The sequence below is a fragment of the Cryptomeria japonica genome, chromosome 1 (genome assembly GCF_030272615.1).
Source record: "Cryptomeria japonica chromosome 1, Sugi_1.0, whole genome shotgun sequence".
Taxonomy (NCBI): domain Eukaryota; kingdom Viridiplantae; phylum Streptophyta; class Pinopsida; order Cupressales; family Cupressaceae; genus Cryptomeria; species Cryptomeria japonica.
In genome coordinates, this window is record NC_081405.1 from 246,533,209 (window position 1) to 246,677,387 (window position 144,179).

Here is a 144,179-nt window from a genome sequence, read left to right on the forward strand (position 1 = left end):
AGGAAGAAGGAAAATATAAAACCACTTCTTCAAAGTCTGCCCATCTAAAACAAGGGATATCTTTTGTTGCTCCACATTCAGGTACACTTTCATCCTTTGCAAAATTCATCAATATAGTCTATCAAAGACTTATTGGCTTGACAAAGACAAAATCAGTCAGTTGCCTCACTGCAACTACTACAACTCCCTCTTGTAAGCTCTTAGGTAGGCATCAGACATACTACATCAAAAGGCGAGAGGAGATTTTGAAGCAACATGTGGATAGTTTAGACCAATTAGAGGAAATTGTAAAGGATATCCAAATTAACCTTCCTCAGCTACAAGGGGACTCCTCTCAACCACCAATAGTGTAATTGAAAACATTGGTGGATGAAATCATCAAAGAAACACAACAAAATAAAAGATCAGAAAATTGTGTCACTACCCATTTCATTTTGGAATCTCACATTAGCACACTCAAGAACACAGAGAGTGACATCAATGTCCTATATAAGAATTTTTTGTAATGGTCAACAATGATCTCTCCTATCAAGGCTCAAATAGGTAAACTTGAGTTACAAACACTTCATAGGGCTACCACATATAATTATCTCCTAGATATAGAAGGCCAATCCCAAGTGAAAATTGAAGCTTTGCATATACAATTCCAACAACTCCGGGATCAGCAGGATACATCAAGACATAAATTTCATCAATTGAGGGAGGTTGTGAACTTGCATTTGGTACATATTACTAGCATACTTCAAGAGACCCAGAAGTTAGCTCAAATGATACAAGTCCCTACCACTCTTCAAAGGTAGAACATCTACTCATGACAATTTAGGTACAAGTCAATAGCTAAAACAAGCTAAGATCCAATGGGACAATAGCTTTCCTAACCTTAAGGAAATTTACAAGGATATTCTTCTTGTACAACAAAGTTAACTTGATGACAAGCCAATATTTTGAGGGGGGTGATGTTGTTAGGAAAGATGTAAGTGCAAAAATAGTTAAAGGATCACCTACCGCATTTTTTTGCAAAGAGCTTGTGGAGCTTGAGATTGAAGAGACACCATATAGAATAAGGATAGAACATATGGGCCATGTCCCATCTACTCTATATATGTGTGTAATAGAGGGTAGAATTGTAAGAGTAAGAAAAGGGAATATATATGTATGAAGGAGAAATATATAATGTAAGTAAAGAAGATATATGAATGTCGGATATAAGGACATGATTAAGGTATATGATTAATCCTTGATAAAACCAATATACTAGAGCTTCATATATATTATGGTACATAGAGAATTATGTTCATTCTTTGATATGTTGTTAACTACTTAGTACTTTGTTTGAATTAACTCTTTGCTCCCTTTATATAATTGAGTTTCAAGTATAAATACAACACAGAGAAATTACCTGGGGTTAGAACTTTGGTTTGTGTTTCCCCATTTTTCTTGCTAACAAGACATAGTTTTCATGCATCAACACCACCAAAAAGGGTGCAAACAAAAGCCCATGGTGTATGCAACTCCCTAATTTCTCTACGAGAGTGAAAGTAATAAATAAAAGTTCCATATCCATGACCAAATTTATTTAAGATATTCTAGACTAATTGAATGTCTTTTTTATCAATTCCGCATGCTTTACATTGTGCTCTAAGGTCACTAATATTTGTGATATAATATTAATTTCTCTTGATCAATTCAATAGTATACATCTAACTTCATTATTTATACCTTGCAATGTTTTATCTTTTCCCCAACATCATGTGAATTTGTGCATGCTTCAATTTAAAACATAATATTAAAATAATAGCTACAAAGACATTCAAGTGCTTTAGTATGTCCAACCATCCACTCCTTATCATATTTAAACTCAACAACTTTTGGTTCAACATAGGGTATAAAACCTTCTTGCATTATGGCATCCTATGCATGTTGAATAGTTGTATGGAGTTAACAAAAAAAAGTTATAGTGACCCATTTGTGAAGGAAAAGTTGAGCATAAAGGAAAAAGATAAGTTATGGACAATCACAAAAACATGCCAAGAGACCCTCCAAGTTCACTCAATCAAAGAATTTCCCCAACAAATAATATTTGGCATATTATAGATCGGTGCATGTGAATATGTTGGAGTTTTTTCTAAAGTTTTATGATGTCCAAAATGGACCAAGTATTGAAAGTATAATCTACAATCAATACAAGAAATTCATAATTATACCAATATATATAGTGCTAAAAAAATAAAAATAAAGCATCCCTTGAACTTAAGATCGCATGTGAATGTTAAAAGGTTTTGAAATTACAAAAATACTATTTTATGTTACATCTTATGAGAAAACTAATTTTATAGAAAAAGGAGATGAATTGCGAAAAAAATGATCAATACTAATACGAAGAGCACAAAATATTCTCTAAATCTTAAAAAATACACCAAAAAGGGTATTCACAAGATATTAACCTTCAAAGATTGTTTGCTAAATCAAAAGCTACAATATTAAGGGGATCAAAATTTTCAAAGGGCTCATTGACATCAACATGGCATCATGATCGATTTTGGTAGAACAATTACCGAAAATAGAAGTCCCACTAATTGTAGAAGTTCACCAACTTTAGTAAATTGGTGCTAAATTTAGAATCTTTACTAATTTTGGGGGTCTTGTTAAAGATGGAAGAGCTACTAAAATCTTTGCTAATGTTAGTAGAGGTTCTAAGACTAGAGGTGGTACTTACGTAGCATTAGATTGATCTGTGTAATAGCAATGGACAAGTGAAAGAGCCCATAGAAGGTGTGAGGAAAAGGAGCTCACAAAGTTGGTGGCACATCAAAGGTGTATATGATTGTTGCACTACCTTGATGGTGCAAAACTCATAAGAAGGTTAGTTGGTTCAAACCCTCACTAGTGGGGAAATGGCTATCCAACCATAAAGATGCACCATGGCATTGATGGTTGGATGTTAAATAACTAAAGATTTGACTTTTGAATGATTAAGACTAGTGTTATTCATTTGAGACAATTATTCACTAAACATGCTACAAACGGTCATATCAATGAGAAGTCAAAACTTTAGTTATGTAGCATCCAACCATAGATGTTGTAGACACATAAAATTTGTCATCCTAATTGGTTTTAATCACAAGTGGATCCACTTCTTTTTAATGCATTTTTACATCTATTTTCATTTATCATCAACATTATCCATTATTAATATTATTATTTATCATTTATCCATTAACATTATTTATTCATATACATTGTTATAAATCATTTCATTTATCCATTTATATTGTTATCCTCCATTTCACAAAATATATTTCAGGTATGCAAACCACTCATTTATGCTTTCTCCTCTATATATCTTCATCCACATCGGGCATGTGGGATTAAACTCTCAAAACCCTATACTTTATCCCATATTTATCCCACAATTTGGATTCACCCCGAAAATGCTTATAAAAGAAAAGCCTCTCTCCCATTTTGGTAACCACGACTTTGCATTCAAAATCCGTGATCTTGGCATTTTGAGCATCATCCATTGTTTACATCTTTTGATATTTTTCATGCACTCTTGCATTTTGTTTTCTTGATCAATCTTGCATCTTTGATTACTCTGCATCATCTTAAATCTTCATTCACTGTTTCTAACGCCTTTTGTTTGCTTGTTGTTTTTGTTCGGCACATTCTCTCTTGTTTCTAATAACGTTTCTACAATGTCTTTGCTTGTTAAAACAAAACAAAACAAAACAAAACAAAAAACTGTTTACAGTCATTCCCTACGTTGTGCATGCATGCCTGGCATTGTTTTCTACAAACAACTTCACCTTGCCGGCAATATTTATCTCAACAAGTTTATTTTGTGCCTACCCTACAAACATTGCAAATCGTGAGACCAATTTTTTTTTCAGCCAGCCTGTCAGACAGCCCCCAGAAAACGTTTCAATATATGCTAAAATTAACATTTCAAAAGCCAGGCCAAATCTGTCAAATTTGTTTTGCAAGTTGAGTTTAATAACATTTTAATATTAATCAAGGCTGCTTTTTTAATCAAAAACATTTTAATATTAATAAATAAAAGAAAAAAAAAACCTCCACGTATCCTTTGGCATCCAATTCTCCACAAAAACAAATGCTCCAGGCTTTATAATTACTCCACAAGCATTTGCAAAGTATGGTTTGTTTTCAATGTAAATGTTTTTAGCTTTCTTTTGTTTCTTTTTCTTAAAGTTTCCACGTATCTCTTTTTAAAGTTTTAAGTTTTAGTTTTTTTAATTGTTATTTAGTTTTATTTTTTGGGAATTAGAATTTTAGTTTTTCAATTAATATTTTGTTTTTTTGTTTTTTTTTAATTGTTATTTAGTTTTAGTTTTTAAATTAATATTTGTTTTAGTTTAGTTTTCAAATGATTTTGATTAATTTAATTTAGATTTTGTTTTTATTAATTATATTTAGTTTTATTAATTAGATTTAGAATTTTTTTAAATAGATATAGATTTTGTTTTTATTAATCAATTTTTATCTTTTGTTAATTAGATTTTTTTGTTTTGTTAATTAGAATTTTGTTTTTGTTAATTAGAATTAGATTTTTAATTTTGTTAGCTCTTAATTAGTTAGTTTTGTTTTAGTTTGTGTTTTTTTTTAATTACTTTGGGTGTTTATTAGTCTTGTTTAGTTTGATAGTTGGTTTTGTTAAGTTGTTTTTGTTAGCTTGTTAGTAAGTTTTTTATTAGGGTAAAAACAGGTTTTGAAGGGACCCGAAACTCTTTAAAAACATATTTTGAGAGGATCTGGAACCCTCAACCAGAAAGTTGTCTAAACAAAAGGAACAAGAAAGCACCAGACAACCATGGGTAAAAAGGACACCCATAACCAAAAACATGGGTTTTACAAAAATAGGCCCCCACAACCTAAAACAAAGTTGCAAAAAGAACAACCAACAGCCAACCTAAAACCATCTCCCACCTAAGAACCATCAAGATTTACATTTAGAATTGCTCTTATGGGATTGGAGAGTCATGTCAAAAGAAGGCTTAGAGAACTTAGCTTTCTTGCCCTTAACAGAAATCCATCCCTCTTCCACTCGCGTTGCCTTAACATATCAATCCAGTGCACTAAAATCCTGAGAATGAATGTCAGCAGCCACTATCTTAGCCTCACCAGAACCAGCGGACAACAAAGGCAAAACCCCAGCATCACCAGTTTGCCTTAGCCCAACAGACATAGCCACACCAAAACCAGCAAACGAAAAAACCCAGCATTAGTAGGTGATGAAACAGGCAAGGCCAAATTAGAAGAGTCAGCAGATTTGGAATTTTTAGGAGAGCCACTAGGAATGATAGCCAAATCGTTACCACCAGAAGAATCCTCCTGAGTCCCATTCACTCGGGAAACATCAAGAGACACTTGCACAGTTTCAGTATCTTCGAAATCGTATAATGTTGTATAGAAGCACCTTTCCACCATGTGGACTTAGTTTCCTTTTCTCAAAACCGCAATGCTCAATTGCATGCCCAGTTTTAAAGCATCTTCTACAACAAAAGGGAATCCCTTCATAGTCCAAAGATTGGACCCAAGAACCTTTTGAAGATTTAAGTAAAATTTCAGCAGGCAGCCCATTTGAAATATCCAGATCAACAAGTATGCGGGAAAAGGTGGAGTGGAAAATATCAGAGGATTCAACATCCACCATCAGAAAATCACCAAGGGCATCTCCCACTTCCTCTAAAAGGGAATCATTCCATAAATGAAGTGGGAGATTAGGAAGCCGAACCCAAGTCGGAATCTTATTTAACATTTCAGTAGAAGGGTTAAAATCAAGGTGCCAAGGCTTAATCATCAACAAAAAGTTATCCTCCTAGCTAAAAAAATGATCACATAAAATTTTGTTTCTATCTTGAGCATTATCAAACTTTGGAACGAAAAACCCCTTAGCCATGGGGAAAATATGAACTTTACCTATGATAAGAGGCTCCCAATGTTCAGATATCCAAGTGTGCAGCTGAGGAAGAGAAGGCCAAAACCCCCTAAACCAATAGATTGTACCATGTAAAGAGAGGATAGAAGCATTATAAACAATTTCGCTTGTCGTATCATCTTTTAGATTGATAGATATGGCATTAGTTACCAGAACGAACCCACCAAACGGTTTTCTAGGTCGTGGCTTCCGAGTCACACCATGCTCACGAGGTCACACACCAATAGCACTAGGACGGGAGGAATCAATCGTCAGGGAGGAGCCCTTGTCACCTAAATCCCCTGCAGGGGTGGCCGAGGGCCAAGAGACATCATCCCTAGAATTAGAAGATGCCCCCTGGGCATGAGAATCCACACCTAACTCCTTTTGAGCAATGTCTCCCTACACAGGCAACGCAGAAGAGGACCCGGCACTTGCAGGGGAGGGAGAATTTGAAAATTTATGAGTGGGAGACATCACGGGAGCCTGGTTGTTAGTAAGTTGGGTTAGTGTTTTTGTTTCGTTTGGTGTGATAGTGTTTTTAGTTTATCTTAGAGTGAACAATGTTTTCGTTGGTTTTGATCTTTGAGGCTAATCTTGGGTTAAAATTTTGTGCAGGTCATCTATGTTTGTAGAAGATCATAGCTCAAAAACTACTAATGACATTTGGTGCAAGATGTTTGACGAAGACTTGATTTTGAAACTGATTTATCTTTTAGTATAGCAAACACTTCAATTGGTGTTTTAAAATTAACTAATGTCTTTTGTATCTTGCACAGTAGGCTCTTTGTATTTTACCTTTTAGAGGGTCTGCCTCCCGAAAAGCCCTTAAGGCCGAGTGAGAGGGAATGACCCAATTGGTAAAAAGGCTAAGGCCAAGCCCATCCAAGCCACTATAAATAAATGTGTCTATGAGGAAACTTGGAGGCAATAGGTGTCAATGTGTCATATCGACATATGTCTCCCTCAGCATCTGTGTGATGCATAAAAACCTACAAGGGCTGGGAGGCCTCATTAAATTGAGTGAAATGCCACATGTATGGCCACATAAACAGATTCCCTTACTTGAAACTCATTGTTTTAGCAGCCAAAAACCTTCTATTTTTGGTGTAGGAGGTCAGACCTATGAAGTCATCCCACACTTTCGTAATTCTTAGTAGAGATATCAAATTTCTTAAGATCCTTGTGGTCTTAGGGAATTTAGAACTTGGTATGCCCAAAAAGTGAGTGTTGTGGAGGGGAGCTAGTGCTACTAAGTTCCTAGGTCATCCGCTCTGAATAGGCATGGGTGGGAGAAATCCCAAGTGGGAACCAACAAATATTGTCCTTGCCAACCTGGGATTGTGCTTGAATGTGATTTTATTTTATTTTAAAAATCAAACAAACATTATGTATGTTGTTTCTTGTGTGTATGCTCAAAACAAACATTTCTAATCACAATCAAACACCACACTTGAACCCGAAACCTTAAAAAACAAACATTGAACTCATCCTCTTGAAATAATCATTTTAGGTCTCTTGAAGCATAATTTAAAAATTTTGATCTTTTAGGTCCTTGCATTGTCACATCATTCCACCTAGTCACACCTTTTGTCCTTTGCATCTTTAGATCATCCACACTAATTGGTCCTTCCATTTGGTTCCATCCTTAGTCCTTCCATACTTTGATCATCTATCTTTACTCCTTGCATCCTTTAGATCATTTTATCTCCTTGCATATCCATTCATTTAGTCATATCATTTGGTCCTTCCGTTCATTCAGTCACATCCTTAGTTTTTCACTATCATTGGTCAAAAGAAAAAACTCTTGGCTTGCAATTAGGTCACTCTATTTGGTCTTAAATCAAACATTGGTTATCTCATTGCCTTTACCACTTGAGATTCATCAAACTTGATTTGGAAAACATATCAATATCCAAAGATAGGGTAACTTTCTTGGAGTCCATCATCTCCTACCTTAGCATGCCCTCTTTTCTAGAACATTGTCCTTGTGTCTATCCGTCATAGCACAAGTTAAATCTAGCCTACGTAATCATTTTCTGACCTAGAGTTACCTTTAGAGCTTTCATCATTTGATTTTATTCAAATCCTTCCATTGATCTTCAAATCCATTTGAGGTCTAGTCTTTGCACTCCTTAGGTTGTCCTTACATTATAGAGCTTGCATATCATTCCATCTTGAGTCTCATACATTATCCTAGCTCAAAGATCAAAACTATCATATATTCCCATGGCTACCTTGGCTCAATGAATTCAAGATCTCAAGAGAGAAATATATAAGATTCGAGTTCAACAAAAAGCATCAATGACCCCTCTTGAGAGACGAATTCATGATATCAAGAATGACAAATTTGAAGGAATGTTAAAATGACTATATAAGGTGGAACAAAGAGTAATTGAAAACCAAAATCTAAATCTCAAGAAAGATCATATGACTCCTTCACCAAGACAACAAGACATTTCTTCCAAATATCCCTTAGATGGATAGTTTGCACCTTTGGGACAATCTATCGAGTAATCTTTGAAAGAGCTTCTTGGGCACAATCTTATCACATTGGCTAACACAACCACACAAGGATGTAAATTTTTGAGTAACTATTATGTGTATCATAGATGAAAAAAACATAAGACTTCAGATTGCATGGAATTAAAACATAAGATTCAAGACCTCCTTGATAATGGTGTCATCAAAATTGAATATCCTAATGACTCACCTAAAGAGAAACAAGGAACTACTCCTAAGCATGATTAAAATTATGAACCTATGTCTACCAAGGCTCCACATGTAGCCTCCATATCTTCCACCATGCCTTCATCTCCTAAAAATTCTCAACAGTGATATGTACCATCTCCTCCAAACAATGAACCTAATGATGACACTTTTCATGTTGAACCTCAAGGGTTATCTCTTGTGCAAATCCAAGCTAATCACAATATTGATACAAGTTCCTCTAATGATTTGAAAACCCTAGGTCCTATGTCATAATGCACTCCAATTCTAATCATACCCACTTTAGAGAATCCCATCCAAAATGCCTCCCCATCATGTCGAAACATGAACACCTTCTAAGAATCTCCCATGTATATCCAAAATATTACCCTTTCCTTATAAGTGGATCCATGTCAAGAGGATGATTCAAAAAATGAATAAAAAAGTCCTATCATAAATCAAGATCAAGACACCAAAACTCTCCAATCCCATCCAATGATTGACCAAGATCCTATCTCCCTAGAATCCCATGATGATCATCCTATACCTTTACATTTCATCCAAGATGATACCCTCTCCACTTTATCCAGTGGTCCTCTACCATGTCAAGATTAAAGTATCTCTTCATTGCCTTGTCATAATCCTCCATGTCCTTCACAAGATTTCATCTCCTAAGATGAGCATATCATGCCTCTATATCCACCTAAAGAACCCATCATTTCTCTTAGTCCCCCTCATGACCCTAACATGTCTGTGCAAGTTATTAATGAATATTTTATAGGTCAAATGATTTCCTCCACTTCCATTGAGTCTGGTTTTCTTTGTGACCCTAACATTTCTTTTTGTTTTGTATCCATATAAAAATGGACTCATGTCTTCTCTCAAAATCAATGAGTATCTCATTAGTCAAATAATTGATCAAGTCAAGTAGTCAAGCCTCCATGAACGGGTTACATTAGAATCCTTTCATATCAAAGCAAATCCTAATGGTCATGGTCCCAACAACAAAGTTGAATTTCAAGGCATTGATATCCCTATTAAATCCCACATCCCTTTATTTAAGTCCAAATTTATGCCTACCTCTTCATCCCTTCCATCCATTTTAGGTCCATACCCCTCCAACCCTTATTCGGGATCAACAAAGGCACACATTTTTTAGAACCCTACCACCATCTACTTATATCAACCCATCCAAAAGACCTTCATATCATTCTTATCCATTCACAAATTACATTCCATTGGGAAACAATATGGATGCCAAGCATAAAGTCCATAAGTCCATAAATCCACATGCATTCAAGGATCAACATGTCCCATCTAATTGACATGTAAAAACAAAGTGAAACATGATCCGGAAAGAAAAAGAAACATTTAAAAGGCCACAAAGGCCCATTGAAAAAGAAAATTCAAAAGTCATATGGGTTCCTAAGTCCATTTGTCATAGCCCCTAGAAAACCATATTAATACTTTTGACCTAGCCCCAATGTAATTTGGACTAGCGGTGGAGTTCTACACTTTGTTATATGGACGTGTGTGTGTGTGTGTGTGTGTGCTAGTTGTGAACTTGATGCTCATATTATAGAATATAATTATTTTCTTTATTATGCTTTATGTAAGTTAATGCATTTACTTTATTTAGACTAACTCAGACTATGTGGTTGCATTGGTGAGAGATAGGTAGTCCAATGTCGTCCTTGTGTCAAGGTCTTTGGTTAACCCTTAGAGTCATTTAGACTTCCGCTATCTATTTAAATTGAATTTTCAATATTTAATAATCTCCTTAGAAACATTAGCGAGTCTAGCGAGGACTATTTTGAGTCATCGTTTAACCTTAGGACCCTAGACATTCATTTAGTTGTCATTATTTTTTTGTTCTTGGATAAGTCTATGAGACATAGATAAGAACTTAATTCAATCTAATCAAATTGTAGGAGTTGGATAATAATGACAATAGAAGAATCATTACAAATGGATATATATATATAGATAAAAATAAATAAAATATATATATTCATTATTATTATATTGCTAAATAAATGAACTATAAGTATAAATGGAAAATTATTGGATACTCATATATGTTTAGCTATATCCGATTAATTTAAAAATAAATAAACACTAAATGAAAAAAAAAAAAACATTTATAATGGGACATCGTTGCATGGATGAAGGGGCTAGCTAAATAAGATTTAAACAATTGCCAAACAACATAAGTCAAGTAATATAAAATAAAAACAAAAGCTCCACTTATTAATGCCCAAGTCTCATAATTTATTAAATCCTCCAAAGCCCAATTAAAGGAAAAAAATATAAGCAAGGTAAAGAAGAAATACATTTTCTATAATTTCCATGAAGAAGAGAAAACACAAACCATAGGGCATTAATGGAGGAAAAGAAAAAACTTCAATTTATGAAGTTACCTACCCTTCCTATAGCATGAGACAATCTTCCATCAATGGGAATGGCCATGGGCATGGAGAGGAAGTTTGACCACTCCCTAAGAAGTTGTTGGAAGGACAGTTTTGCAAGTTTTGAAGAAATATGGTGCCAAGAATTGATTAAAAATCCCCCACAACCTCCCTTATGACCAAACTTTTTGCTTAGCCCAACAACTGGACAAAATATGGAGGTCGCAAAAGGCGATTTTAGCTGCTAAGTGTGAGGATATTTTGTGGAAGGGAATAAGATCAATTTGGAAAAGGTTTTAGGCATTGAAATTTCAGCAACTTCTAACTTCTAGGTTCTTTATTCTTCTCTCTATTTGTCAATCATTTACTTGATAATGTTGCTAGTTATGAGTAAAGGAAATCTGATAATAACTTTTGATAAATTTCTTTAGCTTAGAAGTCTTGGTATTGTGAGAAAATCCTTGTTGGTTATTTAGTTTCCTTTCTACCTTGTTTCTTTGTAGTTTTAGTTGTTCCAACCAATATGCAAAAAAAAAGCGAAGGGTTTTTTTTTTCATTGTTGGCAACTAAGCCAAACTCACCAATACATGTACTAAAACCCCAATCTTGTAAACTTTCCAAAATAATGTTGATATACTACTATTGGAGTTTTAGTTGTGTAGGATATGGCCAAAATTGGTTATGATGGAGAGTATGGGCATAACAGCAGCAAACACATCATGATATCATATGCAGTTGCCAACTAATGAACCAAGAAAACAGAATCAAATTACTTACTACCCTACGATTGTATAAGCCATCATAAACAACAAACTATGTTATATGGTTTTGTGTGGTTATTGGAGGTATTATTTAGAGTTGATTTAATGTTTGATTTAAGTAACCACTGTTCTTACATATTTCTATAGAGCTACAACTTTAGGCATAATGAAATTTAGATATGTTAACTCAATGTTAACTCAAAACAGCCTTGCAAGTTTAAGACTAGGTGTGTATATATTTTGCGATAAGGAGGTGCTCATGAAATAAATTAACAGCAGTAAACTTCCACCTCAATAATTCTACTTTGCCTATATTGCTATATTTTGGATGAGAATCTAAGTATACAACTTCATTATTTAATGTAAATGAAGCTATATTTTATTATGGTGTGAATAGCCACCTGCTAAATCAATCTTGATTAGTTTAAATGGTATAATTGGTCATATGATGGTTAAATTAAATTGGGTATCAAATTGTAAGAGATCCTACCATGTGGTTATAAGTAGGAATGGTTATCAACAAAGCTGAAAATGGAGAATTTAGTTAATAGAACCTTCAACCAAAGGATTATGTGGCAAGTGTGTCCTCCCTTCAAACACATTTTGGAACCTACTCACTACTGTAATATAACATAAAACAATTGCATTACCTTTTTAAAAACCTAAAAATAGTAGTAGCAACTATCATTGTTATGTTACAAGTTGGTTTTGTTCTAAAATACGATTCTCCTGGATAATAACAACCTAGCAACCAAATATTGAGTAGATTATGAAACCATTATGTCAAACAACACCAAAATGGGTAGTCTAAACAAAGAGATGGCTAAGTTGGAACCTACTTATTTCAAATTAGGAACCTCTCTTCCGGAAAGTGCTAAGCAAGGTATGGGTGCTAGCTTTTACGGCTATGGATGGAGTAAAGGCCCTATGAGGGCATAAGCAGAGGTTGTATACCTCATTCCATAGGCTACCCTTCTCCATCTGAAGTGATCACTGATGGGAATCCTATGACCCATAAAGAGATAATCTTATATGTGCTCGAGATTGACAGTAGTCAAGGATCATATGATGTTGGACGATTGTTAGTCGTACTGCTTAGATAGGATGAATTATGACAGGAGTATGTGGGTCTTGGGGCCAACAACATGTCGGCAATGGATGTCCATGGTTGCTTAGTCATTTGATGGACTGCAGGAAGAAGAGATTCAAATGAGGCATAAGTAGGTAACATACCAAGCTTCAATAAGTAGTAGTGTTATGTCATTGATACTTTCCTTTACAACGGTAAGAACACCATGTGTAGCTCGTCTTAGGTGGTAACATGTCCCTTTTGCTTAATAAGATGGTGTGAACATCTACTCTCACACCGCAGGCCACAAAATCCAATTGGAGGGGTGGGTAGGGATTATATTCATATTGGAGGGTTTGTATTGCACCCTCGAAGTGAACAATGGAAGGTTTAAGTGAAGAGTCTTCATGATCAGACAAACAATTATGGTATGAATTCATGTAACATTATCTATTAGCCCTTCATTGCTCTTGTGATGTAATCAATTGGTAAATTGTAAATTGTTTATGGCATATATTAAGTTTTATGATTTAGGATAATTACAAAGTTAGTGAAATTTTATTTCATTGTGGTTGTTAACTACTCATTACTCTTTTTCTATCATGTTCTTAAAACAAAACAAAAAATTGTGCAGATTTTCGATCTTGTTAGGGGTTGTCGTTACACCATTGTACAAGCAATGTGCTCCATGGAACTACAAAATAAATAAAATTCAAAAACCATATGGGTCCCTAAGGCACTTATAGAAGCAATGTGTTCCAAGGGACCGCAAGAGAAAGAAAAATCAACAACCATGTGGATTCCCAAGCGACTACTCGAAGCACAACATCTTAAGAAAAAATTAAAGTTGGCACCCAAGATTTCTAGCCCTGCTTCTAAACCTCTGCAACCTTTCAAATCCATTTTGATTCCTCATGTTCCAAAATCCATTGTCATTCCTCCATCAAAATCTCAAAATCCAAAATACACTTTTCCTCCATCACTCCACCACCACTCAAGGTGTATGGCAATGTTGATCCCACCAACACTTCCATTCACTCATGCACTAATATTTCAATATACCATCTATTATCCAACACCTATTTTTCATCCTTCCATTCCTCTTATCCAATCACTTGCATAAATCCTTACCCTAGTTTCATTTCATTATCCTACCAATGTCTTTGAGCATACCTTCATGGCCATGGTCTATTGAAACACATATTTCAAGAGTACCATCCAAAGAAGCAAGATGTTTGAGTCCTTCTTCCATCTCATATCATGTATCCATTATCTTCCAAAAAGTCAAAAATGAAAAAGAGAAAAAGAAAAGAAAAAAAATCAAAAAGAGAAAAAGAAAAGAAAAAAAATGAAAAATAGAAAAAGAAAAGAAAAAAATGAAAAAAGAGAAAAGGAAAAGAAAAAGAAAAGAAAAAAGTGAAAAATTGAAAAAAGTAAAGAGAAGCAAATTCGTCTATGTGTAAAAACCACTTCTTGTAGTGGTTTGGGAAATGACCATGATGAAAACCTGGCAAACAGGCATCATGTGTAATCCATTTTTTTCTTGCACTATTCACTAGGGACAAGTTTCATTTGTGATATCTGTATATGGTGAAAATGGATAACAATAATAACAATATTGAAAGGCTAAATGAATCCAACCACAAAACCCTAGCCAAACAACAACAAAGATCCACCATAACATATGAAGATTACCTAAGACAATGCAAATAAAATGAAATCACAAAGATTATACCATCACATGTCCAATAGGGTTTTTGATCTCCATTCTTCCTATCTCCATTGATCTTGCTTGATATATTTGCTCTCAGATTTTTATATGCACAAGAGCTCAACAAAGAACGGAATGTGGTTGCAAGTAGCATCGTAATGTAGCCAATTGATCAAGTTGTTAGCATGAATAGTGATTAGGCATTAGGGTTTGATAATGAGGAAGGCATCTCCTTAAATAGAAGACACTATATGAAATGGAGGGATAAGATTGAGAGGTGTAAAAAGAGAGGTCGGCTAGGATTAGAGGGTAGGTAAAAGAAATATCAAAATAATGAAAGAGGTAGGTAGTGTATAAATTAAGAGATGAATGACATGTGTCATAGGTAGAAAAGGCTAATGAATTAATTAAATAAATAAATATTTATTTAATTAATAGAAGAAGTAGGATAATTAAATAAATAAAAATATTTATCTAATTTAGGAAAAGGATAATTTAAATAAATAAATGTATTTATTTAAATGAGAAATAAGGCTAGAAGAGGATAAATGAATTAATTAAATAAATAAAGATTTATTTAATTAATAGAAGAATTAGGCTTAGATAATTAAATAAATAAAATATTTATTTAATTAGACATGACAATTTTGGGTGTCTACATTTTGCCCCTCTTTGAGACAATGCGGCTTGTCGCGTTGTTTCAAAGAAGATAAGATGAACTGATACAAAGTTGCCCCAAGATGGGAATAATATGCCCCCTCGAGAGATTGGATGAAAATGTCTGAAAAGATTGCAGACAATCTCTTGATAAGAAAGACAAGATAGAATGGATTGACCGGATAAAGTGACAGAGTCACGGGATAACGAAGACTGACTTGGGAAAATGAAGACTAAGGCGAGGATAGGCTATAAGATAGACCATGGGCAAAAGACATCCTCATTGTCATCTACACCCTCACGAGATCACAATGCAGAGCGAGAAAAGAGCAGCAGCAGTCAGCAGCGATGGCTTTCGTACACAGATTCGACCGTGTTCGCCGATTTCAGAGACCAGCAGAGGCAGGAGAGCCGATAAGTACCACCAAACCTCCTCGAATTTTGATGCATTTAATTTTGTCATTAATGCATGCTAGTTAGAGCAATAAATGTGCTTAGGAATAGGGTGCAAAAAATGCAAAAACCGTTTAACCACGTCTGCGTCGGTGCCAGGCACGTCTGTGTCTGCCAGGCGCATCTATGTCGGTGTCAGGCGCGTATGCATCTGGAACCGTGTTTATGTTCAATGCGGGCGCGTCTACGTTGTTCAGGGGCGTTTGTGTGCCAAAGTCGTGTTTATGAATAATTTAGGCACGTTTATGTCAAACAAGCGCATCTGTGTTATTTAGGCACGCTTGTGCAGTCAATAGGCGCGTTTGTGAGTTAGAAACGCGTTTATGTCTGAAAAATGCAAGGTTTTGTCTTTTAGGTCAAATCGGCAGTTCTATGATGAACATACGATGTCGATTGGATAAGCTGCTGAGAGGATACACTCAAGCAGGTCCTCTAGGAAGACTAGGATGGATCAAGGCACTTTGTGATGAACAGGGAGCACCAAGATAGAGTACTTTGTGATGAACAGGGAGTACCCAAAGTAGGAGCAGCACTTTGTGATGAACAGGGAGTGCAAAATGTGAGTAACACTTTGTGATGAACAGGGAGTGCCACACACGTAGTACTTTGTGATGAACAAGGAGCACTACTAGGATAGATAGCAACACTTTGTGATGAACAGTGAGTGTCACTAAGATAGATAACCATATGCATTTAGATAAAAAGTAGCATTTTGTGATGAACAGTGAATGCCACGATGACTGACATGATTGATTTGCTTGACTGCAGGAGTATTTGCCTATGTTAGAGTCACGGGAGAGATTCCCATCGACACAGAGGTTGCTACCGGAGTTGTCATTTCAGGATAGAGCTGCCATTGAGGAGATGGGTTTGAGACACGTGCTGTATGTGCCTGAGTTTCGGGCGAACATGGGATTGCTGACTGCGCTGGCCGAGAGATGGCATTCAGAGACATGCACATTTCATTTGCTGATGGGTGAGATGACAGTCACCCTTGAGGATGTTTACAGGATTCTACGGATACCGATCGATGGAGATCTGATTCCATACGATCGCGACGGAGATAGAGAGGCTTTGAGACGGGTGTTCCAGGATCCCGGCCTAGAGATGAGAGCAGGACATGTGGCATGGGACACCATAACCGCGACAGGGTTAGCCTTGCCAGCTGTGATTGGAGGAGCTATCAGTGGGTTCCTATGTCCGGACAGGGCGACACGGGGGTTGGCAGTGGGCTAGGGAGGAGCACTGGAGACATTGGTGACACAGCACACCAGATATGCGTGGGGTTCATGTGTGTTGGCCCACCTATATTATGAGCTTCACCAGTTCGTATACCATGGATCAGTGGGACTGGGCTGTGGAGTGACACTACTGCAGGTGTGGGCATACGAGCATCTGCCTATCACACGGCCGATACATTTCAGAGGGAGAGGTCATGGACGGAGTTTTGTGCATCTGTATGACATGATCACTTCGCAGCCGCGGATTGGCAGGTTAGAGCATTGGCGGCGCGTGATAGATGACATTGACGTAGTCATCTGGAGGCCATATCTGGAATCTGAGGAGTGGGAGGATGACGCAGTGGAGCTGCCTTACACCTTCCGGAGTAGGTATTTGATTGGGCGAATGCCTTATATACTAGAGAGACAGCTGGTAGACAGAGTATGCAGGCAGTATGGCAGGATCCAGAGGATGCCACGAGGCTCGGGTATGTATGCCCGCACAGTGAGGGATCAGGCGCACTTCGGGCCGTTATTGTCATATGATCAGGCGTTGACACAGCTGGCAGAGATGGTGCCCCTACCCTGGGATATGTGGCCAGAGATCGAGGACACCGGGATGGATGCAGAGTATGCAGCATATTGGGCCGAGCATCCATTCCCTCGATTGACAGATCCAGGAGAGCTACTGGAGGGAGATGTAGGAGGGGATGATGATGATGATGGAGGGGGTGATGGAGGCCGAGGCCGACGGAGGCGGAGGGGAATAGTTGGGGAGAGGAGGGTGGCACCTCAGAGGGAGGGTGGACAGGAGGGACAGGCCCAGGTGGTGAGGGGTCGCGGTGGATTACCCCTGCAGGTACCGGCAGCACAGGGTTCTAGAGCACAGGGACAGAGACAGGGACAGGTACAGGTGCCAGTATAGGCACAGGTACAGGGATGAGGACAAGTACAGGGACCTAGACATGTACTGAGATAGGTACCTGTACAGGAACCAGCACAGGTACAGGGACATGGACAGGTACAGGGACAGGCACCCGCAGAGGGAGAGCCACAGGCAGGGGCAGAGGGTGGGGATCCAGAGGAGGATGAGCTGATTGACCTCAGGGAGATCTGCCAGGGCCAGGCAGATGAGATCCAGGATCTAGAGAGGGAGAGGGACCGACTCAGGATCAGGCTCAGGGATACTGAGCGGGAGAGGGATCGGGATATTCAGCGCTACACGGAAGCTGAGACAGCGCTGAGGGCAGGGAGGCAGGCGGCAGAGGACACAGGAGCAGGCTACGTATATGTCCTGTGAGCCGAAGAGGAGATTGCCTACTGGAGGGACCTGTATTATGGTGCCGTGCCAGCAGATCAGCGGGCGAGGAGCTTCCATAGACCATCGCGGACAGCGACAGCTACGGGAGGGAGCCGGAGGAGACAGGCATCGAGTTGTGGGGTCATGGGTCCTCCACCACCACCAGATAGGCAGGGTGATCCTGGAGCGGGTCCCTCTAGAGCTCAGATTCCGTCGAGGCCAGGCGGCTCCGAGGGAGGGAGTTCATCATGGCCATAGAGGGCTCCCTTGTATCAGTATTTGTACCATTTTTTTGTATTGTAGACACCTGCGGGTGATTGTAGCCATATGATTTTGACATCATTGTATCATGACACTGTTGATTATATATATGAGATGATTCATTTTTTGCGGCAGCTATATGCATGTGTACCTATATGATGAGATGTTCTTATGTGATGCTTATAATATGGATGCGAATATGTATATGATGCAATGCAACATTTTTGTTCGTTTATGTTTTATATGTGATGCGTGATGTAAATGTGAATGTATGTAATGCAAATGAATATGATAATGCAAATGTAAATGTAAATTGTGCTAACAGGTGTTGTGTGTAGGATGTGATGCAATTGTGATATCTATATGTATGTCTGAAATGCTTATATGTGGTAATGCAGGTGCAAACTACATGAAATGCAAATGTTTTTGGTGTGTCATTATACTCAGTCATGTGATAGCAAGCTACGCGGACTCAAGAAGGACGATGGAAGTCAATCAAGAAAGGGGGATGAAAGATAGAAGATATGAACGTGAAAGAGCTTCTTGTGCGTTATCATCATTGAGCTTTATTATGGCAAGTAGGTTATGACAATCGAGGCATATGTTCGACCCAGAAAGTCATTGTACCTGTTTGCATGGAGATAAGACAGTCACAAACAAGGAATGCCCCAGTTCATACTAGACTCATAGTGTCCTCATATCCTTGGACAAGTCATAGCATTACTAAGAGACAATCCACAGACAGCAAATGCAAATAGGTGACGATACCCCATCCTCGCCTTTCTAGTCAAAGACATCCTGGAGATAGAATCTCTAGTCAGAGACATCCCGGAAAAGCTAAAAGACATGTCACCAAAAGATAAAATCAAAAGAAAACCAAGACTCGACACCAACATCCACTGTAGTCCTCAAGTTTAGTGTCTCTTGTCACTTGTATAAGTCTTATTTGATTGTGGTCACAATGTTTACTTTCACAAAAAGGATAGATAGCACTGAACCATATGTTGTATGAGTCTGTTGAAAGATTTGATTTGTTGAAACTCATTGTCGTTGTTGTGTCTCATCTGAAACTGACTGAATCCATGAAGCTGATACTTTATTGCGGAGAAGATGGAACTCTATTGTGGATTTATGATGCAAATGTTGCTTTATTGTAGATTGTGTGCGAATAGACTGAAGGAAGCTGGAAGAAACTGTACTCCTTAGAACATGTGATGTTCTTAGTTCCACACCCATCACTAGACGTAGGATTTGCCGTAGTCACAGATAGGATCCGATTTATTATGAATGGAAAGGGAGGTTTATTATGAATGGCTAACCAATCTTGGGTAGATCAATAACAAGCCATGATGGGAATGGGTAAGTTTATTATGGATGAATAGGTTGTGAGTGTGTGCAATGTGAAGTGATGAAAGTGAATCCTGAAGGAGGGAGGAGCAATGTCTCTACGCATGGCGTTGGTGGCCCAGTTTTCACCATGGTACTTGCCCAAGGCGCCATCGAAGTGGTTTTCACCATTGGATGAAATTATTTCTCTTTACTTTTTTTTTTGGATTTTTCAAATTTTTTTTGTGTCACAAGGCGCCTGTTTGCCAGGTTTTCACCAAGTAACGATTTTTTGTTTTATAATTTTTTTTTTTGTATTTTTGAAATTTTTGATTTTTTTGTATTTTTGAATTAGGATATTCCAAAGAGCTATGTGTAGAACCTGCGAAGGTGCATGCTGTTGATAGGATCCTCCAAAGGTTCACCTTCTATAGTTGAGAGCTGATATGCACCAGATCCATATACTGCTGTAATGATGTAAGGACCAAGCCAATTTGGTTCAAACTTGCCCTTCTTATCTATGTCTTAATGATTCTTGGGGTTTTCTCTGAGAACTAAGTCACCCACCTCAAATGTGCGAGGCTTGACTTTGTGATTGTAGCTGCAACTCATTTGTTGTTGGTAAGCCTTGAGATGATTAAAAGCAATGTGTCTTCGTTCATCTAGCAGTTCTAGTTCTTGTAAGCGAGAGACCCTGTAATCTTCATCGTTGATGATGTTTTGCAAAGAGACCCGTAAAGAAGGTAACTCGACCTCAATAGGCAAGATGGCTTCAGCTCCGTAGACAAGTGAGTAGTGTGTAGCTCCTGTAGGTGTGCGGACACTTGTGTGGTAGGCCCAAAGTGCAGGATTGAGTTGGATATGCCAGTTACGGCCAGCGTCGTCAACTGTCTTTTTGAGGATTTTAAGAATTGTTTTATTAGACACCTCAGCTTGGCCATTACCTTGGGGGTAATATGGTGCGGAGAAACGATGGGAGATATGGAAGCGGTCACAGAGTTCACGAACATCCTGATTTTTGAAGGGACGCCCGTTATCAGTAATAATGGAATTAGGAATACCATATCGGCAAATGATATAGTTAAGGATGAAAGTAGCAATTTGTTTCCCAGTGACTTGTGTGAGAGGCACGGCTTCAATCCACTTTGTGAAATACTCTGTGGCTGTGATAATGAATTTATGACCATTGGAAGAGGGAGGGTGAATCTTGCCTATGAGATCAAGTCCCCACTGACAAAAGGGCCAAGGAGACGCAAGTGGTTGTAGTTCTTGTGCTGGTGCATGTATGAGGTCTCCATGAATTTGACATTGCTTACATTTCTTGACAAACTGATATGAGTCTTTTTCCATATTGGGCCAGTAATATCCAATCCTGATGAGTTTCTTGGCCAAAGTAGGACCACTAGCATGCGGACCACATATCCCTTCATGCACTTCACGTAACGCAATCTGAGCTTCGTCGCTTTCTAAACATCTAAGAAGAGTGCCATCTAGACCTCGTCGGTATAGAATATCAGCTAGAATGACATATCGAGAGGATTGGCGAATGAAAGTGCGACGTTGGTTATTTGATAGATCAGGAGGTAGGATATTGTCGCGAAGATATGTGAAGATGGAACCATATAACTGGGATTCGGGACCAACAACGCATATCATTTTAGTAGGAGTGATCTCATATGAAGGAACCAACAGGTTGTCTACCAGGAACTCATAGCAGGTCTCATTTTGAGGTAGGTCAATTAGTGAAGCAATTGTAGCCATGGCATCTGCAGCACGATTCTACTCTCTTGGTATCTGCTCAAAATCTATCTTTGTGAAGTGTTGTTTCAAATCATCCACCATTTGTTTGTAAGGCAGTAATTTTTCATCTTTTGTTTGGTAATCATCAGTTGCTTGACGGATGACAAGTTGAGAATCCCCAAAAACACGAATTTCTTGGATCTTCCACTGAACTGCAATTCGTAATCCAGTTGTTAATGCCTCATATTCCGCTATATTGTTAGTGCAAGGAAATGATAAGCGGTATGATTTTGGTATAGAATCGCCTTGAGGAGTTATAAAGAGAATACCAGCTCCTGCCCCATGCTGTGTGTATGAGTCGTCAAAGTACAGTTGTCATGGCTTTGCATATGATATTATTAAAATGAATTCATCTGAAAATTCTGAATTTAGAGGAACATCATCTATCATGGGAGCATCTGCTAATTGATCCGCGATTGCTTGTCCTTTTATTGCTTTTCTGTCTATATACTCGATGTCGAATTCACTAAGGATCATTACCCATTTGGCCAGTCGCCCAGTAAGTGTAGCTTTATTGAGAAGATATTTTAATGGATCAATTCTTGCAATCAACTTAGTCTTATGAGTAAGCATATAATGGCGTAATTTCTGTGAAGCAAAGACCACAGCAAGACATGCACGCTCGATTGGTGTGTAGTTTAGCTCATATCCCACCAATGTGCGACTGATATAGTAAACTGCTTTTTCCTTGCCGTCAGCCATTTGTTGTGCTAGGAGTGCCCCCAGTGTTGTTGAAGTAGCTGATATGTATAGTAACAAAGGCTGATCTGGAATTGGTGGCATCAGAACTGGTGGATTCAAAAGATAATCTTTGAGCGTCTGAAAAGCTTGTTGACAGTTATCATCCCATTTGAACTTGATATTTTTATGTAGCAGGTGCTGAAAAGGATTACACTTATCTGCAAGTTGTGCTATGAATCTTCGTATAGACTAGAGTCTCCCTTGTAAGGATCGAAGTTGACTGATATTTCTGGGTGGCGGCATGTCCAAGATAGCCTTAACTTTTGCAGGATCGGCTTCGATTCCCCTTTTGGACACAATGAATCCTAGGAGCTTCCCGGAGGTTACTCCAAAGACACATTTCTTGGGGTTTAATCTTACTTTATATTTTTCCAACCGATCAAAGACGACTGAAAGTATGTCCAAATGTGTATCTCTATCTATTGATTTACCCAAGAGATCATCAACATAATCTTCTACGGTTATGTGCATGAGATCATGAAAGATAGTGGTCATTGCTCTTTGATATGTAGCACCTGCATTTTTCAGCCCAAAGGGCATGACATTCCAACAGAAAGTTCCCCACGGACAAGTGAATGATGTTTTGTGTTGATCCTCGGGTGCAATCCTGATTTGATTATAACCAGAAAATCCATCCATTAAAGATAACATTTCATGACCTGCTGTGAGATCAACGATCAAGTCAATATTTGGTAATGGGAAGTCATCTTTTGGACAAGCTTTGTTGATGTCTCTGAAATCTGTACATATTCTGATGTTGCGATCTGGTTTACTGATAGGTACTAAATTGGAGATCCATTCAGGATAATCAATCGGGCGTATGAATCCGACATCCAATAACTTCTCCAGCTCTGCTTTGACTAGTAATGCCACTTGTGGATTCATTTTCCTTAATTTCTGTTTCACTGGCTTTGCCCCCGGTTTGACTATCAAATGATGCATTACCAAATCCGGATCTAGTCCAGGCATATCAGCGTATGACCATGCAAAGTTGATTTGTCGTTCTTTGAAGAAGCTTATGAATTTTGCCCTTTCAGACTCTGTCAATGATTGAGCCAGGAATATGTTGTGTGGAACTTCTTCTGTACCAATGTTTGTCTTGATAGTCTCCTCTACCAACATGGATGACTTTTCCTTATATGATGCTGGGAGAATGTCGAGCCTTCCATCTTCGGGTGCCTCAAAGAGGTTTTCGCCCTCAGATACGTCCTTTCTTTTTACTTTTTTGGGATCAGATAGCGCCACAGTGTGGTTTTCGCCATAAGACCCTTGATTTGTTCTTATTTTCACATTTTTGCGACTGGAAGGTCCGACACCCTCACCGAAATATGCCATGTTGTTGAGTTCTATAGTGTATCCTGCTTTATGGTCCCCAAGGGGAAGATCATCTCGTATGCCAAGATAGTCAATAATAGCTTCGTCATTTTGAAATGTGTCAAATTGTGTTGGTCCTTCATAATCCCAGTCAATGAGTTGGGGGTGAACAAGGGGAAGGCCTTTAATGTTTTCGGAGTTTGCAGGGCTAAGAGTGAAGATGTGGTTATATTCGGGTATATCGAGGCAATCGTCGAGGTCATCGATGGCACTCTCCTCATCAGTTTCGATCGCAAGCGAATCCAAATTATCGTCACTAGTAGCGCCTTCCGGGACAGGTGTCCTCATCCTATGTGATTTCGACCTAGAACCTTGAAACGAAGACTGTGTGCAATCTTTATGGGTTGTTTCTTGACCAACTCTGAACTTTTTATAAAATTCTTCTTCTTCTGTGGGTTCATCTGGCTCTCTGAATGTCTCGGTGAGCTCATAGTCGCTAGAGGATTTGTCTGAACCCCATTCCCATTCGTTGGAATCTGTAGAATAGTAATCCTCTTGTTGAACTTTTGCCACTTTGATTTGTGATGCCTCTTCTGTCCTTTTAGTGTGGATCTTGGAAGTCAGAAAACCAAGTCCCTTTGAGCGTTCCCTTTTTACAGTCAATTCAGGTTGTAAGGGCTCCATAACGCCTTCTTTGCGTAACCCAAGAGGGCTTTTTCCATCATACCCAAATTTTTGTAGGATCTTGAAGCCTTTGCCATATTTCTCACAAGGTATATTGATCTGATCTTGTATGTCCTCTTCAATGTCTTTGTAGAGCATTTTGTATAAATCTTCCTCTTCTAGTTCACCCCATCTTTGAAAGGTAGTAGGATCCCATTTGAGTATCATGATGGATATTTGCTTGTTAGGATGTGGCCTTCCATATTCTTTTGGAGAGCTCATGACTTGTCGTAAATACATTGTTTGATTTAAAGTGTATTCTCCCATGCCTTTGTCCTGAAATTTGCCTTTAAGTTCACCTTGTTTTGATGTCGAAGGTTTCAATGACTCAGGGTCAATATATGCCGAAGAAGGAGCAGCCTCGCGATTACTGGGAATGATGGTCTCAGTATGTGATCTCAGGTTATTGCAATATATGAACGGATTAGGATCACCGTTAACTGTTACCTCGACTCCATTATGAGGAAACTTAATGCATTGATGATATGTTGATGGGACTGCCCTCATTTCATGAATCCAAGGACGTCCTAGCAATATATTATATGTGAGATCCAGATCTAGGACTTGACAAACCACATCCTTTGTGACTGGCCCAATTCTTAGAGGTAAGGTGACTGTGCCCTTGGATGAGCGCTCTTCATCATCATATGCCTTGATGGTGATTTGATTTGTTGAATTCACAGCTTTATCAGAATATCCCAATTGTTTAATTGTGCTCAATGTACAAATATTTAGACCAGCTCCTCCATCTATCAGGACTCGCTTTATTCGATGTTTGTGTATGAAGGCTTCAACATGTAATGGTGCATTATGTGGCTGACTTACGGAGGCGTCATCGGCTTCTGTGAATGTAAGGGAGTGTGGAATGGAAAGGTATCCCACCATGGCTTGAAACTGGTCCATGTTTAGATCAGTAGGGACGGCAGTGTCTCTCAAGATTTTGTCAAGAATAGCTTTATGAGCGGGGGATATACATAAGAGCTCAAGGATGGAGATGAGTGCGGGTGTCTTCCCTAACTATTCTACAAGGTCATACTCAGGCTTGGTTGATGAAGAAGTGGTATTTTTAGCGGAGGCACCTGGCAACGTAATTTTACCTCGACGAGTTGTAACATGACATTCAGAGGTAGGTTCGGAAGAAGATCCAACACCTCTTAGGACAATCTTGGGTCGCTGAGGAGGATTCTCAGGATTTTTGTTCTTGATGGTAATAGTAGAGATATGATTGTCCATCGAGATGTGATTGATAGTTGAGTCATAGTTGTAAGGTGCTCTAGTATAGTTGGCTTGATCATCTGTGACTTTGGCTTTTCCTTTGTCATGCTTTGGGAATGGTTCCTTAAACATCTCATGTTCTTGATTGGATGAGTGTCCCTCAATCTCAATGTCACCTCTATCAATGAGATCTTGCACAATATTCTTCAGTCGATGACAATTTCCTGTCTTATGACCCTTGCTCTTATGAAATTCACAATACTCATCATCATTCCACCAATTTGGTTTGACCTTTGGTTCATATGGAGGAAAATCTGGAACTGTGATCACCTTGTTTGCCACAAGCTTTTTGAAGACTGATTCAAGTGGTTCTCCCAATGGAGTGTACTTCCTTCGTGATCTAGAAGTTGTTTGAGTATTCACTTGATTGTTTGTAGAACTTGATCCCGAAAAGATGAATTTGGGCCGCACTGTATTGGCATCAACAACACCATCATTGACTGTGTTTTTGTTTTTATTCCAAAATCTTGGCTTGTCTTTTAATATCTTAATGACTCCTTGTTCAATTAGAACCTTTTCTGTTGCTAAGCCTTTTTCAATAACATCCTTGAAGGTAGACAAACAAGCTTTCCTTAGATCATAGCCAATGTCCTTGTTAACGTTTTGAGTGAACATTTCTACCATTTGTTTCTGTGGAATTTCACAAGAGCATCTGCTGGCTAGATTTCTCCATCTTTGCAAAAATGATGCGAAAGATTCTCCTTCCTTTTGCTTAGTATTGCACAAAGTAGTGACTGAGATATCTGTTTCTATATTGTAGGAGAAATGCTGAATAAATGCCTCTGCTAAGTCACCCCATGACTTAATACCAGGTGGTAATTGAGAGAACCATTCCATAGCTTGATCGCCTAAGCTTTGAGGGAACAATCTCATCAAATATGTTTCTTCTGCTGCTACCTCAATGCAGGCTGTGAAAAATTGTCTTATGTGTGCCTTGGGGTCTCCTTTTCCTCTATACTTGTCAAATTTTGGCGTCACAAAGTGTGCAGGAAATGGAGGCATTGGAATGCTCTTATCAAATGGATAAGGACATATGTCTCTCATAGTGTATGTTGGTTTTGGTGTACTCATGTCCTCCATTTTCTTTTGTAAATCTCTGATTTGTTGCTCCAAATTGCTTTTGGGTGGAGATCGACTTCTTGTAGCATACCCCATATTTGAGACACCAATTTGAGGAGGAGCTTGTTGCATGTATGGATGATATTGATCATAGACATGTTCATATGGAGGAGGTCTATATTGATGCGGCATATAGGGAGCACTTGGTATAGCTTCATGTTGAGGAACCCCATATCTATTTTGTGCATATATACCACATTCTATAGGCATTTCATGTTCTATTGTGTTGCCCCCAAATTTGACATGAGGTTTCGTTGTGTCGAAATTTTGAGCATGCCTTTGAATGTCCGATTGTTTTGGTTGATCCATAGCTTGAGCATGTGATTGAGCATATCTATCTGCATAAGGCTTCCATAATGGTCTTCGAAGGTGAGTATCACACGTTTGAGCATGTGTATGTGGGACTTCTGGTTTTTGAAGCAAAGCCGATGGTGATTCAGGTACCATATGCGGCCCTCTATTTCCTCCACTATTTGGTCTCCTTTGATCCATATTAGAGTGAGTTTGTTGCAAATGTCGGTTTTCCATAAGTTGAGACATGTCAAAGTCATGAGGTATTTTAGCTCCACTTTGTGCCATCATGTGTAAGAAGTATTGTCTATCCCTTCTCATTATTTCTTCAACCAATCTATTGAAATGGGGATTCATAATGGATTCTTCTACATCTGATAAATGTATCAAAAGATTGTCCAAATTGTCATTGTGTGTAGCATTGTTGTTTGTAGTGTCTGTGTTTTCCACATTTGGAATGTTTCTATAAACGTCCATGTCAGGTAATGTAGTGTGCTCAGGATTGAAAAATAAATCATTGTCATACTCATAAGAACTCATATTTGCGGACTCTTGAGCTTCTTTAGCTTTTCTCCTAGATTTTTGAAGACGAGTTTCAACCATGAACTAGGTGTTTGACCAAGATGTGAGAGACTAGATGAAAATGGAAAGAGTATGGAAGACCAAGAGTTGTATGGAGTGTAAATGAGTCTGAGGTGTACTTGCAATGTCCAAAGTGTAAGACCAAGTATGTATGTAGTAGAGTAGGTGTGACTTCCAAAGAGATGATAGTTTCTCTTGATGAGGTAAGCTGACCTTGACTCTAAGTAAGACCAAATGAGACCCAAAGGTAAGAAACCTTGATGAGGGACCACTTAGCAAAGTGTAGTTGTATGTAGTATGTTGAAAAAGTATGATGAGGACAAGCAAGTGACCTTTTGACTCAAGTTTAGACAATTGTGATTGTAATGAGAAATGTGAAGCAATGATGGACTGTATGAGACCCAAAGACAGGTTGAATGCTAGATGAAACCTGAAGAAACAACCTAGGAAGCTCAAGTATTCCGAAACTGATTTCTTTTGTTTGCTGGACTGTAAAAATTTTCAATTCTGGACACAGACGCTTCTGTATTCTTCACAGACGTGATTCCCAGATACAGACGTGTCTCTGTTTGACACAGATGCTTCTGGACACACAGACGCTATTATGCCCTTCACATATGCGTTTAGATGACTCAGACGCAGTTAAAACAGACACAGACACGTTTCTGTAAACTTCATGCAATTTTTCCAATCTGTGAAGTTGTTTTGTTGTGACCAAATCCGACTGTTTGACTATTTTTCGTGACAAGAGGACACAATGTTGATGAGGACTCAATGTTTGAAAGTGTTTAGACTCCAAAAGTGACTCCAAGAAAAGTGTGTTGTTTGATGTAAAATTGTTTTTCATACACTTGAAGACACAAAAGACATAATGTTTTGTTGTTTGGTCTTGAATGTTTGAATGTTTAACATAAGACAAGCACAATTCTTATGGCTGGCCAAGACAATAGTTGTTGATCCCACATAGGGTTTTACCCCCGAGGCTACGCTATTCAGAGCGGATACTTAGATGCTTGACCTCACTGGCTCCACCCTCGGCACTCACTTCTCGGGTCAGCCAAGCATCAGTCCCCATGAAAACTCCCCATGGCGAACTTTGTATCTCTACTAAGAACCGTATGTGTGTGGGCCGCTACCAGAGGTCCGACCTCCTGCCTCAACAACTAGAAGGATTTGGGCTTCTAAAACAAAAAGGTGCTAGTAAGGGCATCCGCTCGTGTGGCCATACATGCGGCACTTTCAGCTCTGTAAATACAGAAGGCTCCCAGTCGGTAGGGGTTACGCCCTACAAATGATCAAATAAATTTGATCAAACGAGTTTATGGGGACACATAGTGTCGGTATGAACTAATCAGCACACGTTATTCATAGTTTTCACCATGAATACATTTATTTATAGTGGCTTGGAAGAAGATGGCTTTTCTTTTGCTACCACTTGGGTCGTTCTCTTCTCACTAGTAGTCCTAATGACCACACGGGAAGACAAACCCTCTAAAGATTAAACAAAAAGAGTCTATTGCTCAAGACACAAAAGAAAATGATTCAATTTTAGTGCACCAATGGAAGTGTTTGCTAATCTATGAAAACAAGGCACACAACAAAATTTCAAAACCCTAGCCAAGGACCTGCAACAAAATTTGTTAGTAGTTTGGGTTGTTTCAAATGATCACCCCTTCCTGCAAGCACACAAGTTAGGTAAATTTTAGAAACCCAAAAGACTTTGTGAAAGAGGGGCCTTCAACAAAAATGTTTTGCTTCCAAGACAAGCTGCACAAACTTAGTTAGCTAGATCTGAAAAGGGTTAGTCCAAAAATAACCAGATCTGATATCCTAAGTGCGAAATCCGAAAATCGAATCAATGAAAATTTTAAAATTTTGAAACAGTAAAAACACGGACGTTGTTACCCTCAACACAGACGCGTCTGTATGACACAGACGCGGTTCTATGATGCACAGACGCGGCCAAAAATCACAGACGCCCTTATCAGACACAGACGCGAGCAGAAACAACACAGACGCGCTTATGAAACACAGACGCTCCTGTCTGAGACCTGCAAAATAAAACTTGTCAAAAACACAGACGTGACTCCAGATTCCGCAGACGCTCCTGAAAATCAGAGACGCAATCCGAAAGTTCGCAGACGCGGAAAAACCTAAAATGTCGTCGAAAAATGTCCGATCTGCAACTTCAAAAAAAATGCAAAATCTGCAACAAAAGGTTAAATGCAAAGGGACAAGAGTCCCACCGGGCATGCCAAAATGTATATGGTGAAAATGGATACAATAATAACAATATTGAAAGGCTAAATGAATCCAACCACAAAACCCTAGCCTAACAACAACAAAGATCCACCATAACATATGAAGATTACCTAAGACAATGCAAATAAAACGAAATCACAAAGATTATACCATCACATGTCCAATAGGGTTTTTGATCTCCATTCTTCCTATCTCCATTGATCTTGCTTGATATATTTGCTCTCAGATTTTTATATGCACAAGAGCTCAACAAAGAACGGAATGTGGTTGCAAGTAGGATCGTAGTGTAGCCAATGATCAAGTTGTTAGCATGAATAGTGATTAGGCATTAGGGTTTGATAATGAGGAAGGCATCTCCTTAAATAGAAGACACTATATGAAATGGAGGGATAAGATTGAGAGGTGTAAAAAGAGAGGTCGGCTAGGATTAGAGGGTAGGTAAAAGAAATACCAAAATAATGAAAGAGGTAGGTAGTGTATGAATTAAGAGATGAATGACATGTGTCATAGGTAGAAAAGGCTAATGAATTAATTAAATAAATAAAGATTTATTTAATTAATAGAAGAAGTAGGATAATTAAATAAATAAAAATATTTATTTAATTTAGGAAAAGGATAATTTAAATAAATAAATGTATTTATTTAAATGAGAAATAAGGCTAGAAGAGGATAAATGAATTAATTAAATAAATAAAGATTTATTTAATTAATAGAAGAATTAGGCTTAGATAATTAAATAAATAAAATATTTATTTAATTAGACATGACAATTTTGGGTGTCTACAATATCTTATCTGTTGCATCCATCTATTATCTCTCATCCTTCCTTATCCTTCATCCTCCATTTTCCCTCACCCTATCCATACACATCCCTTTGCCACCTTTGATCTTGACAAGGTTAAGGATCTTTGTAGGCTTTATGTGTCCTATCTATTTCTCTTGATCCACACCCTTAAGCTCCTATCCCTTATTTTGGTCATTTCCTCCTTCATTACCACCTTTGATCTTGCTTTTCTGATCTACCTCTTATCCAAATCTATCATTTGATCTTGATCAAAATTAAGGACATTAAAGGCAAAAACCTCTTGACATGTCCATTCCTTTGGAACACATGACATTCGTTACACTGTATCCTTGCTTTATATTGCTATATCTAGTCTCTGTGCTTGGATTAACATGTTATCCTATTGTGAGATAGTCCTTCAAAATCACATAAGCTTCCTCCATCATTCACTTATCCATTCATGTCTCATTAGTTCATTCACCCGCTCAAAATCCCTTTTGCATTGTTAGACTCTAGAGGCAAACATTCAAAAAATAATAAAAACCGTAAAATGTCCTGAAAAAATCCTAAAATGTAAAATGTCCTGAAAAAATCTTTAAAATCGTAAAATGTCTTGAAAATAACCCTTAAAAATTAAAAAAATTAAAAACCCTAAAAAATCATAAAAATTTTCAACAAAATCTAAAAAACATTTTGAAGACACAAACACTTTGTACAAGCACAATCAAAACATTAAGCAAACATAACAACATCATATCAACATATCTAAAACAACACAATAATTGGACAAGGATCACTTTGGCATAAAGCATATTGTCTATTTGTTTGATTATGTCTTTTGATTATTTGTGATTTTATTTTTGGTGACATGTTTTTAAGCTTTTTTGGGATGTCTATGACTAGAAATTTTAACTCCAAGATGTCTTTGATTAGAAAGGCGAGGATGGGGCATCTTCACCTGTTTGTTGCTTATGGATTGTTCCTTAGTAATATGATGACTTGTCTTAGGACATAATCATCCAAGATCATCGAGGACATAACAGTTTGATGCAAACTAAGGCAATCCTTTCTTGTCCTGTATGTAACTTCATCTAGGTCTGATCCATATCTAGATAAGCTTTATCTTTTTCTACAATAAGCTCAATGATGATATAAGCACTTAAAAAAAAAAGAACAAGAATTCTCATCATCCATTCTCTTGCATCTTCTCATTGCTTGCATCTCCTTTCATCACCTGTCACATTGATCATTTCTCTTTATCATTTTCTTTCATCATCTTCTATCTTCAATCATTCATTTCATCATTTTATTATTTTTCTTCTTCCTTGTTTCGAAGAGATCAATCAAATTGTTTTATTCAACTAATACTTGTCTCTTAATCAATCACCTTATCAATCAATCAACTTGCTTCATGAAATCTAGTCGCCCCTGGATCAATCAATCAATCGATCCTTGGATCACCTTATCTTGCGCTAGCATCAATTCCTCTCATCTTAATCAACTCAGTCAACTTAATCAACTAATCAACCTGGCTATACTGATCATTTCCATCAATTGTTCAGTTATGCCTCATCAACTGTGCATTTCCATCAAATGTGCATCTCAACTTAATCACTTTCTCAATATCAATCATCCACTCTCCTTTTCATAATTTATCAAGAGATCAATCTCCATCAATCTATTCAATCTATCTCTCGAGGGGGCATAATCCATCAATCATCACCCTTACTAGGATATCTCTAGAGCATGTATCAGTTGATCATTTTCTTTGAAACAACATAGTGGGTTGCATTGTCTCAAAGAGGTGCAAAATGTAGACACATAAAAAAAATTGTACTAATTAGTTTTAACCCGGGTGGATCCACTTCTTTTTCATGCATCATTCCATCTATTTTCATTTATCATCAATATTATCCATTATTAATATTATTATTTATCATTTATCCTTTAGCATTATAAATCATTTCATTTATCCATTTATTAATAGTATTCTCCATTTATATTATTATCCTCTATTTCACAAAATATATTTCACGTATGCAAACCACTCATTTATGTTTTCTTCTCTATCTATTTTCATCCACCTCATGCATGTGAGATTAAACTCTCAAAACCCTATACTTTATCCCATATTCATCCCACAATCTAGATTCACCTGGAGAATGCTTATAAAAATAGAGCCCCTCTCCCATTTTGGTATCCACGGCTTTGCATTCAAAATCCGTGATCTTGGCATTTTGAGCATCATCCATTGTTTGCATCTTTTGATATCTTTCATGCACTATTGCATTTGTTTTCTTGATCAATCTTGAATCTTTGATTACTTTGCATTCATCACAAATCTTCATTCACCATAGCCTGTTGTGCATGTGCTTATGAGAGCAGCATTCTTGAACACGATATATTGGTTGATAGAAGTGCAATGGAGTACATTTAGTAGCATGCATGTGTGTTTCAGTTTTAAATATTTGGTTTGCATGTGTATTCATTGCAGGTACTTCATTGTTGGGTGATTGATCTATCTGAATCTTCTCTCATAAAATCTCATATCATATTTTCTCATCTATATATGCCATGGTGCATCTAATGCCTGGATAGGTGTTTCCCACTAGTGATGGCCTTGGGGGTTGTGTCCTAGAGGCAACCTTAGTAATCATGGCATAATCTTTAGAAGAGCTACAACCAAGGCTTGAAGCCTTTAAAAAGTTTTATTTTATTTTTAAACATTAGTGTACCAAAAAGAATTAAGAATCCCAAACAATATTGTACAAAGGGGGTTATATGACTCAAGAGTAGAAAAAAATGTTCAAGGGAAAATTTGTCTAAATTAAATATTTTTTACATCAAATTGGGCCGTTTGCATGTAATAGAAGGTGAATATGGCCTTAATATGCCCCCCCAAAAAAAGGTAATGTGTTGTATTTGATGTAGACATTTTAACCTTCAAACCATTGTCAATCTAGCTTATGATGTCCAATTAGGATAAAAGAAAAGTCAAACATAACCTTGTCAACTACTATGAACTCAATGGTAAGCTCAAATTTTCTCCAAAAAACTTTGATAATGTATTGACAACTAGCAAAATATAAAAGGAACCCCCAAAATGTAGTATTTATTTCACACTTTTTTTTTCTCTAAGCTCATTTGGGGATGCGAGAGATCTAATAACTAACTAACAACTCACAACTATCCTTTAAAGCCATTAATATTTTGTTGAGAGGCCACCAAGAATGTAAACGAGTCAAAGGAAGACATTAGCAAAAACCAGAAATGTTATAATAAATATTATTTTATTTAACAAGAATGCAGACCATACAAGAATCAATGTTTACAATAAAAGAAATATGTGAGTATACATAGGATATAACACTCAAGAGACTCAAAACACAGCCAATGTGGGATAATGTAAAAAAGTTCCCAAGCAAAGTTAACTATGTGGGAAAAGAACTAAAGTAGAGAATTGGCTAGGAAAAGCACTAGTTAGGAATTATACCTCGTTCACACTAACATTTTCAATCATTATAAAATGAAATAGTGATGTTAACCTTGTAAAATGCATACTTAATCAAATTCAACTATCGCCATAGATTTAAGTCATTTTCCATGTATCATGAGTTAAGTTGAATCTACAAGTTGAGTATGTTTCTTTGTATATAATCAATACATTGATCTACTCCTTTGTACAATAAGTTTCTTTCTCGTGATAAATAAAATTTGTTAATATATAGCGCAATTTCAACATTTTATTGAGAAGTTATAAAAAACTTGATTTAATTATTTTTTGTTTAATTTTATTTGTAGACACAAATAAACAATCTTGTCCTTAATAAAAATAGGATGGAAGAATTTTTTTATATCTACTGATTAATTATACCTTGTGATGAAGGATCACTCCAACCTTACACAATCAAGAACACATGCTCTAATACCACTTGATGAAGGGCGCTCCTCTTACAAATCCAAACACACAACAAAATATAGAAATAGAGAGAAAAATGCTTAACAATGCATAGATTGATAATGCTTGAGGATGATTACAAATGAATATATGTCTTGCTTATATAGGCAAAAGATGATGGTATTTACAACTACCCTTGATAGAAAATTAAATACCTATGGCAATTATTAAATAATGATGCATCGTCCCATGTCTTCTAGAATGCCACCTAAGATAACTAGCATGAACTTTACTAAATGACAACTTTGTGATAGCTCTCTCTCTCTCTCTCTCTCTCTCTCTCTCTCTCTCTCTCTCTCTCTCTCTCTCTCTCTCTCTCACACACACACACACACACACAAATAGTAACCTTGCCATTTTTAACCCTATTACACCTTGAATGCTCTTGCATAACCTTGTTAAATATTTACTAAGTGAATCGTATATCAATTTGAATGCATTTAATACATGACTATTTTCCATTATTTATGGCTGAAACTTGATTTTGAATGAAACATGTGGAATTATAGTTATTTAATGATCAAGCATCTAATGAGTGTTAGAAATCCAATTATATAAGAACCTTGAGTGATAAAAAAATCAAAGGTATAATATTCAAAGAAAGTTGGTCTATACCTTTACATGCATACAACTTTTAACAATCATAACACTAAGATCTATGAGATTTCTGCGCTCCATGTTGTTGATTAATTATTTTTGGTTTCAACCGTGTAAGTAATTTTTGCATCAATAATACTAATTGATAGCAAAAAATTGTATGATGTAATCATATTCATTTAATAATCAAACATCTAATATGGGTTAGAAATCTACTTATATAAGAATCTTAAATGATAAGAAAATCAATTGTATAGTATTCAAAGAAAGTTGGCATATGTTGTAACATGCATATAACATTTAACAAAGATCATGTGAATTGTATGAAGAATTTGGCTGAGGGTATGCAGGTCCAAAGACATTATAAATAGCTATTGTTGATTGGGCAAAAGAAAAGGTTATTATTTTTGTTCACAGAGGGTAATTTGGTATTCAAATGGAAAAATATATTTGTGAAGTGAGCAGATTTGAAAAGATTTATACAAGACATAATTCAGCGAATTGTCTTGTGAGCTAAAGTATATAGAAAATGGGGAACTATGTCAAAAATAAATTGTTGCAGTTAAAGTAGTTTCACTTAAGATGAAAGGGACTTACAGAATGAGGTAAATATTTTTACCTGGGAGCCAAAGTGGAGATAAGTAAAAATATTTTCATGTGAGGCAGAGAGGTTGTTTTATTTCACCCAAATGGAATTCTTTGATAAAGGATGATACAAATGGAAATATTATTTTACCCCAAGAGTCAAAAGCAAAATATGTGAGTAAACACTGCAATGATTAAAGGGTTAATAAATTCATCAATGTGTTACACTTAAATATTTTAGTGAGGTGAAATATTTCTACAGAGAGATGAAACACAGCAACATAAAATTATTTTCACTTAAAGAGTGAAAAATTTTCATTGACAGTATCAGAAAGTAATAGGGTGAAAACTCAATTACAGCTGCAAATTATTTTTCACCAAGTAAAACTTATTTCACAAGATAAGCAAAGCCGAGAGCAAAAAGATTATAAATTTTTCATTAAGGAAAATATTTTCACAATGAGACAAATAAAGAAATATCTTTCCAAAGTGTAAAGATGCCATTGTAAATTATTTCCCATTATGTAAGAATATTCATAGAGGAATAAAACAAGCTTTGTTGCAGTGAAACCAAATAAAATATATATTTTATCAAGGAGGGGGCATTATTTTATCAAGGAGTAAGGTGGCAATGAAGTTTTGTTTTCAGCAAGTGAAATATTTCTCATGGGAAGAACAAGGCAAGCGGAGAAATGGGCCAAAATAGTTTGTGCTAACAAATTACACAATATGCAGATCAAAGGAAGGCAAAAGGGAAGGAAATTATTTTTGGCAATACATTAGATCTGAAAGAGGGGACAGTTGTCAATTATAAGAAAAATCCAAAAGCTTTTCATTCTTCTATATATTCTGTCTTCTTCTCTTTTGTACAGGTTTTGGGATTTAGTATTATGCAGGGCAAAAATAGGGATGTGCATAGTTTTGAGTGAAAGTCTAAATGTGTAACATGTAGAGGTTTGATTGTATCAACAAATGTTAGCTAGTTTATGTTGTTCTAATATTACTGTCAAAGAATTGTCTCCATATTGTGCGCATTGATTTCATATGAACTTGAAATATCAAGGATATTCCAATTTGTCATCACATAGTGTATATGTGAGTTTCCTTTTGTAATTGTATATGCAATTTTCAATTTGAAGAATATATATATATATATATATATATAATGTAGTGTACTTATTATTTCTTTGATTCACAATATAATATGTCTGATTTTTTCTTTGCTGTAAGTGTTATCTTGGTTGATCAAGATAACCCTTGATGGCATCTTTTGATTACCCAAACAACACATTGCTAATTAACCCGATATAAATCGGTGTCATTACATGTTTCATATTAACCGATATGTGTATCTGTGTCAATGCATAACCCGATAATATATATATATCAGTAACTATGATATCCTTAACCAATTCCCAATCGGTGACAGTTAAACAGGCCCGATAACTATATCAAGATACTAATCGGGGTATTACTATATCGGTGGCATCATTATGAAGTGCAATTTGATAATTATGAAGGGGTTCGATATATTATAAATCATGCATATAGAAATGATATATCAATATATATTAATATACATATGAAGTAATAATTATTATTATTTATATATATATATATATATATATATATATATATATATATATATATATATATATATATATCCAAGATCGAACATATATATCTGCATTAATGTCATTCTTCATTTGATGTAAATTGATCTGTATTAGATTTTATCTGACCGATGCTATTTCCATCAACACTCCCTCTTAGCTAGGGAAGATAAAGTCATCATGTCTAGCATCTCATTTCTCATGATGGTCAGGATTCCTTATGGAGTCTCATAATCTCACTCTACATAGGATCATACCATACAAACATGAAGTATCACCTAAACACGTGATACAAGAAGTTCATCATCTTGTGATGACATGATATCACCTAACCACGTGATATCAGTACTGCCTAAACATGCAATACTTAAGGATAAACATATGAAAATAGTTAAATCCTCAACTTATCCAAGTTGTGGTATGTGAACTAACATTTTATTCAAACATTATACCACAACACAATCATGGCACATCCATGACATACTAGAGATCCAACATGATAACTGGTTTGAGCATCATAAGATCGTCACCTTACAATGTCTACATACAAGTGTTCATTATCTGAGAGATTGTCACCTCTTGGATATGAACACAGGGGGTTAAACCCATAAAAGTCCTAACATAACAAAGAAGTTTACACATTAAAGATCTTATTGATATGCAAGTACAGATTATAAAGCAAATTACCTTTCTATCATACCTAAACCTTTTCTGAAGTGATCAATCTTCACTCTGGAAAGTGGTTTGGTCAAAATATCTGCAGTCTGATCTCTTGTACTAACATATTCCAAATTGATCACATTTTTGTCTACCATGTCTTGCACATAATGGTATGAAATCTCAATATGCTTGGATTTGTCATGGAATACTGGATTTACAGAAAGTTTTATGCAACTCTAGTTGTCACAATGGATGATAGTGGGTTTCGTAGGTTCACCAAACAATCCCACAAGCAACTTCCTAAGCCATACTGCCTCTCGGGCAGCCATGGAAGTTGCAATGTACTCAGCCTCAGTGGAACTCTGAGCTATAGAAGATTGTTTTCTGATGATCCAAGATATCATGGCTGAACCTAAATTGAAGCAACATCCTGAAGTGCTTTTCCTGTCAGTCACACTTCCAACCCAATCTGAGTTTGTAAATCCGTGTAGGTCTAGATCAACTTTCTCAAATTTGAGACCAAGGTTTAGAGTACCTTGTAAGTATCTCATAATGTGTTTCACTGCAATCGGGTGGATCTCCTTAGGCTCACACATAAACTAACTTAAGGCATTGACTACATAACAGATATTTGGCCTTGTATTTACCAGGTACATCAGGGACCCAATCATCTGCCTGTATTGAGTAGGATCAATGGATTGTGACTCTCTTGTTGCTTCCTTAAGTTTATGTAAATTTGTCTCCATGGGAGAGGTCGTAGGTCTGTAGTTTAGCATTCTGAATCTCTTCAAAATGTCCAAGGTATACTTACCTTGGTTTAGTATAATGTTATCATAATTTGGCCATATTTCCAAACCTAGGAAGTAATGAAGGAGTCCCAAGTCCTTCATATCAAATTCTTTAGATATATCTTTCTTGCACTGATCTATAAGGTTATCTTCTCTTGTGATTAATAAGTCATCAACATATAGAATCAATATTAACATATCACCTTTATTTTGTTTGTAGTAGAGATTAGGATCTGCATTTTTTTTAGAGAAGTCTAATTCTGAGAGATAGGTGTCAATTCTTTCATACCAAGCTCTGGGAGCCTGTTTAAGCTCGTAGAGAGCTTTCTTGAGTCTACACACATGAGACTCTGCATCATTAATTTCAAATCCTTCAGGTTGCTCTAAGTAGACTTCTTCTGAGATCTCACCATTAAGAAATGTTGTCTTAGCATCCATCTGGTGCACCTTCCACCATTTTGTTGTTGCAATGGCTAGTACTGCTCTTACTGAGGTATATCTGGCTACAGGTGCAAAGGTTTCTTCATAATCTATCCCTTCCCTTTGAGAGAACCCTCTAGCTACAAATCTGGCCTTGTGCTTTTCAATAGAGCCATCTGCAGCATGTTTGATCTTGAAAATCCATTTAGATGAAACAACAGATTTCTTAGTAGGCCTAGGAACAATCTCCCAAACATCATTCTTCATAATGGACAGATACTCTCCAAGCATGGCATCCTTCCATACTTGACGTTTAAGTGCATCTGATACATTGTTTGGTTCATCTTTAGAGAGATCATTCATAAGGGCAACATAGCTAGTGAATTTATTAGGTCTTTGGTTTTCCCTGAAGGTTCTTGAAGGAGAAGCAAACTTTTCAGCTTCTGCTACAGTCTTGGTGGCCCATAGTGGTCTTTTTTCTTGAGGTTTTCTCTAGGTGGGTTTTGAGTTTCACCTATAGTTTCCTCAAGATTCTCCCTCCGAAGCTCAGGAGTAGGAATATAGATTTCAGGATCTATTGTACTTTGGGCTCTTTTGAAGGCTAAGTCTTCTTCAAAGATTACATCCCCACTAAGTTCAATATTTCTCTGACCTTGTATATAGATTCTATAGGCCTTGAATGTTTCACTATATCCTACAAGTATTCCCCTTTTTCCAGAAAGTTCTAGTTTCAGTCTTTTCTCTTTAGGTACATGTATATAGACAGGACACCCAAATATCCTAAGGTGGCTGATATCTGGCTTTATTTTGGTAAAGACTTCCTCAGGAGTTTTATCTTTAAGATGGGAGTGAGGACATTTGTTTTGTATATACACAGCAGTGCTAGTTGCTTTTGCCCAAAGATTGATATTTAGATTCTGATCAAGAATCATGGCTTTGGCAGCTTCTACAATTGTCCTATTTTTCCTCTCAACTACCCCATTTTGTTGAGGATTATAGGGTATTGTTAACTCCCTCTTAATCCCTTAATTTTTACAAAAATCTTTAAATAATTCTGATGTGTATTCCCCCCCATTATCAGTTCTTAGGGTTTTAATTTTATTTCCTGAGTAGTTCTTTGTTAGTGATTTAAACTCTTTAAACCTATTGAGGATCTCTTTTGATTCTTTACACTTCAAAAAGTAAATCCAAGTTTTCCTAGAGTAGTCATCAACAAATATTACATAATACAAAAATCCCCCTAGAGAGGGTACAGACATAGGTCCACATACATCAGAGTGAACTAAATCTAAAACTTTGCTTGTCTTCCTAGTACTATTTTGGAAGGCACCCTTGGTATTTTTACCTAGGGCACATCCCTTGCATGCCTCTGAATGATATTGCTTCAACTCAGGTAGACCTATGACAAGGTTTCCCATTGATGATAAAGCTCTATAATTCAGGTGGCCTAGTCTTCTATGCCAAACTTCATTTGCATTTGTCGCTTCATGAATTAGGGATAGGTTGGCTATGTGCATAGCTCATACAAATAGCCTCGTCTTTGACCAATGACTTTAGCTTTCTTGATGGAAGAATTCCTTGGCCAAGCCAACACTTTGTTTTCCATGAAGGTTACTATGTATCCGTTATCTTCTAGTGCTGATATGGAGACTAGATTTCTCTTGATGCCGGGGACATATAGTACTCCTTCGAGTTGCAATGATATGTCTGTCTTCAGTTTGATGGTGCAGGATCCAATTCCTCTGACTGGATGTGAGGGATCATCTCCGATAAACACTTCCTCATCATTCTCCCATATCATGAAGTCTAGCACTTCTCTAAACCCTGTAATGTGTCTGGATGAGCCATTGTTGATCACCCAAGAGTTAGACTTGTTTGTTGCATGGCTTGTAAGTGCTGAGTAGAGGACATAGTTCTCAGGGTCATCTTCTCTTTTGGATTTTCCTGCTTTGGCAAATGTGGCTTTATGTTCGGCTCTCTCCAGATATTTTGCAACATAGTGCCCGAATTTGTCACACCTATAGCATTGAATATGTGATAGGTCTTTCTTTGAAGTGTTCTTGCCTTGATGACCTTTCCTCTTCCTAAATTGCTTCTTCTTGGTTTTCTTATTTGTGCTAGTATTTAGGACTTGAAGATCTTCGTCTATGTTCTTTTGTTTTATTCCCATCTTGTTCAATCTTAATTCTTCTTGGAGACAATCATCTCTTAATCTTTCAAACTTGGGATATTTGAACCTTGCACTGATACCTTGGACGAATGTTCTCCATCCACTAGGCAACCCATCTAGAGCAATGAGTGTTAACTCTTTGCTTTGGATCTCATAGTCAAGAGTTGCTAATTCATCTCTTAGGGTTGATATCCGCATAAAGTAGGTGTTGATTGTCTCCCCTTTGTTCATGGTGATATGATTTATCTCTCGTTTTAATGCCAGAGTTTGACTTGCATTTGATATCTCAAATGTGATTTCAAGTGCTTTGAACATTTTATAGGTTGTCTGATGTTTCCTTATGATGGGCATTATGTTGTTTCTCACCCCATTAACTATTATTTTAATGACCTTTTCATGTCCCTCAATCCATGTTGCTTTGTCAGGTTCATTTTCAGGTTGTGCATTTTCAATTTGAACAAATGAATCCACTTTGTTCTCCTTTAAGATCATCTTGATTGTGAACATCCAAGCTGAAAAATTATCGCCACCTCCGAGTTTGTCTTCGAATCTGATAGTGCTGGCCATTTGAGAAATGTGATGTAGTATATAACCTTGTTCTTAAATTATTCACAAAATCGAATAGCCTTAGGTTCGATCAACTATAGCTCTAATTCCATGTAAATGTATATGCAATTTTCAATTTGAAGAACAAGTTATATATATATATATATATATATATATATATATATATATATATATATATATATATATATATATATATATATATATATATATATATATATATATATATATATATATATATATATATATATATATATATATATATATATATATAATGTAGTGTACTTATTATTTCTTTGGTTCACAATATAATATGTCTGATTTTTTCTTTGTTGCAGATGGAGAGAGAACATTAATTGATTTCAATGCCCTTCTCCAAGAAAATGAATCGGGTTATATATGGCAATGAGGGGAGACCAAGTGTTACCTTGGTCGGTTATGTCCTTTGGACATAACCGATCAAGATAACCCTTGATAGCACCTTTTGATTACCCAAACAACACATTGCTAATTAACTCGATATAAATCGGTGCCATTACATGTTTCATATTAACCGATATGTGTATCAGTGTCAATGCATAACCCGATAATATATATCGGTAACTATGATATCCTTAACCGATTCCTAATCAGTGGCAGTTAAACATGCCCGATAACTATATCAATCGGTGGCAATAAATAAACAAAACATACCCGATAACTAATCGGGGTATTACTAATAACATCCGATAATATATTGGTGGCATCATTATTAAGTGCAATTTGATAATTATGAAGGGGTTCGATATATTATAAATCATGCATATAGAAATGATATATCAATATATATTAATATACATATGAAGTAATAATAATTACTTCATTTATACATTCATATATATTTATACATCTCCAAGATCGAACATATATATCTGCATTAATGCCATTATTCATTTGATGTAAATGGATTTGTATTATATTTTATATGACCGATGCTATGCATCAACTGTTGTGACTTCAGGAGCACAATAAGGATCTGTGAGAAGAATTTCATAGTTTTGAGTAAAAGTTTGAATGTGTATAGTTTGGTATTATGGAGGGAAAAATAGGGATGTGCATAGTTTTGAGTAAAAGTCTGAATGTGTAACAAGTAGATGTTTGATTGTATCAACAAATGTTAGTTGGTTTATGTTGTTCTAACATTATTGTCAAGGTATTGTCTCCATATTGTACTCATTGACTTCATATGAACTTGATATATAAAGGATATTCTAATTTGTCATCACAATTTTTCTATGATTGTATGGTGTATATGTGGGTTACCTTTGAGGAAGGAATTCAATGTTGCATATCAACTGTTGTGAGTTCAGGAGCACAATAAGGATTTGTAAGAAGAATTTCATAGTTTTGAGTAAAAGTTTGAATGTGTAACATGTAGGCATTTGATTGTATATAAATGTTGCATATAAACTGTTGAGACTTCAGGAGCACAATAAGGATCTGTGAGAAGAATTTCATAGTTTTGAGTAAAAGTTTGAATGTGTACAGTTTGGTATTATGGAGGGAAAAATAGGGATGTGCATAGTTTTGAGTAAAAGTCTGAATGTGTAACAAGTAGATGTTTGATTGTATCAACAAATGTTAGTTGGTTTATGTTGTTCTAACATTATTGTCAAGGTATTGTCTCCATATTGTACTCATTGACTTCATATGAACTTGATATATAAAGGATATTCTAATTTGTCATCACAATTTTCCTATGATTGTATGGTGTATATGTGGGTTACCTTTGAGGAAGGAATTCAATGTTGCATATCAACTGTTGTGAGTTCAGGAGCACAATAAGGATTTGTAAGAAGAATTTCATAGTTTTGAGTAAAAGTTTGAATGTGTAACATGTAGGCGTTTGATTGTATCAACAAATGTTAGCTAGTTTATGTTGTTCTAATATTACTATCAAGGAATTGTCTCCATATTGTACTAATTGACTTCATATGTGTTTTGATTATGTAGCTTCAATCAGAATTCTAGATAGAATTCTAGATACCAACTCTACATATCAAATGTGTAAGTGGCCTATCGGCCTTACACATTTGATCATATCTATCAACCGCACTAATCCATTAAACCCATATTGAATTTACTTTATTAAATTTATATTATTAAATTGTATCTTATTGTATCGGGTTATTTTCCAAACAATTATGTTTAAACGGTGCAAGAACAAATCAATTATGATTTGTTTTCTTTTAGTTAAGACATAACCTATCATAAGTGAATCAGTTTATTTGCAAAACCATTGGACTCTTGGGATAAGAGTCACAACTTCTTATGAAGTCATCTGATATTATATATCTATGAGATACAATCTTAGTTGAATACGACAAGGTTGTGATTATGGATACTACGAATAAAATATCAGATCGACAACAATAACATTAGAAGACAAATCGATTTCTACAGCAAGACATAGATTGTATACATACAACAACATTAGAAGACAAATAGAAAGCTACAGCAAGGCAACATTATTATTAGTTTGAACTGTATTATTATTGCTGATAATTTATCTGTGGCAGATTAAACATCAACCATCATTTGTGGTTCACTTTTGTGACAGACTGAATATTGTTTATTATCTTCAGTAGAAGATTGAACATATCGACTTCATACTACTTGTTGTTTAGTCTCTTGCGTGAGAGATTGAAGTTGTAATTCAGTTCAACTGCATAAACTACTGTGAAATTAAGAAAAATAATATTCCTTACAGTCTTATCATAAAATCTAACATGGTATCAGAGCGGGATTGAGACAAGATCATATCAGATTGATATAAGCAAGATTATCTTCTATTATTGTTTTTGAGTTCATCTATTTCTACCAACGTCAAGATGGTGAATGGAATTAGAGTTGAGGGCAGACTTGAAGGAGCTTCAAACTTCGTATCTTGGAAGTTTAGAATTATGATTTCCTTAGGGGAAAATGAATTAGACGAATTCGTGAAGAAAGATACACCAAAACCAACCGAAGAGGATGAGAAGCTTCAATGGAAGAGAAAGAACCCTAAAGCAATGAAGATGTTGGTTGACTCGGTGAAAGATCACATCGTGCCAATTATCTCCAAGTTGGAGACAGCATGTGGCATGTTCAAAGCATTAGAGGAGATGTATGACATTAACAACACAAGTCGAGCTCTTGCTCTACAACAACAACTTCATCATGTCAAAATGACAAAAGACGAATCAATCACCTCATACTTCATGAGAATTATAGAATTGAGAGATCAACTCTCTATCATTGCGCATTCCATAGAGAGTAAAGAGCTACCCATGTTGGCACTCAATGGTATCCCTTCTTCTTGGGAAGCATTTATTCAAGGGATAAGTGCGAGATCAAAACTGCCCAAGTTTGATCAATTGAAGATAGGCTGCATTCAAGAAGAGTCAAGATTGGTCACAAGAGGCATTGGTCAAAGTTCTGCAAATGAAGATATTTATGTTCTTGCCTCTCTCTCCTCGAAGAAGGTAAGAAAGGACAATTCAAAAGAAGGAAGGATATTTCAAAAATCCAATGCTTTAGATGTGACAAATATGGTCACTACGCAATGAAATGTCCCACCAAGACTATGCCTCAAACTTCCATTGCGAATGTTGGTGAGACTCTTCCACAAAAGGATGTAGATGGATTCATATTTTGATTTGAAAGAGATAAGTTTTATAGTTGAATAATGTTCATGAATTTCATATGTATTTATTAGTTCATGCAATTACATTATGTGTGTTATTTGTGAAACAACATTGTCAACAGATGTCCGCTTACGACTAGCTACATTTGGATATCTTGTTTTTCAATTTACTATGAGAAACTTGTCCCTTACATACAAGACATCTTTAGAATCACAACCTGTTGCTTTTCATGTTATAGAGTTTTTTTTAAGTTCTATTTGTGATGAAGAGATTGAAATCCAGGAAGAATATGCAGAGGACTTTAGTGGAAATTTTGAGATTTAGCAAATCAAATATTTACCTACAAAAGTGCAACAGTTCACTTGTGAGAGCCCTAGAGGCATTTGTGCAAGTGATGATAGCATCTAGAGTTACGAAGCAAGATGAGACTAGAAGGCTCTTCCAGTGAGAGGGAGCACACTGCAAGGAGATTTTGTTCTACATCTTAGGATGGTCATATTCTTGCCTAAGGCTCGATCTTATGATAGTAGATCCATGGTGGCTTTTGAGGATCATAACAGATGATGAGAGTTTCCTGAAGCAAGATATCTTCCATGATTGAGACCATGTGAGCAGGGGATGCTTCCATGACAGAGGGAGTAGCTAAGAGGATGTGCTTCGATGGATATCCAAGGATCTTGGTCTTATTGGTTCAGAGGGAGTGGACCATGTCAAGATTTCTTTTTAGTGATCAGTATCACTATGACATGTGGAGATCAAGTATCACTATGATAGAGACATGGTGGAAAGGAATGCTATTCAGTTGAGATACATTAGTACTAATGAGCAAACAGCAGACATTCTCACCAAGCCCCTCTCCAGAATAAAGTTTTTGTACTTTCGAGGTAAGCTTGGTATGGTAGAGAATGGAGCCTCAGAGTCATTGATTTGTTCATATTTGTTTATTTATATACTAATGTATTCTTATCTTCAAAAGATGTTTAAAGTGTAAACTCTTGATTAATGCATTTCTCTTTGAGAGAAACTTGAGGCATAAGCCCTTTTCTCACCCTCTGATATGGTTCATGGTGAATGTCATTTGTGTGACTCCATGACAAACATCACGTGAGAGAATGTATGATGATTTTCTTGTACTAGTGTGGTTATCCTTTGGATGAGCCATAGTCAATATCATTGTGAGATGACGATCTCACAATGATGAACACTTGTACATCTGACCATTATTGTAAGGTGACAATCTCACAATAATGGTTGCATATATCATTATGGTGGATATCATGTGAAGTGGTATCTATGGATATGCCATAATGATTGATTTCTCATGAGGTGATATCTATGGATATGCCATAATGGTGGATATCATGCGAAGTCATATCTATGGATAAGTCATAATGGTGGATATTACTTGAAGAGATCTCTACGATGGATATCATGTGAGGTGATATCCGTGAGTAAGCCATAATGGTGGATATCACATGAAGTGATGTCTATGGATATGCCATGATGGTTGATATCACAATGAGGTGATATCTATTATATCTTCATCAATGGGTGTAGCCATGATGAATCCACCCTCTAGAAGTAGTCATGGTGGATATCACTATGTGACTCGGATATCTAGAAGGATTCCTCTCTAGCTAAGAGGGAGTGTTGATTATGTAGCTTCAGTTGGAATTTTAGATACCAACTCTACAGATCAAATGTGTAAGTGGCCTATCGGCCTTACACATTTGATCATATATATCAACCGCATTAATACATTAAACTCGTATTGAATTTACTTTATTAAATTTATATTATTAAATTGTCTTATTGTATCGAGTTATTTGCCAAACAATTATGTCTAAACGGTGCAAGAACAAATCGATTATGATTTGTTTGCTTTTAGTTAAGACATAACCGATCATAAGTGAATCGGTTTGTTTGCAAAACCATCGGGCTCTTGGGATAAGAGTCGCGACTTCTTATGAAGTTGTTTGATATTATATATCTATGAGATACAATCTCAGTTGAAACTATGGATAAAATATCATATCGACAACAATAACATTAGAAGACAAATCAATTTCTACAGCAAGACATAGATTGTATACATATAGCAAAATTAGAAGACAAATAGAAAGCTACAGCAAGGCAACATTATTATCAGTTTGAATTGTATTATCATTGCTGATAATTTTTACGTGGCAAATTAAACATCAACCATCATTTGTGGTTCACTTTGGTGACAGACTGAATATTGTTTTATCTTTTGTAGAAGATTGAACATATCAACTTCATGCTACTTGTTGTTTAGTCTCTTGCGTGGGAGATTGAAGTTGTAATTCATTTCAACTGCATAAACTACTGTGAATTAAGAAAAAAAAATATTCCTCATAGTCTGATCATAAAATCTAACAATATGAACTTGAAATGTCAAGAATATTCTAGTTTGTCATCACAATTTTCCTATGATTCTACAGTGTATATGTGGGTTTCCTTTAAGGAATTAAATGCTACATATAATTGTTGTGAGTTCAAGAGCACAATAAGGATCTGTAAGAAGAATTTCATGGCAATATGAAGGGATTTGTTGTTGTAAGGCATCAACATGTTTTGAATCCACTGGCTAAATCTAGTTTGTTGATAGGGTTTCTTTTTTTGTTATATGTTTGACTCTTTGGCCCAATGTTAGGCATTAATCTATGAAGGGCAGGGGCATTTCTAGAATAATTACTCAAACTTGATAAACTTGTGTTTCATGTTTTATTTGGTTGTATAAATTATTGTAATTATAATGTTCTCCATGCTTACTGAAAATGCTCAAAACCTAAGCCAATATTGAGTGGTATTTTATGTTTCTTGGCATATCTTTGTGAGAACATAATCTGTTGTGCAATACTCTTACAAGTTAGTGAGAACATCTTTAAGTATTGTTGAAACGATCACCCCCCTAGGTCTTACAGAGCTTGAAGTGAAGGGGAAATATGTGTTTCATGTTAGTTGACCAAGTCTGGTGTTAAAGCTAATCACAAAACCTAGCTAGTTTCTATTTTTTAACATTTTGTTGATTTGGGAACCAAACATCACCGTTGCTATTGCTGCAGTGGGTGGGGTTCCCCCTGTGGGTGCCCTACCTATTGGTGTTGTGTATGCTCAGGCTAGAGATGTTGCTCTTGCCTCTACTGTTGATGGTGACCTGTTTTGGGTGCTATGGCTCCTCCCAAACCTTCTTCTTTTGTTGGTAGTCACAACTTTGCTCTGGCCAAATCTGCTACTCATCCTCGGATTTGTCCTCTTCCTTGTGCCAAGACCTCCCTTGTGGTGGTTTATAGATAGGATGTTGTGGACAGTGTTGATTTTTATGAACGTTGTGCGTTGGTGTGAAACTATGTTGGGTTTTGGCCTTCTCTCCCAAACCTCCATCGTTGGGTGAGTGATTCATAGAAGCCTTTGGTTGCTCACATCATTGAGTTTTTTCCTTGTGCTAAAGGCTTTTTCATTTCTTCTTTTTCTTCCTCTTTTGATTGTGGCTTGGTGTCGGGCAAGTTGTGGGCTTGGGGAGTTCACTCTCACTTTGTCAAGCCCTAGACAACTTCTTTTAACCCTCTTACTAAACCACTTAATGTGTGTCTGATATGGGTTCTTCTTCGTAATCTCCCCCTTTATTTTTGGGAGCATTATTTCTACGAAGCCATTGGTAACTCTATTGGCCATTTCTTGAAGGTCAATGATGCCACATCTTCCATGGATCATTCTACCTTTTCCCACCTTTTGATCGATATTGACATCTCTTCATCTCACTCAAAGGATGTGGTTCTTATGTTTGGGGATAGACCATGGAATCAATCAATACATTATGAGGGCCTCCCCTTTCATTGTTGAAGATGCTTCTCAAAGGGTCACTTAGCTTTGAATTGTTCTCTCTCTCGTCATAGAGGTGTTGCTACTTGGTGTAAGGATGCTAGTGTTGATCACTTGACAGTCAATGTTTCTAATTTTAATTTTGTTGACTCCTCTTAGGAGGACAATGTCTCCTCTCGGGATGAGGTGGTGCCTCTTACTATTGTGCATGATGTCTCTGTTGACCCTCTCATTACTACTGTTGTGGCCTCCTCTGTCCCTAAGGCTTCTGGACTCCAATTGCTCTTGCTCTACAACTTCGATCTACTCCTAGTGTTTCAGCACCTAATGTTGCTTTGCAGCAACAATCTCTTATTGTTCTGCAGCAGTAGCCTACTATTGTTGCTGACAGAAACTCTACAAGGTCCTCCCTGTTGGATTCTTCTTTTTTGGTCCTAATGACAGTATTGTCTGGACTATTGTTTGTCATTGGCAGAAAGGGAAGTCTTCCCCTCTCCCCCAAATCTCTCATTGTCAAGTTTTGGGTGTTCCGCCCCATTCTTGAGCTAGGTTTTGGGTTGTTGCAAGTTGGACAAGTTTTTCAAAGTGCCTTGTTTTTTTATATTAAAAGCAACAAAAAAAGGGTGTTGTCCCAAAATACAACAGCTCAAAGGGCATAAAGTCGACCAAAAAACTGGTAGAAACACATTAATAGCATATTAATCACAAACTACAAAGAATAAGGGTGTTAACCCATAACAACATCTCGTAGGTAGTAGAGGATAACAAACCAAGACAACAACCCAGACTCACCTCAAGGAGGGGTTTGCAGGAGGAAGGAGGACTTCCCCTTCCACATTGTGGCAAACCACTATCTAGGTGATACTATCATTAGGACCATCCAGGGAGTGATCAATTGGGAGGGACCCCACAGGGTTACAATTCGTAGCATCAGCAGAGTGTTGTTGCAGAACAACAATAGGTTGTTGTAGAGGAAAAGCATGTGGAGCATAATTCGTAGGAGTAGAGTAGGGCTAAACAAGGGCAATAGGAGTTGTATCCCCAAGGACAAAGGAAGTCACAATAGTGGCAACTTCAACAGCTACAATAGTAGAAAGAGGCACCTCACCGTCATGAGAAGATCCAACTAAATCTAAATTAGAAGCAAAGATCATCAAATGATCAGATGTAGTGTCTTTTAACCAAGTAGCAATGCCTTTATGATGCGAAATAGACCAATCTGAAGCTAAGTTACCCATAGAGAAGCATTTTCAGTAGCAAAAGGGGAGGCCCTCAAAATCCAAGGGTTGTATCCAAGGCCTATCCCCAACCATGAACCACATCCTTCAGGAGAGGCAAAGAGATCTCAATGTCGACTAAGATGCGGGCAAAGGTTGAGTGAGCCATAGATGACGTAGCATCATCCACCTTCAAGAAACAACCAATAGAGTTACAAATGGCCTCATAGCAAGAATGCTCCCAAGAAATGGAGTGGAAGATTCAGAAGGTGGACCCAAACCGGAAGCACATTAAGTGATTCAGTAAGAGGGTTAAAGGAAGTTGTTCAAGTCTTAACGAAAAGGGAGTGAACTCCCCAAGCTCACAACTTGCCCAAAACCAAATCCCTATCAGTGGAGGAATTAAAAGAAGCAATGAAAAGGCCTTTAGCACAAGTAAAGAGTTCAATATTATGAGCAAACCAAGGCTTCTAAGAGTCACTCACCCAACAATGGAGATCACGTAATAAAGGCCAAAGCCCAGAGAATTTGCACACTAGAGCACAACATTGGTAGAACCCAATGTCATCCACAACATCTTGTCCACAAACTACCATAGGGGAGGACATGGCATAGGGAAGAGGATGAACCCCCTTGGGGGGATGGGCAGTAGATTTGACCACACGAGCAAAATTGCACTAACCAGCAAAGGGAGGCCTGGGCGGGATTTTAGCACCCACATTAGGGCCATCAGTAACAGCATCACCAGAAAGAGGAGCAGCATAATCCACAACAGGTACACCAAAGGGCACCGGGGGCAAGAGCGGCATCACCACAATGAGTATCTGCATGAGGATTTCCAACAGGTTGAGCACCCATTGAGGGGGTACCAGAACCAACCACACCCACAAAGGGGGCACCCAAACCAAATATTGTAGCAATAGCAACGCAAGCAACACCACCAACAGTGGGAAGCGAGGCACCTAGTGCAAACACAGAAGACTGATAGGGAGCAGTTAGTGGGATCAAACCACCTCAAGCAAGAGAGCCATTAGCGGAGGCCATTTCAAAACAATGAGGACTATATGGGACTATTATGTTAGACTTCATAGTGCCTTTTTGTTTGGCATGTCCAACCTTGTTTGTTTTGGGTTTGCACCCCTTTTTTGTTGTCTCTCTTTTTGTTGCCTTCAAGAAGTTGTATAATGGGTCAGCACCCTTGTTTTGCTACTTTCTTAACCAAAAACAAGAGTATTGAAGTTGCTCCTATAATTTGCGTAATCACCCAAGTGCAAATAAATGTGTAACAATAATGGAGGTCCGGCTATAGAAATGTCTATTGTTTATGTTTGTTGTTACTTCTACATGCTTCTACCATGCATGTGTTCAATATATGTAATCCTTTTTTATTAAACTCAATATGGTCATTAATGACTATTTGGTTGTGGGGTAGGGTTTTTATACAAAGTGGGTTGGAAAAGTTGGTCATAAAAAGATAAGAGTTTTTGAAGGTATAAAAAGAGAGATTGAAACAAATATGAAGGTTTAATTGGGAATAGAGTTATTTGCAATGTGGTACAAGTTTAGGGACGTTGCACTAAATGGTCAAAAGTGGACATGGGTGTGCTTAACAAATGAAGGTGCCAAAAGTAAGTGCCAAATGAAAGAAAAAAGTGAAAGTGCAAAGTAGGTATTTTTTGTCTCTTCAATTTATGAGGGAGGGGTCACTAAACTTTATGAGGGAGGGATCACAATTTATAAAGTTTTGTCAATTTGACACATGGGGAAAGGAATAGAGTTTTCTTTCCAATTTATGAGGGAGGGGTCACTAAACTTATAAAACTGAGTCAACCTCAATACTATTCAACAAAAATAATAGAAATCAAATGGATTTGAAATTGCACTAAAAGTTTTGTTAATTAAAAAAGAGGTTGAAGAGTAAACGATTGTTAGTTGGTATACCAAATGGTCAAAATAAAATGAAATCATTCTTAACAAATACAAATACTAGATGCAAAAATGAGAAAGAGGTTGTAAGTAAATATTTTTCATCTCTACAATTATATAAAAAATTATAAATTTTGCATATGATAAAAAGATCATTAAATAATGACTACCAAAAATAAATCAATCTTAACACTAACAAACAAATTAATAAAACTAAATTTATTGAACTTTCATTAAAAAGTTTGTCAATTATTAAAGATGTTGAAAGATCAAAAACTAAGCAACATCTATTAATAATCATTGCTCAACTTCTTACCAGTGAGGATCCAAAATGTTTCAAATAGAAGTTGACTATTGATTTGCCATCTTCCAATTTCTTAGTTGCTTCAAAGTTTTTATAGTTTGCATTTATTATTTGCCTTAACATTCTTTAATGTGTTGTACAATAAACGTTGGTTTTAGTATTTTCTCCATTTTTTTGGTATAGTTTCTTGTTGAGTATGTGAACACATATTATGTCCTTGTTATATAAAAACTTTGTGTTGAGAGTTGTTTAGATGGTGCTTTGTATTTGTTGAAAATGATACAAGTGTTTTAAATTTTCTCTCTGTGTAAAATTGGCTATATTATGCAAGAGTTTATTATTCTATTTTGTTGATATATTTTTATCATCATTATCTAGGATTGTATTTAAAATCTTCATTATACAATTCATGTCGGGGTGATGTAGTTACTATAGCAATGTACATTCCCAATCAGAGTCTCGCTAGAGCACTTGCCACGATGACTCCTTATGACACCTAGTATGTGAAAAAACCTAATGATACTCTTTCTAGAATTTTTTATTGTTTAGCCTATGTACATGTTGCTGATCGGACCAGGAAAAAAAGGATTCCAAAAGAGCCATATTTTTGTTGGGTATAGTGAGCAAAGTAAGGCTTACATATTGTATAACCCACGCACTAACAACATTCTTGTATCAAGAGAGGTGATTTTGATGAAGGGGGAGTTTATGGACATCAAAAAGACCATGTTGAGAAGTCTAAATTTGTTTTGAATGGTGGTATTATTGTTGATATTGATCATGGGCAGCCAACTAAAACTTTAATTCCAAGTCCAACACATCTACCAAACAACCCCTGTTCTAGTTCTTCAATTCAACATCAAGTACAAGTCCTACCAAGAAGGTTAGAAGATCAGCTGATATTTATAAAAAGTGCATTTTAGGCACGTGAAGAGAATCCTAAAGGTGGGATAATACATTTTGCATTATTTTCACAAGCTAATTTTGAACCATCATGTTCTAAGGATGCATGTACCAATGAAGTTTGGATGCAAGCAATGAAGGATAAGATAGATTCTATTAACAAGAAAGGTACTTGGGAGCTTACAAGGTTTCCACTTGATTAGAAAAAGATTAGCACTACAGGAGTCTACAAGACTAAGTACCATAGTAATGGGAGTGTTGAAAGACACAAAGCAAGATTAGTTGCTAAAGGATTCGCTCAAAGGTTTGGCATAGATAACGAAGAAACATTTGCACCCATACAAGCAAGAGACCATTAGAATGTTGATTTCCCTTGCAACCCAAAAGAAATGGAGCATCTATCATATGGATGTGGAAAATGCCTTCCCGAATGGGTACTTAGAAGAAGAAATTTATGTGGAAGAACCACAAGATTTTGAGGTGCAAGGAAAAGAGCATCAAGTCTACAAGTTAAATAAGGCCTTGTATGACCTCAAACAAGTACAAAGATTGCGCTATGCTAGGATAGACGGATATTTTCAGGAGAATGGCTTTAATAGAAGAAAGAGTGAACCTATCATTTATTGCAAACAAGAGGTAATGGCATTCTTATTGTGAGTTTATATGTCGATGATTTTTTGTATATGGGGTCTAGTTCTATGAGGTAAATTCAAATAGATGTCAGATTTAGGCCCTATGCAATATTTTCTAGGCATGGAGGTTTATCAAAGTAAGAATGTAACTTTTCTTTGTCAAACAAAGTATGTCAAAGATATGTTGAAGTTTGATATGGTTTGATTGTAAACAAGCCAATTTATCATGGAGTTGTGTTTTGTAGAGATGATGGGACAACTTATAAAAGTGTTGTTGGAAGTTTGATGTTTCTCACTCATTTGAGGCCTGATATGGATTATGCAATCTCTTATTTCAAGGTATATGATATAACCTTCTAAATTACATATGAAGGTTGCCAAAAGAATTTTGATGTATGTGAAAGGAACATTAAATTTTGGCATACGTTACTACATTTATAAAGGATTTAGTCTAGTTGGTTCTAGTTATTCTGGTTGAAGAGGTAGTGTGGATGACCAAAAATCTACCTCTGATAATTGCTCTACTTTTGGTTCGGGTTTGATTTCTTGGAGTTCAAAGAAGCAAAGCATAGTTTCCCTTTCTTCCATGGAGGCAGAATATGTTGCAATCACCTCTACATGTACTCAAGCATTGTGGTTAATGAAAGTTCTTGAAGAAAATGGAGAAAAACAACTTCAACCTACCCTGCTCTTTTGTGATAATATGAGCACCATAAAATTGGCTAAAAATCTCGTGCATCATAGCAGACCTAAACACTTTGATCTGAAATATAATTTTATCTGAGATTTGGTGCAAATAAGTAGAACTAGGTCTGAAATATAATTTTATCTGCGAATTGATGCAAATAAGTAGAACTCAAGTATATCAAGACTACAAAACAACTTGCTAACATTCAATTGCAAAATCTCAGCTTTTTATGCTTTGAGATCATATTGCCAGTCATCTCTCCATCAAGGGGGAGTAGTTGGCAATTAACAATTCCAACAGTGCCTGAGCGCATATTTGTTATCTTCCAGTTTCTACGTTGTTTCGTAGCATTTATACTGTCATTTCCAGTTTCTAAAACTCCAGTGTGTTGTAATGGAACAAACATAGTTTTTAGAACTTTTTCCTGTTTTTTTGGAATAAATTCTTATTGAATCTGCGAACTCATATTATGTCTTTATGATATAAAAACTTTGTATCGAGAGCTATTTAGAAGCTGCTCTGTATTGGTTGAAAATAATAGAGCGTTTAAAATTTTGTGTGAGCAAAATTGGCTCTGCTGTGCAAGTGTTTACTATTCCGTTTTATCAATATATTTTTGTTATCATTATCTGGGACTGTATTTAAAATATTCAATAGATACAATTAAAATTTCACAAATACAGAAAAAACTAATTAAATATGGATGGCAAAGCTACAATTACTTAAACATAATATGACTATAATTTAATTAATAAGCTTCTGTACGCTACTGCAAAACTTTATGCTACTGCAAAACTTTATGCTAAATCCCCAGTAAGGATTTAATATTCATGTGAGTTGATCATAAATCCAAAAATAGATTTATCTACGAGGCAAACTCTTATCCTTCATTTTGAAAAATAACAAACAATTGTCAAAGTGCCTCACCAAGCGCCAAAACTTGGGAATTAGTCTGTAGATTAATGATGCCAACAAACAAAATTGACTTACAAAATGATTTACAAACAAGAGGATACACAGATGAATGTGATGGACCAGGAAGTTACGAGACTAATATTCACTGTGCATTCAATCTGTTCTTATGATGATAATTGTTAATCATGTCTTTATTGTGCAGAAATAATAGATCTCACTCTGTTGTTGATGTTGTCAATTTTATTTATGTGAATAGTGCACTCAAAGCGGACACTATTAACATTTACACGTAGACACTTTTCGCCAAATAATTTAGTCTCAAAGGTTCCTCATTTGCAATTCAATGGGACCTCTGTTATTAAATGTGCGCTTCAAGATAAATAATAGATGCACCCATTACATGCATGCACGCATAAATATATATTCACTCTCCATCATTTTACACTTCTTTCAGGATTTACACTTTCTTATTGCATTATTTGTTGTGCTTATACATTTACGAAAATGTGTGTGATACCAGCCTTGTTATGTCTAACCTCCCTTTTTTCTCATTGTTGTGTATAAAAAAACAAAAAACGAAAAAAATCTGTAGTAAATTAACTAACATAAAATCTTGGGAAAATTCTTCTCCTGAAGAAAACAAATAGGAAAAAGAAGAATTCAAGAAAGCAAAGATAACAATGAATTTCTCATTCACATAAGGCATACCATGAAATAGATCGTGGTCGAGAGTTTATCATTTTCACATAAAATAAATTGTTGTCTTTTTTCACTTGAAAAAAATTGAACTCTTCTAAAAACAATGAGAAATTCAAAAATATAAATTGCAAACTTTAATGAAACATAGATTTAAATTACAGTAAAAATTTTGAACATGACTTACATTTCAAGTTCATGAAACATAAACTTGCTGGTCAGACGAGCCTTAGATTGTTATAAAATTTACATTATTTAGCATCAGTTTAATTACCAGCCCCACCCAAAACTTTTAGTTTTCTAAAGCATTATTGCACAGTTCAGTATCATCTTCCCGTGCAAGCAGTTGGTCAAAAGCAACTTACGATAATTACAAAAATTGCATTGTTCAGCATCAATATAATTAACAGCTCTACCCAGAAAGTTTTAGTTTTCGAAAGAATTATTGCACAGCTTAGTAACATCTTCCCATGCAAGCATTTCTTCTTTCTGAACTTTCAGCATATTTATTTGAATTATACTACTAAATGTATTTAATATAAGAAACAAATATAAATCCCACAGGTACCAGTTCAGATTGTATAAGATGAACAAAGTAACATCCCACAAATCTATATAACTCGCATTATCACCTTTGAGGTTAAAATGACAAGACAAAACAGCTGCATTTGTAACTACATAAAAAGTAAACACTATTAAAGTAAACATATCTTCTATTAAAAACCATAATGGGGAAATGAAATACTGTAGTCTTTTAACTTTTTTGTTAGGTAACAAATTGAAAAATGCATCAAAGGTGACTCAATATTAAAGATCTCACAGCCTGCCTTACAATCTGCTGAAAGACTGCTGTAACAGTGTGTCGTAAACGAACTGGCAAGACTAACTGATACAGATTTATTTGCGTATTACTCAAACAATCACCGAAGTTCCATCCACATGATTACACTAGACAGGCTTGACTAAGTGTGCCACATTAAGGTGATCCTCAAGCAGATAAAAAATATAAAAGACCAACACAATGAAACTTTTTCTAACGAACTTTAAGGACAGTTATTTTAAGCAAGGAGGCATATGCTCACCAAGTATAGCCCAAAGCAATAACATAGATACAAGATATGTAATCTAATGAATTCCAACAATGAAAAGAAAAAACAAATACAACATGGCAGAAATGTAATTCCATCTCCTGATCTTCAAAAGAATAACTTCAAATAAAGTGCTACCCACCTTAATCAAGCCTGCCTTACAATCTGCTCAAAGACTACTGTTACAGAGTGTCGTAAATGAACTGGGAAGACTAACTGATACAGATTTATTTGCATATAACTCAAACAATCACCGAAGTTCCATTCACATGATTACCCTAAACAGGCTTGATTAAGTGTGGCACATTAAGGTGATCCTTAAGCAGATAAAAAATACAATAGACTAACAAACTGAAACTTTTTCTAACAAACTTTAAGGACAGTTATTTTAAGCAAGGAGGCATATGCTCACCAAGTGTAGCCCAAATCAATACATAGATACAAGATATGTAATCTAATGAATTCCAAGAATGAAAAGAAAAAACAAATACAATATGGCAGATATGTAATTCCACGTCCTGATCTTCAAAAGAATAACTTCAAATAAAGTGCTACCACCTCAACGATGATGATCAATTGGTTAAAACTGAGACAGCTGTAGATACGGTGGATATCATCTCAGTCTCATTCAAAGAAACTACTGTATGGCACAATTGAAAGGGGAACATTGTCAAATTGCCCCATGAATTCACCTGATATGGCTTGATTATGTACAATTGTACATCTAGACTTTCTTCTCATTACAATCCCCTCCCCAAAAAATAATAATCTACATCTAAGATCCCTCAATCATGAAAATTAAGAACTATACTATACCTCCATTCCAAACACCGGATTACAAAGATTCAGAAAACAAACACACAGGAAAGTTGTATACAGGTACCAACCAAACAGTGTAAACCGTTTGCACCTAAGAATTGGCAACTTTAGGGTGAAAATTAGAACTTCCTAAACTTAAGCTCCCCAAACAAGGGATTGTAGCCATGTTGCCAAAAACTAACTTACACGTGTTGCACTGGAAAGCTCCTTGTTATAACCAACACTGAGCATCTAATAAACAATCAATCAAGCACAGAAAAATGTGTCAGTGGCATTACGTTACACAGCCTGGGATAGAAGAATTCTGGATTCAGTACTACAGGCATCATCACAAATCCTCAAATTAGTCGGTGTTGCCTTAAGTTTTTATTGAAGTGAGGCTGCATCAACCGCACATAAAGACCATTTTTTTCCACTAGAGAATCATGACTTCCCTCCTCAACAATACGACCCCCATTCAGAACAACTATCGTATCCACATGACGCATCATAGCAACCCGATGAGCAATAAGGATTGTTGTTTTATTCCCCATTATTAGTGTATCAAGAGCTTCTTGTACCACTCGGCTAGACTCAGATTCAATTGCTGAGCTTGCCTCATCTAGTAACAAGATTGGGGCATTCTTTAGCACCACCCGAGCAATGGCAATTCTTTGTTTCTGTCCAGGAGTTAAATCCAACCCCCTCATACCAACATGAGTATCATACCCATGCGGTAGGCTGCTAATAAAGTGATGTGCATTTGCTATTCGTGCAGCCTCTTTCATCTCAGCCTCAGTTGCATTGTGTCTAGCATATATAATATTTTCTCTTATGGTGGTAGAGAAAAGTATAGGCTCCTGTTGAACCAAGCCCATGTGATTTCGAAGCCACCGCAAGTTGAAGGATTTCAACTCCTTCCCGTCTAGAAAAATCTGCCCAGAAGCAGGGTCATAAAATCGTTCTATCAGTGCAATAATTGTGCTTTTGCCTGACCCTGATGCACCTACCACTGCAACTGTTTGACCCCCAGTCACTTTAAGATTGAAATTGCTTAAGACCATCACTTCAGGACGTGTTGGATAGTGGAAGTCCACATTTTTCAATTCAATTGTACCATACACATTGGGTAGCTTTATGCCAGATGAATCGTCTGAATCAATTTTAGGTTTACGATCAATAATCCCAAAAACAGATACAAGAGATTTTCGGCGTTTCAAGATGTAAGGAGCTAGTCCAAAGGGTTCCACAAGAGCAAATGTTGCAAAAGAAAAGATCATATATTCTTTCAATGCTGTAGACAAAGTGACATAATCTCTCTTGATAGCTATAGCTGAATACCATAAGAGAAGAGCATTGCAAGAAAAAAGCAGGAATTGGGAGGCACCAAAAGCAAATCCACTAAGTTGCCCACGCAGGAAACTATGTACTAGGATTTTCTTAAGCTGCAATTTATAGAGCTCCATCACCTTTTTACCAGCACAAAATGCGACTACTGTATATATATTTCTGACTGCATCCTCAAGAACCAAGGAAGCATTTTTATGCATTTCCTGGATACCTTTAGAAAATCCAGCAAGCCACATTTTCTGCAAATAGAACACAATCAATCAGCCCAGCTAACTCCAGTTATAATATTGCTAGAAAATATTGTTATAAGAGAAAACCAATCATTAGCCACACCAATCTTATATTAGAGATGCATATATTATCATAGAGGCACAGGTGCAATACAACTTTCCATAAAGATCTTTCCAATTTACAGCTGAGTATGAATGCAGCAGAAGTAATCAAACGAATGTGGATGGAAAATATGATATGTCAGCTATCTATGCTTATGTCAGGAGAAGCTCCTACATAGCTCCTAAAATCTAAGTTGCCGGTTCAGGTTCAGGTTCGAGGACCCGATTTGCCAGTTCAGCAAAATTTTGAAAATGGGTTTTGAATTTGTTTGGGTTCGGCATGAAATAAGATAAGAATATCACATAGCATCATATAAACAACAAAACCACCATAAACATGTAATCATAGCATCATGATGTAATGTCTCGAACTAGTGATTACCTGAATTTTGCCCTAAATTAGTAATTCCACAATATAGTTTATCATTTTTTCAATATATAAGAGTAACTTCATCTAGTCATTTAATAGACTTAGGAATAGACAAATAAATACATGGATTAATAGCAAATATATTGAATAGAACTAAGCCCAAGAGCACGCAATGTCCCACTATGACAACTCACCTCTTGGCCCACAAGAGGCAGGAACGTCCCACTATGACAATTCCATCCCTTGGGGTGGCCTACTTAGCTTGGGAAAACTGGTAAACTGCAATTCCCTAACTTACTTCCTCCATTCATTCTTTTGACGAGGTAAGACATACACACATATATAAATAATCTAAGAAAATATAATCAACGTAATTTATTCATTATAATCTATCCATAATAATATATATATTTATAATTCGTGTTTTTTTTATAAATATATAAATATAATCTTATTGATATTATTTCAAGTATATATGTATGTATATCAAGCGAATATAAATCTTGCTAGCACCATTATCATATATAAATCTATTATCCTTATTCTGATTTGAATATATAAATAAATTATATTACCAATTATTTATGTATTCGCCAATTACCTATTATATAAGTTATTAATTAACTCTATTCATATCAGAGTTCCCAAACTCGCCACGAGTCAGGCGAGTTCGCCGAGTTGGCGAGTCAAGCCAAGCTCGGCGAGTTTTGCTGACTCGGGACTCGGACTCGGCAAGTTTTGGACCATAACTCGCCTGACTCACAAGTCAAGCGAGTTATGACAAAACTCGCCGAGTCCAAGCTCCAAGACTCGGCCACGACATGTCAATGTTTTGACTTGTTTGACAAGTTAGTCTCTCCGCCAGGATTCATATATGGAATATAACATTTAAGTATCTTATACTTTAAGTTATATTCCATATATATTGTCAGGATGTTTGAGAGTGGTTTCAAACCTCCATGAGTTATAATGGAAAATCTAGTTTTTGGAGGATCCTTCAAATTTCGAGACTTAGTCAAATTTCAGGCCATTTCAAGATCAGGATGACATTCCAGACTTTTAAGGCAAGTTCACTCTGACCTTGATGTAAGGGACGAGACCTAGGAGGACACTATGCATTCAACCAAGGTTTGATTTAGCAACTTGAAGCGTGACCAAATAGTACACAAAAACCCTAGGAATGATCTAAATAACCCCTAATCACTCAACTGACCTAACCTCCTTCACTCCACCTTGAGGAGATCCACCTGATTTGATGACCTTTGAGAAACTCAATCCCTTCAATGCAAAGGCTAAGACACTAAAACAACCAACAACAAAACTAAAAGAGCTAACCTTAGAAAGCAAAAAGTGGGGGTCTTCACTTGCAATGGGGCGATGTGTGTGAGTACCTCACAACATGGATGTTTCTTAAAATTTTGAAAAAAGGAGGTGAGTTGGGGACATTTCCTACCTGTCCCCACATCCCAAAAAATCCCCCCATGGGGCACAAAGTTATTTTTGGCAAGGGACATGTCTCTGGGGAGCATATTTTCAAACCCTTCTGCCCTCACAATTCTCCCTTCCATCCAACATATATATAGCCTAAAAACTAAGAGGTCCAAGAAAGACCAAGGTCAACTATAGTCCCAAGGTAAAACCTAAGTTCAACAAGCACACTATTTAATGCTACCATACACAAGCACTCCTTACAGGTTCCAAGTGAAGATGTTCATGATGTCTCATGTTGGTGCTCCCAAAATTTCAATTTGGCCAAAGAAAATACTAAACAGAAGCCCCAAACAAGTAGATACTCAACCAGCATGCCTTTCATGGCATAACAGGCTAGCACACATTATAATTGGGCTTTATTCAATAATGGGTGCATGAAACAAGTTTTAAATTGTTAAAAATCTCTTGATTTCAAGGGTTTTTTTTATTTTGCCGAGTCGTTGCCCAGTCATAGCCGAGTCACGAGTCGAGTCAGCCTTGCCAAGTCCGAGCCCAGTCCGAGTCTGGGAACTTTGATTCATATAATAATTTCTATTGATAATACAAGAATATTAAATACTTCAAATATATAAGAAATTTACTATCCTTCCTATCATATTTATAAATTAATATTCTTATCATATAATCTGTAAATTTATTTATTGAAATGGTGGATCAATCAATATAAAATCAGGAATCTTCCTTACCAAACTGCTGTTCTAATCTCAATTTGACCCAACTGCCTTTCTCCCTCAGCATTCGATAACTTCTTGGATGCATGGGAATGGGTCTCTTATAACCTCCCTAATTGCTGAAAAGTCATGTCTCTAATTGGTGGTTATACCCATTGGAAAAGGAGGTGTCAGTTTTACTAATCTCTATTTAGTTATTCGCTGCTCTCAACGAACTATTATATTCCCTTAATCAGATTGTAGCATGTAAACGTATGACTTATAATATAATTTAACAATGTTACTAATAATATGATCGCTGCTTTTAAATTCATGTATGGTCTATTTAATTGATGCAAAGGTAGACAGATCTGACACGTCAGATCTGTTCTGCCATTATTGAAGTATGCTGAATAATTATTCTAATTGTTTCCTTAACATTTCTTTAATTAATGATCTTGAAATATTAATAAGAATTTTAAAAGATGTTATTTAATGAAATATGTAATATAATAATCTGTTTATTATTAAGAGGTTCATTCAAATCTTTAATTTGAATGAATAATATACTCATAATTAAATTATTGATGCATAAACATATGCAGATATAGATTACTATTATTTGACAAGGTGGGGACTTCACACATGATCATACCATATGCTCTGGCTCTAACAAGATAGGTCTGGCTCTTGGGGGAGAGAAGAAAGTGAGATAGAGATAGAGAGAGGCAATAGAGGAAGAGTGATAGGAGAGAGATAGGTCTAGAGTTCAAAGCAGATAAAGTGAGTGAGATAAAAAGAGCGAGAGAATGGCGATAGGAGCCTGCTGATTACTGAAATTTGATTGAGTTTGAAAATTTATAAGATCTTCTAAAACCTAGAATTTGCATTATAACTCCTAGAGATCTTAAACCACTGTCAAAGGACAACATATATTAAAATATTCGATGTTGTATTGTTGTATTAAACAATGGAGACGAAGTCTCCTTATATAGGATTACAAAGACGATGTTTCTAAACGAAACAATCGTGAACTAAAGACAGAAAAGGAAACTACCTAAAACAACTAAGATGACAATTAAAAAAACATTACAATATTCTAATACCCTCCCTTAATGGTCATCGTTCTAACTACCGAGAGAAAAACAAAGAAGGCTGCCCCCCTTCTTCTCAGAACATTATGAGACATGAGCCTACCACTAACCTTGTCACTGAGATGAGCCTGCCACTGACCCTCCTAGAATCTAGAGAACTTCTGGATAACACAAATCGTCCACCAACTTTTGTAGATGAGCATGACGCCCCAAAACAGGCTGCAAGAGGCCACGATTTTTGAGGAAAATTTGCCAAACCCCAAAACTGATGTTTGCAAAGCATCATTTTTTTGGAAAAAACAATAAAACCCCTAAAACAGGAACACCCATGACTTTTGAGGATAAAATCAGGCAAAACCTAGAATCTCACGCGAACATCACAAATTACAGATGACTAGACACGATTTTTTGAGTGAAAAATCAATCAAAACCAAACATGATTTTTGAGGTGAAAAATCAGTTAAACCCAAGACACAAAATCGCAACATGAGAAAAATTGTTGCAGGCTCAGAAACCCTTGAAATGGTAGAAAAACTTGTGATTTTCACAGAAGAACATATGTCGAACACCCACGATGCAAACTCTCATTAAACAAGCACACATAAATCAAGAAGAAATCTCACATGAAAAAACTCTCAAATTACAGACTTCGAAGGTGCCCTCCTATGAGGGAGACAGGCTCAAACCCGCTCTAATACCATATTAAAATATTCGATGTTGTATTGTTGTATTAAACAATTGAGACGAATCTAAACGAAACAATAGTGAACTAAAGACAGAAAAGTAAACTACCTACAACAACTAAGATGACTAAGATGACCATTAAAGAAACATTACAATATTCTCATAATATAAACATGCAATATAACTTAAAGCATAAGAAAGGAAAAAGACATATTGAAATGTAACTTATAAGAATATAAAAAGAAATAAATTAAAATAAATAAATAATTATTGTTGGCTAATTATCAGTATCTTTTTTTTAATTTTGATAATTAATTTGTTTTAGGAAAGAATAAAGTTTGTTCTAATTTGCTAATTTATTTATTTTTCATAGAGCAATTTTATTTTACGAAATTAAGAAATAAATTATTACATTTATCTTGTTTTAAGAATTAGAAAACATAATTTCCTAATATTAGTTTTTAAGTGAATTGTTTTATTTGGATAGAATTAAAAATTTTGATATTTTAATATTGTTTTTCAAAAGAAAGTGCATGAAGAAGACTAAAGATATTTTAACATTATTCTCTTTTATAAAGAATATAATTTTCTTTTAGTAATATATATTCATGCAATGGGTGCTAATTATACCATTCATTCTCAATGAGAGATGGGTTCTTGTGAACCACTTACCCATGAAACAAGGGTCTATCATTATTATAATGCATTTGAGAGAAGAGAAAACAAGATGTTGAAGCTTGAGGATTCTTGCAAATGTTTTTTTGTGAAATTAAAGGGTGGTTGTTATTATTATAATGCAATTGAGAGAACGAAAATAGGATGTTGAACCTTGAGGATTCTTGCAAGTGTTTTTTTGTGAAATCAAAGGGCGTTTGTCGCTTTTTAGGTTTCAGAAGGAAAAGAAAGAGTTTTGTGAAATTAAAGGGTGGTTGTCACTTTTTAGGTTTCGAAAGGAAAAGAAAGAGCGTTATACACACACACACACACACACAGATTTCATTGTGTAAGAAGAAACCTATTAAAAAAAATCACATAGGGATTTTCCTTGTGATTTACATGATTGGTAGTTTCACTAAAGTATTTATATTTTTAGATGATCTAATCCCAATCTAAATAATTGAATGAGATTTCTGATTAAAATCTGAAAATATTGGAATCTAAAAAAATGTGTTATACATTTTATATGGAACCAATTTGTTTGTTTCTACTTTCTGGAAGTGTCATTTTCCTTATTTTATTTTATAGGATGGAATAGAACAAACTAAGTAAATGTTTTGGGAAGATGAAATATTTCTAAGGACAAACAGTACACTAGCACAGCATGTTGAGGTCCAGCTGATGTGATGTCATCTAAACTCTACTGGTTCTGGTGCAAATGCACAATTGTCAAGTTGACACACTATCAACCAAAGGCACGTTGTTGTCTAGACTCTATACTATTTGCAAAATGTTCTTCAGTGTCTGTGACTGAGTTTTGTCTATATGAATGATCTAGAGTCAATGATTATGTTGTGTAATGCTTTCTGACTGTTTATGTGAATTAAGTTTATTTATGTAAATTCAACTTGCACTGGTAATGTATTGTCCCCTTGGGAAGCTAGGCTTTCATGGTTGATTATGTGACGTTCTTTGTGTCATAGTTAATTATATTTTACTCTGTGTCATGGTTCTACTTATGAAAGTAGGGAGGTGGATATATGTGTAGGTGGTTTATGAGAGCTATCTCAAAGTTTCTTGACACCTAATTATCCATGGGTTAGGATAGTTGATATCGACTTCCATTAGTGTTAACAGGATTTAAGGAGTAGGAGAGGTCAGATGTCCTCGTCCTAGATGGGTACATCCTAGCATCATCTTCTCTACTTCGGTCCCAATAAGTTAAGACATTTCCACTTAAGTAAGTCAGTTGATGAGTTTGCTCATCTCACCATAATCACCGCTTCACATTGCAGTTTGAAGCTTTAGTGCTCTCAATGGCAGAAGGTCCATAGGCAGCTCGTGCATCATGTTGGTCATCTATCACTAAAAGCTAAGAGATCTCTTAAGTCGTGACCTGTTTATTTCTATGGATATTGTTAAGTCTGTGGTTGGTATAATTAACCTTCTTACCTTAACTAAAGTGGAAGTACTTTTGTACTTAGCACCATTGAGAAATGGGCCATGATGGGTTCTCAAGACATTGAGTCTGTATTGTGAAGGTGTATTCTTCATGTTATGTTTGATTGTTATTGTCATTGTGTTCTTGTCTTATATGATGTATTTGTAACCTATGTGTATTATGTATGCTTGAGTGATGCATATGTATCAAAGAGTTTCCATGACTGGATTTATAGGATAAGGAATTAATCTAGTAGATAATCACTAGTGTTGTATGAGTAACAGAAGCATGACACATATCTATGAACTTATATGCAATGTTCTTTTCTAAATAAATTCATAACTTTTTGGAATTGTTTAGCATAACACAATCATAGACACACATGGAGGAAACACATCAGGTATGAACAAAACATGGAGCATACAAATAAAAACACGAAGCATCATACACACAAATACACATATTGTTAGATCCGTCTCTTTGACTAGAATGCATACATAGATTTACCCTAGTACTCCAACACATTAGGATTTGGAGGAGGCGGCATGATAGGTCCACCCAAAGCCATCCCAGCACTAAGCCCACACTCACCCTCATGAGCCCAATGGCAGGCACATTTGACATCCACTTGGGGTGGTCTACCTATTGGGGTGCTTGTATTTGCTTTCCCTATTCTTGCATCATCCAATAGTCAATCATCATAGAGTTGGGAAAGGAGGTCACAACCCCTCCTTATTACTCCCATCTATGTCACAATGTTCGAATTCAAATTCGGATTCGGCAACCATAAAATTCTCTTCCTGAAACTTTCTATTGTATACTTATGTACTTTCAAATTCCATTGACTTATTTTTGGTCACCCATGAACATTAATATAATTTCTTCTTTCTTTCTTCTTCCTATAACATACACACCTCTCTATGACACTCAACTCCCTATACACCAATTCACTTTAAAAAATTGTTTGAAAAACACAAGTCTTCCAATAACCACTATGAGCATGTTACAACAGAGTTAACAAATATTATCCTCCCCTATATGCATATCAGATAGTTGACACAGATACAATACTCCCAAATACAGCATGGATAGCATATCCATAAAACAAACCTATATTTGAGTTGTGTCTGATATGTTTGGATACAGTACCATACCATCTAGTGCCATATCTGGATTAGGGTTTATGAAAAAACATTCAAAATTTGCAAAAATAAAATATAATAAAAAAGAATTATAAAAACACACACATCACTAAAGCACACACGTGTACATTTACATAAATTTTAAGTTTACAATGTTTTTGTCTTTAATGCCATATCTGGATTTTGGCTTTATAAAAAACATTCAAAATTTGCAAAAAATAAAATAAATATTAAAAGAATTGTACACACAAACACATATATATCACTAAACACATAAATATTGTAAACATAAAAATATGTAAATAAAATAATTTATGTTCTTTAGGCTAAGATAGATAAATAATTGAATATATTTCCATATTTATAACTATTTTATATAGCCATATCTGGATCAGAAGATCTTGAGAATTCAATGTATCCAAATATGATTCCATATCCATATCCAATACTGCATCCACGTACAATACCAGATCCATTTCCATGCAACTCTGGTTCATACCAGTTTTCAGTTTAGGCCCAAAAATGAGGACCAAAAAACAATAATTGGAAGAGCCATCATTTTTTAACAGACTCTGACTGTTCATGTCAACCGAGCGAAAGTGCCACATAGCACAAGGTGAAACTACCATCTGAAAGAAATGACTACCGTGGCAGTTCTGTAATTACTATGACACACCCACAACAACCATGAGAGTTCTGTAATTACAATGACACACCCACAACAACTATAGCAAAAAATATAAAAAAATTAAATTGTTTAATAAATTTTCTAAAATATTGGCTTTTTAAGGTAGTCAACCAGAAGAGATGCAAAAGACTCCAAACATCTTCATCCTCATCTTGTCTGTTTTGAGATGTGTAACTATACTCAGACATGCCCTAAATATCAAGTGAGGCATCCCCTAGTTTCCACAAAAAACTGAGTTAAATAGAGCAACAAAGAAAATTATTGAGGAGCATTCAGGTACTAAGAAGTCCTGGCTTTTGAATTATAATTTATTATAAGAGAAAAAATTATTTATCTATTAGCAACATACCTTATTATGAACAACTTCATTGCATCCAATGCTCCATGGAATTTTGAAACAGTAGAGATGGGGGGATGCAGGGACACAGAGACAGGTTTTGTTAACGGGGGACTATGGACCTCAATTTGAGAACAAAAAAAGGGGCATTGGTGCAAAATTAATATAATAAATTAAACTAGCAATTGCACCTCGGTGTGCAATGTGTACGCCGAAAAGGTCTTGAAGGTTTATTAGCAATGTTCCACCGGCGTTGGGGACGAGGGGACGCGGGGACGGGTTTCCAAGACGGGGGGGCCAAGGGCCTAAGTTTGGGGAACGGTGGCGCGGTGGTGGTGCTGATATAGTTATACATATACATATAGTACTTGACAAACTAATTTTGAAAAGATGTATGACAGTATAACAGTATAAGAATTACATTTCAAATGAAACTATAGGAAATTTGAAATAGTAAATCTAAATACCAAGATTTCTTCAATGCTAACTGTGTTGTTATATGGAGCCTAATCAAACTTGGAGGTTAAATTTTCCCTACTTCTATTGGCGCAATTTCCCCCTATATTTTTTGACAGGGGTTTGGGGGCAGTGCCCCCAAGTTGGGGTCAAGGGGCATCACCCCTTGCGGGGTCGAGGGGCAGCACCCCGCGAGGCCAAAAAAGTCACTTTTAAAAAAAAAATTACTTTTAAACATTGCATATACGTGGGGGCGACAGGGAGACGTGCCGGCGGCGCTTGGGTGGCGGTGGCAGGACGGCAGGGGACATCGCGTCCCCATCCCCCCGTCTCCGAGACGCGACCAAAGGGGGGGGGGGGGGGGGACGCGTCCCCATGGCACACTGTTTATTAGGGAAATTTTTGGTATATTTGTTTGCATACATTTGTTCAAAGAAAAATTTATTTATCTATTAGCAACATTCCTTATTATGAACAACTTCATTGCATCCAATGCTCCATGGAATTTTGAAACAGTAGGGATGGGGGGATGCAGGGACACAGAGACAGGTTTTGTTGACGGGGGACTATGGACCTCAATTTGAGAACAAAAAAGGGGCATTGGTGCAAAATTAATATAATAAATTAAATAAAACTATTAAACAAATTAAATTTTAAAAATTGGAACCTTCCTTAAAAATAAAAATAGAACATTTAAGTTTGTTAGAAGTTGACACTCAAGTAATCCTGTCTTGAACTCATTAAAATAGGTAATGAAGTCAACAAAATAAAAACAAGTGGTAATCTATAAGATTGGATAACATGGAGGAGGTGTATCAAAATAATAGGAAGGTTTGTGCACATGCCAATGATATAATGATAATAAAAGCAGAGGACAGGAACATTAAAAAGTCTACAGATTAATGGAGTACAAACAATTAGAGCACATTTCAAAGAGCCATGTTTCCTTGAAATCCCAACTAAAATGAAGCATTCTTTCTATCTGTCAAATGTGTAATGTCCCCTATTAAGAGGCTGCCAATTCCTAAAGAGCAACATACATTACTACTTATTATGCTACATTAATTACATATTAAACAACTATGGTTGCTCATAGTACAACTGATATTGTCCTTATGCAAGCTCTAATCTTAATCCCTTCTAATTCTCAACCATCAATGGGGATTTACTTGTCTAGGGCGCAATGACACCACCTCCATAATGCAGCCCAAATTTCAAGAACGTCAATCCAATCACCCTTGGGGATCATAATGCAGCCCATATTTCACGAACACCAGCCCCTTCACCCTTAGGGCTCAACTGATTTGGGAAGGATTTAATCCACCTCTCCCTAACCACACCATGCCTTTCCTTATAGGAAGAGAATTAGAATTGCTTAAGTACTTAGGTTGTGAGTACACTAACTTCTAATGTATATGGAATTAAGTATGACTGTCATATATATTGCAGTCTATATTAATATTACTATTAAACTCTGCATAAGAACATTATCGGGCTTCATATATTAAGCATACATTTTAAGCACATCCCCATGCATACCACCAAGAACAAGGATGTTACTGCCTGTAACTTAAAAACGGTTCTGATCTGATCTGATCGATGGTGCTGTCACTGGAGGCCTTTGATTCCTTCCCTTTCTATCTCTCAATGAGAGAGAGAGGTCACACCTCTTCATCATGTATGCCCTTTTCCAAGAGACGCACCCTTTTCACCATTAGCACCCTTTGAAACAGTGCAACTCTTCATTATCTCTGCCCTTTGATGTTAGTTTTCGTGATCAGATTATCCACAATAAACAGAAAACTAAAGTTGCACAGTAAAGCATACAAATAGAGAATCACACAATACAAGACTACCCTGGGAAAACATCCCTCTTGGAGGAAAAACCCAGCAACAAAACAGATCTAGATCCTTTTATTAATTGTAGAATACAATGTCAATAAAGATCAGATTACTTATCTGATATAACTGTCAACCTGTTGTGACGTTTTCACACATCGCCCCATTGCAAATGGGGACCCATGTTTTTTGCTCGTTTTTCGCTCGCTTTTGCTTTCGTTTTTTAGGGTTTTGTTAGTCAGTTGGTTGTCTGGATTTAGGGTCAAGCCACTAGGGTTTTTATTTTTGTCTTTTCAGGCCAAAATCCAGTCGGTTTTGGGAGCTTTTTGATTTTTCCTTTTCTAGAATGCAAATTTTGAATGCAATGAATTCGCCAGAATGGTCTAATTTTCAATTGGAATGTTGATACAGAGCTTAAATTTGTCTAAGTGTTGAAGATGAAATGTGATTTTTTGTCCAATTGAATATTTTTGACCAAATTTTGACTTTTTTGAATTTTGATCCTAGGCATTTCAAATGATTTGTTTTCGCCTTGTGAAGTGATAAAATGTGTAAAATCATGATATTTTGGCCTGTAGGAGCAAAATCGCTCCTGTCCCTCAGTGAAGGACGGGAGCTCGTTTTCAAATATCTTACTATTCCTGCAGGGTCAAGATGAATTACGAATTGGAAGTAATGGTGAAATATGTCGTTTTCTTGCAATTTGCATGGTTTCTTGTTGAGTCTTCAATCTTAGATGGTAGATGATTAGATGAATGGAGGAAATGTGATTGATTAATGGTGGAATTCGTACATCCATACTACTAGCAGTTTGTTGATTGCAGACTTGCCTTGCGTAGTCAACTGGAATCATTCAGCCTAAGCTCAATTTCAATTTGTTGCCTCTTCATTGATATGCATCAACTTGGATGGTATCTATGCCTGCGGTGATAATTTGAACATCATAAAGCTCCCCTTAGAAGATTGCACTAGTCTTGTGTAGATGTTCCATTGATGTCAAAACAAGACCTAGTTAGAGTTTCATCAAAAATCCAATCATTGCTCCTACATTCTTAGTATTAGGATTAGATCCTCTCTTCGCCCTTATCCTTTTTCTATTTTTCAAATCCAAGTTAGTAAGAGCCTGTGTCCAGCAAAGCAGATCGGAAGTTCAATGTAAGTCCCCTTGTGATTCCAGCAAATCACATCATACCACTGGAGCTTGTCCACACGTGGAGACCCCACTAAAAGAACCTTGGAGTCCATCTAACTGATCCTTTTTGCAGATCTTCAGCAGTTAGAGACTATTTTCTCAAGAGAGGATAAGATGCCTTTAGGTATTTTATTTTGTGTATGATTGTGTACAAAACACACGTCAACACAACCTAGGGCAGAATTAGAGTTACAGTCGTAACCCAGCTAGGGCACAATGTAACAGCAGAAGATAGCAGACTTATCTCTTTCTTAAATATCATCAGCATACAGCTTCCAGCTCTTCGTAGTTCTTCACTGAAGATTGCAGACCTAATGATGTTTGTAGACCTTAAAGAGGCACTCGCTATCCTCTTCAATGTATTCACTGTCCAAGATCGCATGTATGGCAAATGCTGATGGCAGAAGTAATTCACTGATTCCTTGATCAGAAGTGGTTCGCTTGCCTTCAATGAGGATTCGCTAACTTCTAGAATGAGTGGGCAGATCTTGCAGAGCTAACTTCACATTGATGATGAAAACTGAGTGATGAATGCATACACATTAATCTCTATTTATATTTGGCGTGGAGACTAATTTAAGTCAGCTTCACCTTAAGTTTTGTGCCAAGACTTAATTACAATTATAGGGCTTACACATTACCTTATGTCTTGCCCTATTTTAGCGTACTAATAATGATTAAGTTATATTGCAAGGGGAGCGCACCTATTTAGGGCCACACGTTACATGAAGTGATATAGGGTCGGCCCTATAATATGATGAACGCCTTTCATGTTGCTTGGCGTGTAGGAGATAAAGGGCCCAGCCCTATTCGAGTTTGTGCACATAGAGATAGGGCCCAGCCCTATTTACACGCCTCCTTAATGAAGCAGGGCCCAGCCCCCTTTTGGGATTCGGACAACATTGGAATAGGGCCCAGCCCTATTTGTTTTACACATTACATATAAATACAATAGATAGGGCCCTGCCCTATAAGGATTCGGATGATGCCTTAAGGCAATCCGAATCCTATTTATTTTCCTAACCTAGTTACAAAATCAACATTTGAAAGGGGACACAACCTTTCACAACAAGATCTGCACTTCTTATTTAAATCTCAAATGAAGTTCTCTTCTCCCTTTTATGTCTCACGTTTGAGGGAATCACAACTTTTCATTTCATGTCTTTTGACCATCCATTAACTTAATTAAATTTTAACTATATTTAATTATATTCTTTTATATATTAATTTTAATTATTAATATTTTAATTTTATTATTATTATTTATTATTAAATTCTATTTCAAAGTGGGGACCAAGTATTAGAATATTTAATTGTTAATTTTAATTGTGTGTTTATTAATGGTCATTCAATTATATATTTAGAGTTAGTTATATTTTTAGAGAGTTATTTATTTGTTTCTTATATTTTCGTGATAGAACTGGGAGTTTCTATTTTTAGAGTCAGTTTAACAGTTAGTCCCAATTTGGACAACCACCTTTGTAATTGCCTATTAAAGGCTTGTTATTCCTTCAATAAAGTACGCTGGTTTTTGGTTTCATGGTATCAAAGCAGGTGACGAGCCTTTAAAAATAGTTTCCTGCCCTAGCTACCTGGAAAATATTCCAAAAAAAATTCTAAGTGATAAAAAAAATCTGAGATCGTCTGAAAGTGGATTTTTGTCAGTCTTTTCCATCCGTTTTTTGTGGGTCGTTTTGAAAAAAATTGTGGCCTATTATTTGCATTTTTCTTTCTGAAATTTGCGTGAGGATTTTTGTGCGTTTATGGTGATTCTGGTTCGAAGTGCAAATTGGAGAGTTTCTTTCCAGATTATTTTTCGCAGGCTTTGTCTAAAGGTTTCACGTTTTTTTAAATCAAGAAGTGTTTTTTTCATCAGCTCCCAGAACCTTCTGTGTGTATGTGCACGATTTTTCCGAGCATCGAAATTTCTGGATGTTGTGTTTTTCCTACACCCGACTTGCATCGGGATTTTTTATCACCCCACCCCCTTTCTGCGATTTGTGTGTGATTTTAGGCTTTCCAAACACAATTTGTTTCACATTTTTCCTACACGTTTTTTCCACAATTTGACACAAAAAAATCGGGGGTTTCTACAAGAGTTTCACTTGTTAAACTTTTGTTTTTGAATCGTGTTTTTACCTAACCTAGGGTTTCAGCAAAAATTTATGGGTTTGTGCAAATCTACATCTAGGGTTTTATTGTTTTTTCCTCAAAAACAAAGTTTTGTCTTGGGATTCGTGTCAGACTAGTTTTACTGGTTTTGACCTAGAAATTAGATTTTTAAAAGTTTGTACCAGCTGTCGTTGAAGGTTTTTGCTTGATTTTTGACAGAATAATCAGCCTCTTTTGAAGCTCGAATTTGCCTTGTTTTTTGTGCATAAGAAAACGGGAGGGATGTCCTCGTTGACCAACATCATGTTGGAAGGTAGTCAATGCTTCAACGGCAAGAACTATAATACCTAGAAGCAGTGAGTGCTTTCTATTTTTTAGTATAAGTGTGCCTTGACCAAATTGTTCTGGGTAAAGAAACTCGTCCTCCAACAACGAGCGATGACTACACCAAGTTTGATGAGCGTAATTGAGAAGCAGTTATGTTGTTGAAGTTATCAGTCACCGATGATATGCTTCCAAAAGTGCCATCAAGCAAGAAAGCTAATGAGATTTGGAATCACTTGAAGAATCTTCATGAGACATCCAACAAGAGTCGAGCATTCTTTCTGAAGAGCATGTTCTTGTTAATGCATTATAGCTTCGGTAAGATAAATGATTGAATGAGAGATAAATGAAGTCTCTCATTCAATCATTTATCCTATCGATAAACTATGATGAAAAACTTCAAGCTATTGTTCCTTCATTTGATGATCATTCTTCATTTGTATATGTTCAATCTACTTAGTTCGATCAAATGCTTAAACTATCGATAATCATATCACAGCATAGAATACCGATTAAATTCAGTTTACATTATAACTGTGATCACCGATTATTATCGAGCTAACCAATGTATTCCGATTTATATCGATTGATATATTAAACAGTGAACAATAATGGTTATCGGGATTAACTAGTATACACCGATTGTTATCGGGTGGCAAATTAAGCATACACCGATTGGTATCGGATGATTAGTTAAGTGTACATCAATTGGTATCGGGTAGCAAGTTAAGTATAAACCGATTGGTATCAGGTAGCAAGTTAAGTATGCACCAATTGGTATCGGGTTGTTAATTAAGTAAACATCGATTGGTAATTGTAACAATGAGTCAAAGGGTGCGATCAAGTAATGTCTTGATTAGTCATGTCTAAAAGACATGACTGGTCAAGGCATTGCTTGATCCTCCTTGCTTGCATATACATATCAATCGGCATTTGTGAGAAGGACATCAAAATCAATAAATGCTCCTCTCACCTGCAATATAAAAGAAGATAATCAGATTTATCATATTAAATAGATAATACATAGATAAAAGTAAAATAACCTAGAATATAACTTGCATTTTGAATTGAGAATTGAATAACATTTACATGGTATCAGAGCTATAGTTAAATCAAACCCGAGGCTGTTCAATTTTGTGGAAAATTCAAAACAAGCATATATTCAACATCACAATTCTTCTAATGGCTAGCGCTATCAGATTTGAAGATAGACTCGGAGGAGGTGATGACTTCTCAACATGGAAGTTCAGAATTCAGATGATTCTAAAAGAAAATAAAGTTGAATCATTTGTAAAAACTGAAACTGTAGAACCTGAGACTGAACCTGACAAAACAACTTGGAGAGAGGGAAATGAAAAGGCCATCAAAATCATAGTTGATGGGGTGAGAAATAATATTATGCCCATCATAAGGAAACATGAAACAGCCAAACAACAAGACACATTTGCCAAAACAGGAAAATCTAAAAGGGAAGAAGACCCCAAAAAGTATGTACTCTATACAGCACTTACAAACCAAGCATCAAACAAAGTTAACTCCTGGGTGATCGATAGTGGCTCATCCAGACACATTACAGGTTTCAGAGAAGTGCTAGACTCCATGATAGAGGAGAATGATGAAGAAGTGACTATCGGAGATGACTCCACACATCCAGCCAAAGGAGTTGGAACCTGCACCATCAAACTAAAGTCAGGTGTATCATTACAACTTAAAGGAGTACTATAAGTCCCAAGCATGAAGAGAAACCTAGTCTCCATATCAACACTGGAGGATAATGGATACAGAGTGACCATCATGGACAACAGAGTGTTGGCTTGGCCAAAGAATTCATCCATCAAGAAAGCTAAAACTATTGGTCAAAGACAAGGCTATTTGTATGAGTTGTGCACAGAGCCCAACTTAGTCCTAATCCATGAGACTACAGATGCTAATGAAGTTTGGCATAGAAGACTAGGCCACCTAAATTTTAAAGCTTTATCATCAATGGGAAACCTTGTCACAGGCCTACCTAAGTTAAAGCAATATCATTAAGAGGCATGCAAAGGATGTGCCCTAGGTAAAAAATACTAAGGGTGCTTTTCGAAATAGTACTAGGAAAACAAGTAATATTTTAGAGTTAGTTCATTCTGATGTATGTGGACCCATGTTCGTACCTTCTTTAGGGGGATTTTTGTATTATGTAATATTTGTTGATGACACTCTAAGAAAACTTGGATCTACTTTCTGAAGTGTAAAGAATCAGAAGAGATCCTCAATAGATTTAAATAATTCAAATCACTAACAAAGAACTACTCAGGTAATAAAATTAAAACCCTAAGAAGTGATAATGGGGGCAAATACACATCAGAATTATTTAAAGATTTTTGTAAAAATTTAGGGATTAAGAGGGAATTAACAATACCTTATAATCCTCAACAAAATGGGGTAGCTGAGAGGAAAAATAGGACAATCATAGAAGCTGTCAAAGCTATGATTCTTGATCAGAATATAAATGTCAATCTTTGGGCAGAAGCAACTAGCACTGTTGTATATATTCAAAACAGATGTCCTCACTCCCATCTTGAAGATAAAACCCCTGAGGAAGTCTTTACTAAATCAAAACCAGATATCAGCCACCTTAGGATATTTGGATGCCATGTTTGTATTCATGTACCTAAGGAGAAAAGATTAAAATTAGAGCCTTTTGGAAAAAAGGGAATCCTTGTAGGTATAGTGAAACCTCCAACGCCTACAAGATCTATATACCTGGTCAAAAGAATATTGAACTAAGTAGGGATGTGATCTTTGAAACAGACATAGCCTTCAAAAGAGCCCAAAGCTCACTAGAACCTGAAGTCTATATCCCTACCCCTAGCATAGATGAAGACCCTACTCCTGAGCTTTAGAGGGGGAGTCTTGAGGAAAATGAAAATGAAACTCAAAACCCACCTAGAGAAAATTTCAAGAAAAGACCACTATGGGCCACCAAAATTGTACAAGAAGCTCAGAAGTATGCTGCCCCTTCAGGGACTTTCAAAGAAAGCAAAAGACCTAACAAACTGACCAACTACGTTGCTCTCTTGAATCTCTCAAGAGCATAACCTACTAATGTATCAGATGCACTTAAACATCAAGTATGGAAGAATGCTATGACTGAAGAATACCAATCCATTATAAAAAATGATGTTTGAGAAATTGTTCCTAGGCCGACTGGCAAATCTGTTGTCACCTCGAAATAGCTCTTCAAAATCAAGCACGTTGCAGATGGCAGCATTGAGAAACATAAAGCTAGATTTGTGGCCAGAGGGTTTTCTCAAAAGGAAGGAATTGATTATGAGGGAACATTTGCACCTGTAGCCAGATACACTTTAGTAAGAGTAGTCTTAGCCATTGCAGCATCAAAGGGATGGAAAGTTCATCAAATAGATGTTAAGACAGCATTCCTTAATGGAGAGATCTCAGAAGAGGTATACCTAAAGCAACTTGAAGGGTTTGAGATTCATGATGTGGAGTCACATGTGTGTAGACTCAAGAAAGCTCTCTATGGGCTTAAACAGGTTCCCAGGGCCTGGTATGAAAGAATCGATACCTATCTCTCAAAATTAGGCTTCTCCAAAAATGATGCAGATCCTAATCTCTCCTATAAGCAAAACAAAGGTGATATGCTAATATTAATTTTATATGTTGATGATTTGTTAATCACAGGAAAAGACCACCTCATAGATCAGTGTAAGAAAGACCTTGCTAAAGAATTTGATATGAAGGACTTGAGACTCCTTCATTACTTCCTAGGGTTGGAAGTATGGCAAAATACTAATGGCATTATACTAAACCAGGGTAAATATACCTTGGACATTTTGAAGAGATTTGGAATGCTAAACTGCAGACCCATGACCTCTCCAATGGAAACAAACCTTCATAAACTTAAGGAAGCAACAGCAGAAGAATCACAACCATCAGATCCTACTCTATATAGGCAAATGATTGGGTCTCTGATGTATCTTGTAAATACAAGACCAGATATATGTTATGCAGTTAATGCCTTGAGTCAGTTTATGTGTGAGCCTAAGGTGGATCTGTTATGCAGTTAATGCCTTGAGTCATTTTATGTGTGAGCCTAAGGAGATCCCCCTGATTGCAGTAAAACACATTATGAGATACTTACAAGGTACTCTAAACCTTGGTCTCAAATATGAGAAAGTTGATCTAGACCTGCACGGATTTACAGACTCGGATTGGGCTAGAAGTGTGACTGACGGGAAAAGCACTTCAGGGTGTTGCTTCAGTTTAGGCTCAGCCATGATATCCTGGATCAGCAGAAAGCAGTCTTTCGTGGCTCAGAGTTCCACCGAAGCCGAATACATTGCGGCTTCCATGGCTGCCCGAGAGGCAGTATGGCTTAGGAAGTTGCTTGTGGAATTGTTTGGAGAGCCTATGAAACCTACTATCATACATTGTGACAATCAGAGCTACATAAAACTTTCAGTAAATCCAGTGTTCCATGACAGATCCAAGCATATTGAGATTCCATACCACTATGTGCGAGATATGGTAGACAGGAATGTGATCCAATTAGAATATGTTTGTACAGGAGATCAAACTGCAGATATTCTAACCAAACGTCTTTCCAGAGTGAAGGTTGATCACTTCAGAAAAGGTTTAGGTATGATAGAAAGGTAATTTGCTTTGTAATCTGTATTTACATATCAATAAGATGTTTAATGTGTAAACTTCTTAGTCATGTTAGGACATTTTGAATTTTATCCCCTAGGTTCATATCTAAGAGGTGACGATCTCTCAAGATAATGAACACTTGTATGTAGACATTATAAGGTGACGATCTTATGATGTCCAAACCAGTTGTCATGTTGGATCTCTGGTATGTCATGGATGTGCCATGATTGTGTTGTGGTAAAACATTTGTATAAGATGTTAGTGCACATACCACAACTTGGATAAGATGAGAATTTAATCCTTCTTATATGTTTATCCTTAAGTATTGCATGTTTAGGCAATACTGATATCACATGCTTAGGTGATATCCTGTCATCACAAGATTGATGTGATGAACATTTGTATCACGTGTTTAGGTGATACTTCATATCATGTGATTAGGTGATATGATTTTCTAAAGAGTCAGATTGTGTAAAAAATACTAATCATCATTTGAATTGTGATGCTTGATATATTGTTCTCATTTATCTTACCTAGCTAAGAGGGAGTGTTAATGCATTATAGCTTCGATAAGATAAATGATTGAATGAGAGATAATGAAGTCTCTTATTCAATCATTTATCCTATCGATAAACTATGATGAAAAACTTCAAGCTATTGTTCCTTCATTTGATGATCATTCTTCATTTGTATATGTTCAATCTACTTAGTTCGATCAAATGCTTAAACTATCGATAATCATATCACAGCATAGAATACCGATTAAATACAGTTTACATTATAACTGTGATCACCGATTATTATCGGGCTAACCAATGTATTCCGATTTATATCGATTGATATATTAAACAGTGAACAATAATGGTTATCGAGATTAACTAATATACACTGATTGTTATCGGGTGGCAAATTAAGCATACACCAATTGGTATCGGATGATTAGTTAAGTGTACATCGATTGGTATCGGGTAGCAAGTTAAGTATACACCGATTGGTATCGGGTAGCAAGTTAAGTACAAACCGATTGGTATCGGGTAGCAAGTTAAGTACAAACCGATTGGTATTGGGTTGTTAATTAAGTAAACATCGATTGGTAATTGTAACGATGAGTCAAAGGGTGCGATCAAGTAATCTCTTGATCGGTCATGTCTAAAAGACTTGACCGGTCAAGGCATTGCTTGATCCTCCCTGCTTGCATATACATATCAATCGGCATTTTTGAGAAAGACATCGAAATCAATAAATGCTCCTCTCACCTGGAATATAAAAGAAGATAATCAGATTTATCATATTAAATAGATAATACATAGATAAAAGTAAAGATAACCTAGAATATAACTTAAATTTTGAATTGAGAATTGAATAACATTTACAGTTCTCAACTATGATGGATGAGAAGATGTCACTACAGGAACATCTTACGAAGACCAAGAATATTTGTGACCAGTTAAAGGCTATTGGTCGCAAGATGGAGGAAGAGGATATGGTTGTGATCACACTAAAGAGCCCGCCTAGATCCTACGAACACTTTATTGGGATGTTCAACATTACCTCCACTAATGTTGATTTGAAGTTTCATGAGTTGTGCAATAAGCTATTGCAGCAAGCCCAGTGGAGAGTAGTTTGGTAGCAACGTTGAAATGGCCAGTGTGGAACAAGCATTTACTACCAAGGACAAAGGCAAAGGCAAGTCCACTCAACAGAAAAGGACAGCGCATAGCTAAGGAGGGGTTCAAGAAGAAAATCACTTGTTACTATTGTTGTGGCCCTGGACATATTCAGAGGTTCTGCACAGAGGTTGGCTGATCAGAAGTCCAACCAGGGAGGGTCTCAGGAGCAGAAGCAGACTCAAGTTGCAGAGCCTTCTGAAGAGGAGTCAGCCTTCTATGCTTTTTGATAAGCAAATTTTGTCATCGGTTGGGTAATTAATAGAATGACCATTAAGGAAGGGTATTAGAATATTTAATTGTTATTTTTAGTTGTGTTTATTAATGGTCATTCAATTATATTTTTAGAGTAAGTTATATTTTTCGAGAGTTCTTTATTTAGTTGTTATATTTTCATGATAGACTAGGAGTTTCTATTTGGACAATTACCTTTGTAATTGCCTATAAAAAGCTTGTTATTCGTTTAATAAAGGACGCTGATTTTCGGTTTCACCTAGTTCCAATGGTACCTTTCTCATTTTGGACACCCACTTTGCAATTGTATTTTTGTAAAACAATTAAGGTTTTGTTTATGATTTAGAGGTTTTCTTAGGTTTTAAGGTTTATATTTATCACTTTTTAAAAACATTTTCTTGGATATGACACAAAAAACCACATTCCTGAACCCAGACATATCCAGCACAGCAAAAACTTAGCCTTCATTCTGGGTATGGGCAGGCATGGTAACAAGGCCATATTATATCTGTATCTGTATTGGGTATGCCAATCCAGGGGAGGGTGTGACATATCCATTAACCCTGGTAAAAAGTTTAATCCTTTGATTTTGAACCATATTTTATTAGCTGTGACTCCTCCAATTGTAAGGTGTTCCAGTGTACAAAAAAATTTGGCTAAATTTTTTCTAACAAAATATTGTTAGATATAACATGCATAGATTCATTGGATATATAAATTAGTGGTTTCACGTCGGCAAACGGGTGGTTTCCCATAGCACCCAAATTAGAGGATTCAGTTTGTTTTGTCAAGATTTTACCTTGTTTGCTTGTGACATTTGTTTCATAGATGGTCAGCTTGGCATTCCTTTGTAAGCATATTTAATAGGCATAATTACATTGAGAATACATCACTTGTTTGTGATTTGGTTCTGCTGCAGATTTGCTCTGGTCTATTTTGCTTTATTGAACATTAGTTCTAAGTTCTAACACTCCACCTTTGCCTTAATTTTTCTTCCTCCGTGGAAAAAAAAAAGTTGCATGAAGATAACAAGAGTTGCAGGTTGTAATAAGAAGCTGATTATAGTGCTGAGTATATCATCCATTGGTCATGAAGACTGGGGTTGCTACTGTCTCCCTAGCAATATCTTTATTGAGGCCCCAACAAGTGAAGTATATAACATCTGCTGGTGGCTAGTAGTTTCACCTTTTTTTGCACATACAGGCAACCTGGGTATTATAACCAAAAGAAAATGTTCATATATTAAAGGTGATCAATAGTGATTGTAATCTTCTTTTTTCATTTAACTTCTGGAAAAGAATTATATTAACACATTCGGATCTCTCTTACTTAGATACCAACCTTAAATTGGGCAAACCAAGGTTGTTAATAAGCATAGTTACCAGGAGACCTGTCTCCTACCCCTGGAGACCAATACCGGTACTGGAGACATCTCCAAAAACTTCTTGACGCATAAGGTGCTTTTGGCTGCTGTCTCCGAAGTCTCCCCACCAAAAATTGGCATCTCCTCCTAGAAAACTAAGGGCAAAATGCAGTAAAAAGGCAAAAAAAAATAAAGCAAACAAATAAGATAAGCTTGCAGCAAAGCAAAGTCGTAGGGAAATGACTAATAAGGAAATTGTTTCGCAGGAAGACAAAAATCCATGCAAAGTTATAGTGATTGGATCTATTGACAGTGTAGACTTTTTCAGATGACTGATTTCTTATCATTGTAATAGTCTAAAGAGAAATTGCCTTTACTATTTAGCCAACAATATTGAGTGTTCTCAACATCTATATTACCTAACTTTCACTAAACAATTTAGACTGGCTATGGTATCAGCAATATAAGCAATTTTAATTTCAATTTTTGTTTAATTTTAAAGTTAATGTTAAACTTTACCACTGTTCTTGTTTTCAAAGTTCTCTGTCATAATATGTTTTGGAAATTATTAAATTATATTTAAAAAAACTGGTGTCTCCAAGTACCCCCGTCTCCTATTTTTGAAAATTAGTCGTACTAGTCTCCGGAGTCTCCAAGTACCCCGTCTCCTGGCAACCTTTTTAATAAGTATGAAAGGGTATCTTAAATGTTTCACATCAGAAAGACAATCATGGTTTAAACCATCTCACTTTACTAAAAGGTTGCACAATATTGCATAGCCTACATTTGTTAAACTAATGCCATTTACAGCCATATTTGGTTACATCCTAAATTTTGAGAATTCCATGTGCTCAAGAAAAATATAATGCAGTTTGAATTGTTTTAAATGATGTAATGTCCCCACTTTGAAATAGAATTTAATAATTAAATTAAATATTAAAAATTTAATTAAAATTTAATTAAGTTAATGAATAATTAAGAGACGTAAAATGAAAAATTGTGACTCCCTCAAACATGAGATATAAAAGGGAGAAGAGAACCTCATTTGAGGGGGGCTAATTTGGGAATCAGAAGTGCAGATCTGATTTAAATAAGAAGTGCAGATCTGATTGTGAAAGGTTGTGTCCCTTTCAAAAGGCAGAAATAATGAAGAGGTGCACTCTCTTAAAGGGTGCTAATGGTGAAAGGGTATGTCTCTTGCCAAAGGGCAGACACGATGAAGAGGTGTGACCTCTCCCTTCACATTGAGAGATATAAAGAAAAGTAATCAAAGCATCCAGTGACATCACCATCGATTAGATCATATCAGAACAGTTATTAAGTTACAGGCAGTAACATCCTTGTTCTTGGTGGTATGCATAGCGATGTGCTGAATATGTATGCTTAACATATGAAGCCTAAAAAAAATTCTTATGCAGAATTTAGTACTAATATTTATATAGGCTGCAATATGTATGACAGTCATACTTAATTTCAGAAACACTCATAGTACATGAAAGACTATTATATATATAGCCCAGTCCTTAGACTTCTGCTAATACCTATGGAGGATGGAAATGATTAGTGCAAAGGGAAAGGCAATCTAATTCCAACAAATTAAGTAGTCCCGAGATGGGGTAAGGATCAGATTCTGTAAAACTTGAGAGTATAGTCCCAAGATGGGGTAAAGGTCTGCATCCGTAAACCTTGAGGGAGCCTATTGTAGTTTGGCTTCTCATCACCCTGGCAACATAATCACCCCTTCCTCCCTTAAGAAGCCTGTGAATTATGAAATGTAGAATTAATTGTAAAAAGGCATAATAACTTGGTAATGCATTAAGTAATGTATGATAATTGTTGAAGACATGACAGCTTCCAAGTAGGGGACATTACAAATGAATTGCAAAAATAAGTCTAAATTGTCAAAGATTGTTTGGAACACATATGCATAATCATAAAAAGAAACAGTTAAACAACATCAGACACAAAGGGAGATAAAAGAAGGTAACTGGGTTTATGAGTGCATTTAAGCATATATAAACAAAACTCCATTAAAACAAATGGTTGCCAAATGATTAAACATTTATTTAAAATTAGGAGGAAAATAACTAAGTCACGTATGTTCTAAATCTTCCAGGTAATGGACGAATCCTGCTTGAAGAATAAATTTGATATGCATTTGCCAGTCCACACCAAGCTTAAATGCTTGATGAAGACTGAAGTCTCCTTTGAGGAAGACCTGAAGGTATTCTTGAACCATGATGTAGATTTGTGTTCCACAATAATGAATATCTCATTAAATAAAATATTTTGTGAACTTTTAGTATTCTCAATACTGAACATCTGGTTAAAAGGATTTCAGATATTAGACTAAAATGAAATTTTAAGATTTATTATCCTAGATATTAGTTGTTCCAGTTTGTAATCGCATTAGTGATCTGGTAATTAAGAAATGCATAGGTTCCCCCCATTACTAATGATGGAAAAAGGTGATTTCAACTAGTTCCAGATAATTTGTTCCAAAGATGAAAAACTCTTACTCAGCAATAAATCTTTTGGCCCTAAATTTTTGAAAACTCGGGACTTGGAAAAAAATCAGCAAATTTATTGAACATTTGAAATATATAATTCTTTAAATATTCTTGAAAAACACACATATACACTGAATTTGTAGAACATATTACTGATTTCCATCATATATAAATCACAGTTTGAGTTAAATACATATCATATACCAAAAAATAAGTGCAACCTCTAAAAGAATACCTGAAAAATCATTACTGCAGAGTTATTTGAGTTTTTCTCCCGATTTTTTGCAATTTTTTCCAATAAATCTCCCTGATTTTTTTCAAAAAACTCGCCCAAGATTTTTTTGCAGATAAAATCATGGTCATCAATGAATCGTGAAAAATCGGGAGTTTAAAGATTTTTTCATCTATGATTTGTACCCCACTAAAATGGTCCAATAATAAGCTATGGTAATGTTTCCATTAGTGTAATTTAACACTAATAAGTTGAAAACTGATCTTTTTCACAATACTAGCAGATATGTCTATGCAAATACAGTAGACAAAACCTGCACAGTAAGATATTTGAAGCTTAAAAACAATAAGGTTTTTATTAGGCTGTTTCTTCTATTTCCATCATGAGCAAGTTAAGTTTGTAAACAGTAATGAACTTGTCACTTCAAAAAACATACCTAATCAAAGAAAAGAGTTGCTGTTCAATTAAAACAGGTGATGCAAACTAGGAGAGGCTTGAGCATATCAGCCAGCTAGCAGACATAAGCTACTTAGAATTTTTGAGTCAGCTAGAAGAAAAAAGCCTAGGTAGGTGATTCCAAAAATAATTTCTAAAATCTTATCCATTTAAAGGCATGTTTAGTTGAGTCGAAAGCATACCTGTGCAATTGCAGAAACTGTCAAAAGTGGCAATGTTGCCAAAGCTACAAGAGCTACTCGCCATTCTAGCAGCATCCCAATAACAACAGCAACAATGACAGCTGTTAAATCCTGAATTAATATTGAAAGGCGGTTGCTAAATGCGGCACGAACAAAGGTGGCATCATTTGCCAAACGCATTGATAATGCATCCGCACTGTTCTCTTCCTCATCAAACCAGCCTACTTCATTTCGCAACATTGCTGCAAACAGAAAAAGCAAAAACTCATTTCACCCCTATTTTTTAAAGATATTCGAGCAGATTGAACAGAGTCCTTATAAGCCAAGATGATGTTTTCCCATTCATTTGGCGTAACACAGTGGTAACATATTTTACCTGAAAACATCATTCTTCGAACACGCTCTGTCATTTTCTCCCCCATAATACCAAAGTAGAAATGTTGAAGAAAGTTTGCAATTACAGTCACCAGACCCATACATGAGATTACAAGGCACCACTTATTCACTTCATGCCGGAGGTGTCTACCAGATTTTTCAGAATAAGCCTCTGCTACCTGGACAAGAATGTATGCAAGAAGAGGATTAAATGAACCAAAAATAGCAGCACCTATGCTTCCCAGAAGAGCATAAAGCCATTCAGGAAAGCTCAATTCAGCTAGTCTCCATAAAGATGGAGTGCTAAGATTTTGTGCTTCCCTAGCATCTTTGCCTTGCACATGTGTCTCCTCAAAATCAGAGAGTGATCTGCTGAAGGTCTTGGAGTGAGAACGTTCATTTTTAGGATCAGATGTCAAGAGTGGAGACACAGGAGACTCCGGATCTGAGTTATTTGATGTTTGTCTCTGAATAGCATGCACATCTAATCTTGGTAACGAAGGCAACGATGTTTCAAAGCTATCCTGCCTTGTCAAGGAACTCAAATTTTCTTGCACATCTGAAGACGCCCCATTTTCTATCATCTGCTCAGAAGGTGGGCTCTGTAGCCTAGGGGAATCTAGTGTAGTATTGCTAGCCTGATAATGCGTTAAACCGTGAGCCGCATGCTGTCTTTGAAGAGATGGTGACTTGACCATCTTAGGTGAAGATGGATCTTGCTGGCTTTGACTTGCCGATGGATCCTTTTGTATGTGGAAAGTTGCAATCTCCTTGTAAGTCCTGACTGGAGTCCTATGGAAAACAAAATAGAGAATCTAATAAACTGATATTCTCATAGTGCACTTCGCTATAAATGTCAGAAACAAGTTTTAACAAAAATCTTGAACAAAGGAACATTGACAGAAAATAAATGATATCATATAGCACACAACACAAACCATGAATTTTACGATATACTATGGTGTACAGGGATTTCCAAACCTGGATATGCTGTTTATCCCCCATACACACAAAATTATTATTGTTGTTGTTATTGTTGTTAGTGCTATAGCTTATTGTTATTGTCATTGTTGTTGTTATTGTTATTATTATAGTTATTGCTGTTGTTATTGTTCTTATTTTTATCATTGTTATTCTTTCTCTTATTATAATCAATTTTTACTTTTTTAAATGTGAAGTTATACTCTCAAAATTATGTTCAATCCAAAGAGACTGTTTATCTTAAATATATGAGAAGTTATCATCCAGTACCTTTTTGGAGGTTTTGCTGCCTCTTCACACCGAATAAGTTCAGCATACAAGCCATCAGCAGTTAATAACTCCTCATGTGTACCCATTTCTACAAGCTGGCCCTCTTCCATAACAGCAATATAGTCAGCATTCCTTATCAGAAAAAGGCGCCGGGCAATGATGATAGTTGAAACACCCATCATTAGTATATCAAGAGCTTCCTGAACAGCTCGCTCTGCCTCAAAATCAAGACCACCAGTGACTTCATCAAGCAATAAAATGCGAGGTTTGCAAAGCACAGCTCTTGCAATTGCAAGCTTTATCTTTTGCTCTTCTGTCAGGGTCAATCCACCGCTACCAATCTGCAAAATGAAACCTTTTGAGCATTCAACCAAATAAAATATCTAATCAACTGACAGCACAGCTTCATTCTCGAATATTATTTTAGTGGTTAAGGAAGACACCTGGGTTTCATATCCTTTAGGAAGTGAACTGATAAATGTTTGGGCATGTGCAAACTTTGCTGCCTCTTCAATTTCGTCTAAAGTTGCAGATCGCCCATAAACAATGTTCTCCTTTACACTCAAGCTCAGTAGAGCAGGTTCCTGTGTTACCAATCCTATTTGGCTTCTTAACCATTCAATTTTAAGGCTTTTGATATTTTCACCATCTAGAAGAACTTCTCCTGCAAGGATATGCCAAAGGCCCAGAGCTAATGTCAAGGGCATTTCTTTAGAAATAAAAAACGCTTTAAAAATAATTTCACGATGCAGCATTCCCAAAAACAAGTTGAGAATGCTTGTATACCCACCTAAAGTAGGATCATAGAAGCGCTCCATAAGTGGAATTATACTACTTTTCCCTGATCCATTTCTACCAACAAGTGCAACAGTTTTTTTGGCAGGTATGGTTAAGTAAAAACCACTTAAAATAGGAATATCAGGACGGGATAGATAACTGAAATAGACATTCCTAAATTCAATATTCCCTTGCACACTATCCAAAGTCTTTCCCTCTTGATTGATGCTTGCAGGTGACCGGCTTATCATCTCGTAAAGCCTATATGCAGCAATCCTGCCTTGCTCAAATGAATAAAAATTTGTGGCTGCTTGATTGAGACCACTGGAAAAAGATATATACATGGTATTACGACACAATCCATCACCAGAAAAAAATTGAAATAACTTGAATACCTAAAAAATGCATGCACATATATAAATATTTATTAAAAAAAATTATTTAATTTATGCTTACAGGCCACTTAGAATTATAGCAAAAAGAGCTGTAATAATTTGTCCACCATTGGCTTTATCACGTGAGACTAAGAACCTCCCAAACCAAAGTTGCAATGCGCACGAGCATATGGCAAGCCCATACGTAAATCCTAGTCCAAGTCCTTGTACAAGACTTATCTGAATACCATATCTCAGTGTAGCCTGGAGTGAAGTTGCATAAGAATACTTTGCCAATGTCTCATTTGTGTAGGCATAAAGTGTCCTCACATATGCTATGGCCTGCACAAATCAGTCACAATAAGTTATTTAAAGCTATACACAAGCATAATACACAAATAAGGTCTGCTTAGTTCTGCTAGAACTGTCAATCATTCAAATATTTAAACCACCAACAAAAACTAAAATGATTGTGTTCTCTAAATTGTCATGGATGTAATGTCTTCTTGTTGCATACACATTCACCAAAAGTAGAAGCTCACTTAAATCATCATTAAAGTTACAGGCCATGGTCACTATCAGTATACTAAATTGCATTCTTGCATGAACATAATTGTTATGTAAAATGCAAAACTTCTAATGCCATGGGTTTGTAAATGATTCAGGCAAAATGACTTGCAAAATCTAGGCGAACCATATGTCTAATGATTGTCTTCTTAATTCATACGCATCAACCAAAAGCCAGAAAACCATTCTAGAAGAAGCCCACTTATATTATCATTAAATTTGCAGGTGCTGATCACTATCAGCATTCTACATTGCAGCTATTGCACAAATCCTATGTTACTGGTTCATCAGCTAGAAGCCCTAAATCCATGTCTGATCCAAATCCGGTTTGGATTCCTGTTTGGTGCAGCAAGGGGATCGTACAACTGTTGACATAATCACTATGGTTTTGTCCCAAATGAACCCAAACAAACCCAGAATAAATTATGATGCATTTTCTTTAACAATGAAGCGAACACAAGGAATTTTTATTTTTTTTAATCTGATTTGACACAGTATTTTTTGTTAGAATTTGTTATCCTGCTCAAATTAGTTCAATCTGTTCAGTGACATTTACCTAGGATGACATTGGGTTTACTGGGCAAGCGCTAGCATAAAAAATCAAAAAATTTGGAAGGTCAGTGGCTCCAAACACAAAAGGTGCAAATTCCAGGTCCTTTGCTGTTGGATTAACAACCATGGGCAAGGATGAAAGCATAGGGTTTAGCCTAAGCAATAAACAAATGCCTTGGGCTAAGAATTCATTTAGTTTATAATATTGCAAATTTTATATCAATTGCTAGAGTTAAAATAACATGTAGTGTGTAAATAGGAAACATAATATATTGAAAACAAACACTCAAACCACTGACACTTAAATGACTTCTAACACGCTCAAAAGGCTTTAAATTTATTTGCAGCCACAATGAAGAAAGATAAAAGTGTATTGTTGCAAAAACACAATCCTTTAAAGCAAAAACCATCAAACAACTTGATCAGCAAATATTGATTGGATCCAACTTGGCAAGATATGTAGTAGCCCTCAACGCATCTAAAGGAGCCTATGGTGCATTTGAAAGAGTCCTCCATCAATTTGGAGCAGCCCACCATCAAGCTGTAGCTAATTTGAAAAGATATTTTCCTATTTTGAATCTCTTTTTCTTTTTGACTTTTTGATTTCCATCTTGCAAGTCTTCTAGATTTGTTTAATTTTAAATTCATGGAAAAGAAATAAACGAGGGAAAATGAAGAGAGAACTCATTTTTCCCTCCTTTTCTTGCTTTTTATGAATTTCTTTTTACACAAAACCCATTTTTTTTACATTTTTTTAATTTATTTTTAGCAACAAACACTATTTTTTTTCTGATTTTTAATCTCATATTACCTAGAAGCCTTAAATGCTAATTTATTTTCTATTTACTTGTTCTTGCAGCCTACTTCAAATTTATATACTGTTGCAATGTCAAGTGCAGATATAAAGGGCCCTTGTAAGCATGCAATCCCAGAGATAAAGAAACAGAAGTTTGTTGCAAACATTGCACATCCGAAATTATTGGAAGCATTAATTGATCAAAATATTCCCTTACAACAAATAATATGCCAAGGTGTTACTTTGTGTAAAAATGTGCCTCTTGATGTTGTGAGTCATGACCCCACATTAAGCTGGTTCAGCCCAGCTTACTCTTATAACAGTCTTTTTAAACACCAACTTTTTCAGGCCAACTTGTATTGGATTTTAGTATGCAAATTTTGAAACCTGTACTGCTTCCAGCAACATGCAAACCCTGTGAGAGGGAAACCTCAGAAGGCCTTCAAAGGGTAGGGCAAAGGGTAGGGCAACACCCCTATCCCTTCAATTCATAAATCCGTCAATGCAGAAATTCTTCGTCTGAACCATTGATTAATCACAGATGGCTAGCAACACAGGGTTAGACAATAGAGACTGATTTGGAAGTGCTTAGCTATGGGAAGCAAGGGAAATAATTGCAGAGTGTACATTGTATTAAAGTAATTTTGTAATATTTCTATAAAGGTCATTCAGATCTTTCCTTTTCGTAGTTAATTCTTATTTAGAATGTTTCTTTTCTGTCTTTCGTTTCTAGTTTAGAATCTTTGTTTGTAATCTCTATTTAAAGAGCTTTCCTCTACTTTGAAAATATCGAATATTGAAATATCATTTCATGGTATCAAAGTAGAGAAATATTTCTTTGACGAATTTTTAATAAAATTCTTGGGCCAAAAAAAATCATGGTGGGTTTTTCTAATTTTTTTCCACAAAAAATCATGGAAGGGTTTTGCATGATTATTTTTCCATAAAAAATCATGGAAGGGTTTTGCATGATTATTTTTCCATAAAAATCATGGAAGGACCACGGCTGCAACCTGTTTTCCACATGACGTGTTTTTTGTTTTACTGCACAATTAAGAGCTTTGGCCGCAGTGCACATATTTCTGGGTTTTTGTTTTTTGCACGATTTTTTTGAACAGAAATTGTGGGTTCTTTCTCTGCTAGAGGGTTTTCTAATTTTTCCCCCAAAAAAATCATGAAGGGGAAGGGTGTTGCTAGTTTTTTGGGGGTTATTTTCGTTTTTTCCACATAAACAAAGGTTTTGCCGATTTTTTCAAAAAATGATGTGATTTCAGCATCACATCAAGGGTTTGCTGATATTCCCACAAATTTGTGGTGCTCTTTTTGACAATTTTTGGATAATATCGTAGTTTATAGCAGCTTATTTTGAGTTGCACCTAGGGTTTCTAGGGCGTACGATGTTCTTCTACAAAAGATTATTGACTGTTTTTTTTTTAAATTGTGGGTATTGCTTCTTTTGATGATTTTTGGCAAAATCGTTGTTTTTTAGAACTAAGAAGTTTTTTGAGAAGTGAATCTTGGTTTTCATGTCTCTGGATAGCGGGAGGGATGGCTTCATTACCCAACATCATGCTGGAGGGATGGTTTCCATTATTTGGGCATATGACGAAGTTCCATAGAAAATGGTTGGCTGATCAGAAGTCCAACTAGAGAGGATCTCAGCAGTAGGCTCACATCACAGAGCATTCAGAGAAGGGGGCAGCCTTCTTTGCATTCATGGCCAAATGACCTGCAGATTATGTCAAGTCTTCTGTAGGGTAGTTAGTAAAATGACCATTAAGGGAGAGAATTAAAGTAATTTTGTAATGTTTCTATAACAGTCATTCGTTTAAGATCTTTCCTTTTCATAGTTAGTTCTCAATTAGAATGTTTCTTTTCGGTCTTTCGTTTCTAGTTTAGAATCTTTGTTTGTAATCTCTATTTAAGAAGCTTTCACTTCCTTTGTAAATATCGAATATTGAAATATCATTTCACATTGCCAGGACCACCTATTACCAGGCGTGCACAGAACAGTGAATTCATTCCTACTTTGCTGTGTCTGCAACATCAGCAAAGCAGGGCAGCCAATAAGGTGTAAACAAGCCAACAATCAGAAATCTGCAACCTTTGAAGACTGAGTTGCCTGTAGATTCCTTCCCACAGAGTCAACATACTGCACATCCTCACCAAATCTGGGTCTGAATCCTACTCAGCAGTTAATTAAGCCTTGTGGCACTTGTAATCAGGTATCAATAGAAAATTCAAATCTGCATATTATTAGTATTTCTGAGTTTCGGATCTGTGGTTTATTTATCCTCAATCAGCACCTGATTCAAAATTAGTTTTGGTATGATCATTTTTTGAGTTTTTGGATCTATGACCATCTTGTTTGAATTAAGTTTTTAATTAAGTATTGTATTAGAACAGTGGGAACTTTACATTGTGTTGGGGGTACAGAGTCAATTAGAGACCTTTGACAAAAAAAAGAACTAATGAAGGGTTGGCAAAATATGGTAGACATCATTATTGTAAATCTGTAACAATGATGAGATAAAGGGCTCTATTTTGACTCAAAAAGTGGTTGAAACGAAGGAAAAAATTGAAAAATAATGAGATATGGAATAAGTGTTGCACAATTACGAGAAATGATTGGACGAGTAGTAGGAACAAGACATTGTTAGATTTCCTTGTTTCTTCCTCAAGTACCACATACTTCTTGAAATCCATTTAGTAATAAGATTTCAAACTTTTGTATTACTAATTAACATAAGCATTCCAAATCACCTTGTTTCTTCCTCAGATGGCACTGTTTTCCTACAATCAACTGATGCTTCAAGAAAAACAAAAAAAGGCAAATTCGTTTGAGAGGTTTTGGAGGAAATCGTGGCTGAGTTGGGTGAGGAGAATGTTGTCTGAATAGTTACAAATAATGCAACAAATTATGTTGTTGTAACTTAACTTCTCGTGGATAGGCACCCACCTTGATGCAGGAACATTCAAAAATTCCTTGCTACTACTAACAGTTTTTGTTTGTTCAATTTTAGCATTGATATTTCCTCTTGGTTGCATTTTTGTGGGTTCTCTTTTGTTATTACATGAGGTGGAGTAGGATGTTTTTTTGTTTTTTTTTATAGGCCTTTCATTTACCTCTTCCTGATCATGAGGATTCCCTGTTATTATTTTTTGATGTGTGGTATCTTTGAACCTAACCATCATTTGTTGGCAGTTCCAACCTTAATGCCTAACAAGCATCACCTACCTTTGGAACTCATAATGGGGCAGATTTGCAAACATAGCCTGTGCACACTAATCGCCAACAACAACTGTTATGACTGTGGCAGTTGCATGTTGAGTAGCTAGTGACAATCGTAAAACTGTCCATATACTAAACAGTATCCATAAACATATGATTTCCTATTAGAGGGGCCCACATTCATACTCTTTCTTGGCATTACCTTTCATGTGTTGATTTAAGGATGGTGGCATAAGTTATACATTTATTTTCTGGTGGCTAAAGGTAAATTTAAGGGTGATGACAGCAGTTACACATTTATTTTCTGGCAGTTAAAGGTAAATTTAAGGGTTATGGCAGCAGTTATACATTTATTTTCTGGCAGTTTCATTCCTTGTCAATGGCAAATGTCAAACAAATACTCCTATTTTTGGTCTCAAGAACACAACTATTTCAACGTGACATTCAGCTTGGAAAACTGTTATGAGGAATCCTAAAATTCTTCCAAATTTGGAAGTAGATGAGATAACAATATATCTTCTAGATTTTTATGATTGGCCTTATACACATATCTGAGTTAGCTATATATTCTGGAACAAGTCAAGCAATATTGTGGTGTAATTTTCTAAGTCTCTGTAGTTAATTGTTTCAAGATTTGAAAAGGTTAACATTGTGTTTGTTATTAGTTATATGGCTGGTAGGATTAACCATCGTCCATTAAGTAACTAATTCTAATCTACATAATTTGGTATCTAGGCAAGAACTTGGGTTGTTTTGTGAATTCGTTGCAGAAGAAGATAGTACACAGTGATATTGAATTTGGAAAGGCAGTGAGAGCCTTAACAGCAAGGATAGAAGCCACAAAAATGGGACGAAGAAGAGATACACCTGTGGATAAAGTAATTGGAGATGTAGAAAAAGGCCAATTGGACGAGGAGGATAATATATGAATGAGCCCTTCCCAAGGGCTATGTCTCTTATTGGAAATTGGCCATGGATGTAGACTCTATGCTACAAAGAGAGTTTGAATGTAGAAGAATTGGTGTATAGGAAATATGGAATGGAACAATATATTGAGTTTGAATGGAATTATGGAATGGAAAAACAAATTGAAATTGAAGTTTCTACCAGCTGATTATCATTTCAATTTATTAAGGTGGTTGAGAACTTAAAACAAAGGGATATAAGCATCCAACCATATACTAAAGAGTTTTACGGCTTTTAACATATGAACCGGTCATGTTAAAGATGATGAGGAAAAAGTTACAAGGTATATTAATGGACTTCATTTTGCTGTCCAAGATGAGTTCAGTAACAATAGAAGAAACCTACCAATGTGCCTTGCGAGCTAAAAAGAAATTGGATGGGAAGCAACAAAACAATTCAAGAAAAGGAAGATCCTTTAGAAGAGGAGGACAAACTAATTATGACAAAAGCCTGTAGAATAGTGAAGGGGAGTCTAGTACTTCCCATGATGAAGACCACAACCATGGCACTAGAGGAAGTGGAAACACCTTCAAAGGGAGAGGAATCTTTGAAAGAAGAGGTCGAAGTTTCACTTGTTATTGATGCAATGAAGGTGGTCATAGGGCCTATGAGTGTCCACAAGAACTATTAGATTATGAAAGGAATCATATTGTTGAAGCCAACAAAGGGTATGTGTCACATCCCCGGTCCTGACACCTTGTAATGTCCCCTTTTTGGGAGGACACTAAATCTTGCCCACTACGCTTGTAGAATTAATGCAGGTTATCTGCTGTGGTAATTTGGACAGATTCAATTCGATGCCATTACCCTCTTTGAAAGCTGAACACTGCTTTCTTGGATGAGTGCTATTACTGAATAATTCGATCTATATTTGGTCACTTAAGGTTCTTTGCTCTCTTAGGATAATTGATGTTATGTATTGATTTCCTCCAGTGATTTGAGTCCCCTTCAATGCTTGGAATGAATTCTCCTTTATACTTTATTCGTGGAAGGGTCACCACCTTTCATAAGAATTGAGTCACTACTTTTCATTGTTGCCCTTGAGAATAACATATTATTCATCAAATTGATCTCCCCTTTTTTTCTCCTTCTCAAATGAAAACTTCTCCCCTTTATATCCTCCAATGTCAAGAAGAGTCACACCTCTTCATAACGGTCACAACCCTTCACAATTACCACCCTTCAAAAGGGTCACAACCTTTCAGCATTGCTGTCCCTTTGGAAGAGTCACTTCCTTATCTTCTTCCCATTAATGCTTCCGTAATTCCTTTGCTCCCTTCTTTCTTCCTTCATCTCTTTTTCTCCAAATGAAGTTCTCTCCTCTCCCTTTTATATCTCATGTTTGAGGGAGTCGCAACTTTTCATTTCATGGCTTTTGACCATTCATTAAACTTAACTAAATTTTAATTATATTAAATTTTATTTTTATTCTTTTATATTTTAATTTATTATTATTATTTATTAAAAAATCCAATTTCAACAAGGGGATGTTACACACCTATACCAAACCATAAAAGATTGTCTTAGAACAAGACTTCACAATCTTCTCTAACCCAACTTAACCAAAGAATAAAAAAATGGCTAAGACTAGTGTATGGTCAACATCCTCTTGGGGCGATGAACCATCAAACATGGATGGACCAATCAGATCGGGGGACACACAAGATGGTCAACAATATGAAGAAAGACCCATGTAATAAGGCATAAGACATTATCAATAAGAAAATGGATAGGCCGATCAACTAAGGCAAACATATAAGAAGATAACATCAAAACAAACATTGATTCAACATATGGAAGGTGTCTTTGAATATTAATTATCGATTAAGATTAGAAGAAGACATTGTTCAAATGGAAAAAGACGTATAACGGGTTCCAATAAATAAGTCAGAATGATTATAAGTGGCCAATGTCAATAGCATAAGGAACATAACTAATGATCAACAATAATGCAAGACAACATCGATAATATTAAGCATATTAATTAATGAATAATAAATCGATTAAGCGTGGAATGTTAATCATCCATTAACCGATGTCCAAGCTAATGCAAACACACTTAGCTAATGAATGTTAAACGATTGATCATAATATCGATTAAGGAAGAATGATTAAAGAGAGACGATATTAAGCCAACGGTTTTACCTTGTGATGAATAACAACGATTAAGCAAAGGAGGCTAATTGGTAAAAATGACTAACCAATGTGGATTATGTGTGCAACAATTAGAGATGGTCATAACATAAAGTGCGATCTGAAAAGAATGGGTTGTTTAGTAATACAACGATTCTATTAACAAACTAGTTTATAGTCAATGAAAGGGAACGCTTGTAAAGGCCACGTCTTTTGCAAGAAGTAGTATAAGAAGGCCCATAACCATTGTGGAGGGCATGGATGCGAAGAAAAGAATAACAAGCTAGGAAGAAATAAGAAAGAAGTCGGGAGGGAAAAGATCATCAAGGCTGCCAGCAAGGAGATTATCAAGACAGCCAGCAAGGATAGGAGACAGAAATAAGAGTCAGTGAGACACGTATATGAACGATTTCTTATTTAATATTAGAATACAACAGTCAGTTTTTCCTATATTAAAAATCATATATGTATATCATTGAATATAAACTATTGTGTATGATCTTAATTAAACTGGTGACATTGATATGATATAAAGTCAAAGAAGCAAAAAACATATAATTATTCAAAACAGCATTAAAATGATTACACATAACATTACTGTTTGACATTATATATACATATATATATATATATATGAATCCAAGGATGAATAAGGCAATCAAATTCGGTTTGCACAAATCGATGTAATACTGTAAACCCATATGGTGCTAATAATATAAGAAACAACGTAGTGATTGTAATTGAATAATGACAAATAATGATTAATACTGACACAAAATAATACCAACAAAAGGCATTGATGACAATGTAATATTATTTGTGATAACTATGTCAAATATAATTGATTATCGTAATGGGTTGAATTGAATAACAAATATAACTTCATTGGAATATCATAAATGGTTCATTGTATATGAGGGACTCTCTAGAGTATGCCACTCCATAGTATATGCCTAACCACTGCCACATGGAGCCAAGAGGGATGAAGCATCTGCTCTTGGGCTTAAGAAAGGAGTTGGTTGTGATGAGGGGGAATGGTGATAGGACACCTCGCTAGGTACGCCACTCCATGATGGATGCTTAACTCCTGCCACATGGAGCCAAGAGAGATGTAGCATTTGCTCTTGGGCCTAGGGTGGAGGGTCTTTTGGACACCCTATCCAACTAGCCTACCCTAGTGCACTAGCAATTGGATAATAAAGAATGGCAACTAACCTACAATCTGATTTTATCTGACAAATATAATACTAATGGTAATTAATACATAAAAGAATTGTATCACTCAATCTAATTCATTAGCATATGTTTCAGTTTATAAGTATTACTTCATATGTGTTCTCTAATTTTGTGTTACAGGAAAACAGTATACAAAGGTGCTCCCATACACTTGATTACATACTTTAGATTTGGGCAAATTTAGGTTAACTTAAAGTATAACTAATTAGGGGACATTATAATATAAGACATCATCTTGACACACGATAGAGCTTCAACAAGGCGACACTCTAATGATGAAGAGGGTGTTACTGAAAACAGAAAAGGAAGAACAGGAGCTAAATACAAACAAAGAATTTGTTTCGAACTATCTGCAAGCCCAAAGCCAAGTGTTATAAAATTGTAGTTGGCACATGGATAACTTGGTATCCAGTGAAATGGTGGAAAAACTGAAGTTAAAATGAATCAAACATCCAAGACCTTACAAGGTATTGTGGCTGCAAAAAAAACACCAACTTCTGGTAAATGAGCAATGTCTAGTTGGTTTTCATATACAAACATATAAAAATGAAAATTGGTGTGATGTCTTGCCTATGGATACTTGCCATGTTTTGCTTAAAAGACCTTCACAATATGATATAAGAGCTCCATGATGGCAAGAAGAATGCCTACACTATCATCAAAGATGGAAGCACTAAATATTTTAAGTATGGGAGGGAAGAAGTGGGCAGCAATCTGAAGGTATGGTTAGTTTCTAGAAAGCAATTTTTTAATGAACTAAAAGAAGACGAAGTATTACTTGCAGGAGTAAAAACAGCACAAATAAAAGAAGAGATCTTTATGAATAAGGCATAAAAGGTGATGGATTGTGGGAAAAAAAAGAGACATATTATTTGATGATGAGAAAGAAATTGTGGAAATCCATAAGTAGGAAGAGGCTGAGCTTGCACTGAAAAATAAAGATAGAGAACTTAATATTTCTCATTTGCAGGGAAGAAGGGTTGAGGACAGAAATGAATAGTTTAAAGTTTCCACAAAAGATATGGTGAAGATGGCTAAAGTGCCCATTAGTGCACATGAGTTGAGTGCAGTTGAAGACCATGCATATGATGAAGAAGAAAATAGAAAGAAATATGAAGATAGAACACCCACAAAGGTTGTTGGGATTCGGCCATTTGGAGTTCATCAGGCGAGCACAAATTGAAAGAAAAATGGAAGAAATGGAGAAGAATTGAATAGCATGTCTACAAGGCATGATGAAGAACTAGAAAAAGTGTTTGTGGGACCTCTTGATTCCCTTAATGTGTTCGTTCAATCTACAGAACCAGCAAAGGTAAAGAATGCAAAGATAAGGGAAAAGTGTGGTTCAGTCCTACATGTTCATATGTATGAAAAGCAAGGACAAGGAGTAGAACAAGAAGGTAAAGTTGCAGCAGCAGTTGAAGAGCTGTTGGTAAGTGTATGGCAGCAAAAGAGAATTGTAAAATAATGTTCTCAAGAGGGCCTACAAGAGGGAGTCCATTTGCAGAAACTGGAGATGGGAGAGAATACTCTTACAAGCACAAGCAAAAGAGACTAGCCAGATGAATAAAGTCACTCCTGTAACATAGAAGCAAACAAATAGAGATGGTGATAAAATTTTCTGATTTTCATAATAAAGTCATAGAAAAGGACATATCTATTTTTAATGAGATTTATTGTGAAGTATGTGATTTTTGGAGGAGGAACAATGGTGGGTTAAATCCCTCAAAAAGAAAGAAGAAAGATGGTGAAGAAATTTGGTGGAAGGAAGTGGGATTTGTTCCAGCTAAGTGTTGGAAGAAGCAAAGAAAAAAATCTATAGAGATTTTTAATTCAGCAATGGAGTTTGTTGAGGAATGTACACTTTCCAAAAGGGTGGTTCTACCACTCAGCACTATTTGTGAACCAGGCTCACAAACTTCTTGCTACCCAACATGTATGATACACAAGCACCCGGTCATTCCTTGCTATCCTTCTAACAGTTTTTGTTTGTTCAGTTTTGGCATTGATATTTTCTCTTGGTTGCATTTTCTTGGGTCCTCTTTTGTTGTTGCAGGAGCTGGAGTTGGATGTTATTTTGTAATTTTTTATAGGCCCTTCATCTTCCTCTTCCTGATCATGAGGATTCCCTTCTTTATTTTCTGATGTGGGGCATCTCTAACCCTGAACATTATTTGTTGGCAGTTACAACCTTAATGCTCGATAGGCCTCACCTATCTTTCAAACTCATAATGGGGCAATTTTGCAGGCATGGCCTATGCACTCTAATCACCTCTAACAATTGTTACCACTGCGGCAATTATAATTTGCTGAGTGGTTAATGACAGTTGTAAATCTATTCGTATAATAAATCAGCGTCCATAAACCTATAATTCCTATTGAGGAGCCCACATGCATGCTTCTGCCTAGCATTAACTTTCACATGCAAATTTAAATGTGGCAGCAGCAATCATACATTTATTTTCTGGTGTTTCAAGTTCCTTTGTCAATCACTGTTTTCAAAAGAATCTCCTAAAAAATTTAGATAAGAATATGTCTGGCTGCTAGGATCAGCTACCCGTACCTAATTCTAGTCTACATCACATCCTTATTCTAAACCCCTTGTGTTGCTCATTTCCTTCACCATGTATTGGAGGATCTTGGCAAAATCCCATAGATCAAAGCATGTGTGGAATATGGTAAAACATGTGCAAATACATATACAACCATGCTTGGGTTCTGAACTTAACGAGAAAGTATATGAACAATTTCGAGTTTGCAACAACTTTATCACATTGCAATATCTGCTCTAATCAAAGGCTTCCTTGAAACGCATGTTTGTTAGTGAGGAATGGTCTACATCTTCATATGCTACAACCAATGCAAGAGCTAACATGGTTGATTAGAATTTCAAGCAATGGAGATCATAAGTATAAGTTCATATTTCCATTCTATTTTTGTTCATATTACTACTTTACCAATTATAATACCTTTTTTGTTAATAATTCTTATGTTTCCTTCTTTTGCAATTTACAAAACCTTTAACTGTCCATCAAGTTGTTCATGGGGAGGAGCCTGCAATAGACTATGCATATGAAGGCATGGATGTGGCCAAAGAAACCTTTAGACAATTTATGGTTAGGTTGAGGATAAATATCGTTCCATATAGGAAATCATTGATTGACGATGGCACCATCAGCTTTGCAGGCCCTTACATGCAACAACCACCTATTTCTTAAATCCAGCATTCCAATTATAACCTAAATTTCAAAGCAGATGAGTAAGTTTTGAATGGGCTCTACACCATCATAGAGTAAATGGAACCTAATCCTCATCTTGAAGTGAAGATTGTATCTGCAATTGAGATCTGTAGACTTGTGCAAAGAGACCTCTTTGTGAGAGATATATGAAAGGAAATTTAAACGGCATTGAAATCAAGTAAAATTTTATTAAGGGTGTACTATAAGTTTAAAACTTTTCCTTCTTTTACCTCTGTACTGAAACTTGAAGTTTAACACTAAGATTGAGTTTGTTTTTCTCATTTCAAATACACGGTGGGAGACGTTTGGTGCTAAGGCATCAAATCTTATGAGGATTGCAAGTTATGTACGTTTGGTGCTAAGGCATCAAATCTTATGAGGATTGCAAGTTATGTCTCGAGCAAACAATGCAACACTTCAAGATGCAAGAGCAATTAGAATATATTTGAGCACATACACTTCAAGAAGTACAACAAGTTGTTGGTACAAAGGTTGAATAATCTTGTTCATGTTCATTACGATTATCGCATCTATTGCAAACACATCCTAGGCATCAACTTATCTCCCATCTCTCTAAACAAGATTGATACACAGACAAATTGGATCTTCAAGGTTATGGATCTTGTCTTCAATGAGGACAACCTTAAATGGGTTAATCAAGTGAATCTGGAGGTAGAAGCAATAGCCATGGAAAAAGAGGAGAGTAGAGCACAAGCAAACTCCTCAAATGTTGGTGTCATTGCTGTAGAGGCAAATATCATCGCTACATCATCATTGAGGACCTATCTTAGATGCCCACAGAAAATTTGCCATATAATTATGGACGTTGGGACATGTGGTATAGACTCCACTAAGCCATAGTTATATTTTGATATTTTGTTTTGATGCCATGGATTTCATAATCCGTGACTTTTGCATACACTTAACAATATTTATAATATTATATATCTAAAATGTTGTTTCCTTTCGCTAAAATCTGTTTTTGTACTCATGTGATCAATGCATACTTGTGTATGTGATCACAGTACCTTACATTTAATTAGTTTAATATGTCTTTTTAAAGTTTAACTATGGAAGAGTGCATGATAAAAGCTTGAAATCCTTAAAAATCTGTATATTTCATGGTTCTCTCAATTTGACGAGTATTGACCAAGTCTAAGTGTCGAGTTCAATTCCAAGTTTGGGTTTGAATCAAAAAACAGCTTGTGGAGTCTAACTCTTGTAACTTGCTATAGACAATGTGACCAAGATCAAGGGAGATAGGGATAGGCCTTAAAGCAGAAAGAGGTGGAGAGAATGCAGACAATATTTCATTCAAAACAATGCTTTGGAGGAATAATCTCTCATTACCTTCAAACACCCAATCATGCATTCCCCAACTGATAGTCAAATCGACTAAATTTGCAACTTGAAAACACTCTCAAAAGAATCTTAGCATCATCAATCTCCGCAGGAATAAAATATGCGCATTTCTATAGGGATGTGCCGAAGTTGCAGATGGTTCAAAGCTGATCTAGAAAACTTGGAGTCAAACAAAACTCAAACACTAAGTTTTTCTCCAAGGCACAAAAAAAAAGAGGAACCCAAGCACTTTTTCTACGCAAGCCAGCAACACAGCTGAAGTGGGTTCCCAAGAAACAAAGAACAATTTGACAATGACAAAATTGCTAGATACCAAAGGCTGTAACATGGTTGTTCCAATTGTGCCATGGTAGTTCTGGAAGTGTAATGGCAGTTCTGGAAGTGTCATGACAGCTTTGCATTAATGCATGTGGTGGTTTTCCCTAGTCAATCAAAAAGGAGTAGTTCAAGCTACAGACATTCTTTTCAGGCTGTTTCGTATTTGGGATTCATATTCGAACATCATTCAGTTAGCTACAGACACTCTTTTCATGCTGTTTGGTATTTGGGATTCATGTTCAAATATAATTCACTTAGCTTATGTCAACCCTAGAAGGATCATTGTAAGTTGTTCATGTGATCATTTTTTCTTCCAATTGATGCAGTGCTTTGTGGCTGAGCGTTCTAGGGATTTGCAAGACATCGCTAACTAGTATGAGAGTGAGTATTTGAAAAGTGTTAGGATAATGTTGATCTTGTTGGAGTCCTTGAATGCCCTATGAAATGCAGTAAGCTTGTAAACTAGCAGAGAAGAGTGGCAAGATTAGGCAAGTCCTTCGTCATCTGGAATTTACCACACTGTGTTTCTCTAGGGTAAAATCCCTTTCTGTTGTGCTCCTTTTTTTAGATGTTTTAGTTATTAACTTGTTTCATTTTACGCAGACAGCAACCTATGTCAATCAAAGCACTTAAACAACTCATTTCTTATCACAAATTGACAATAAGTTTTAGCCAATATATAGAGAGAGCATTAATATCAACAAAGATATTAATGGATGACATAAGATTTATGTTCGTGAATTAGTTGTGGAATATCTATGCTAATTACCGATCAAACATCCCCACTCTCACCTCCCGTGTACTCAGCCTAACAGCTTAATGCCAAAACCTAAGCCACCCCTTCCTAACAGACTAGCACTCACTGCTTAGGTATGTTGTCATATCCTTGACAGTGATAAAGGGAAATGTGCAATTACAAAATCAAACTATAGTCATCAAAATAGTTATAAAATTGAGATATTAGTATAGCCATAATCCTAATTCAAGAACCAAATTAAAACTATCTAACTGAAGAAATTTATTAACCTGTTCTGCAATGCTAGCAGCTTCAGCATATGCATCTTGAATGTTTTCAGCAAGCCTATGAAGAAAGATATTCGATACTCCTCCTGCAGCCACAATAAACGGGCCAGTAGCTAGAGTTACAAGGGCAACTTGCCAACTGTTTATGAATCCCACAGCAAGACCTCCAAAAAAAGTTGCCATGTTATGGACATAATTTCCCACCTGTTGCATCAACAGGTCAGTTTGTCACTAGTGTAACCTCTTATCAACCAAACATCGAGTGAAATACAATAGGATATTTCCCCAGGGAACAGGCTCATTGGTTCCTCAATAAAAAATTAAATTAATAAGTATGCATTAAAGACCTTTTTCTTTTCAAGAATATAAGAGTTATGGGAACATACTTTCTCACTCAAAGCAGATTGAATAAGTAGCACATCACTTAACACTTGGCTCACAATATCTCCATTATTTCCATATGTGTCAAAAAAACTCATGTCCTGGTTCAGCAATACTTGAACATATTTGGACCTGATGACTGCCGTTTGTCTTTCTCCAGTAAGAATCCAGCATGAAACCTCTGTGAAGAACATTTTGCAGAAGCTATATCAGTAATATCATGGGAAAAAAAATTAATTGCACTTTAATACCCAAACCACATGCACATTATACAAAGTAACAAAAAAAAAAGGACAATATTAAGCTTCAATATAGTTGAAACAACCCAGGCAAAAAGCAACCATCATGCTTTGCTGGACTGCAATAAAGATAAATGAACATGTAATCTATATTGTAAACAGGAAGCAGCTTACCAATCCAACCAGCCACAAAAACGCCCCCCGCTATGTACACAATATACAAAGCATGCTGCAGAGAAACAAGTTCATCTTGCAAATATAAGTAATAGAATTCATTAAGTTCTAAACAATATGTCCAGGAAGATAACATAAATTGATCAAAACAAGAAAAAATTAGAAAGGAGCAACCTCAAAAAAGGAAACAGCGTGCTTTATAAATCTCTTTGAAAGGAGCAAAAATATGAATTTTGGTGAGGTAAATCTCTTTGAAATTGATTTGATTGAGAGTTCTAATTGCATTTAATATTCAAATTCCATACAATCTATAGAATAGGCTATAGAGAAAACGCAAAACTGTACTTGAGAAGTAACTAATACGTTCGGAAAGAAATACATAATTGAAAATTAGAAAGGAGCAACAACTTGCCAGTGCTAATAAACCAGGAAATAACATAGTTGCACAAAGTTTCACAATTCACATAGAGAGCCAGGGGATGCAGGGTTGGATTTCGGGCACAGGGTGACTATGTTCCAAAATTTTGGGGTGGCCGGGGAATTGCAGTGCAAATATAAAATAGTACTTGAAAAAATAGTTAGAATTTGCATCCACAATAAATGATATATTTTGTGGGACAGATTGACAAATTGTAAAGAGTCCTTAATGTAATTTTTGTGCCCTAGATTAGTAATCAAATTTATATCCTTTAATTATGCCCTAGATTGTAATCAGATTTATAACATTTTAGTAAATCATAATTCAGTAAACTCAGAAATGGAGGAAGTAAACAAGAGACAAACACAAGTACCCTGGGAAAAACCCAGCATTAAAGACCCACAGGTCAGATTATATATTCTCCCTTAATATCACAAGTACAATACTTAGCTTCCTTGACAAATCTGAATCCTTCTTGAATGACAGATCTGCACTTCTAAGCTCTTCAAGTCTGCACCAAAGATTGCCTTTGTCCTCTAGAACAAGTTCGCATAAGTCTAGACAATTTCGCACCCTCCAAGTGTAAGTTCGTACTTTTCATGCAGAACTAATTCGCTTGATGAAATGAATGATATTGTCTTTGCAAAGTATCTTTATTTATATGCACCTTAACCTTTATTATTGCAAGTCGGCCTCCTTCCTTTTTGGCGCCAATATTGTTATTGTGGCATGGGGTTTTAGGATGGTGTGCAAGCATAGGGCTGGGCTGTAATTTTGGGGGCACGTTAAGGCAATCCGAACCCATATATTACCCTAGTTACAAACAACACTTAATGTATAAGACAATTATCTGTCTTTTGGTTAAAAACCCAAAATCCAAAGTACAATTTCTTTAGCCCAAAATAAAATGCTCTGAGAAGCTAAAGTTTTACTAGAGATAAAACAGGATCTCTGAGACACCTAACTTGAATTTATTGATAACAGATGCATCCGCATAAGTGTAATAGATAAAGTTTACCTGCTAGATGAGATTAGTAGGCATGATGTACTTACTGCTGACAATGAAGTTTCAAAGAGTGCAGCTTAACTAATTGCAAAAGGCAGTCATAAACTTACAAGCAGTTCCTCAATATCGATGGAAAGCAGGGCAAGAAGCTAAGCATTGTTCAAAACCTTGATTTGCTGCCTGTGTCTGCGAAAGCAGTATCCTTTGAGAAGCATGTGGAAACTATGAGGTAACTTAACAGTTTTTCAAGTAGGTAAACAAGTGCCCATCAGTTAATAGTATGCCTCCCTTCAGTTACAACACCTTGTTGAAAAAGCTGGATTAACATCAGGGCACCACCCACAGATTTGAAATAAACATTGAAGCAAATCAACAACAACAAAGAGTGAATTTTGGGGGCAGTGGGACTCCTGCCATCCCCAGGAGGTACAGAGACATGCAAGCATCTGCCAGCTGTCCTGGGGATGGCAGGTTGTCCCCTGGCTGCCCCTACAGAGAAGAAATACCAGAGGATGTTTTTTGCATAGCAGGGATGTCTCCGATAAATTTCCCCCCACAGGTGGAAGTAGAGGGATTAGGGGAGTGGACAGGGCAAAATAGGCTTGGAACACCAGACAAAATAACTCTTTCAGAAGAAAAAAACATGCACTTCTAAAACCTTAAGAGTATATAAACCTATATCTAATTCAAATTTGCAGGAGTCTTCTTTTTCATTAACTATAGAACTGAATTTTTACACATTCAGCTGATCAAGTCAGAGGAGATAATCCATCTTCCACCACAGCCAACATGGAAGATAGGAATATAGCATGACAACTTTAGCTGGCACAGAACCAACTCAGGTTGACCAGTTTACACAAGAGTGTGTGTCAATATTGTAGGAATAAAGAACAAAAAATTTAATCATCTTTTCTGCCTAGAAGTAGATGAAGATACATTAAAGACTTGTGTGCACAAAACATAGAGACAAAGGATGAATAAAACTAACCTTAGTAAACTCATCAAATATTTGATCCTTTGATAAACCTGGTCCTGGTCTTAAGTGGAGGAAGTTTATGACCTTCCCAAAAAAGTGCAAATACACGACCAGTGCTGCACCATGTGCTGCAGCTGCCAAGGACCCTACAATCATCAAAACACAATCCAACCCATCTGCACATGCAAATAGCCTCAAAAATGGCACAGCTGCAGGAGGTGGCTCCATGTCTTCAGATTCGTCAACAGCTCCATCATCTTCAACCTGTACAGCCTCTGCACTGGAATCCAAATATGGCGATGGTGACTCTGGCGGTTCAGACACTTCAGAAACTGGTGTCAAGGGCTGTATGTGTGGAGGAGACCACCCAAACAGACCTCTGGAAATCATCATATTAAAATCTGAGAATCGAATACACCTCTACAGAGGAAAATCACAACCTAATAAAGAAACCCAAAGATATTTATCCATAGAAAGGCCCATCTCTTCAGTACTGTTGAGTCCAACTATCAGAAATCTACAACCGCTATTACTCAAACCTTACATAGCCAGTCACCTTACCACAAAAGGCAACAGCTCAATCACCACCAACTTAAAAATCATTCTCCCATCTACTTTGCACAAAACAATTACATCTTCTCAAACTAAAAGACTGAAACGTGTTGTCCGAGTTTCCAGCAACCCTGACATCATCGTCAAGTGTGAGGAGCATTCCGCCTACATGGAAATGCAATATGCCCTGATATCAAATGATCCACAACTCAATGAGCTAATAGTGACAAATTCCTGCATCCACAGTCCTGCAGAATTAATAGTCACCCAGCTCTGGGGCACTTTCAAGCAAATGAAACACCCGTTGAACACCAAATTTAAGGAAACAATTTAACGGATAGCATCCGAGAACATACCAGTAAACTTTATGCTGGCTGGTTATAATTGCTTGCTTAAAATTCTTTCCTTCCAGAGAAGCTAAGAAACAGTTTGGCACCATTTATTATACATCAAAACCATTATATCTGTGTTGACAGTAACAACAAGATCATCAAGCCTCTCAAGATGCGACTCGATGTTAAGACAGAAGTTAAATGACCTAGGTTCAAAACCTGAAGGAGTTAAATAGCCGCTGCCTTCAAGAGCAGTGGGACTTAGTAGATGTGACAGAGGAGTTAGCTTTCAATGAATTCATAACCTAAAGGTAGTTGACGAAACCTGTCTTCTCAGATAAGTTTAAAATGAGAGGGCAGCACTGTCCTAAATAATTAACAGGCTATTGAACCTAGGGATAAAAGGACATGTAGACCATCAAACGAGCAGAGAAACCCCCTGAATTATGCTCTTCCATCGAATTTCATGGTCTCATAAGAGGTCATTTGCTATACAATTGTTCCCTCCGTGGCTCTCAATTTCAAAGACCAATTGAAACCCTCAAAACAATCAAATAAACCATTCCAAATATCACCCCTCCAATTGCAAAAACAATTCAAACACACCACGCTACCCAGTTAAGGGTTTCAGCTACAGTTCTCTATTACCAACAAGTAAAACAGTACTCAATGATGCGTCGCAAGAAACACATTCATCCAAGCAACGTAACCCACAAGAAACTACTTCATCAAAACCATTAAATTCCTTCAATAAACGCCACTCCATTTAAAATCCCAAAAATTAATATCCACTTAAATCAAGCTCAACCCCACTACAGTGTCATCTAAAGGGACACCATAACCGCATTCGACGAAGCAAAATGTTTTCCTTCCGACAGAAGCCAAAACAATTGCAGAATTTCGAAGGGTTAAGAAACGTAAGCACCTGTAGGTGAAATTGATGAACAGCAGGATCCACAGAAGTTGAACGGATCCGTAAAACGAACATAAATTTTGCGAATTTATGTTGTGCTGAAATCAAATGGGCAATCCCAACCACTAAAGCTTCCCTAAACTACCCTACCGACTCAAAATTATTGCTAGCAAATGAAGGTCGCTGTTGTGCAATCGTAAGACCCGGTCAAATACAATCCATCATATTATGCTCCTATATTCTCTTTCTCGTTCACTCTCAAACAAACCAAAGAGCTACTTCTTTCTTGCGAATTTGACTCTGCGTTGCATGTCAAGCGCGCTGGTGCGATTCGAACGCCCAACCTTAGTGCTCGCCAGAGATTTAATTTCATTTACAATTGATTACCCTGTCCAGCTCATTTCTTGTGGAATTCTTCAAAGAATTTTTTCTTTTTATTTTATTGAATTTTATTGTTTGTTTTACCTTTTAGCTGAAATTGGCTGATGTTTTCCGTTTTGCCCTTTTCCGCCATTTTTGTTATTTTAATTCCCTCTTGTTCGTTTCATCATATTGGGTTGGAAAGCCGTTACTTTGTGGCTTAGCTATGATTGTAAAGGAAAATAACGCTTTTAGTAGATTTAGGACAAGCAATAGAATTTGAGATTTAACTTAAATTATAAATATAGAGTTGTGGGTAAAGAGTATTAAAAATTTAGGAGTTCCATATATTAGGGGAAGGGGTCCACCAAGTTTCAATTGTCATTTATTCGATTTGGTTAATTAAATTTTTATTAAAAAATTATCTAGTAGTTTAATAGTCATTTATTGGTATATCTTGTAGACATATAAATTGATCATCCAGTTAAATAAATATTTAATATTAATTTAATTCATTAAAATCACATTTTCTATTAATTAAATCTTATTTAATTAATTCCCTCACTTTCATTTATTTGATTAAATGAATTATTCAATTTATTTAATTAAATGTATCTAGCTACATCCAACCTTTTAATTAAATAAATCACTTTATTTAATTAAATATCCTTTTCCCAGTTAATTAAAATTACATTTTAATAAAAAACCCTCTCCAATTTAAATAAATCAAATTTATTTAAATATCTTTAAATTTGCGAGTTGTCATCCACATTTATGGAATAAATCACTTTATTTCAAAAATTAATGAGAAATCTACCCCCACTTGCATTCTCTTACATTTTCCATTAATCTCCTAATCATTCTTCTAGCAGCCCTCAAATCCCACTTAATGAGTTTAATTCTTCTAATCATATCACATCCCTAAATTTGGGGAAGTCACTTCTCAAATTTGGAATGCATTAAAGACTTTCTCTTCAACAAGTTAACTTGTTGAGTTCCCCAAATTTGTAAGGTTGTCTCCAATGTCTCTCAAACCACAAATGGTTAACTCAACCTTACCACATGATTGGACACTTTCTCTCTAACTCAAGGGTCTCATCGAGCACTCATTGCTTTGACCCTAGTTATCCTATTAACCCTTGCACGAGAGTTTACCCTTTGGGTAAAAGCTCTATCCACTGGTTAATCCTAATTAACCCTAACCATTTAATTGGTGAAAATTGTAAACATGGATTGAATAGATTTCAATCCTAGCCCTTGTTAAGATTTCTCAATCTTAACCATCTATTTCCCTATTTTTCCTATAAATAGGACTCACTTTCTTCATTATCCATATCCAAGTCTCCGTGCATCTAAGCTATAGTCTCATTTATCAAGCATTTTAGCCTCTCTTTGATAATAGCAATTAGGTCATTTTTAATAGCATCATAGCATGGATTTTATCATGTTTAACATATCATGTTAGTTTCATTTCCATGCTAGTTCCATATCATCTTCATATCACTCTCATGCTAGCTAAATATCACACTAATCTTGTTATTTTGCATCATATCATAGTTCTATATCAATAGCATTTACTAAGATCTTAGTTGCATAAGTATTTAGGTATTTCATCATATATCCCTCATTCTTTAGGTAGTCATCCTAGAGATCAAGTGCTCTTCCAAGCTGAGAGCCACCTTGATTTGAAGGATCCTTGGAGATAGAGAACAAAGAGACGATTTTGAGAGTTTTTGACTGACTAACTTGTTTTGTTGATTCTAATCTTCTCTAATGCAATGTCCCATTGGTGTGTTTGTGTTGTTTGTGTCTCTTTTGTAGGTACCACAATCTAAGCATACATATCTAATAATAGAAAAAAAAGTCAGTAATTAGGGCCAATCCTACAACTTTATTGGTACCAATAAATAGTACATGATTGTTGGGTCATTTGTACATAAGTATTCGATCAATTGTGCAAATTTTGTGGTGGTCAAATAAAATGGTTAATAGGTTGATGGGGAATATGTATGGGACGTTAACTCAAAATGACACTCAAGGTCTATTATAGATGTAAAAGTTGAGTTAGTTTTAAGTATGAAGATGGTCCCTAGAAACCTTTTATAGATGTTGAACTTAAGATGTCTTAGGATTATAAATAGTAAGTAAATCTGTATCAAAACTTTGTTTCCAATATGAAACAACTAGCTTACTTCATTAAGGGACTAGTCTACAAATTTGGAACACTTTCACAAACATGAGTATGACGTCTTAATTGTGAAAATGATTTGAAATAACATGCAAGTATGATTATGATTGCATCTAATTCACCTTTATTTATTTTTCTATATGGATAAACAATATTTAGAAATATCTTTATTAGTATGTGTATGTTGCTAGGGGACATGTTTTATTAAGTCAATCCCCGTAAAGTTGTTTTAAGGATCAAAAATGGCAAGCTACAGATATACAAATGTTCAAAGATAATTGTGCAAATCTAGATTTTATTTAGTGCGCCAATGGAAGTGCCCCTAACATGATTTATTAACATGAATGATCTAATGAGATAAAATGATAAATGGATACTATTGAATGACTAAATATAAGGGCATAGTAATAATCATGCAAAATGTGTGTTTTGTTGGTTATGAGTAAGAAAAGAATGGGTAACAACCAACCAAACTTTGAATCCAAAATTTGAAATTTTAATGATCAAAATTATGGTATATGGAACCTCACATCCACAAGAATAATTTGAGACATGGAAAAAGGTTGCATTAAGGTGGATAACATATGTATGGGGATAGATGCATGGATGGGTGAATAACAACATGGCCAAAGGGACCCAACATCATACAAGTACAATAATGTTCTATTTTATCAACTTATGATTATATTTAATCATTCTCAAAATGAGCATAAAATTAAATGGGAAATGGCATGAATATGAAAATTTCACCATTAGAGTAATAAATTGCTAGAATTTTCAAAAAAAAAAAACATGATATTAAGAATGAGAATGCCTATTTTAGGATCTTTTAGATTCATTAGAACTTTTTTATTTTCATAATCGCGAGAAAATAACAATGTCTCATTTATTATTACAAAATATTGCATGTTTCTATTATGACACTTATTTCAATGAACTTTATTGAGTGTTGTAGATCAAATCTACATTTTACAAGTTTTGGTTCAAGAGGCATTGATAGAAACAATAAAGAATTCATGAACCAAAATAAAGCTCTAGCTTTTTACGCAAGTAGATTTTATATCAGACACCCTCTTCATTTAATTCAGCGAATTAAAGGTTTCTTTTTTAAGTAGGTCACATGTCGCTTCAGCACATGTTCTTTCAAATGGAAGTATTTGGCTTCCCTTCAAGCAATGTGTTAGTGAACAGATTTGTCTTTCCTTAAAATGATCAATTTTAAACTCTATCGCCTTCTTTTAAGGACAAGTGTTCCACTAAACAGTTGGGTAAGTGTTGTATAAACCACTTCCCTCTGAATTTTCCATAGGTACAGCTCCCTTTTTAGTTATTCAAGGAATATTTTAATTAATTTTATTTGAGTAGTAGCTTTTAACCTGAAAGCATGTAAGGTTGCCTACTTCATTCTTGGATGAGAGGCCAATATTTCACACATATTTCTGAGAAAAACAATCTTTCCTATCTTTTCAATACAAGAGATGAAAGTAACTAAATCAAAGTTTAGTACACCATTTCCACAATTTCAATAAGGAATGAACAGATTAAAGAAACCAAATATGTTCTCAAACACGAATCTTTTCTAAAAGAAAACAAACACTCAAGGGAAGGAGTACCAGAAAAATAATAATTTTCTGCAATGGAAAGGCCATTATTGTTATTTGATTAGATAAGCATATGCAAAGATATGTGTCTACACAGATTCAAAACCCACAGATTTTCCTTCTCCCAAAAATAGTATGATATATATATATATATATATATATATATATATATATATATATATATATATATATATATATATATATATATATATATATATATATATATATATATATATATATATATATATATATATATATATATATATATATATATATATATATATATATATATATATATATATATATATATATATATATATATTCTTATGTGACAAAGGCACGATAATACATGTATAAATCTTTTTCCATTCCAGATTTAAAAGTCTGATTCTTCCTTCTACAAAACAGAAAATTCACAAAACAGAGGAAAAAACAAAAACTAACCAAAACTTGTCACCCACTATAACCCCTATTCTATCTATCTTTCCTTAATTTATAGTTTTAGAATAGGGGAGGTCTCCCTGAAAACTTGACCTCCCCCAAAACAGTTATGAAACCAACATGATGTATTTTGGGATAGACGTCCCAAAGTTTTTGCATAAATGTGAGAAATTACAAAAATAAAGGAAACCGAGCCTAAATCAATGCATTATGTCACTTTTCCATCATCATCATCCTCTCCGCTTTCGTAGGCGTCATGGGCGGTTGTGAGTTCTTGAATAATAGATTGGTTTGGAACCTTCATGGCATTGAGCTTTGCCTTCATCGCCTCCTTATTCCACCGGTGCCTCACCATCTTTTCAGCATGTTTCGACAATTGATCATTTCCAATGAAAGTCATGGACTCAATCTTAGCCACCCTTGTTATACCTTCCGGAGTGAAATTACCCTTGGCCTTGATTTTCTCCATGTTTATCCAGAAAGCCTTGATTGCATCTTGTGTGTTCAACCTGCAAATTCCCAATTGCCAATCATGGTTAGGGTTAACCACCTTGTTATCATTAACTATACTGCACTAGAGATCCTGGAGCTCGTAAATAAAGGTCTTAGCGTCGAAGATCACAGACTTGAAGGTAAGCACCCGCCACATTATGGTTTTCTTCAGCACAAAGAGCTAACATTCATCCGCTACCAATTTGATTGAGTGTTCCGTCAAAAACTTGGTAACTCCATATTCTTCTGTTTTGGTGAACAAAGGCAAGATATTCTGCCACTTGTGTTCCTCTTTCTCCCACGGCACAAGTTGATTTTGAACTTTGGCGATAAGACTCTGTATCTCATCGCATAACCTCCAAGAGTCGGTGATGTACTTCTCCCCACCCTTGGTTATTCCCTCAATCCATTTCTCCATGGCTTCTACAATACTCTTGGCCCATTGAACTTGGCTCATTAACTTTTTATTTTCTAGCAAAGTTGGGTCAAAGTTCTCTATAGCATGAGATATTGGGAGTGCCCCAAAGCAACCAATACTGTCGATGAACTGGGCAAGAACATTTATGTGTCGCTTTAGCTCTCTCTTTTCTCGCCCATCTTTCTCCAATCTGGTGAGCATTTTCTTTGCCGATACCTGGAAGAAATGATTGTCTGAGTCTCTACTCATATTTCCCAGTTCCACCTTCGTAATCTTGAAATCATTGGGGCTAGCCTCCTTGTTTTCGTCCTTGGGTTTGTACGAGGTGATTTCAGCAACCCATTTTCCAATTCCTTCATCATTGTCCAGGCGGGTGATGGTTTTGAACCTTTTCAGCTTAGGACTCTTCTCTGTGTACTTAAAGACCATTTCTTGAATTGGAATAGTCACGGGAAGAAAATTCCTCTTTCTGTTCACCGAAGTGGTCAACCACTTAGGAGTTGCACTGGAACTGGTTGTTCCTTCGATCACTTTGGAAGGTGGTGTCATAGCCACAGTCACCATATGAGAATCCAGGGCATTAGCAACATCGCTATCCAAGTCTTCAACTTCAAATATCTGGGCATCAAGAATCGTATCTTTCACCCCTATATCCTTTGCTTGATCCATCTTTCTTTGAGTGACACTTCGGGACCGGGTATGCTAAGGAGTACAGAAATCCAAAGCTGAATTAGACCTATGTCTAAGCTGGGGCAGCTTGTTATCCTTACCTACACGAACAGGCATAGAAGCATTGTTAGAAAGACGCTTTGGTGAACGTAGAGGGACCTCATTACTCTTCGCTGAATTAGACTTAACGCCTAATTTCACTGCTTTCTTCTTGGAAACCCACGCTGCGGTCCTTTCCAAAACTCTTTTGGTCCTTAACTGTATATCATCTTTCTCTTCCTCATCCCAGTCAATTGGAGGCATTTCAATTTCTGCACGGGCTAAGTATCCTAGTTCGAATAGCTCTAGATAGTCCTCTTCGAGCCCCTTAGTGTCCAACTTTACCTGCAATGAAACGACTTGTTCTAACACCATCCTCATGTTTCTCCTTTTGAACACCTCGAGTTCATCAGTGCAATCTTCCCAGAAATCCTCTAATTGTGGCATTGGGAGGTATGGCATTAGACCAAGACTTCGGGAAAAACCCTTATTATCGAAACCTTTCCTTTCAGGGTACAGGGAAAAATTGAAATTCCTGAGATTTGCTCCAATACTCAAAGTGTCGGACATCGAACTGCAGGACAACACACCCAATTGGATGGGAAAATGACCCTCCCATTTATCCTTGGGTTGTGCCTTTTTTATTACAGAGGTCAGCTGTCTACATATCTCTGCCAGAACAAAGCAATCTGAATAAAAGTGAGGGAGCTTGAAGGGCTCCTCTTCAAAGCCGCCTATCCTTATGTAACAGAAGCGTGGAAACTAGATATAAAAACTACCAAACCTCTTTATCAATGTCTGCGCATCCTCGAAGATTCTTTTGGCTTTCATATTCTTCAATTCATGACACAAGTCGCCAAGAAAAGCATTGTGCACCCTTCTGAAATCCTGTAAGGCCTTATCCTTTTGCAGCATGGGATAGAACTCATATACAAAAACATCCTCCTCAATGAGTTGTTTTGGTATTCCAACTAACTCCTTAACACACGCCAAACAATACAAGAGATACGAAGACATAAAGAAGTTATGTTTGAACTGTTTAGCCATACTCAGTTGTTCTCTCATTGAATCAACAATCAATTCAGCCCAATCCAGATATTGCTTCCCTTCCAAAACCAGCTGCATGTAGCAATAAATCTAGTTGTCGAAGTTGTAAGCTTCAGCAGATCCTTTGGCCCGGTGCAACAAAAGCATAACATCACGAATGTGAGGCAACATGTGATTCTTATTAGGATTCTTGGGTAACCTGGAACCACCTCTTTGAGGAACCTTCAACCAGAATTTTGCTACATTGTTACGGTGTTCTGTTCTATCCGCGTTAAACTCGGTGATTGACTGAGCAGGGGAAAAGTTGGAGAACTGGTAATTAGGTATCTTGAAGACAGAGGAAATTATTTCACGATTTATGGCAAGAAGGGTTTCACCATTGTCTCTCCTAATGGTCTCAGACACTGGGTCGTATCTAGCGATACATTCTCGAATCAATTATGGGCAACGAATGGCTGGGGGAAAAGTTGTCGCTTCTATGAGACCGCTACTCAAAATCTCCACACCAAAAGATTTGTCAATTCCCTTGAACACCCTCTCTTTCAAAACCTCAAGATTTTCCCCTTTTAGGTCAGTATCGCTAACTATGGGTTCAGTACATGCAAGGCTAAAAACATTCCCCAACAAATGCAGTGTAGACTTCATAATTCAAAGCAATGAGCCTTAATCGGTTGTAGCAAAACTTTCTATGAGAGAGAAAATGCAAGCAAAAACTACTGGAGAGAACAAGAAAAGGACTCACCTTCATAGTTGAATAACCAGACGACGACTAGAAACAAACAAGACTCCTATCCAGGAAAAACAAAACCGCAGTAGCGAGGAACAAATGCAGAGCACTAATAATCCTTCATACCTTATTAGTGAGGGCAATGATACAAAACCATTAAATGCAATAATTCCAATTTTCAGTCTGAGTGTGTTAAGTTTGTGGATTGGACATCGCACGCATGCATTGAATGCATGGCAGCGTTTTTGAAGTAACCGCCAGTTCCCAAAATGATTACTTACTTCAAAAAGCCAGGAATTGATGTCACTTAAAACATGGTTCACCTTCCTTGTATTTGGCAATGAATGCACCATCAAATCATTTAAACCCGCGGGACCCACCGACTTCGTACACATCTGAACATCCTGAACAAACTTCATTAGAGTTCAAGTAGTTCAAGATGTACACCGCGCTTAAGGAAAAATCTTTGCTGAGAAAATTAATTATACCAAGTTGCTGACCATTTGTGCTATATTGAACATGTTGAACACGTTTGAACCTCTTGAACTTGGTTCAATGAGTTCAAAGCCCAGAGAGAAATAAAGTAACATTTTTCCGAACAAGAAACTTTTAAAAAGTCGTTGCAAGACACTTAAAGAAAATATTAGTATGAAAACCTCCCTGAACACCTAGGAACCTATGGAACCTAAATGAACCTATTGAACCCGGTTCAAGATGGTTCAACATGTTCACAGAGTTCAACCAATTACTAAAACTCGACATTTGTGATTGGAAGACGATTTACAGACGTAATAAGGGCTTGAACCGAGGTGTCACAAGAAAGACAAGGACTTTGAATGGAATTTTTATAGGATGACTCGCTCTTGTCATGAGGAATAAATGACGCAGTAACACAATGCTAGTAGGTCATGTGGTAGCTTTACACAACACTAGAAAAGTAAAAGCCAAAAAGGCTTCTAGATGGTGATAGCTCTACAATGTGCCACTTGTCACAATGTCATGGATTTTAGACTTGTTGTAATGGTGCAAAAGTGACCCTGCCAAGGGAAAAACTATGTTTCCTTGAGAGCCAATTTCACAACATACATTCAGATATCTCTAATTAGTGAAACCGGTGAAGATATCTAATTTGAGAAATGGTAAGAGTGGGCAATAAGGAGTTTTCAATCTGAATCTAAGCATCTCAGTTAAGGATGCTTATGTGGCATGTAGACATCTACACAATGTGTTGTATTCTCGTACTGACCACGAACAAAAAAAACAAAAAACAAAGTAAACCCAACTCTATGTTTCAAATGACCTGCAAAACCTAAGAGTTATAAATATAGTAACAAATAGTATACAATAAAGATACGAAGAATTATAATAAAGATTTAAATAAAGATTCAAATAAAGAAAATTAATAACAAATATATGTAGCAAACCTCTGTGCAATTGAATGCCTTCACAAAACCTACACACACACAAAAGAGGAAGAATGTATGGGGTTGTTTGGAGACTTGCCTCAGTCAAGTCCATGTTTTGGTGTTTCCACCTCCACAACAACCAGATAGATAGATAGATAGATAGATAGATAGATAGATAGATAGATAGATAGATAGAAAAGATAATGCTTTGACGGATAAGGGATGTGACAAATACTAAGATACTCAAAGACGTAAGAAAGATAGAAAGATATTACTAGCAAGGCTTGAGAAAGCCAAGAAGATACAAAGAGTATTGTGACAAGTTAGAGAATGTTGTAGCAAACTAGAGACTATCGTAGCAAGCGAAAAAGAGAAAGTTGTGAGAGCCAAGAGAACAAGAGAGATTGTGTCCACAATCTAGAGAAATTGCTTAAAGAACTAGAGAGATTGTATGGAGGAACTAGAGAGACTGAATGAAGAGAAAAGATGGATTTAAAAGAGAGGAGAGGAGGGAAAAAGAGGGTTGTCAAGTCGTTTAGAATATTTTGAGTTGTTTTCACCGACCAAGATACGTGACAAGTGTCGAAATGCGCAGAACCGACATTTGAGCATTAAGATGTCATAGGATGAATGCCTAGCGCGTAGACATCCGCATGGTATGCTAGTGTCCAAATGAATCATGCTAAAAAATGACAAGAGGCGAGAGAAAAATGTGGTTTATGCAAAACTGAAGCTGAAAGGATAGGTGTTGAAAAGGTGTCCTAAGCATCCTAAGAGGGAAAAGGCTAATGTAAAGATTGAATGAGCCTACTCAAATGACAAGGGAGTGGACACTAAAGTGAATACAAAATTGTAGGTGGAATTGCACAAGAGTGTGCAATTTTCTAGTCTACATTTTGCCCCCACTTTAGCGGGCTTATGAATCAACATGAATATGCACACTAAAGGAAATCTACTAAACATAAATAACATCATGATGCCAAAAGGATACTGTAGAGGAAGCAGATGAATCTTCAAGCCAAGGAAGCATGCCCCCAAGCTAAAGGTCTACAAAACAAATGCACTAGATAAATAAATATGCACAACAACAAGGTTAGAGAATAAAAACTCCCAATAGGACGGGGTTAGAACATAATAAACAAAAAGATATTTAGAAAAGAACATGGATAACACACATGAAACCACATAACAGGAAAACTAAAAGTTTTGAGTTAGCAAAGTGAAAAAGACCTTGATATAGAAGGTTGTCTCAATTCTGTGTCATCCTTAAAATACAAGAAACCACACATAGAAGAATTCTAAAAAGAAGAGAAGAATGCAAGGATAAATTGCTTCAAGGAAGAATGCACCCAAAAGTCAAATAAGCAATCAATGTTGAAGAGATAGTACATGACCTAGACATTAGCTTGCTTTGAAGCTAGTGATCATGTAGATGACAATGATTAAAAAGATAGATCACAGTCTAGCAAGTTGTGTTATGCCAAGTGATCAAATATAAGTAGAACCAACCTTGCTATGAAGGAAAGCCACTACCAAAGATAAGATGCCCAGTAGAACCAACTTCACTTGTGGAAGAGAGCCACTATTGATAGAGATAAATAAATGCTAGATAGGACCAACCTCGACGCCATAGAGAAAAGTCTCTATATATAAAATAGATTTTGATAAGCACGACAAAGGGGAAAAATAGATACTCACCACATTGGGTGACAGAAAGATAGTCACCACTGCGGGAAACAGATAGACATGCACCATTATAGGTTAGAAAGAGATAGGTGCCACCATGGGTGGAGAGTAGGTATAGTAAGAATGCACAAATAAGTGGAATATGTAAAAGAATGGGATAGAGGTAAACCTCGATATCACTTCTTGTGCAAAGAAGAAGAAGAAGAAGGTGCATCAATAGATGAAGAATTAATGTCACCTGATTGATGAAGTTGTTGTGTCATATCCTTCAAGGCCTTACATTCACTTGTGGAATGCCCAAGAACTTGATGATATACAAAGAAATAATGTTTTTCTTTATCATCCTTATGAAACTTCTTATGTGTAGGAGGAGGAAGAGTAATCAAGCGGGCTTTAAGAAGCCTCAACAAAGTATGCTCTTGATTAGATAAAGGACGAGGAGCAGGAAGTAAGCCTTTCTCTTGTGGAGAAAAGTTTGACTAATCACAAAAAGAAGAAGACATAAGAACATTAGAGAATGGAGGGGATGAAGATAGAGGAGAAGCTTTGTCACCTAAACCCACTGTAAGAGAGCATAGTTTCAATTCCAAAGGGATCTTAACTCCTCAACCCATGCACCCAAGATAATTTCCTTTGTATCTATACTTGGAAGCAATATTGAATCCGAGACCATAACGTGATTGCAACTCCTCCAAATGGGGAGGATCGCCTTCAATGGTGTTCACATGATCCCGCGATACAAAAGAATAATCATCTTTGATAGCGGGTGTGAATGATACTTTGGAATGTTAAGGTGGATAGGGTTGACTTTATATTCTCCAATGAACGAGCTTGTAAAGTCTAAGGAGCCCCAATCATCACTAAGAAATACATTTTAGGGACAACCTTGTCATGGGTTTCCTATTTAGGAGGGTCCATGGGAATAGTTGTTGGTATATTGGAAGATAAATATGGAATATAGTTATTAAAGGTAGGTGTAACTGAGGCATGACCAATTGTTGTGATTTGACATAAGTGCATAGCGTCAGGATTAATCTTGATTGTAACTACTTGATCGTTGGCAACAAAATTAATAGAACCAGGAAGGGTAGAACTAACCGCTCCTAAAGCATGAATCCAATGTCTCTTTAAGAGAATATTGTATGATAAAGGCCCTAGCGTAACATGCACCAAGGTTGGAATAGTAACCGGTCCAATCTTTATAGGCAAAGTAACAGTGCCCAAAGCAGTTTTACCATTATTATCAAAACCGCAGATGAACATAGAATATGTCGAAAGAGAATTTGAACCCACTTTAATTTTGGACAATAGTTCTAGACTACAAACATTGAGTGTCGAGCCAATGTCAATGAGAGTTCATCTAACATCGACACCATTAATATAAATAATTATTATTAATGAATGTGTTTGATTTCTTACTTCTCGAGATGGGAGATCATGTGGATAGAATGTAATATTCAACGAATCTACACAAATATGATCCATCAATGCATTTACATCTAAAGGCCTAGTAGAATAAGGCAATAAGATCTTCTAAGAGCTTCCTAGAGCATACCTTGATAAACTAGAGTAGTTTGAAGAAAATCCCAAAGTGAGATCTTAGTGTGAGTAACATAAATTGCTTAATAAGATCATAATCAGTAGGTTGCTTAACTGAAGGCTTAGGTGCTTGAGGAAGATTTGGTTGAGAAGGTGGTAAAAAAGCATTAGAGTGATCAACGTTTTACTTAATTTTTTATGAGTGTTATATGCATGGGCTACCATTCTATAAGAAGGAGCCTTAGACTATTTGTATCTTGTAAAAGGATCTAGCGAGTCACTTTTAAAAGGAACACCACAAATAGAAATTACCTTCTTTGGAGAAGGACTAGTTTTAGTCACACAAATGATTGGTTTCTTAGGTTTTCTAGGGGCACCAAGATAACTAACATTTATAGACTCGGTACAACTTGTAGAAGACTTAGTTGAAGGAACTTTCTTAACATCGACCTATGGGAGATCAGATGTGAGATAAGATTCATCATCCACTAATGCATCAACTATTGAAGAGAGTGCATTGGAATGAAGAAAAGGTAGAGTAACATTAAGAAAGACATCAATGATTTTATCCTCTTGCAACAAAATATCTTCTACGATAGAAGAATTTTTACAAGAGGGATCAAAGACATAGAGTGACATAGACAAAGCCAAGTCACCATCACATGCATGAAAAGGAACATCATTAGTACTTTGAATAAAATTAGAAATAGAAGTAATAAAAGAATATAAAAAATGCATTTTAAAAATGGTTAACTAATTTAAAGAAGCAATGCATAAATGAGTCGGATGACGTAATATTTAAAAAATGATGGCATAGAATGGGGTTCAGGGCAGCACCCTGAAAATTTTTTTGGAAGAAGGGGAAAGATTAGAAATTGTCATTTTTTAGGGTGGATATTGAATGATTGAAGGAATGATAAAGAATTCTCTAAAAAACAATACATAAGAAGTGCTCACATCAGGTTCACCAAAATGTAATGGTGCAAAAGTGACCCTGTGAAGGGAAGAACTATACTATGTTCCCTTGAGAGCTAATTTCACAACATACATTTAGATATCTCCAACCAGTGAAACTGGTGAAAATATCTAATCAGAGAAATGGTAAGATAAAATGATAGGGAGTTTTCGATTTGAATATGAGCATCTCGATCAAGGACACCAGTGTAGTGTGTAGACGTCTACGTGACACATTGTACTCTTGTACGAACTGTGAATAGAAAACTCATAAAATAGAGAAAACCCAACTCCATGTTTTAGATGACCTACCAAACCCAAGAGTTAGAAATATAGTAACAAATATCATACAATAGAGATACAAAGAAGTATAATAAAGATTCAAACAAAGGAAATGAATAACAAATATATGCAACAAGCATCTGTGCGATTGAATGCCTTCAAAAAACTTGCACACATATAGAAGAGGAAGAATGTTTAGGGTTGTTTGGAGACTTGCCTCAATCAAGTCCCGATTTTGGTGTTTCCACCTCCGCAACAACCAAATAGATAGATAGACAAAATATAAATAGAAAAGATAATGATTTGAAAGATAAGGGATGTGATCAATCCCAAGATGATCAAAGACGTAAGAGAGATAAAAATATATTACCATCAAAGCTTGAGAAAGCTAAGAAAGGTACAAAGAGTATTGTGACAAGTTAGAGAGTACTGTAGCAAACTAGAGACTATTGTAGCAAGCTAAAGAGAAAGATAAATTTGTGAGAGCCAAGAGAAAAAGATAGATTGTGTCTAAAATCTAGAGAAATTGCTTGAAGAACCAAGAGATATTTTATGGAGGAACTAGAGAGATTGAATGAAGATAAAAGATGGATTTAAAAGAGAGAAAAGGAGGGGAAAAGAGGGTTGTCGAACCATTTAGAATATTTCAAGCCATTTCCACCGACCAAGATAGGTGACAAGTCTCAAAATGCACATAACCGACATTTGAATATTAAGATGTCGTAAGACAAATGCATGACACACAAATGTCCACGTAGTGCACTAGTGTCCAGACAAATCATGCTAAAAAAATCAAGAGGCAAGAGAAACACATGGTTTATGCAAAACTAAACCTGAAAAGATAAGTGTTGAAAAGGTGTCTTGAGCATCTTGAGAGGGAAAAGGCTGATGCAAGGGCTAAAATGAGCCTACTCAAATACTAGGGGAGTGGACATTATTTAAAAGTCAAGTGTCATTGGTCCAATTACCAAAAGGACCTATGAGAAAGGGCCACTGGGCCAACTCCATATTGCCTTGTGTATGGGTCAGAAGCAATATAACCAATTGAAGTAGAGATAACTTCTCTACGAGTGTCACTAAAGGGACTTATTCCAGATGAGGAGCAGAGAATATCCAGGTTACAAGAACTAGAGTTGCTACAAGAGCATCACCAAAATGCTTTTGATCACTTAAAAAAATATCAACAAAGGATGGTGAGAAGCTACAATCCTTGGGTTAAGCCAAGAGTATTTCAGTTGGGAGATCTTGTCTTAAAAGAAAATCCACGTAACCAGCAAGATCGAGAGAAAAAAAGGAAAATTTGAACCAAACTGGTTAGGTCCTTTTGTCGTGTTTGATACATATGGATTTGAAGGTTACAAATTGTCAATACCCAAAGGTGAGTGGTTTGAAGAACCTATCAACACAATGCATTTGAAAAAGTTTTATGTCTAAAAGTAGAAAATCCAAAAATAGTGAAAAAGCAGAAAATCAAAAATCAAAGAAAATAGTGAAAAATAAAAAATCAAATATGAGGAAAAATGCAATAAAAATAGATGGTGAAAACCTGGCAACAGGCGCTATTTGTTAGCTAGCTCTTCCATCTACGAGTTCATGCTTTCTTTCTTCATCTATCTGTCACATGTATATATATCCATCATAAAGCCTTTTTGTACATAACTAGGCAGCACCATCTCACCATGGTTTGGATCATTGTTGTATATCCATAATAAAGTTTGTTTCTAGACTGGGGGCAAAATCCCGAACCTAGCTGTGGACAATTTCATTTTGAGCTTAATCAAATAGGTAGAACAACATTTAGGCAACACTTGTCAAGCAAGAACTGAGACATATCCAATGTTGAACACAAGATCAAATCATCAACCATCAACTATCATTTAAACATAACAAACACATATAAATGGATGATATATTTTGACTAATGGTTTTAACACTTGGACAAAAATGGTTCAACTTATATATCTTGATTTTTGCTATCATAATTCATGAGTGACTCAAGGATGTCTCTGACTAGAGGAACAAGGAAGGAACATGATATTTTATTTGTCTACTGTCTGTAAATTAATCATTATCAATGTACAAATTTGTCTCAGGACATGATCATCAGAGTATCATCGAGGACATTTTGGATTTGCATATAGGAATGATTAATACTACCTGTTTTACACAAGCAATACTCAGGTCATCTTAGTTCAATTATACCTTAATGCTTGTGCTAACTTGCAATATCAAAACCCAGGAAAGTAGTGCTCAGGTCTCATGGTTCAATTATACCATTGATTTTTGCACTCACTTCCCACATTTTAAAGGCTCAACGATGACAAAAAGCAATGACCAAATGACCGGTCCGATCACAACATGGCATTTCATTCACATTTGCATATTTAAAGTAGATTGCATGTCATTTTGCATGGGACCACAAGAGCTCATCTTTTCCAAGGCCAAAAGCTTCAACATGGTGTTATCTCTCTTATTAAGTGATTGAGTACATTAGACATTAACAAAAATAATCAATTCATCCATCCTGCATGATAAGTCAGTTAAATTCATCACATATAAGCATTGCATAATAAGACATCATTCATATAGACCATTCAATCATTCATTTAAAATCGATCATTCATGGCATAAAAATCAATCATGTAAAGTATCATCATCATTGCATTACATTGCATCCATATCATATCAATATGCATACATACACTCATAAAAGCATCATAAAAATAGGAAACATTTCATTGCATGTGCATCACATAGTACATAAATACATCCATCATGTAAATACTGCATTATCGTATAGAAAGCATACATCCCTCATCTAGAATCTATAAGCATATAGAAAGTAAAGCTTACATCATGAAAGTAGTTGCACAACATAATCATATAGTAAATAAAATGCATCCATAATCTCATAGGTCATATAGAAAGTAGAATCCACTGCATATCATCAAAAAGACCAATGTCCAAGGTACAATGATATCACAAAAATATTTGAGATACATCACAAATATACATCATAAGAATCATCAATATCTCATCACAAAAAGGTGTGTATACACCAATGGATCAATGTCCCATATCAGTGTGATCACTAGGACGTGGAGTAGAACTTTGTCCTGATGCGACAGGTTTGGTAACAACAATTGGTACTCTTGTACCTGGGTCCCCACCTGGGGGATCTCTTTGGAGTGGCCCTGTCACTCCTCGGCTCTCAGACTGGCTCTGTCCTAACCTCCTACTCATATGTGAAAATCTTGGAGCCCTTTGATAAGTAGGAACAATAGTGTAGTATAAGGTCCTATAATACTCAGTCTCTCGGATCACCTAGCGCATCATCTTCAGGGCAACCTTCCCTGAATTAGAATCTCCTGACATCTGTACCTATGCCTCAGCTTGTTGGCACCTATCCCTAGTTGCATCTCTCTTTCATGAGAGAGAGGCCATCTGAGCCTCTACCTAGGCAATCTGTGCCCATGTCTATGCCTTTCGCCATGTGTGTCTATTCATGTACCTGTAATTGTGCCATTTGGACCTCTAGCTGGGATATCTGAGAGTCTCTCTCTACCAATCAACCCTCTAGCTGCTGAACCTAACCCTGCAGGTCACTAATCTAAGCTTGATGCTGATGAGATGACATCCTAATGAGGATCCACCATGGTGCCTCTACCTATGGATTCTCAACCTATGGTACCTCTGCATGTGGCTACTCAACTTGTGGTACTCTTGCCTGTACCTGCTCAACTTAGAGAACCTCCTGCTTTGGGACTTGATGCCCCTGGTTCACTAAACTTGATCTCCTCCATCTGACCACTTGGGTCACCCAATCCATAGGTATCTCTCTAGTAGGTCTAGAACTGTTGGCTCTTGGCATGCCTATCGATACCACTGCCACCGCTCTTCCATCTCCCCCACCATCATCTCCTCCATCTCCATCTCCACCACCATAATCTCCTACATCTCCTCTATATCCATCTTTTCCATTCCCTTCATCTCTGCCATGATCTCCACCCCACCTCCTCTCCCCCCGTCATCCCTTGGTCGTCTCAGAGCTTTGTGTCGTGGCCTCTCATTGTCCTCATCAAAAGATGGCTCTGGCTCATCAGGACAAGTCAATCTAGGAAACCTCTGAATATGCAACACACTCGCCAGTCATCCCTCTATCTATGGTACCTGGTAAATAGTCCCAATCTTGTGACCCCAATGATAGGTACTCTACGCACGCCTGCTCAAACGAAATAGTGGGGCCCCAAGTAGAAATATCAAGTCTCTTGCCTACATAGTGGGTTGTACCTTGTGGAATCCCCTGTATCCTGCCATATTGTCTCAACACCCTCGTACAAAGGAATCACTCAATAACATAGGGTGTAGATCCAATTAGATACCGAGTCAAGAATACATAAGGTATCTCAACTGCATCCTCTGGCCATACCTCACAATCTCTATAAGGTTTCCATATTACTGTATCCAAATCATCTAGTGCTCATCTCCAATACTCCAATTTGCCCTACTTTCGCTAGACAATAATGCCTGGATATCCATGTGCGTAAGGCCTACCTATAGGTCTCTCTCTATCTACCAATGGTTGTGTGATAGGCAGATGCTCCCAGGCCCATATTTGGAGAACTATAACCCCTGTTGACAATGTGGCTAGTCTTTGATACAATACTCGGTGCAAACCATAATATAGGTGGGCCAACATGCAAGACCTACATAAACTGAGTCCCCAATGTAACTAGCTACGCAAGGAGATGACCCCATCCAATGGATAAATCCCTTTGACCTATGGTCAGGACAAAGGAAACCTCCGATGAATCCGACAAACACCATAGGTAATGTGGCATAACCTAGATCTAACATCTCCTGCCATGCAATGTCATATTCACCAACCTCATTATTATCAAAAACTTTGTGAAGAGCATCTATACCACCCTTCTCATTGAGATGATAATATACCAACTCTCCCATCACGGGGATGCACAGTATCCAGTATACATCCTCGGGTGTAACAATCATCTCACCGATCGGTAAGTGGAAGGTGTTATGCTCATTGTGCCACCTCTCGGCTAATGCTGTCAGAAGACCTGAGTTAATCAAGTGCTAGGGCATATCAAACAGGGATGATAAGCCACATCTATCAATATGATCCTGCTCCACCTGGCTAAGGCGGGGTATCAACATCCACGTCTTCAGGAAGCGCTCTCGAGATTGGAGAACACTAAAGTGCTCCTGCAATCAAATCATATCATCATATCGATATCTCGATTTATCCATCTATAAAATCAACCTATCTATCAATATATCTTGCTCACTTGAGATTTCTATCAAATCTCATTGATCCCCTATCAATGAATCTCATCTATCATGAGGTCATTATCAATCCTATCTTATCTGGCATGCAAATCAAGATAATCAAAACTGATCATCAATCAGGAGTATCAAATTTTATCAATTTGATACCTATCGTAAATCATCAAATCTATCTTACCCTATCGAAAATCATAAATCAAATCAAATCAAAGTATTGATCGTCAAGGATCAAATCAACATAACAGCATTAGTCACTTTATCAGAAAATCACGATGATTGGGGGGCAAGGGCGTGAAACTTTTATCTTATTTTTTGGGCGCTATCATTTTATCGATCTTTTTTTCAGCAGTTTGGCCTTGTCGAGGTGGGTTGGCACCCTTGGTAGTGGGTGGGACCCACAGTCGCACCCCGACGCCCCCATGGTCACGCCCTCAGTGCCCACGAACCCCACAGTGGTGCCCGCAGTGGCGTCGTCAGCGTCACGCTGTGGCTAAAGCGACACCCGCAGTGGCCGAAGCGACGCTCGTGGTGGCGCCCATGACATCTGTGGCGGCAACACCACTACATCATTAAAAATACAAATAATTTTTTTAAAAACTGAAAAATTAATTTTAAAAAAAATGTATACTGTAGTACCCATGCCCTAATCAGATTCTAATTTCGGTTTGACCTTGGTTAGTTTATCATGTTATAATGTTATAGTCAGATGTTTTGATTATTGTGCGTACCGGTTAATGTGGTTTTCGCATCAATTTGTATGTAAGCTTATTAGTTCTGCTGATTCGTGTTATTAATCTTGGGCTAACACTTTTATTAAATAAATATATGTATGTACGCGTGATTCATGGTTGTAGGAGATTGTAGGTATAGTACCGCATGGGTGCAAGGTTCGTCTCCACCTGGATTCGCAGGTTTGAGTGTTCCTCATTGACCCTTAGAAATTGGATTAGGTGGTCGTAAGACCCTCGTTTGACCATAGTCGTACTCAAGTGAGCGTCGTCAGTTGTCCATCAGTATCCCCTTTGGTTGGGTATGCAGGTCGTCTGTCTATTTGGCTTTCTTGGGTTGCATGTTTTGTGTATGGTTAAATTGAGTAATTAATCCTTAAATGTTTAAATTGATTTAATGTGTGTTTATACATTAGTAATTAAAGGACTAAATTAAATAGGTTCCCTTTATGCGATTAATTGTTAATCAGAATTGCTCAATTCAAGTTGGTAGCAAGTTCGATTAAATGGTTAATTTTAAATGATAAATTTATTCTGTTTATACTTTTGGAAAGGAAATATTTAAATTTATTTGAAATAGACTTAATTTAATTTCTTTGCCCTTTAAAAAAAAAAAAATAGAGTTAAAACTATTGCTTTAATTACTTTTAGAAAAGTTAATTAAATGTCATGAGAAAAGAGAAATAAAAGAAATGATTTTTACAAATAACTTCCCCATTTACTTTTTGGAAATTAGAAAAATAATTTCTTTTATTATTAAATATTATGATTTATTAGAAAACATTTTTCAACCTAAAAGTTTAGGTTGAATATTTTTCTATATTATGCCTGTGAGTTCACAGGAAAGAAAAATGCATATTTTTGGAGAAATTTTGGAGGCCAGATTGGAAACCAGAACTGGAGCTTGGAGGTTTGATTCAGATTGTTTGCAGAGTATTCATCTAGGATTGCTATCACTGGTTGGGTGTTTGTCACTCTTCTTTTTGTTTTGAAAATTTGAAATTTAGTTTAAAAAAAAAATACTTCTCTGTATGTTGTTTTTTCTGAAATATCCCTGTTTGGAGAGTTTTTAAAGTTGTTTAAATTTGAGAAAGGGTTTCCTGGTTTGGGAAAGGGTTTTGTTTTCCTGTTGTATGAATTTGCAAATTTGCGGTGAAAGGAAAAGTCATGCTGGTAAATTTTTTGGAAATTTCTTCTTTCTGTGTATTTTTGTGTTCTTCCTCTATATGGAGAAAATTAGAGATTTTTGGTTTAATAAATTTCCCTTAAGGCTTTGTGAAAGAAAGATTTATGAAACTTTATGTTTTTCTCAAATCTCTATTCTGTCACAGACATTTTTTTTGGTTCCTGGTATAAATTTTTTTTCAGAAAATAATTTTATGGATGGCTATAGTTTATTAAACATTTTTATTTAAACAAAAATAAATTTGTCTGTGATTTTATTAAACTTTGTTTTCTCAGAGTGCTAGGAAAAGAGATTTTTATAATCTCTGATAAAAAAATTAAAAATAAAAGATATGTTTTGTTGGGTTTGTGTATACCTAGAGTTTGGGTATTGAATTTATTAGTTTAAACAAAAAAAATAAAAATTCCCTTATTGCACTTAGAAAATTTTCCAAATAAACTTGGCAATGGGAGTTTGATTTTTACAGAAAGATAAATAAATAAAAAATTCATAACCTATGAAAATATATATTAAAAAAAAATTAAAAAAATCAAATTGACTTTTAAAATATTAAGTCAAGAAATTTATGAGTTTGCTAGAAAACTCATAAATTTCTGAGTTTTGCTTTGTGATCTGGGAAGTGAATTTTTTTTTTTAAAAAAAAAAGAAGGGTTTTTAATTTAATTTTATTAAAAAGTTTTTATTTATTTATTAATAATATATATATATATATATATATTGATCTGTACATACCCTATCCCCTATGGGATTTGAACTTGTGACCTCTCTTCCAAGAGCACAGGTTCTCCACCACTAGGCCAACTCAAGTTGTACACTAATATATGTTTTATTAATGAGAACATATATATATATATATATATATATATATATATATATATATATATATATATATATATAATTGGTAAATTTTTATTATTAATTATTAATTATTTATATTTTATTAATCATGGATTAATAAATATTTATTAATTATTAATTATTTATATTTTATTAATCGTAGATTAATAAATATTTATTAATTAATATTTAATTTTGGTATTTGTCTTTATGTACGCAGGAAGTATCTTTTTTAAGAAAAGGATATAATAATGTATTATTTGGAAACATTGGAAATTTAGTAATGTATCGTTTGGAAAATTGACAAGTAAATGATATTTTCATTAAGTAAAATAAATCGTTTAATTTATATTTCTCTCTATATTGGGAAATAGGCAAAATTGTACTATTCCAATTGTGGTATTGAATTTATCTTGTATGCTGATTTTTTGTTATTGTTTTTTTGAAAACTTAGATCCTTTAGAAAACTGGATCGATTGTTGTGTGAAAACAATAGGAAAGAAGATTGTCTTTTCCAATCTATGCCTATGCATGTTTAATTTTATGTATTCACATTTTCTTAAGAAATGGGAAGTCTTTGATTTTGTTTGTTGGATCCTGTCGTAAGTTTGAATTGGGTACCTGTTTCTGTCCTCGATCTCGAGTTTTGACTGTTGTCGGTGGTGTTGTAACTGGTCATGTTCCTTATACAGATGTTGAATGTTGGTTTGTGGTTGACCATAGCTGGTTAGGTCTCTAGTTAGAGTATCGTCAGCCAGTAAACCTTGTATGAAGTCTTGTTTGACCAAGTAGGTATTCCTACCGTGTTGAACTTTGTTTACTTGACCTTGTGTATTCCTTGATTTAAGAGTTTCTTTGAGTATAGTCTAGTGTCATTTGGGAAAGTGGCTTTCGATTGGGGGTCGCGCCCAAAGTGGTTGCTGGGCAACCCATCGAAAGTGTCTAAATAAGTGATAATCTAATAGCATATTAGAGAGTTAGTTAATGAATCACTAAATAAGATAATTGTGCCTCACGCATGGGATGAGTGCTAGCATAGACTTGACATGCAGTGAGAAGGCCTAAAATGACAAACCATCAACCTTGTCTTGACAAAAGGTTGTGTTGGGTCCACATAAGGCTTGGATGGGCCAGAGGTTCAGAATAGGTTGTCAGGGTAAACTAGTGGATGGGGTCGGAACCTATGAAGACTTGCCATGGTAACCATACCAGGTTATGTGATGACACTTGTCCCTTATGTTCGCTAGTGTGTTATATTGTTGTCTTGATAGGAACATTGTTGAGGAGTCGTCCTGATGTTTATGTCCTTGTGAGAACCTGATATCATGTTAGACCTTCGGTTGCAAAGATTTAGTTTTGTTGATGCTCCAGTTGATCTTTTGTAATTGCTTCTTATTATGTTCAGTTGGATCCTTTCCTATTGAGGGATCATTCATGTATTTATTTGACCAATGGGATCATATGTATTATTGGTTATGTTCATCTTGATGGCAGGATTGTAAATGTTGTGAACCTTATGTATTCTTCTCTATTATTTAATTATCAGAGGGGTCTTGCAGTTGAGCAAACCCAGAGATGTAGCCCACTAGGGGTGAACTCCGAGATCATTTCGATGTTATGTGGTGTTTTACATTCTTATGTTTCCTTTTAATTTAACATGTATGGATGGAACTATGTTAGTATGTATAATGTGGATTAGATAAAGTTAATCTTAAATGCATGTATGTAGTCATCTTGTTAAATAAAGTAAATTGGATCATGAAGAATGCATATTTGAATAATGGAATGTATTCAGTTATTGTTTATGCAATCAAGTATGTATGGAAAGTATTCATTAGCTTATGATGAAATTAAAGTATGTTATGAAATTATATGCATGGCACATGTTTAATGTAAGATTGTATGTAATGCTTGGTTAAATTTTATTGGATGAACTTAATCATGTCACCTATACTTTTAACCTCAATGAATGAACCTTATCACGTGATCTATATTTTTATCTTACCGAAATAAATTATCCTTGTTTAAGTATTATCTTGTCATTAAGTTAATCAACTTAATTGGATTAATTAATGTGAGTTGAGTTAAATGTTGAATTAAGTAATCACGTTGGGAAACTCTTTAGGTGTTATTTAGTCTTCCGCTGTAGTATCTGAACTTATGATAACTCGTTGTACTATTGTGTTGTGTTTAATTTAAAAAAATAAAATTATTTGCACTCTATTCTTGTGTTTTAGCTTAATCCCTTCGAGGTTTCCTGGCAGGGGATTACATATACAACCCATTTTGGCCTGCAAAAAACCCATCTCGAAAACTCCAAAATTTCAAAAACCCATATGCTAAAAATGAAGAAAAATATTTTTTTCTAAACTGGATAATTTTTTTTTTAAAATCAACTAAAAATTGAACAAAGGTGGGTTTTCTCGAGGTATGTATCGATGGACCGTAGGCTGCGGGATGCTCATGTCACCAAACTTGCTCAAATTTGTGTTGGTGATAGGGGATCACCATTTTTTTCTAGAGCAAATTTTCAACAACTTAAATGCACAAATGAGGAATGGTAAAAGTGAATTTCATTTTTTAAACTCAAAGTGGGGCATTTAAGTGGGAATTTTTTTATCTCACTTATTATTAATCATCTAATCAACTAATCAGCTTGATAGGGAAACATTTTCAAAATTCTTACCGGGAAATAAATTGGATCAACTCTAAAAATATCTAAAAATCATAAAATCATCAAAAAATGAAAAACATTATAAAATTTAGAAAAAATTTTTTGCAGAAAATTCAAAAAAAATAAATTATCTGATTCATCTCTCGAGGGGGCATCCTCATATTGCAATCTATCAATAAAGTTTGGGGCATCATATCGAATCATGTCGGCATCAAATAAAAACTTAACATATTAAGATCAAATCCACATCGAATCATATCAGTAGCATCATCAAATCGAGTTTTTTTTGAACCAACGTGTTGTCACACATCGCTTCAAAGAGGGGCAAAATGTATACACCTAAAAATGGTATAAAGATAATTGACTAAATACGTAGTTATTTAATTAAGCCCCCTTCCTAATTAATTGAATTCACAAGTAATTTGATTAATTTCACTATTCATCTACTTATAAAAAAATCTAAATGATTTATTTATATAGTTCATCATATCCCCCTTTGATTAATTAACTCTAAAATTAATCAATTCCCCCCACTTAAATCAATTCTTTTAATCCCATAATTAAATTTAACAAATCCAAGTTTGTTGAAATTAATTATCCATTTTTCCTAATTATTTGAATTTCTAAATTCAAATGAGCACGTGGCTCCTAACTTCTAACCACCTAGCCTAACCACCCCCTAACCTAACCCATTCTATCTAATCCTGAGTTTAACTAACCCTATCCTATCTTGCACATCCTAACCCCTTTTATTCTAACCTCCTGTGGGTTGGATATCACCTCCTTGAGACACATGGCACTTTGGCTACATGTCTCCTCCCTTGGACACTTGCCCTCTCATGAGCAAGGTTCCTTAACACTTTTCACCACAGAGATGACATGTGTCCCTTCTTCCAACTTCCTCAATCTTGGCCCTTGATATCTTCAGATCAAATCTAGACTGTTGATTCCTGCCACCTCATCTTTGGCCTTGGAATTCCTATAAATACCCCTCATTTTGGAGCAATAAAGTGTTGGAATCCAAGAACACTGAGAGGGGGGGGGGGGGGGGGGGGAACCAGTGTTTTACTGGTAATGTTAATTTTAAACTTATTACTCATCAACCGGTTAATAGTAAATAAAATTAAAGTGCATATACCAAATAACACATAAAAAGACAACACCATAGCATCAATATTTGTACGTGGAAAATTCTGCAAAGGGAAAAACCATGGTGGGATTGATACCCACAATATCTATATACTTGATCAAGGCATATAAATATTACATGAGAGGGTCTACACATGCAGAAAGGCCAACTACATAGAGCTCATTTCTCAAACACAAAATAAGAAGTCTCACTGACTTACAAAATATTACAAAGTGTTTACAATTGAAAATGAACTTATAAATTGCATCTGACGATGTTGGATAAGTTCCGATGAATGCTCTGATAACCTTCTATGTATACCGGTTTACTGATGCTCTGTTCTGCTACCGGTTATGTTGTGCACGTGAAACTGCCGAGAAATGCTTCTAATCGCTAACCAAAATACTCACTGAAAATATTCGCAACCAATAATTCGCATTGCACCACACATCTGATTTGTCATTGAAAATACCTTCATAAATATCCTTCTAACTTTACCATGTCGGCTGCCAGAACAAAATGAAATCCAAACATAATCCTAATGACCATGTCGGCCATCACACGTTACCACAAATTCATAAAAGAAATAATTGGGAGCAAAATATTTCCTAACTGGGTCCTATCCATTACCAAGTTCTATATACATGTTACTGTGATCAAAACATGTTACCAGGATCAGGACTTAGCCGGGTATGAAGTGAATGTCGGTGTCGGTGTAAAGCAATGTAAGTACCAATACTGGTTAAGTGCAATGAATGCCGATTAACCAAACAATGAAACCATTGACCTTGAGATAGTGAGTTGCCATCAGTGACAACCCAAAATACCATTAACTCTTACTTGATGAGTGTCAATTTCCAACATAAAGATCCCTTGCATTCATAGTTTTTGCATACTTACTATAGACATTTTACATCTTGATCATCTAGCAATACTTGTTAATTAGATTAATCATAGTCTATTTTCATGTTAATCTAGTTTCATTGTATCAGTCATGTAGCTTGAATGAATCATTTTAGCTAAACCATGCATCAATTAATCATCCTAGCCTCAAGAATTTGCATTATCATGATCATATAGCTACTCAAATTTTGAGTTGGCACTTTGGAGGTCATTTCTTGCTGAGAGCCAACAAATTCAACACCTTCAAGGTCCTCAAAAATAGAGGAAGATGAGACATCTTAGAGGATATTTTGGTTTGCTTTAATTTAGCTTTCAATTTGCTTCATAATTTCATTTATATTGTCTCATTAATTGTGCTTGTTTATTACAATTGACCCTAATTTTAGCAACACAAAGAGCAAAGAGAAGTTGTAGAGATTAAAGCTCAAATTGAGGCATCAAATGAGAAAGAGACTACAAATCAAAAGCTACAAGAAAGGTTAAATGAGCTTACCTAGGTCAATAAAAGCCCTAGAAAGGCCAAAGATCGACAACACCAACTACAATAGGTACTCCAAGACAAGGACCAAGAGATAGCATAGTTGAAACAAGAGTTGGCACAAAGCTCTCAAGCTCCTAATTTACTCCTTATGTTGTAGTAGTTTTGTTGTTCCTTCTAGGAGAACATCAAATAGGTGGTGACTAATTTGAAACTTGCATTCGAAATCATCTCCAACTCTTGGTCCTTTAGTACGAAGGTCAACACGACAATAAACCAAACTCTTTCTTTTGTTGCACCCAAGATCAATGACACCCAATCACTTGTGTAGAAGCTAAATAATGCTTCTGATGAAACCCTATAAGTAGTTTGTGTTACCAATAGATGAAAAGTGGCTATAGACACCTAATATGTCTTAGCTTAATTATTTATTTAATTATTTTATCCTAAGCCTTCTACTAATTAAATAGATTTTTATTTATTTATTTAATTCACTAATCCTCTTCTAGACTTTCCCAATTTAAATAAATAACTTTATTTATTTAAATTATCTTTTTCTTAAATTAAATAAATATTTTATTTATTTATTTGGCCCCACTTATTCTATTAATTAAAAAATATTTATTTATTTATTTAATTCATTAGCTTTTCCCTCCGTGTCACTCATCTCTTAATTTACCTTTAACTACCTCTCTAATATTTTCCTATTTCCTATACCTACCCTCTAATCTGTGCCAACCATTTATCCTTCCACCTCTTAATCCTAGCCCTCCATTTCCAGGGTGTTCTCTATAAAAGAGATCGTTTTCCTATCCTTCCATAAAGAATTCAAGTACAAGCACCTATACTTTGTTGAATTGCATACGCAACCACAATTTGTTCTCTATTGAGCTCTTGTGCATACAAAATCTGAGAGCAACCATAACACATCAAGCAAGATCAATGGAGATAGTAAGACAATGAAGATCAAACCCTAGGAGCATGTGAAGGTATACACTTTTCTATTTGATGTTGCATGATCTAGGTTCTCTATTGGTTTTATGTTGGATGCATTTTAGAACTAGGTTTAGTGGTTGAATCTCATAGGTTTTACAATATTTTTGGTTTCTAATTTCAACATAAACAATGACCATAAAAATAAATGAATTCCTAAGCTATAATAAAATAATCTCGAAATGTAAAGCCCATTTAGATTCAATAGAACAAGATGGAAAGGAGATGAAGGGACATATTGAGTAATTAGTCCAATTGAGACTCCCCTCTCCTTTTCTTTCAGATAACACCATTCTTGGGTGATCCCACAATAATGGATTAGACTTTTTGGCCAAGCTTGACATTGAAATCAACTTTTTTCACGAGATCTTCACTTTCTCCCACTTGTAGTAGCTAAACCATCAAGAATTTGAAGATGAAGCAAACTACAAATTCAATTTTTTGTGTAGATTTTAAATATATATATTTTTAAAAAATTAAAAAAAATTTGTGCATATTTTTACGTAACTTTTAATAACTTATTTTTTGTAGTAATCCACATTTTTTAATAGTGACATTCATAACATGATGCATAATATTTTTTATAGAAAGAATAAAATTCTAAATATTAAAACATTGATTTGCCACACCAATATCTAGTTACAATGGATGTTTTTTCATAACTTTTTGTTGCATATATTTTTTAGTTAATTTTTGATGTTAGAGTAATTGTAATTTGGATAGAGGTGTATGTCGCATGTATAAATTTTCTTTTATGTATTTTAATTTGCTTCTTCTTTTGTTGATATTAGGATATCAATACCTAGGGAAAAAGATAGTTTTTACAATTTGTTTTCTCTATTTTCCTAATTTTCCACATGTGTGAAATAAAGAACTTAATGTTCAATGAAAAACATACATTCACAAGAAATAAAAAATAAAAATATTAATAATATTAAATATATTCAAAATTCTACCTTTTTGAAAGATTATAATAAGGACTATGTACTTACAAAGCATAGTTTCTAAATAATTTCCTTTGACCCCCCAAAAGGCAAAGTAAAAGTGGTTTTTTATAGCATTTTGATAGGTGCAGTGGAGAGTCTATTGTAGCTATGACTTAAGACTAGAGGGATTCTATCCAAGGGGGGTTGATCTAAGAGAATTTAATCTAACCCTTTTAACTAATTCCATCAAACGGGACCCATCAAGGCTTAAATCATTATATTTTCTAAAAAACATGTGATTTTAGGAAAAACTTAGGATGTATCAAATTTGTAAACCATATATCTTAGAGAGATAAATGAGGGAGTTGTAATGGTAAAAATATTAGTGTTTCCACCATTAGATGTATGAAAACCCCTAATATTTAGACTTAAAGACCATTACATTCAAAAATACGTGAACCTAATAGATCTAGCTACAAATTAGCAAGGATAGGACCGAGAGTTCTTATTAGTTTCACTTTGGGGGGATCCTCTTCTAAGTTGAATTGTCAAAATGTTAAAATTAGGGTAAATATGTTGGAATTGAAATGAAAATATATAAACAATGAGCTACAGTCATTGGATCAAGACACAAACCTAGATCTGAGTAATGTAAAAGTGTTTGGATCTATTCCCAGAAGGAGCTCCTAAAATGTCAGGACCAGAATGCCCATTGCTCTGGTCCTTTGCACTTTTCACCATCCAAAGGAGAACCCGTTCATCTCTGTAAATAAAGCCAAAATTGAAAATCTCAGCTCCGTACTTGTTCCTACACACACTAGAGAAGAGAAATAGGTTGGGAACGGGGGTTTTCCTTAGGTTAAACCTCAATTTTGGAATTAACCATGAAATAGAAATGAAATGCAATTGAATTGCAGTAATGAAAATGATTTCCTTTCGAGGGAAATGCAAAATAATGTCTGAAATAGTAATGTTATACCTTTTAATGGAGTTTTGTTTGTCTCCACAAGGATTAGGATTTCATGAAGTCTTCATAAACATAGAACATGAATGTCAACTCCAATACTTAAATCTTGACCTTACTTCTACTCCAATGCTTGAAAGAAGATTGATTGCTTGCTCACTTGAACTTGAATGCTTGATTGCTTGAATTGATTGCATGAATCTCTTATGTGATTATCAAAATGAGAGGGGTAGAACTCCTTTTATACATGCTTTCCAAAAACTAATTTAATTTTCCAACATGAGTCGACATTGGATTAGGATTCCCACTCAAATGATGTTATCATTGAGGAACCCTAAAATGGGCCCTGATTGGGAGGACCAGGGTGTCGATGCCCTAGTCCTAACTAATCAGGGACCAAGTAAAGAGGGGTAGGAGATGCTCATTCTAAAAATTACGAGATATTTGCATGGTGTGAGCAAAATTAGGGCTTCGATTAGTCCTCGGGACAAGAATGCCAAGGTGAGGGCCTAAATGAGGACAAAATTATAAGGGATTAAAATTTAGGACGCTAGAAGAGTTTCATGGGAACAAGAAAAACTTTGATCAAAGTGCCTTACATGTTTTGAGCCAAGAACCAAGAGTGCAGGAAGTGGAAACAATCCTCTAATGACTTGCATAGCTAGAATTCCAAGTGTAGGCCGTGATTTAGTTTTTAAACAACTCCTCCTTTAAGGAGATAATTGATCTAGACAAATCTTCCTTTCACAGGTTATAATTTTGAAAAGATTTGCCCTTTTTGTCTTTTTTCTTTTTGGTGCACACAACCAAAAATTCTGGGCTCCACCTTCACGGGTTAAGGTTCTTTATGAGTCACTAGAGTTGTAGACCAAATCTACATTTTATGGGTTTTATTTTAAGACACGTTTCAATTTCCTTTAGTTTACTATAATTCCCATTAATTTACCCAATCTCACTTAGGGATAATTAATTTAAACCCAATAATGTTAATTTTATCTTTAAGGGTAATAATAGTTAGATTAATACTTCACCCCTTGTACTTGACCCTAATAATATTATTATAACATCGTTAAATTAATACTAGTCCAAAAGTCTAATACATCATTTGATATTATTACATTTCCACTTTAAATTTTATAATGCCCATTAAAATATAACCCCTTTAAAATATAATTTATTAAATATATATTTCATTATTGAAAACTAACCCCTTTAAAATTTAAATAATCATTTACAACATATACAATTAAAATACCCCCATTTAAGTTAAAACTCTCTTTAAATTTAAAACTCACTTTATAAGTTACAAAATTCCTAATAAATAATCTCCTCATTTAAAAATACTCCCTTTCAAAACTAATTCAATATTTCTCTCAACACAAAATATCCTCTTTAAAAGGAATACCCTCTTATATTAAAATAAAACACAATAAAGTATTATAAAAAAATTTTATTTGAAATGGGGTCCCCCCTTGTAACTTTATTTTAAAATTAAAACCCTACTTAATAATCTATTCTTATCTGGGTTAACCCTATTTTTATAACCCATGATAAATATTTCCCTTCTCATATTCTTCTATCCCTAACCGAAGTTAGGGTTTATCTATTTTTTGTGTTTGTTGCAGGGAGGGTTTCGTGGCAATCGATGCAATTTATTTTGCTTGTAGGTTGAAGGAATGCCATGGTGGTGGTGACAAATTTTAACACGGGTGATGATTGTTGAAGGGGCGACAGTGTAAGGAGGGGGTTTGTGGGGAGGTGGACCGTTGTGGCAGTCACTGGCCACAGCGTAGGGCTTGCTCCTACGGTTGTGGGGATGGCCCCCCCACCCCCACAACCATGGAGCCTCAACCCCGTGACTGTGGGGTGGCCTCCCCATAGTCATAGGGGTAAATCCTTGCAGCTGTGGGTGGCCACAACCCCCACAGTCTGCGACCCTCCCACTCGAGCTTGCCCAAAAAAAATTTAAACAATTTTTTTTAAAGTTTTTTTTTTATTACATATGAAATGAAATGAGTAAGATTTGTTTACACACACACACACACACACACACACACACACGCACATTAAGGTTTGAGACAAATTATCTTGTAATCCTGATGTCTGGTGTTAAATTGTATGTAAGTTTTAGAGATCCGGTAATCCAGTTAGAGCAGAGCTATTTTGGTGTAACATGTGTTGCAGAATCTTAGGGATGATTTCAGTGATTGGTTTTGTGTTCAAGGTGATTGGGCCAACTTATGGGAAGCTAATTATCATCTTGTTTTGGTTTGCATTTGGATTTGTGGACATGTGGACGGGTTGAGCCGATTTGGTGATACACGTTTCATGTTGTGTATTATGTGGTTTTTGGAGGCCAACATGGTTAACTATTCTTTTTGTTGGTGCATATATATAAGATCAATTTGGTCGATCATTTTGATGAATTTGTGAGTTTGGTGAATGCGATTGAAGGTTTTAGTTGTCCGGTGAGTGACATAGTAGGAAACGAAGTCAAGAGACAAATCAGGTGCAAAAGATAATTTGAGCCTAATCGAAACTGTATTCTGGTATAGTTACATGCTATAATTCAGTTCATTCATCATTGTAATCATTTTATATTAGCCTATAATGCAGTGAGCCTTCCTCCAGGTTGTATCCCTTTTATAATTAAGAAGTGAGCTCTAGGTAGTGCACCTGAATGCAAGTGCATTCCCCTTATGTAATATTATCATACTTCTGGTCGTAGAATAATAATATTGTGGGTTCAAATCCCACTATGGTTTTTTCCTTTCCGATTTTCCACTTAAAAATTCCAGTGTTATGGTTATTTGATTATGTTTTTTGAGTTTCTGCATATTATTTGTTTATTGTGCATCTGATGGATTAAGAATTAGATTAATAATTTGCAAATTATAAAACATGGAATCACCCCCCTCTTAGTGTTCATTGATTCCAACAATGTGTGTTATTGATATGGTGTTGTTTCATGCTTTAATTGTTAATTATCAGATCTAATTTATGGTTTAAGTTGCAGAAAGTTTTCGTGCAAGCTGATTCACCCCCTTCTCAATTTGTTGCATTGTTCCCAACAATTGGTATCAGAGCTAGATCCTCCAGAAGAAGCTTGATCACTTGAGGAGATCCGAGATGGAAACCTTTTCTTTCAAGAAGGATAGTCCGAGATTTGATGGAACAAACTACACTCTTTAGAAAACCTGGATGAAATGTCATTTAAGATGAATTGAAGAAGAGTACTAGAAGATTACTAAGAATGTATATAATGTTCCTCATAATGCTCCTACCACTCCGGATGAGATAAAGGAAGTAGAATACAATATTAGAGCTAAGGAAGCATTGCTGAGTGCCTTGTCAAATTTTGAGATGACGAATCTGATGGACTTAGAGACTGCTCATGAGATTTGGATAAAATTGGAGACCTTGCATGAAGGTTATCGTCATGTGAAGATTCCTAAGTTGTAGATCCTAAAGGGTAAATATGAGAACTTGAAGATGAGTGAAGATGAGAACATTACTTCTTTTATGTAGAAAGTGAATGAGCTTGTGTGTAGAATCAGATGTGCCCACGGAGTATTAGAAGAATTATGAGATTGTTGTTTAATGCATACTATGAAGAGCATGGAGTTAAGAGACAATTATTTGATCCTAGGACACCACAACAAAACGATGTCCTGGAGAGGAAGAATAGAACAATTCTAGAAGCTGCTACAACCATGATGATTGAAGGAAATGTTATGCATGTGTTTTGGAGAGAAGCTGTGAGTATTGCAATATACACTCTTAATCGAGTAAATGTCAAAGGTGGTATTGGTAAGAATCCTTATGAGTTATGGTTTGGTCATTCTCCTATTGCTAGGTATTTCAGAATTTTTGGTAGTAAATGCTATATCAAAAGAGACGAAGATCTTGGAAAATTTGATGCTAGATGTGATGAAGGAATATTTCTTGGTTATTCTACAAAGAGTAAGACCTACTGGTGTTATAATAAAAGACTAAGAAAGATTGTTCAAAGTGCTAATGTGAAGGTTAATGAAGGTAATGTGTATCAGATTAGATCTTGCGGATATGATTTTGACGATTAGGATGCCAGTTCAGATAAAGGAAAACAAGTGCAGATCCAAAGTCAAGTTCAGATTGCTCTAATAAAGCTCGAGAATGAAGGTGAATATGCTAATGTAGAAGAAAGAGTTCAAGAGCCCGAAATTCAAGAAAATCCTAAAACTCCCAGGTATGTAAGGTTGAATCATTCAGAAAATCAAATTATTGGTGATAAGAATAAAGGTGTGATGACTAGGAGAAGACTTGCTAAAAAAACTTGTTTGATCCCTAAGATTGAGCCTAAAAATATTGAGGAAGAATGTAAATATGAAAATTGGATTAAAGCTATGGAAGAAGAATTGAATCAAACTGAGAAAAATGATACATTGATTCTTGTTCCTAGACCTAAGGATAAAAATGTAATTGGAACTAAATGGGTATTCCAAAATAAGTTGAATGAATAGAGTGAAGTTGTTCAAAATAAAGCTAGAGTTGTTTGTAAAGGTTATTCATAGATGGAAGGAATTGACTATGAGGAGACCTTTTCTCTAGGAGCTAGAATTGAAGTTGTTAGATTATTTCTTGCCTATGATGCTCACAAAGATTTAAAGGTTTATCATATGGATGTCAAATCAACCTTTCTTGATGGTGAGATGGAAGAAGAAGTCTACTTTGAGAAACCAGATGGATTTTAGTTGATAGATGAAAAGGACATGGTTTGTCGGTTGAAGAAAACATTGTATGGATTGAAACAAGCCCCTAGAGCTTGGTATACTAGGTTGGATAAG

At 35.9% G+C, this 144,179-nt stretch overlaps 1 protein-coding gene across 5 annotated transcripts; it reads right to left on the reverse strand.

The window, feature by feature from the left end:
- Nucleotides 1-58,368: 58,368 nt before the first annotated feature.
- On the reverse strand, nt 58,369-109,863 carry LOC131079558 (ABC transporter B family member 20). Of its 5 annotated transcripts, none has more exons than XM_058017547.2 (12): nt 108,491-109,787; nt 107,595-108,368; nt 105,183-105,237; nt 104,775-104,950; nt 104,392-104,592; nt 89,047-89,306; nt 88,604-88,914; nt 88,257-88,477; nt 87,814-88,154; nt 86,564-87,354; nt 86,188-86,429; nt 58,369-60,320 (listed from the first exon to the last, which is right to left on the reverse strand). In XM_058017547.2, exons 2-12 carry the CDS (start codon nt 107,973-107,975, stop codon nt 59,091-59,093), a joined length of 4,209 nt encoding a protein of 1,402 aa, XP_057873530.1. In that variant the 5' UTR covers nt 107,976-108,368; nt 108,491-109,787; the 3' UTR covers nt 58,369-59,090. The 5 variants fall into 5 exon arrangements, with proteins under 5 accessions (XP_057873530.1, XP_057873533.1, XP_057873550.1 ...); XM_058017550.2 differs by having other exon boundaries at nt 107,595-108,382; XM_058017567.2 differs by lacking the exons at nt 107,595-108,368; nt 108,491-109,787 and adding an exon at nt 109,845-109,863.
- Between the last annotated feature and the right edge of the window lie 34,316 nt (nt 109,864-144,179).

Bases quoted from the DNA above. Each gene is read 5' to 3' on its own strand.
- LOC131079558 (XM_058017547.2), bottom strand. From the start codon at position 107,975: ATGATGATTTCCAGAGGTCTGTTTGGGTGGTCTCCTCCACACATACAG. The intron at 89,307-104,391 runs GTTAATAAATTT...TGATTTGTGCAG, and splicing joins CTGCTAGCATTGCAGAACAG to GCCATAGCATATGTGAGGAC. The intron at 88,915-89,046 runs GTAAGCATAAAT...ATCTTTTTCCAG, and splicing joins GCTATAATTCTAAGTGGCCT to TGGTCTCAATCAAGCAGCCA.